General features: G+C 35.4%; 2 protein-coding genes across 3 annotated transcripts; one reads left to right on the forward strand and one right to left on the reverse strand.

The window, feature by feature from the left end:
* Positions 1–2,444: 2,444 nt before the first annotated feature.
* Positions 2,445–78,568, forward strand: LOC145681120 (beta-secretase-like). 2 transcript variants are annotated; one of them, XM_081752546.1, is made up of 11 exons: positions 2,445–2,517; positions 12,214–12,499; positions 13,898–13,986; positions 26,241–26,421; positions 31,263–31,425; positions 40,975–41,162; positions 49,988–50,197; positions 55,478–55,562; positions 60,794–60,913; positions 62,911–62,985; positions 74,663–78,568. In XM_081752546.1, exons 2-11 carry the CDS (start codon positions 12,299–12,301, stop codon positions 74,782–74,784), a joined length of 1,434 nt encoding a protein of 477 aa, XP_081608672.1. In that variant the 5' UTR covers positions 2,445–2,517; positions 12,214–12,298; the 3' UTR covers positions 74,785–78,568. The 2 variants fall into 2 exon arrangements, with proteins under 2 accessions (XP_081608672.1, XP_081608671.1); XM_081752545.1 differs by lacking the exon at positions 2,445–2,517 and adding an exon at positions 6,706–6,819.
* A 28,418-nt stretch (positions 78,569–106,986) lies between these two features.
* On the reverse strand, positions 106,987–115,657 carry LOC145681121 (CD63 antigen-like). Its single transcript, XM_081752547.1, has 2 exons — positions 115,434–115,657; positions 106,987–113,082 (listed from the first exon to the last, which is right to left on the reverse strand). The coding sequence occupies exons 1-2, from the start codon at positions 115,563–115,565 to the stop codon at positions 112,930–112,932; spliced, it is 285 nt and encodes a 94-aa protein (XP_081608673.1). The 5' UTR covers positions 115,566–115,657; the 3' UTR covers positions 106,987–112,929.
* Positions 115,658–118,452: the final 2,795 nt, after the last annotated feature.

Genomic DNA, 118,452 nt, shown 5'->3' on the forward strand with positions numbered 1-118,452 from the left:
TTCGGGATGTTTTTTATTATTTCACTTTGAAGGTGCAACTTGAAGGAAGGGAGAGGGGAAAATGACAGACATTAGTGTCGAATCATAATTTTCGGGGTCGCTGAAATGAACAATAACACTTCCGATGTCCTTTAATCAAAATTCGGCCCCACAACTTGGAGGAGGGAGAAGATATATAAAAAGTATTGAAAATGACCGATATTACTGTCGAATCCATAGTTTTTCGGGTCGCTGAGATGAACAGTGACACTTCCGGCCGTTTAAATTGAAATTCAGTCCCATTAGTACTCTAAGGGGGGATGGTGACATGTAAATATAATTGAAAATTACCGATATTAATATCGAATTCATAGTTTTGGGGCCCCTAAGTTCATTGGTGACAGTTTTGTGCCCTTTGTGTCCAAAATGAAACGTATACTCCCCGTGCGAAGAACGGGTATTCTGCTAGTCTGTAATAATAACGAACGGAAGTTTCACATACTCAACCCTTTAGTATATTTTTCGGGCTGCTCAAATTCATTCACTTGTGCGGTATGTGTATGTATGTGTAAATAAGATCCTCTATCTTTTTGAGTTTTCGAAAAATATACAAAGAATAAAGAGGGAATAAAGAGGGATTCTCGTAGTGTGTACTAGAGGACGCTCTCTTTTCATTCTTTAGAGAAATTTTGTGTTTTGACAGGGTTATTTTCCAAAATGTTCCTCAATCGATATTAAAAATGGATATTTTAAATTAGATTATAGACATACTTAATCATCAGGATTATATACTTGCAGACAGACAAGATTATATATACAGTGGTCGTCATATATTAATCATCATCAGCTGCTAATATCTACCGTTTGTGGGAAAGCAACTTGTGTCGCACCGTGATCAGTTTTGCACACGACAGAATAAAGTCGCTTATAACTCAGGCACTATTAGTCCTACACTAATATAAGTATACATTTTTTGAAAGAGCATAAAATGATTAAAAACTTTTAGAGGAAACATTTTCCGAATTCGATCTTGTAAAGAATCTTTGACTAAAAAAACTTACGTCACGCGCAACCAATACTGGGTAAAAATGAAAATAATAAGAAAACCATTATATTTAGCTCAAAAATGCACTAAAATTGAATTGTAGAAGACAATTAGACAAACAAAAATTTTTAAAAATCGAATGCTCTAGCTCCAAATGGTACGGAGATATTGTGAATAATAAAAACGGCTAAAATTGTGGCTTTTCCTTCCTCTTCCTCCCCCTTCTCCCGTTTGGTGTTTTTTCTGACATCCAGCATTTTTGTGATCAGTGATGGGTATATATTAAAAAAAAATATCGGATGTCAAATTGTTACATGATATGCACTCAGAACTACATTTTTAAGCCCCGATGCCTAGACTATAAGATTTCGAGTAACTGGAGAAGCTTGACCATTCCCATGCATTTCAATCAACGGTGCCGACTTTCCAAAATTTATGTGGGTCCATATCAATGGCTGGACGTGTTATATGTTTTCAGAGAAATCTCTATATTTCTTGATTGAATTTCCTTTTAGTTAAAATTTTTTATAAAGACTGTCATAAAGGGCTGTGTTCGATTCTATTCACAATATAATTCCATTATTATTATTATTATTATTATTATTATTATTATTATTATTATTATTATTATTATTATTATTATTATTATTATTATGGGCTAGGCCAGGCTCAGGCTTTGACTAGGCCAGAGACAGGCAAGGAAGGCGGGAGTGTGTCGCACAGACACATTTGAAACAAATGTTTTAGAGGTTAGAAATGTTTTAGAGGTTAGAAATTTTAACTTCCATTTCAACGTTTTAATTGCTTATTATCTTTTCATAATGGTACGTAAGAAATATTAATTTTATTTTGCTTCTGTCAAACAAAAAATCTTGTTGTGCTGGAGCCCCGGAGTACGCATGTGATCGGCGCGCATGATTTCAATGCAATGACACATCGCAAACAAGGTTTCCCCGCCATCTGCAGATACATTTCTGAAATTAAACTATCTACATACTCCTCTGTGGTTCGGTCGCAACTCATTTCACCTAACAACTCAATTTTACCTGAATCACTAATGTTCACCTGAGCTGCTCAAATGTGCTGTGTGATTTTTCATAATTAGCATTCTTTGTTATCTGAAAACTTCAGGGAAGAACAAATATCAGAAAATTATAAAAACAGAGATAATCCTGGCATTCAAAATAGATAAGGAATCTTTCTGCTAGCTATGGTGGAATGTTGAAAAACAATCATATTCCGTTTTTTTTTTTTTTTTTATCCAGGCCAAAGACTTAACGAACATTTGCTGGTATATTTACAAAATCAACTGACATGCTTTAATTTACGAAAGAAATATGCATTATTATTTCAAAAGAGGAATTAAGTAATCAAATATATGAGAATCTTATCGTAACACGGTTAATAACATACATATATGATATGACAATTAACCACACATAGGAAGCCATGATGAACTCAAGTGGTATGTGAAAGAAATGTTCCAGTGCATGGTAAGTTCTTAATCTCTTTATATATGCGATAGTAGGTTTTTAAGATGCACAGAAGAAAAATATCAAATGTTTTCTGTAAGATCATACCATACTCACCATCGTTTACACGCCTTCTCCTCACGTGTAATGCAATTCGTGATTTTTAGTAGCAACCTAAATGTTGGTTAATGTTTCATGTATTGTAGGTTTTACGACATATGTCTGGACATTGTATTTATGCCCATAACGATTAAGCCTATATAAAATGAATCTGTACGAGGGTACCCAGGAAGATGACTCCCCGCAAGAAATAATTTAGAAGGAACTAGAAGGCTATTTCCTCATCAAAGAAGTACATAAGACATGAATTTATGTGTGAACAGTGGCGGCGTAAGGCAAACTGGGGCCGGGGCCAGTGAAGTACATAGGTGGGGCTCCTTTTCAAACAATTGTGATTTATACACTTCTATTTTTGACATTCATTTACATAATCATTCTTTCTGTTTGCTCCTCTCCCTTTCTCGTTGGTGTCTGTGTTTAGATCGTTATAATCTGGGATATATTAAACAAATAGGGCTGACATTCACCAAACCTGTCTATTTTTTAATGCTTAGAACCGCCTTCAGGCTGGTATCTACAAATAAAACTAGACCACGATTATCATTGCATAATTTTTTCTTTTATACTTATTTTTAAGCAAAGGACACGATAGAAAAGGGATTAGGGATACAAGTGTAACGGAAACTACAACCCACAACAGAAATAACAATCTTAAGGGGGCAGACTACTAAATGTTTTTCAAAAGCTAAAAAAATTTCTTTTGCCAGTTATTCGTAAGTGAAAAGTAATAATGAAGTGTAACTTACCACAGTATTAGATAATGTTATTCTACACCCGAAAATATGAATCGGAAGAATTTTCAGTGTTGCCATCCATAGAAATTACAATGTGACCAGAATTTGAATTACCCAAAAATCTAAGTTAGGGCAGCGACTAGAAAAATGAACTCAACGGCAATTAATGACTTATCATGCTGTCTGTGTTCCTTGTTAAATACTTTTTAATAATATTTGTATTTATTTTCTAATAAAGAGTACAAAATAAATAATTTTTAATAAACAGTAGAATTAAAATACAAACAAGGTTCAATGAAATAACAAGGTTCAATGAATTATTGTTACAAGGAACGAAAATAGCCAAAGGACTTACTGTATATTCCGTATGAAAGTTTGAACTCCAGAATATTGCCCGGCCATTGTAGCCTGATTATCACAAGACTGGCATCTGGAATCTTAATAACAAGCCTATCACATTGAAGTTTCTTCAGTATTTCAGCAGAAATACTCTCAGCAGTATTTCCTTCGACAGAGATGAAATCAATAAATGCTTCCCGAACTTGAACAGAATCACGGTGTATATCAACAAATCGAATGAATTGTGACAAGTGTTCCATATGAGAACAATCAAGAGTTGAATTAAACATAATGCTGAAGTATTTTGATTATTTGAACACTTGTTTACTTATTGAACATTTTCTTCACTCTAAATTTGTGGGCTGAAATGTAAATTCATACGCCAGAAAACAAGACCAGAAATGGGGAAACCAGCTAAGCAAAAAGGTTTCGCTTGCTGAAAATTCGACTTGTAAAGGACAAAAGAATGAAGACAGGAGGAAAACAAGTGAATCAGCGACTATAGCGTCTGCACCAAAGAGCTTTTAATTAGAAACAGAATGCTAGTACCCTAGTAAAGCATTATGTACGTTGATCCCTTCTTTCTACCCTTCTCTTAAACTGATATATGAATGAATAAATAAACAGTGATAGCTTAGGAAGCAGGCTAGCAGACGGGGCCCCATTACTTGCATCATAAGACCTTAGAATGTAAATAACACAATATACTTTGACTTTCATTATATTTTAATCTACACTCAGCTTTTCCTTTAAATTTCTCTGAGGTTATTGAACAGAGTGAAACTTTTATTTTATTCATATTTTAATCCACATACATTTTTCCCTTTGAATTTCTTTGGGGCCCCAAGATAATAAAACCTTTATTTTATTTATTTTTCACCTACATTCAACTTTAAAAAAAAAATCTTGGGGGCACCAAGAAAGTGAAACGTCAGTTTTATTTTTTCGCCTGCATTCAGCGTTTTCTCTTAAAATTCTTTGGGGGCCCCAAAAGTATGAAACATTTATTTTATTTTTCATCTATATTCGGATCTTTTTATTTTTAGATTTCTTTGGGAACCTCCAAAATAATGAAACTTTTAGATTTATTTATTTTTAATCTACATTCAGTTTTTTCCTTAAATTTCTTTCGGGCCCCCAAGAAAGTGAGGCCCGAAGCTTATAGTTTTTTTTTTTTTTTTTTTAGCTTATACGGAAATCCAGCACTGATTAGCTTTATTAGACAGATTTTTCTGTTGTTTCATCCGTTATTTGGGGTAATTTATTTATTTATTTCATAAGGACAACACAACAGGCTTAATGCCCAGTTATAGTGTCGTATACAGAATTATTTAAAATACACTATTAAACATACACAAATATACGTTATCTAATTATACATAAGTTATTGCATGATAATTCTTTTGAATTTGTTCTCTGACATACTAAACACATCTATTCCATGAAATCTAATCATTTCATTATATGAAGCACACATTCTCCACAGAGGAGACTTATGTAATATTTTTGTTCTTGCTTTTCTACAATAGAATGTCCCAGCGTTTGCTGTCCTCGTCTTACCTGTTGGGACACGTAATAGTACTTCTGAAACTAATTCTGGACAATCAATTTTACCATTTAATAATTTATGTAAGAACAACAAATCAAAAACACATCTCCTTTTTTCTAATGTTTGAAAATTATAATTCCTTGCTAAGTCTTCATAGGAGACATACTTTGGATAGAAACCGGTTTTATTGTATGTAAGCATTTTTAAGAATTTAAATTGTATATTTTCTATTGCATCAGTGTATTTTGTGACATTTGGTGTCCAAACAGTACAACAGTATTCTAATTTTGACCTCACATATGAAAAATATAACCTTATAAATGTTGATTGTTTGCAGAAATCCTGTCCTATCCTATAAATTAAACCTAGGTTTCTATATGCACTACTCGTTATCGCGTCAATGTGTTGGTTAAAGGTTAATTGGCTATCAAATATAACTCCTAGATCTTTGATAGTATTTGTGGTAGACAAAGAAGTGCCACTTATTGTATACGTAAAATTAATTTGATTTTCTTTCCTCGTGAAAGATACAGATTTACATTTGGAAACATTCAGGACTAATTTATTCTTATCACACCACATTTGAATACTCTCTAAATCTTGTTGAAGTTTCACGCAGTCATCAATTGAACCTACTTTGGAGTATAATTTGAGATCGTCTGCAAAAAGAAGAACTTGAGAAGTTTTAATACATAGAGGAATATCATTAATAACAAGAAGAAACAACAGAGGACCTAGATTAGATCCTTGAGGGACTCCTGATAGAGTATTAAATTTTTCAGTAACAAATCCTTTGTATGAAACATATTGTTTTCGGTTATGCAAGTATGACACAAGATACTCCATTGCTTGTTTCGAAAAGTTCAGAGATGCTACTTTCAGTAGCAAGACATCATGATCAACGACGTCAAATGCCTTGCTAAAATCAGTATAAACGACATCTACTTGACCGCCTCTATCTACTTCTGTTACTATAAAATTTGTTAAAGTTGATAAGTTTGTAATATTGATTGACAATTAATTGCGTTTACATTTAGGGAAGGTGTGGATTATAAACCTTGACGGCTCTTGTATGGCTCATGCTAACAAGGTTCCTTAGTAACTATTTTTTACCTAACGTCGAGGGCCCCCACAAAGTGGGACCCGGGGCGGGGGCACCATTCGCCCCGCCCTTACGCCGCCACTGTATGTGAATACCTAAACTTGAGAAAGTACCCTACTATTAATAATAGTGATGCATTATCAAGATCATGGTACTCCAAGCCGTCAACCTAATATAGCTCACTGATGGAAATAAATGAATCCAGAAGCTTGAATAAGAGAGCTGTACCAGACTTAAGAATATCATAAAGAAAAACATTTCAATCATCTTTTTTTATTTTTTTTCATATACACCGAAAACTCCTAGATGAAATCCAAGAAGTAATGTAAGTACTGGCATTATCACTGTTTTGTGTGCTGTAAACTGTGCTAATAAATTGTCTGTGAAATGTATACAGTTGAGAAAAATAAAAGGGTGAATTAATTTGTAAACAGAGAAGTTGTGTATTATTATTAAGTGAATCAAATTATTCATGATAGGTAATGCATAATACTAATACTCGTGTTGTTAGTACAAAAGACACTAGTAATAAACAATTAATAATTTCTGTGTGTGTTCAACTATGGTAACTGATTTCTAATTGCGTTATTGTATATAATTGCAATTCATATTTTATCAAGGCATCATATCTGTTTATGTAAACAAGAGATATTTAGTACAAAGGTACACTTCTTATCGTTATTTCGAGTTTTGGTTAGTTAATAATTTTCACCGTCCTATTCGTTTTTGTTACTTTATGTGTTTTATAATTGAAGGAGGTTTAAGACATGAATGAATTAAATTTTGGGATGAAAATTTAAAAAGTAAGTTCTATTAAAAAATTGATAATTTGTCATTGGGAGATAACTTACTAATAACTTAAGGAAGAAATTTCGGGATGCAACAAAAATAAACATTACATAGTAGGGGAGAGAATAAAATGCAAACTTTAACTAGATATATAATAGAACAGTGGACGAAAAATATGTGGATGCTCGGCTTGTGTATAGCCCGCTCCCCCCAGTTCTTTGTCACCGGAACTGGAAGAGTCACTACTACTACTACTACTTATATCGAGAACAGAACCCAACCAACCACTGCGGGGCTTCTAACCCGTTCCTACTATTACTACTACTATTGCTACTAACCACCACTACTATTGCTACTAACTACTACTACTACTACCGCTACTACTACTACTACTACTTACTAAAGCTTCCTTACCACAAGATTTACATCTTAAATCTTTATAACATGCGATTTCGATTCATTATGAACTAGTATGATTCGTGAAAAATCACTGGGGGGAGCGGGCTATACTCAATCCGGATGCTCTTAGCAAGTAGTGCAGATTAGCCCATTTAGGCATTTATTCCGATGTTGGTCGTCCGCTTTGTTTTCGATTAAAAAAAAATGCCAAAAAAAAAAAAAAGCTTAAGGCATTACTCGAGCAGATTGCTCTAACAAATTTTCACACATCTATTGCATTTTTCGGTTTCTTCTTGCACAGCATGTAGTAAATGAGGAGCTAATGCATAAACCACGATAATATCACGCTCTTTATCGCACAATTCTTTGTAATAGAATCGTATATAGCATTACATGCATCGCAAACGTCCATTGCTAACACGAACAGAATATTTCCGCCGTTTATTTCCACCTTTTTCGCGCCCTTGTACTCTTCTGCTTCAGTAAATAGTTACACTTAGAATACGTTCATTACCATTCAAAATATATTTCAATATGATATCCACTGACAGAAATTACTTATATTCACACTTCTCTTCTTTTACGAAAAGTGTTTGACATCGTATTTTACGTATAAATTTTGTTTTTGGTAGAGCCGTCTACTCGAGTGAACCCAAGCTTAATATCACCTACGAAAATTTAAAAATAGTATATTTTCAAAACCACTTTAGTAGGGTAAGGTAAAGATAACTGGGGTAGGGTTAGCTTAGAGTTAGGGAAGTTTAAACTTATTTTGTTAAAATTAGTAGGGCGTAAGTTCTCGTCAGTGCCAACTGGAGCGTTACTTTTCCACAATCCAAGCATGCGGTAACTTTCGCGAAGTAGTTCCCTCCGCTTGCCAAATAGTTCTATGATTGTATTCGCTTATAAAAAGAACAAAAATAACTTCGGTTCTCCTTGCATATTATCAAGCATACAAACGAGCAAATTATCCATTTCTATTTCCTTACCGGTAAATTTTCGAAATTTTGCTAGAAACGGACTTAACCCATTGTTTATAATATTTGAGTATTCCTGTCGGAATAAAGCAGTCATATTTTTTTCTAAAAATAAAAAGTCAATTTCGTGTTATCGGTGTCATACAACATTGGAAATTCAAAAAGAGATTATGTATAATGAGGTATAGTAATATTTCTTTATGTGCTCGAAGACATGTATATTAGAACTAGTTGAGGACTATTAAACAGTTAAGAATTAAAGATGCTTTTTTGAATAAGTGACAAGAAATATGGGTTTTATAGGAAATGTGTCCTAGCATAAAGTAGAGTAGCGTAGAGTAGACAAGAGGGCCTAGGTTTAGCAGAAGGTGTCCAGCTCTTTTCTCTAAAAAATACTACAATTTTGGTATTTTCTGTTCACATTCGGTTAGTTTAGGGTAGGTTAGGTTAATTTAGATTAGGTTAGGTTAGTTTAGGATAGGTTAGGTTAGTTTAGTTTATGTTATATTAGTGTAGGGGTCCCGCATAATTTTCCCAAAAAAAAATACAGAATTTCGCTTATTTCTAGTAATATTAGGCTAGTTTAGGTTAGCTCAGGTTAGTTTATGTTAGGTTAGGTTAGATTTGGTTACGTTATGTTACGTCTAAGTACTTGCATCATTCATTTCTCCTGTAAGTTTTGTGTTTTTTACGTGCTTCTGGACCCATTGTACTAAACATACTCCGACATGAGTAAAGTAGCATAGACTAACGAATAAAATTAGCATACAGTAAGGGTAGCATCCACTAATAGTACATTTGGTGGACTAGAATAGTGTATATCAATTAAGAATTAATAGAGAACAGTAGTGTTTCATATGAACAAGGTAGAGCAGAGAGTGTAGATTTGCGCAAAATAAAAAGTGTAGCGTAAATTAGAATATAATAAAATAGATTAGTATCGATTAACTTCGTTATGTGTCCTTTGTTGTAAGTAGTAGTTTACTCTAAGTTACGTCGTAAGCATAAATTATTTGTTAGATATATCGCTACTTTTTCTGTGAAGCAATACCTGGCTAGTATTTCACAAAAGGGGCAGAAGTGTAGGATAAACTAAGGGTTAAGTTTGCATCTAATCAGGTTCAGGAGGGCGACGCAGAGGGGTGCGTCCTTAGTGAACAGGCGCGTTAGCAACGGTGCGTTTGTGCGTTTACGAAAATTTATTTCCAATGTTAATTTCTGCATGCGTAGAAATTCCATATCCTTGGATTATGTGTATTCTTGATTTCTTCTTATAGAGAGGTAGGTGTAACATGTTACATTGCTGATTGCCAGCATGTTGTGCTGTTACCACTCTTTCATAATAAGGTACGAATAACATAACGCAAGGTCTTCAGAATACGTATGCCAGAATAGCCACACCAGCTTTGTAAAATATTACGTAAATTATAACAGATATTCAGAAATGTATATTTTTTCATCGGTTATTTCTGCACCATCCTGAAGATAGTTTGCACTCGTTAACATGGAAATACGCCTACGTGGCACAGTTGAAGTTCAGGGATGCCACCAAACACACTTCTGCATCTTTGCAAGAATCTTTATTCAGTGTGCCTTATGAGTTCTTTTAGGCATTCATTTTGGAAAAGTGTTCTATACATTAATTAGTTGTTATATTTCCTGGAAGTTTACCCGTCCCCTTCCCTGGAGGTAAATTAAATTAAATTAAATTGCGTAAAATGCCATTGTTACGCAGGGCACGATCTTTAGTGAATAGTGTTTGAATGCAGCCCCCTTACATGTTAAATTTGGTCCTCTCCCTCCTGGACAAAATTTTCTGAAAAAACGCCTGCTTACAAACTCGTATTAGAACTTTACATTTCTGAAAGTTAACTTGAAAGTATCTACCTCTTAACTAAGTACAAGTTTTAATGTAATTGTTTATATATATATAATGTAGTTTTGCTGTAAACGTTAACAGGTAAGTCTTTGAGTAACGCCTGCAACACTGCTGTCTACGCTCTAGCCTTTTCTGTGGTGCTTTCATTCTCTTCGGCACCTACGCACATCGGTAAATCACGAAACAAGTTCCCTCATATAAACATACATAGTAAAAATGAAAGATCGTTAATAGAACACAAGCTTTTAAGGATTACACCACCGAGTACGTGGTATTTTGTTATCGCTGTTACTCTTTCCGTAAGCTTATAGTGTATGCAGTTGCTAATTATGGCAGTTTACGTATATTGATTTCCCTTAAATTATACATTGTTTCGTGTTTTTTCTAAGATGCTAGTTTAAAAAAAAGAAGAAGAAGAAGAAACTTGTAAAATTTCCATTTGATGGTTTTTGTGTATTTCCATTATGGTAGCGTTAATAGCTTAATTTTATTTGTTACGATCTTAACATATACATTTACACGTATATACACACACACACAGATTTACGTACCGCCATACGGCTGTTGCAGAATACCGTTTACAACGCTTAAGGGGTGAATTACGTGAAATATGAGAAATTGGTTGTGCATAGTTGTTTAACTAATTAGTCATTTATTTGTAATACAACAAACTTTAAGCACTCAAAGGAAAAAGCAAACATCACAGTTTTAAAAATAAAAATGATATTACAGTTCAGTGATGAATTTGGTTGAACTAAGTTTAGAGCACAGGTACATTTCTTGTCTTAGACCTATGTTTTTCATGTTAAATATCGGTAATGTGAAAGTAAGTAAGAGTAATGGAGGCTAAGAAGTGTTTTTTACTATGTAGGCCAAGTTAGGTGGAATATGTCAAGTTGATGGCACGTAGAGGTAATATTATTCATTTTATAGATAATTAACAAGTCAGAGATACTTACTTTAAATATGGAAAAAAAAATCAAGAACAGTGAAACATCACAGATTCGAAGATATTCATTAAAACGGGAAACCATCTTTGACGAAACATTATTCCTAGAGTAGAGAAAATTGATCAAAATATATACTGTATTTACGCGACTCTAAAACGCACTTTTTTTTTGTCGAATTTTATGCCTCCAAAATCAAGCAGCTTCTTAGATTTGAGTTATACAAGTTTAGGCCAAATTACGTGGAGTTTTTCCAAAAATTGCTAATCCCGTTAGTCAAAATTCTGTAAATAATGTGTATTTTGTGCTTACGAACAGAATGCACAACTAAAATTGTGCATTATACGTGAAATAATGTACATACTAGTATAATATGATATCGATAATGGATTGCTATAAAACTGATGCAGGCAAATGTTGTACCGTAATTACATTAGGAAAAAAAAAAAAGTACCAGCACAGATGCACATGAATATACCATAAATTCCAGCAGTAAGTTCAATATTTCTTTATTTTGTCATAACATAATATGTTTTTACATGTTCATTAATCTTTTTTCATTCTTTAAAATCAATGCAGTGTAGGTTTCTTCATTTTCGCCAAATACGTTCGAGATTTTTTTTTTTTTTTTTTTTTAATTTTTCGTTCAAAAATTAGGAGTACGTCTTACATTTGAGGGCGTCTTAAGTTCGCGTAAATACGATAGTTCTTCAGCGTATTTTCTTAAGGAATACACATTGAGGAAGATGAAAATTGGTCCTTGAAGCTTTTGTGTCGAATTACTCATTACCATTTGGATGTTTACGTGAGTACATTTTTCATTGTAAATACGACCTATTACGTCATTAAGTAATATATAATGGTTGCGTTTTTGTCTTACAGCCCCAATTATTGTTATGCTCAGAGAAGCTGATTGGTAATTAATGAAAGACTCCTGTGTAACGATGGAAAGATATTGAGAACAACTATGAGCATCAGCTGTTACGTTCAACTGGAACACATGTTGAGGTTTCTGATTTTATGTAAATTAACTGTGTTATTACCACCATATCATGTATTAGCGGAGGACTTTCAAAGTTATTTGTCGGAGGTGCCATATAGAAATTTACAAGGAAAGCCTGGCGAAGGATATTACGTCGAAGTTTTAATAGGAACTCCACCGCAAAAGGTATTTTGACACAAATCAATTGAACTTCTTGTTTAAAATAGTGTGCATGCAATGCAATTGTATTGGGAGATAAAGTAACTTTATTATAAGTTGGCTTACCTACTTGAGAAGAAATTATAAGCGTTAAAACATATTTAGTAGAATTTTTTTGTTTGTTTTTTGAAATCTGGTTTCCTTTTCGGCACCGAGGTTATATAAGGCATGAATCTACAGTTTAAAGTGGAATCCGAATGTGTCTAAAGCTTCCATCGGAAAGTGAACCCAAGATCATGTGTACTAAAGGCGCGCTTGTTACCCATTGATCAGTGGGAAGGGCTTCATTTTCAATAGAAAATTATAGGTTGGCAAGTGCCTCAAATGCTTGTTGAGTCCTTAAGAGGTCTATTCACTGTAAAATTAAAATACTGCTAATTTTACAGTAATTATGTGATATCTTCAAATAGATAACAGATAATCGTAAACCCGATGGCACAACTTTCTTTCTTTGTCTTTCTGCGATGAGCTTAGTAAGTCAAAAATTTTCTGCAAGAATTCCAAAATAAAAAATCAAGATGATATTATTACAAGATGTTTTTATCACAGCGTTACATGAAGCACTGTAAATAGTTTTCAGCGGTAACCCTAGTTCGAGTTACAAACTGTGAAGTTGTTGAAAGAGTTTTGCTAAAAGAACAAGATTTAAAATATGATACGATACACGGAATTTTGTATCCCCCCCCCCCTTCCCTCTGGCAATTTTCTGCACAGGCGCCGCAAATTTTCAGAGATCACATCGCAGATCGCAGCATGTTCTGCTATGGGGATCGTAAAGTGAAACAAGAGCGCGCTAGACAATATTATTTTGCGTGAGGTACCATTATCACAAGTCACCTAATAGCTTTCCGTTTGCAGCCATTTATAAACGCGAAAATAATATAAACCATATCCTCATTAAAACCTTTTTCCTTACCTATGTCCTGATAATCCTGACAGGGAAAATTCTATGTTTGTCCTAATTGGTTGTCATTGAAATGTCTATAACAGGATACAGAGAAACAATGTGAATAACTTTTAAGCTTATGAGCTTGCTCTTCAAGCGGCCTGTGTTAAATTGATGTGATGTGATTTTGAGTGTAGCGTCCCTTTCAGCAGTGAAACTGTATGAGGCGTGGGCTTACAGCTCAACTTGAGATCCGAACCACATGAGATCCCCGGGAATGTAACCCGGGTCTCCCACATTAAGTGCTTAGCCACGAGGGAACTCGTGTGTTAAATTATCGTAGTGGTTGGAGTATAGTAATTTTTAATCTACTAACGTTGAAAACTTCAGTAGCTTCTGTACTGTGCATGTGTTAAATATTATAAGAAACGTTTTGATTACAAATTCGTGTGAAATTAATTTTGTGATTTTATTTTCAGTTTAATGTGCTTATTGATACTGGGAGTACAAATTTCGCTATTGCAGCAGCAGCGAATCCTAATGTTAATTCATACTTCTTTACATCAAAGTAAGTATTGTTTAAGTAAAATTCACTTAAATAAATATTTGTATTCATGCGTCAGTTTAGTTCTTTAAGTAACTATTTAAAGAACTAAACTGACGCATGAATACAAATATTCACTTGGTTAATCTTAATATACGTCTGTCATTAAATAACTGCAGAAATTAATAACGAAAAACTTCCTTCCTTCTTCGGTGACTTTTCATGAAACTTCTCCAGAAAACTCAGTTCTGGATATAAATCTCAGTTTTTTATAGTCCTATCTATAAATAAAAATATTCTTAGAAAGGTACATAGACTTCTATCAGGCAAACTTATAAATACACTAGTTGCTATACCTACACACCAATAACATATGCCCGTATATCTTGCGCAAATAACCAAATAAATAACCAATGGGCCGTGTTACCCCCATAATATGTTACATTTATTTCTCTTACATCTAAACTGCAATCCTGTTGGCTTAACTCTATAACAATCATCAAAACAACAAAATAACAGTTAACTGGTTGACCTAGTACTTTCCATAAACTATATTTAACTTCATTTCAATTGAATCTACCTAACAACTGTATAACTAAATCATTCTTTTAGGGCTCTACGTTTGATTATTTTCACAACACAATCAGATCATAGGGCATCTATCGTTGTCGTCGTACAGAAGTATCAACACTAAATCGTTTCTCCAGTTATATACAGGGTGTTTCAAAACAACACCGATAACGTTTGGAAGGTGATTCCTGACACCAAGATAAGACAAAAGATATAGACCAACCTGGGTGCACAAATGCTTCCTTTCGAAGTTATAGGCTGCCAAAGACACACACACACACACACAAAAAAAAAAAAAAAAAAAAAAAAAACTTAGAGGTCCAAAGCTCCAAAAGTATGGGATCCACCGTAGTCGGGTCAAGACTTCACAAGGAACTAATATGTGCGCTATCCGAAAATACATGTTTCAAAATCCTAAGGTATTCACGCAACAATTTTTATAGAGGGAGATTGGCTGCGGGCGTATAATTTGAAGTACTCATCAGCTACCTCTATAAAAATATTTGCGGAAGTACCGCAGGATTCTGAAACTGATATTTGGATAAGGCACATACTAGTCTCTAAGAGAAGTCTTAAGCAGACTACTCCCATAGTTTTGGAGCTATGGACCTTTAAATTTCATTTGTTTTCGGCAGCCTACAACTCCAAAAAAAAGCATTTGTGCACCCAGGTTGGTCTATACTTTCTGTCTTGGTGTCAGGAATCACTTCCCAAATGTTGTCTGTCTTGTTTGTTAGTAATAATAATTGTTACTGACAATATCAGGGTATTTGTGTATATATATATATATATATATATATATTACCACAAGATACGTTTTCTTACGACAACGATGGATACCCTATGATGTGATGAATTTGCTGTAGAAGCTTTAAGAAGACGGAGCTAAAAAAGATGGGAGTTCCCATTGAAAATTTCAGTAATTACTAAGTGAATGTCGATTAAATAATTACAATACATTAGACTGTATATTGCCTAAATAAACTTTATTGCCAATCCATATTTTTAGGCTTTATGATGTAGTGGATGAATAAGTACGGTGTATCATTCGGTCTGTAAGAGTGTTCCTGTTTGGTTTCAATCACTTGTGCTATGGTCTTGTTCACCAAGTTAGGTCTCTCACATGGAGATTGACATAAGAACGTTTTTTAAATAGACCAGAAGCTACACATAACGTATTAACGTTCAGTGTCAAAGAATATGAGTTTTGTTTATTATAGTGGTTACGTACTCAATATATACAGAGTGACTGGTAATTCGATGCATTCCTTGTAAAGGGATATTCTACAAGTGCTTTTGAACATTTTCACCTATATGAACCGGGGGTCGCACATCAATAGTTTCTGACTAATTTGCATATGTGTGATTTCTTTCAAATTTGCCGGCTAACGTGAGATGCGCGAGAAAGTTTTACCCTGACCCACTTCCACATATCGTAGAGCGCTGGAATTTTACATGTGTAATCCTGCATACCTATATAGGTCATGTGGTAATGTACAGCTGCACCGTTGCTGTGTTATAGGTCCGAACGTGAAGTAATGTGAAGTGGTCCAAAATTCATTACTGCACCTCTTAAAGCAGCCTGGCAACATCGCAGAAGTACTTGCCCCCAGGAAATGACTGTATCGTTGAGAAGAGGTGGAATGAAGGTGGTGTGCGGTCAAGAGAAAACGAAGAACTTCATACCCAGGGTCGTGCATCTGTCTGGCCAATATTCTAGTAGTGAACAGGTGTGTTGTTTTCCAGAAGGCAGACATCTTTTGTCATCATGCCACACTCGGGGATTTCACAGAATCCCGCAACGCACACAGCAGTTATGCATAGTATATTTGGCAATTGTGGTACCCTTTGCCTAGAAAGCAGGTAGTAATACCCCACGCTGATCCCAAATAAACGTGATCACTTTGGTCGCTCAGAGTTGAACACGAACTTCCTTTGATAGTGGTACATCGGCACGCTGTCATTAGTTTGACTGGGTTTTCCTTAGTTTTCTTTACTCCTACCAGGCGAAGGCCGTGATGGTACCTTCAAGAAGGCTAGGGTCATTCCTTCCCAAATCCTAGACCCAGCTTAAAGACCAATGTGAGCCCGGAGTTGGATGTTCGAAAACTTCCTTGAGTCATTCCCTTTCGTAAGTACATAAAGAAAGAAATAGCAATCGAATGCACCGACGTACCACCATTAAGGGAAGATCGTGTTCAACTTTAAGTGACCAAAGTGATGATCATGTTTATTTGGGATCAGCATAGGGTGTTACTGCTTCCTTTCCAGGCAAAGTGTACCACAATTACCAGGATTTACTATGCCTCAGTGCTGCGTTAGTTGCGGGATTCTGTGAAATCCCAGAGTTGGCATGATGACAAAAGGTGTCCACCTCCTGGAAAACAATGCACCCGTTCACTGCTCGATTGTTAGCCAGACAGATGCACGACCCTGGGCATGAAGTTCTTCATAGTTCTTCATAGTTTCTCTTGACTGTGTTGTATCGTTGTCCGCGAAGTGGTTGCTTCATCTTGGAAAACAGGTCATAATCGCACGGACTCATATCCGGCGAATATGGTGGATGTTCTAGAATCTCCCAGTTCGAGGCACGTAAAAGGTCCGTCACAGCGGTAGCTGTGTGACAGCGTGCATTGTCGTGCAAAATGATTGGGGTCCGTGCCAAAAGATCAGGTCGCTTTCTCCAAAGTGCGGGACGCAGATGGTGTTGCAAGAACGTGCAGTAATATGGCGCATTCACAGTCTGCCCTGCTGGTACAGCATGGTGCAGGATAACCCCTTGGACATCTTACACCACTATCAACATCAGCTTCACTCTTCCCTGAGTAGGGCGCACCGTCTTTGGCCGAGGGGAACCGGGATGCTTCCATTCGTTGGATTGGCGCTTCAAACATGGTTCGTAGGATCGAACCCAGGTTTCATCAATGGTAACGATCCTGCCCAAGAAATTGTCACCCTCCCTCTGGTGGCGGTCCAGCAATTCTTGTGCCAGTGCATATCGGTACAATTTCTGCACCTCGGTAATGACATGTGGAACCCAACGTGCTGCAATTTTGCGAAAACCCAGGATGTCGTTCAAAATGTGAAGCACAGTTTTGTGGCACACCCCAACCTCTGCCGATAACTCACGCGCAGTCCACCGTCTATCCACGTCCAGCAAGGATGCAAGGAGCTGAATTGTCATGTTGTCCACTGGAGGTCGTCCAGAACGTTGGCGGTATTCCACGTTCTTTCTGCCTTCACGAAACACTTTAACCCATCGAGCTACGGTGCGGTATGGCAACGCTGCATCACCACAGGCTTCCCGCAGTCCCTGAAAACATTCTCGTGCACTACGATCACGTGCCACGTCAATTTTAATCCACGAACGCTGTTCATGTTTAGTGAACATTGTGTTTAGAGCGCTTCCACTCGCGATACCAATTTGACGCCACTACTCTCGTTGACTGACTGACTCAACAGCGTTCCCACTCACCTAAGTTCCTCAACTGAGATTGTCTTCTCCGGTGCTGCCACCTCGCGGTTCTCCGTCACTAGACTGGCGCGTGCCGGCAGGGTTGCCAGTACTTTTTATCCAACCTATGTACTTCTGCGATGTTGCCACACCACTTTCTGAGGTGCAGTAATGAATTTTGGACCAGTACACCTTACTTCACGTTCGGACCTATAACACAGCAACGGTGCAGAGTTGTGAGCTGTACATTACCTCATGACCTACATAGGTACGCGGGATTACACACACAAAATTTCGGCGCTCTATGATATGTGGAAGTGGGTCAGGGTAAAACTTCCTCACGCACCTCTCGTTAGCCGTCAAATTTGAAAAAAATCACACATGTGCAAATTAGTCAGAAACTATTGATTTGCGACTCCCGGTTGATATAGGTGAAAATATTCAAAGTACTTGTAGAATATCCTTGTGATATTTGGTCTAGGAATTAATTCGTGCGGGTGGACAAGAGATGGCGCAACGAACGGAGCGTCCCACAGTTCCGTGTATCCACACATGTGTTGCAAACCCCTGTCATCGCGTATCGTTCGTAGTATAGGGCAGTGGATTAAAGCGTCAACAACATCAGTTTGTAGTTAAGTGAACATGGCGCAATTTGTGCCTGATAAAGTGTTTTTGCGGGGTGTCCTGCTGCATTACTTTAACATGCAGAAAAGTGCGACTGAAAGTCATCGTATTTTGGTGGAAGTGTATTGTGACCATGCTCTAGCTGAGCGAACGTGTCAGAAGTGGTGATTTCGGCTTGGCAGACCAAGAGCGAGCTGGACAGCCAAAAAAATTTCAAGACGAAGAATTGACAGCATTGCTCGAGCAGGATTCGTGTCAAACGCAGGAACAACTTGCAGCAGCATTAGGCGTTGATCAAACAACAGTCTTCAAACGCTTGAAAGCCATGGGAATGATTCAAAAGATGTCACATTGGGTTCCACATGTATTGAAAGACAGAGACGTTGAAAGACGAAAAATCATTTGCGAATTGCTGCTTCAACGACAGCGCAGAAAGGGGTTTCTGCATCGAATTATTACGGGTGATGAGAAGTGGATCCATTACGAGAACCCTAAACGAAAAAAGGCCTGGGTGAAACCAGGTGAACCAGGTCCATCACAACCAAAACGAGATATTCACTGTGCAAAGGTTATGCTGTGCATATGGTGGGATATGAAAGGTGTGGTGTACTATGAGCTGCTGCAACCGGGTGAAACTATGAATGGAGAACGTTATCGAAGACAATTAATGCGTTTAAAGCAAGCTCTGGCCAGAACACGACCAGAATGGGAGAACAGACTTGATAAACTTATTGTTCAACATGATAACGCTCGCCCACATGTCGCAAAACCGGTCAAAACCTATTTAGAAAATGTCGGATGGGAAGTTTTACCCCACCCGACCTAAGCGATGTGACCTAAGCGATGTTCCCGAGCGACGAAAGAATACAGCAGTAATGTTTTCTACAACACCGTGTCAACTCTTAGACAGATATTCATCATTAAGAAGATTGCAACGTGTAACTGCTTATTGTCTACGATTTGCACACAACATGAGAAGATCTAATTGTAACAGACAGCATGGACATCTTACAGTAAGTGAATTACATGAAGCACTCGAATGTCTTATTAAACTATCACAGCAACAAGCATTTCACAAGAAATTAAATGCGTTGAGATCAGGAAAGGAAGTCGACAACCAAAGTCAACTGAGAAATTTGAACCCATACTTGGATGAGAGGCAAATCATCAGAGTCGGAGGAAGATTAAATGCAGCAGATCTTACTGAAGGACAGAAACATCCTATTGTACTTCCAGCTAACTGCAACTTGACAAAGTTAATCGCTCAAGAAGAACATAAGAAGCTATTGCATGCCGGGCCTCAATTATTGTTATCATCCTTGCGACAATCGTATTGGCCAATACGTGGACGAAACTTGGTTCGTCAAGTTGTGCATCAGTGTGTCACATGTTTCAGAAACAATCCTAAAGATGGTAAACAGATGATGGGAGATCTACCAGCTGACAGAGTTCAACCAACAAGACCATTTCTTCACAGCGGGTTGACTACTGTGGGCCCATTTACCTTAAATCGAGTAACCGACGGGGAGCCAAACTCCATAAGGCATATATAGCACTTTTCGTGTGTTTTGCGACTAAGGCGGTTCACATTGAACTTGTTAGTGATCTAACTACAGAGGCGTTTATTGGAGCATTAAAGCGATTCATGGCTCGTCGAAGAAAATGCGCTAAACTGTATTCTGACAATGCAAGTAACTTCGTTGGTGCAAAAAGGGAACTACAAGAATTGAAGACTTTATTTGAATCAGAACAGCATAAAGAAAAATTACATAACTTTCTAGCGGCTGATAACATCACGTGGGTTTTTATTCCAGCAAGATCACCAAACTTTGGAGGCTTATGGGAATCATCAATTAAATTTCTCAAATACCATTTAAAGAGAGCTGTGGGAAATGCTTCACTCACCTACGAACAGATGAACACTATTTTGACACTGATTGAGGCTTGCTTAAACTCTAGACCCCTAACACCATTATCAAATGATCCAAACGACCTACATCCTTTAACACCTGGTCATTTCCTAATAGGCGACGCACTCACTACCATGTCAGAACCTAACTTGAAAAATATTCCTGTCAACAGACTTTCGAGATGGCAATACATACAACAACTTCATCAGCAGTTCTGGTCCAGATGGTCAAAGGAGTATCTATCAAGTCTTCTAGAACGATCTAAGTGGAGAAGAAAATTCCCCAACCTTCTGGAAGGTAATTTGGTGCTCATCAAAGAAGATAACATTCCACCTCTAAAATGGAAAACTGGACGTATTGTGCAATTGTTTCCTGGGAAGGACGGAATAGTACGAGTGGCGACAGTGAAAACTACCAGAGGTACAACAACAAGATCTATTCGTCAATTGTGCCCGCTTCCTAAGGAGAGTTAATGTGTTGGTGTTATTCATTGTGTGTGCATTGTGTGATTCGTAGTGTTGTGTTGTGTGTGCATTATTCTGTTTATGTTTATATCATTCATTCATAACTTATGTTATCTATTGTTGTGTATATTAAGTTCATGAACCAAATTAATCATTCATAGATTTGTTGAAGGAATTCCTTCAAGGCGGGCGGTATGTTCAGAACTAGAGTTCTTCTCAATAAAAACTAACGCCAGTAAGTAATGAAGAGGCAGCAACATAAAAACTAATACTTTTTCTCCCCAGCAGGGGTGAGAGTGTGTATGTAAAAACAGGACACCAAGAAAGCAGCTACGTGTGTTATGTTAATATCGCATTAATCCACATATAATAATGTTCATATAGCAAGTTTGTTTGTATTTTTTGAATTCATATAATCTTGTGTTTTATGAAATGCAATATATTGAACAATCTCAAAGCAACGTCGAAGAATTATTAAGAAACCAGCGCCTACACAAGGATTACATCGACCACTTTGTACACCAGAATGTAAGGGTAGTTTACTAGTAAATGAAAATCAAAACTAGCAATTTTCTCGAAAACAGCTCTTAATTAATACTTTATATTACAAAAACAAATATTTCATTAGTAACTCTAATATAATGCATAATCCATTTTTCTCAAATTTTAGATAGGGATTAATTTAACTGTGGAATGTATTTTCTTCAGACGATTTTCTTGAAAATGCTATAATGATTTTCTGAAATTTTTGAATACATATTTCATTGTTAACCCTATAATATATTTGGTCTAGGAATTAATTCGTGCGGGTGGACAAGAGATGGCGCAACGAACGGAGCGTCCCACAGTTCCGTGTATCCACACATGTGTTGCAAACCCCTGTCATCGCGTATCGTTCGTAGTATAGGGCAGTGGATTAAAGCGTCAACAACACCAGTTTGTAGTTAAGTGAACATGGCGCAATTTGTGCCTGATAAAGTGTTTTTGCGGGGTGTCCTGCTGCATTACTTTAACATGCAGAAAAGTGCGACTGAAAGTCATCGTATTTTGGTGGAAGTGTATGGTGACCATGCTCTAGCTGAGCGAACGTGTCAGAAGTGGTTTGCACGGTTTAGAAGTGGTGATTTCGGCTTGGCAGACCAAGAGCGAGCTGGACAGCCAAAAAAAAATTCAAGACGAAGAATTGACAGCATTGCTCGAGCAGGATTCGTGTCAAACGCAGGAACAACTTGCAGCAGCATTAGGCGTTGATCAAACAACAGTTTCCAAACGCTTGAAAGCCATGGGAATGATTCAAAAGATGTCACATTGGGTTCCACATGAATTGAAAGACAGAGACGTTGAAAGACGAAAAACCATTTGCGAATTGCTGCTTCAACGACAGAGCAGAAAGGGGTTTCTGTATCGAATTATTACGGGTGATGAGAAGTGGATCCATTACGAGAACCCTAAACGAAAAAAGGCCTGGGTGAAACCAGGTGAACCAGGTCCATCACAACCAAAACGAGATATTCACTGTGCAAAGGTTATGCTGTGCATATGGTGGGATATGAAAGGTGTGGTGTACTATGAGCTGCTGCAACCGGGTGAAACTATGAATGGAGAACGTTATCGACGACAATTAATGCGTTTGAAGCAAGCTCTGGCCAGAACACGACCAGAATGGGAGAACAGACATGATAAACTTATTGTTCAACATGATAACGCTCGCCCACATGTCGCAAAACCGGTCAAAACCTATTTAGAAAATGTCGGATAGGAAGTTTTACCCCACCCGCCGTATTCACCAGACGTTGCTCCTTCGGACTACTACTTGTTCGATTGCATGAACAACGATTTGATTGGACAGCGGTTTACTTCTTCAGAAGATATCGAAACATGGGTCTCTGACTGGATCGCTTCCAAGGATGAGGACTTCTTTCGCCACGGAATCCGTACATTGCCTGACAGATGGGCGAAAGTGGTGGCTAGCGATGGACAATATTTTTCTTAAGGTATTTATGTATTTTGTGTTTGTACTACAGCTTCAATGTGTGCGTACCAACCGCACGAATTAATTCCTAGACCAAATAATATTCGACAAGGAATGCATCGAATTACCGGTCACCCTATATATTAGTTATATATATTAAACCACCAATTATAATTTAATTTTGCACATATGTTTGACGTAGGGTTGTCAGATTTGCCAGAGAAAAAGAAAGAAAGAAAATTTACGAATTTTAGAGGAAAAAGGAAGATTTGTCATATTCAGAATTTACATATAACAAACGCATATACAAACTCTTTAACACATAGTAGCGTGTATGTAGAATAATTTTAAATAGAAGCTCGGGGAAGTTTAACGTCCCACGGTTATGCGGGTTAGGCTAAAGGAGACGGTGATAATGAGAAATGAGTGAAATGGTAGAATGAAGAAAGTGGGAGGAAACGGGAGAACCCCGAGAAAACCCACGAATACGGTGTTTGTCCACCACAAAGTCCACACGGCGCGAGCTGGGATCGAACCAGGGACCCCAAGCACCGGAGGTGAATGCTCTACCACTTAGCCACCGCGCCCCCCTGAGTTTCATTTAAAGTAATTGCAATAAATAAAACAAGAATTTTTGGATCAGGGCCCACAAAATTTTTGAACAGCCTATAAATTGAGTTTTCGTATTTTCTACTGAATAAGCACATCGTACTGAGTTAAGTGATAGTTTGGGTTTGGCTACACTATATATATAGTTCTCCAGATATAAGGGGTACAAGAATTTTTTTTTTTTTTTTTTTTTTTTTTTTAATATATGGGATCTTGGATCAGGCACCACAAAATTTTTGAATGTCCCCTAAATCGAGTTTTCGTATTTTCTACGGAATAAGCACGTTATACTGAGTTAAGTGATAGTTTGGGTTTGGCTACATTGTAGTTTTCCAGATATAAGACGTACAGAAAATTTTTAATTGAAATATATTGGATCTTTTAATTTAGAAAAAAAAGTATCACAATTCCTAATGTGTGCTGATGTGTTCCGATGTGATGTGAAAAGGAAGTGAAATATTTCAGTTTAACGTCCCATGATTATGCCCGTTAGCCTGGGGAAATGAACAATTAAGACAAATGAATAACGATGAAAGAATTAGTGGCATGAAAATGTGGGAGAAAACGAGAGTACTTCGAAGAAACCGACGGACACTATTTGAATCCCACAGGAAGCTATAGATTCTTGTCTCATTTACCCTCAGTGCTGAAAGTGACGCTAAACTGAAACTAAACCAAGCACGTATATTACACAAATCTTTGTTGCCTTTTAATTGTATTTTAGTGGATACTGCGTACCTTAATACTTCCATATCCTTTTATATAGTTCGAAATTCCCTTCAGAACATACCGAAATTCACAACCACTTAGAATTTTGCTTTTATTAGTTCACAGTAGCTTCTGTTCCGACGTCAATGTATCACGATCGATCAAAATTGTTATACGACAGGAACAGTATTGACAGACGAAGACTAAGATTTCAAAACCTAGTTATTGTTAAATATAAGGTTAGGGTGCAGGTTAGATAGAAGATAGAAGCACAAAGTTGTATTTCCTCTGTGAATTCTAAGCTACATCATTGGGTTGCATTCTTAACCGAGGAAGAGAAATCAGTTCCTCTAATTAAAAATAAATAAATAAATAATAATAATAACACTAACATTTCGAAACATTTTAAAGGTGTCCAGAACTATCATTTATTTTATTTATTAAAAAACAGGAGAAATCGTTTTGCGGAATAAAAACGGTTTAGTGTAAAACGTACCAGAAAACGTAAAACTTAAGGGAAAAACGTAATATCTGGCAAGGCTAGTTTAAAGATTAAATGTATAAATTACATTAAGTAAAGAAACAGCAGCGCCTGAGAGAAAGACTTTACAGTGTTAGCGTCTATAGGACTCTCACATTAATATATATAGAAAAATCGTTAAATCATCGGTTCTTCAGTAAGGAAATCGCGATAAAAAAAATATACATAGAAAACCAGCGTATCAAGAGGTCTTTATTCCAGTCTTAAAACTTTTGCACCAAGAATGCAAAATGTGTTTACAAAGGGAGTTACTTCACCCGGTGAACAAAGCCACTGAACCTGAACTGAACTGGAAAACTCTTTATAGGCGCAATCAACGAGGTTACTGCTTCACTCATCTTCTTATATGGTTATTTAGATCACAAACACACTGAACGCACGAAGGTCTCTTTTATCTTTCACTCTTAGAGCGTTTTAGCCATTGTGCCAAAAACAGAAAAGGAAACAAAAACAGTAGTAGAGAATTCTCATTATGTGTTACTCTCAGTCATATTTAATGACACTATGAAAAGATGAGTAACCAATCAGCATTGAAGTTGTTTCAAGAGAGAAGAAAAAGTAAATGTAATGTCTTAAGTGTAAAACGAGAAAAGTATTCATTTTCTTCTACGTACTTGTATATTAATGGATAATAAAATAATTGCTTTCGTACGTTGTTTTAATTCCTCAACTAACATTTTATTAACTTTTTTTTTTTTTTTTTTTTTTTTTTTCAAGGGACGTGATTCAAAGTAAACTGAGAGCCTTAACTGTGGTCGCATTCTTTTTATTTCCCCAAAACTCCCTATCCAATTCCTGGGTTCCGGTTCTTATGTACACTAATAAGTCCTTTGTCCTATCTTCTATAACGTATTCGTAAAATTTAAGCACAAATTATATGAAAAGGCCATATTTAATCCAATTCAAGTTTTAAGCAGAAATATTCACAGACTTCGGAGTTGATAACTTTTAAACAACATGGATCCAACCAAATCAATTTAAGTAGTGGATATTTCTGCTTAAAATCCTTATATTGATTGTTTTTTTCGTATAATTTGTGCTGAATTCTTACAGACACGTTATAAAGAATTGGAAAAAGAATTTGATAGTGTACATAAGAAAAATTGAAACACAGGAGTTAGAAAAATAACGGGAATGTGATGACAGTTGAGGCTTTCACTTTGCTTCGAGTCACGTCCCTTGAAAAAAATTAACAACTAAATAATTACTAAAATATTAAGTGGGGAATTAAAATAATACTGTACAAAGGTAAATATTTTGTTTTACTTTATAATTTTAAGTACACTTATGTTCTAAGCAATGATGGAACCATCTGTTGGGTTTCTTGTTCCTATGTTCGGCTTCTCTTCTATATATATATATATTTTTATAACATGTTGCCTACAGGTCCTGTTTCAATACATGTATGATACCTTTAAATTTTCAGCTCTTCAACATATGAACCTCAGCATAAGTCAGTGTCAGTGCCATACACCCAAGGGTATTGGAAAGGTCAATTAGGAAGCGACGTTGTATTGTTTCCTTCGCTAGGTACGCCATTGGTACGGTGTGATATAGCAAGCATAGAAACATCGCATAATTTCTATATGAATGGATCGAAATGGCAGGTAAGTTGTCTCAGAAGTAATACAATTATAGAAGTAATAATTATTACTAATTGTTATTAATTATAATTAGTAATAAGTAGAAATATAGAATTTGTCTCAAAAGTAATACAGTACTCATACCACTGTTGTTGGGATGAGCGATTTATAATCCAAGCACATTTTTGTGCGGTTCTGAGCACTCGAGATTACTCATACCCCTTGTGAGTGATTTTGAGTTTCATTTTTGAGATAAGTAAAGTTTGAGTATTGGTGGATATCCGCTCAAGTTGTGATCATGTGTTCGAGACCAGAAAGTCTTGAGTAGTCAGTAGTCTCTATCTAAGGATAGAGTTGAGTTGATTTTGAGTTTAATGTTCCGTTCAGCAGCGAGGCTATATAAGACGTGGACCTACTAGGATCCGAACCACATGAGCTCCCGCCGGGAATCGAACCCGGGTCTCCCACGCCAAAGGCGCGTACGCTAACCGCTTAGCCACGAAGAAGCTCTCTATCTAAGAATAGAGGCGCAGTTGAAAGTATCGATTGACGTATCCATCTGTCTATTTGGCTCCATAGTAATTAATTCGTATCTGTTGGTCAGTTAGTGTTACAATCTGATACTTCACCAATAACAGAGACCTTGACAGTTAGGTTAATAACAATTTGTCTTAATAATATGAATTGAAATTCTACTTCTTCGTATAGTACCCAAAAAGAAGTGTAACACGTAGCATCTTTAATATAGTTTTAGAATGCATGTGAATTTCTGATTTTTACTATCATCATCGTTATTATTATTGTTTATAAGAACCAGAGCATAGTAACTCAGGCACGTAGCCAAGGGGGGGGGGTTGGACCCCCCCCTTCGAGACCAGAAATGAAACAGAATTAAGGAAGAATGAAACAAAATTAAATGAGGAAAAAAAAAGGATCAGCGTTAAAAATAAAAAAAAACCTATAGAAAGGTTTTGGTTACTCTTTCTTATGAGGAGATTTGTATAACTTGCAATACATGGTGGCGAGGTGAGCGAGATAACCTGGAAGAGTCAGGAAATTTGAAATTTCTAGAAAAGTTACGGAATTCTTATAATTTCTGCTACTAGTCAGGGAGATTTCAAGCTTCTGAAAGCATAGTGCCGTTGTGCAACAGCGTGAACATTTCTTTATCATAATTTTTCGTCATCGCATCCTTGCAGTATCAAGCATGTTATTTCAAAAACAATTTTCTATTGCTTTTTAAACCTGTCTTTTGGAACCGACAGTAGTTGAAGGAATAATAAAAACAAAAGTTTATGTGGGAAGAAAGTTCTGTTAGCATTCGAGTCAACAGAGAAAGGAACGCAGATATTGTAAAATAGTTTACAAGACATTATTGAGTATGTACTTTTTATAATAATGAATATGTACTTTTTATAATAGTTGAGGTCATAATGAAAGGAAAATTGTTATATTTGAATAAACAGATAAATGGCGTAAATATTGTAAAATCTTCTTTAATACGTTTTATTATTATTATTATTATTATTATTATTATTATTATTATTATTATTATTATTATTATTATTATCATTATTATTATTATCATTATTATTATTTTACTCGAGATTTCTTCATAGCTTGTTATTAAAATATTTACCAACATATCCTCATTTCATTGTCCTAACAAACCAAGATATGTTGATAGTAAGGTAGTTTAGATTAATCGAGCTCCTGGGCCTTCAGAATTTCATGTCACGCCCCCTTCTCCCCCACCCTCTTGTTACGAAATCCTGGCTAAACGAACCAATATATGTTCCAGTAAAATAGTTTAGAATGATCGAGCATCTGGTGTGATGACCACAGTATTTCATGTCACGGACCCCCCCCCCCCTCCCCTTCACGAAATCTTGGCTACGTGTCTGGTACACTTCTTCCCGAACTTATGTAAACTGGTTGTAGAGGCATTAGATTGCGCTTTATCAATCCTCCTCAAATTGTGCGGGATAACTCTACTTCTTCCTATAGTACCCAAAAAGAAGTGTAACACGTAGCATCTTTAATATAGTTTTAGAATGCATGTGAATTTCTGATTTTTACTATCATCTTCGTTATTATTATTGTTTATGAGAACCAGAGCATAGTACACTCAGACACGTAGCAAGGGGAGAATATGGGAAAAATAACCATTAATGGGAAAAATATAGGTTGGGAATAGCGCGCATCAAGAAAAATAATCACAGAAAAAAAGACTTCCTAGAATTCAATGGAAACTGAAAAAGACATCAAACAATATTGTAGACTGAATATAAAATCCGTTCTAAGTGTGAAAACGAAAATATTGAGTAAACAGCCGATATGTTACTTCAGAACTGATGGAACATATAGGCACGCGCGTTCTTTTGGGGATTATTTGAACTACTTTCACAGTGAATACTTCTAGATAGCCAGGGGTTGCGGTGGCTCAGTGGTAGAGCGTTCACCTCTGGTGCGTGAGGTCCCCGGTTTGTTCCCAGCTCCCACCAAATGAACTTTGGGGTAGACAAACACCGCGTGCGTGGGTTTTCTCGGGGTTCTCCCGTTTCCTTCCACTTTCTTCATTCCACCGTTTCATTAATTTCTCATCATCACCATCTCCTTTAGCCTAGCCGGCATAACCGTGGGACGTAAAACTCAAAGATTTCATTTCATTTACTTCTAGATAGCTAGTTTTTCACTGAGTAGTGTTAGGCATATATAGGCCACATTTGTACACTAAACCGAACTTTTCAATTTTTAGTACTTAGTACAGGTTTTATATTTAGTCTACCCTTATCAACAATGGAACGAGATTTTCGAATTAGAAAAAAATCTTTGTCCGAAATCACTCTTTCCACCGCAGTTCTCCCATTTTCTTCTTGTTGGGACTGGAAATTGGATTAATATCAGAAATAATTACTGTTGTCTCTACGAGATGTTAAAGAGGTTGACTTAGAGAACAGCTTCCATTACGTTTTTCAACAAACGTAAGGCTGAATATGGCATTTCTTCCAGACATATTACTACGTTCGTCACACGTAAGGACGTACAGGAAGATAATAATGTTCATTAGATGGCGCAAGGGTTTTGGAGGTAGTAAAAAAATATGTAACAGACAGGAGAGTGCACAAAGAAAATGTTTGGAACAGTGACCAAAGTCAGTTCAATTATGAAATGTCTTCATTATCATTATTGACTATCTCACAGAAGCGAGAAAACTACAGCTGGTGTGTTGTAATCTGTGTATAGCTCTACACACAGCTATACAATTCATGTGGCTTTATCAATGTGTGGCAAATTAGATAAGCTCTATAAGCTACAAGGCACTTTTGGCCCAAATGTTTCAAGAAACTTGAAGCATCATATGTACGAAACATTCAGGTGGAGGCAAGCAAAAGTGGCAGAATTAGGAAAAAGCAGATGAAAAGTTTCGTAACTACCGTCTTTGGTGAACATGTACGCGACGATGCGAAGAACGTATTGCCATATGATTCCAGGTCAGGCCATAAAGATCATAATCTGTTAGATGAAAATTTTCGGAAGGAGGATGTTACGCTCAAGATATTGCCACCGAAGACAACAAAATATTGGCCAACCTCTTGATATGTACTACTTTAGTCAATATAAGTGGCTTCGCGTAGCGTAGTCGCTAACGCTCTCGCCTTCGGTGCGAGCGGTCCCGGTTTCGGTTCCCGGTGGGGGCACTCGGTCGAAAAAGTATAAAACGATTTTTCAGACCAGTCACCTTGAATAAGGTTTTCCTGGGTTTCCCTAATTCACACAAGGCAAATGCCTGGGTGGTACCTCACTTATAGGCCCCAGGCCGCTTCCTTCCTTCCCTTTCCCTGGATAATGTGTTCGCTGAGTGACGTCATCCATCACACGTGACGGGCTAAATGACCTTAGATGCCGAAAGTCCAGAAATCTAAATCCTAATCTTTTAGGCAATATAAGCTCTACGTGAGAAGGATCGTTGATTCTGTAAGACTACAATGTGAAAAACCACAAGTAAAGTTACACGATCGTCATTTCATTATCAGATTTCACTCTGTGATATACAATTAACTTTCTGCACCGAAGTACAAGCCTATGTTACAATATGCTTGGCAAAAGACAGGTTATGATCTTCACATACCAATATCATCGCTTGAAAATGTAATCAGTGAGACGTTTGATATTAGACTGCTTGAGTTCAGAAGTACTGTTAAATGTGATGAAGTGCCTTCAGTCAGATGTGCATTTTGTTCTGTTTCACTTTGCTTTGACCACTTCATTGAAATCCCACACTTGCACTTTGAGGAGTGTATAGCGGGGCAACACTATCAGATCAGTGGAAACGGTTTGTTGTTCACCGCGTAATTATTTTAAGCAGATGGAAATATGACAGTCAGTCCCGACATTACAATATATGTGTTTTTGGTCCTATTATATCGATATTTTGTTTCTTCGCGTTACCAAAATTTCTCTCTTAGATCTTGCATATGTGATCATTTAAATGTCTCTCGTGGTAAGACGTGCAGTTTTGCATACGAGTATCTCATACCACAGTTTTGAGATGAACGATTTATATTCTAAACACATTTTCGTACAATTGTAAGCGCTAGAGGTCACGCATATCTCTTGCCAGTCTTCTAATTTTAAACAGTCTCATTTGATGTTATCAACTGTAGTCTCTTTGCACATGCTCACCGAAAAACTATTCTGTATCTGCATATATGATCAACGTTAAACCGTTTTTGCCCAATACCACTCCCAACGCAAAGTTATTACGATTACGTATATAAGTGTATCATTCTATTATTATCTGAAGTGTAGTGTTTAAAAATTATTGAAGTTAACTAAACATTAAACTTGTTCTATTTTTTCAGGGTATTCTTGGTTTGGCGTACCCGTCTATTAGTAGACCTGATCCTAGTGTTTTGTCCTGGTTAGAAGCTTTATCGAAACACAGTAATTTGAGTCATATATTTGGACTTCAGTTGTGTGGATCAGAAAGTGGGAATAATAGTCATTCAGGAATTTTTGAAGTGGGTAAGTCTTTATTTATCTTTTTTTCCTTTCTTACGGGTGTTTAATTACTTACAAAACTAAAATCTTGTACTGTTTTCGTTTGCTATGCTTTTTTACTTTCAGCTTATGCTATGAATAACAGGGAGAATTATTAAATAATGACTTTATTCGTCCGTCCTCTCTTTTCCGTGAGTTGATAAACAATGTACAGGTTGACAACACTGTGTAGTGAATAATGCAATCGCAGTAAACCTTCCCTCATTTGAACTTCAGTTCATGAAAGAGCAGCACGTGTGTTTGAGAGCTCTGTAATATACTTATCTTGGGTGTGACAACTGTTGCAAATGGAGGCTGCAGGGTGTTTTGGGTACCTTGTCTGTTGACGATCAGATGTCGTATATTGATCGAAGATTGAAATTTTTCGTGGCAAAAGCTCGACAGAAATCCACAGTGCCTTACATCAAGTTTACAGTGAGTTAATAGTGAACTGTAGTTCCGTTGAACCATCTAGTTTTCGTAATGGTTGTGGGGGTAAACGACGATGCAAGACCAAGAAAGCCGACATCTTACCTACGACCAATAAATTTCGACGAGCTCAATCAAAGATCAAACTACTAGTGATTTTTGCTTTTGATCACCAAAGAAACATCTTAACAGACAGAGGTCCATGTGGAAGAAGTTTCATAGCACTGTACTAACGTGACTTCTTGCAAAACCTGCGCAGGAAAATGCACAAAACTCGACCTCGGTTGCTCAGGGCTGGATCACTCATTCTCTACGAAAACGCGCTCCGGGAATGTAAGTAGAAAGCTAAACAAATACAGTTAGAGGGTGTTATTTCATGCTCCTTATACTCCGAACAGGACTCCATTAAAATTTCGACCTATTCCCAAAGTTGAAATAAGCTATGCATGGATGTCGTTTTCCAACTCTAGAAGAACTTTATGCGGCCGAGTCATTCTACAGCTGAACGAATGACTTCTTGGATGGAGTTAGACGCTAAGACTCGGTTATTGAGAAGCAAGGAGACTGCCAGTGATGACGCCAGCTTTAATTTCTTGTGAAGGACAAACGGAGGAACAGAAACATTTGAGGGGAAGGGGGGCTTTTTATACAAAAAATAAAGTTTCGTATTATTTGACGTACGTTACAATACAACATGCGTGGAGCAGAGTCGGGGGTGGACAGTGTCACCAGAGAATGCCCATCTCCTATCTTCCCTCTAGCGTCGTCACTGGAGACTGCATTGAAGGCTTGTAAAGAGACATTTAAAAATTTGAACATGGAAGTAAGCAAAAATGAGTGGAATGGCCCTATCAGAGTAAAGCACAAAGAAATGTTTGGTATGAATTCAGCGTCAAGCATAGGTTTCGTCCCCGTCTTTATTTCTCCATTGAAATCTGAAGTGGGAGACCCGGGTTTGATTCCCGACGGGAGCTGTAGGCCCATGTCTCATATAACCTCACTCTGGAAGGGACGTTAAACTGGCAATCAAATCAAATCAACTCTGATGTGGCAGAAATATCCGGTAGACAGGTAGTTCTGGACTTACGACGAGCTTCGGTTCCGACTGCCCGGTCGTTAGTCGGATTGGTCCTAAGTCCATAAGGTGACAGATGATAGATCAGGTATACAGTACAGTATAAAATACCAATTCTATCAATCGTCGGCCGACGATGTATGGTGCGGTTTTGGTCGTACGAACAGTCATGAATTAAACAAATAAATTGCTGTTCATGGACACGGTTACATAACTCCGTCATATTCGTATGAATAAGCGTCCATGAACATCAATTAATTCGTTTAATTCATACGAATTAAGAATTTACACGATCAAATTTCGTATGCATTCTAGTGCAATGTAATAGCTATCGTACATCTCATTTTTACCAATAACTTTTAATCTTTAATTCTAATTATTATTCTACGGTGAATCAGTGGTAGAATGCTTACCTCTGTTGCATAGGGTCATATAAATTTGTGGTACACAACATCGTGTCCGCGGGTAATCTCATCTACTCCCACTTTCTCATTCCATCAATTCGTCCATTATCATTCACTTGCTTTTAGTCGTCGTGCCACAAGGCATAATCGTGGGACGTTAAACTGAAAGATTTAATTTTCTAATTATTATTCTATCTTTTTCATTATTCATTTTACATATGAAGGGTAAGGGGAAAAAACAAAGAATGTCCATGTGTGTTCTTTATCGGGTGCTGTGTCCTATCTGTTGGCAGTAGCGGTTCGTGGTCTGTAGAAATACCGGTTGCAATGTTGCAATATCAAAGGTATGTAGTTACGCGCAAGTGTTCCCCTCCCCCCAGCATTCTTGAGTCTTATCCAAAAAATATTCAGGAAATATGAAGAGGAAAGTCCTTATAAGCTCCATTCTTTTGTTCATTCTTTCTTTTTTCTTTTCTTTTAAAAAAGAAAATTATTCTTCTTTTGTTCTCTTTCTTTCTTTCTTTCTTTTTTCTTTTTCATAAAACAAAAAAGAAAATTCTTTTTCTTTTGTTCATTCTCCTTCTCCCTATTTCTTTTTGTTTTTTTTTTCTAATCAGTAAACAAAAAGGAGAATTATTCTTCTTTTGTTCATTAAAGAAAAGAAAAAGAGAAAATTCTTTTGTTCATTCTTTCTTTTTTCTTTTCTTTTTCAAAAAGAAAATTATTCTTTTGTTCTCTTTCTTTTTTCTTTTTCATAAAACAAAAAGAATTTTTTTTTTCTTTTGTTCATTCTGTTTCTCCCTATTTCTTTTTCGTCTCTTTTTTTTCTAAACAGTAAACAGAAAGGAAAATTATTAATTTTTTGTTCATTTTCTCTCTCTCTCAGAAAAAAAAAAAGTAATTCAACGACTGACTGTACTACTTCTAGTTTCAGTATTGATCCCGTAGAGTACAAATGATAAGAGAGCATTTTTAATTATTTTTTTCTTTCTTTCTTTTGGTAATGGATTCAGCATCAGAAGAATAAGTATACTGAAGACTATTTCGAAAAGAAGAGATACGATTATTGGACGCATTATGAGTTACGAAGCAATCACGCTAGTAGCTGTGAAATTAATGTCAAAATGAAAAATACTTAGACGAAGACCACAATTAAGATATATCGACCAAATAGTACAAGATATAGGGAAGAAATTGTACGGTGGAAATAAAAAATCTCACTCATATATTAGAGGGAAGAGGACAATGCTGCATCAGACCAATTCGAAAGATTGCTGACCTGAAAAGAAGTCTTAAGAGTCGTTGAAAGCAGAGGCGATAGATCTAGACTGCTCTATTTTCGGTTTCATTAGTGCATCTCTTTAGTTTTAAACGGCGTGACAAACATCTTTGCATTTGAAGGCGGCGCTCCAAGTTCCCTTTAAATGCTGCTAGCAAATGAGAGGCCAGCGATATTGCCACGTTTATTTTATACACATCCACGTCTATCCCCTGTCACTTGATCGCGCTGTAGTTTGTCTGCTTAGCCATAGCCACACCCCTTTACCACTTGGCAACGTCACGCCAGAGCTTGCGCTTTATTCGTTTAGCTGAAATGCCAAGAAGTTTTAACAATGCGACAAAACAAAGCTAATTTGTTTTTAATCAATGAAAAAGAAGTACTCCTTAAAGCAAAAGAATTCTCTGTCGCCTCTTAACGTTATTCGAAAACTATTTAAAAAAAGTAATCAGAGGAATCTTATAATCTCTAACAATCTTTTTAATACTTGGAAAATAATATTGATGAATAAACAGTAATGGCCATCTCAGTTCATTTTAATGACCATTTCACTAAAGTAACTAATTAACTCAATGGGCTATGAAACCCCAAGATTCAATGCCGCGTCCACAAAAGCTCTCAATTGACTTCTATCCTTAGCCAAGTGGATCCAGTTTTTACTTTGTATTCCTATTTCTGCAAAATCCATCTTAACGTTGTCCTCCCACCTACGCGTAGGTCTTTCTAATGGATGTTTTCCGATTGGATTTTCACTCAAAACTTCGAAAGCGTCCCTACGTTCTTTCATTCTGGCTACATAACCTGCCCACTTAGCCTCCTACATTTGATAACCCTAATAATGTTTCGTAAACGGTATAAATTATGTAGTTCCTCGTTATGAAGTTTCCGCCATTCCCCATTTCTGTACCTCTTGAGTCCGAATATTCGTCTGAAGATTTTATTCTCAAATCTTTCAGTCTACATTCTTCTCTTAAAGTAAACGACCATGTTTCGCAACCATGCAGCACAACAGGCATAATTATCGTTTTATATATTCACTCCAAACTAAATATTGCAATAAGCATTGTGTTACAGGGCTGTGTACCCATAAGAGATTAGTCGAAGTTGGGGACAGAAGACATCAAAAGACAAAATTTAAATAATTAAAAAATGAAAGTAGTTAAAGATCAGTCTCACATGTTTTTCCAATACACAATACTTACATTTAAAAAGAAAATAACTTATGCTTTTGCTCTCTCGTGGCGGTGCCACAGAATTTTCAATGTGAACGTAGCATTAGAAAGCAGTTGGGAACAATTTGGATTAATAGGTAGTGAACTCTGGTTAAGATCGCAGCAAATAACGGTGATTGGAATCGGTGATGGGGGGACCGTTATTTGACTTTGAGAAACCCTGTTCTGAACTAAGCCAGTCCAACTAAAATGAAATCGATTAATCCGTATTGAAGGTTGAAAGTGTTAGGAAGGTTAAGTGCCATGCTAGTCGTAGATTTGAAAGAGAAGAAAATATGTTGTTAATATATTGTTGTCCATGTACGTATCTGGAGATGTTATTAGTAGTGTATGTCAGTGTATCTTAGTGTGGTTGCAGATAAGAATTTTCTGACTTAGAGTCCTTGGACTAAGGCTGTCCAACAGAATACGTGCTAGTACAGTAGTGCTTTATACTTTGAAGATTGGTGAGATATTGAGTGAGAAGATAAGCGATTTGAAAGAAAAGGGTTTCAATTTCTAAAAACCTGGGGCCGCGGTGGCTCAGTGGTAGAGCGTTCACTTCTGGTGCTTGGGATCCCGGGTTCGATCCCAGCCCCCGCTAAGTGAACTTTGTAGTGGACAAACACCGTGCGCGTGGGTTTTCTCGGGGTTCTCCCGTTTCCTCCCACTTTCTTCATTCCACCATTTCATACATTACTCATCATCACCGTCTCCTTTAGCCTAACCGGCATAATCGTGAGACGTTAAACTCAAAGATTTCATTTTCAATTTCTAAAAACCTGTCTTTATGTGTAGATTTGCCTTTTGTTAATTCTTAAAGCTTACAAAGATGTCTCACGTTGCAGATGTTACCATTAACCAGTCTTTGTAAAGCAACTAAGAACCGACTGTAGCTTTCTATGTGCTCTAACGCCAGGAAAATTAAATTACTTTCTATTGCATATTTTGCTAGGCCTACAGAACAAGCAAAACACTTACTGCGGATTCATTAGCAGTCCTCCCTTCCATGATAATTCTGTATTCATAATAGATAACTGGTAGCTTTTATCAGTTATCAATTATGGTCAGTCATGTTAGTTTGATCCCAGAACTGTTCACTGAACTTAAATCCTCCTGAAACAAATAAAATATATGTGCTTTAATGACCATGCATGAGTATTGCGTAAAATAATTGAAGTAAACTACAACCATATGGACGTGCGGGATGAAAACTTTCGTGAGAATTTTCCGCTCATGACGAAACACACATTTTCTTTCTTTTTAAGAATCACTCTCATTGATTGGGGGTTTCAGATTAGTCAAGAAGAAGTGGTAAATTAAACCACAGCTTAGTAGTTTATGCATACCGAAAAGTTAAGTGAGTTGATTTACCGATCTACAATAACTTCACGAATTATAGCAGAATATTTTATGCGCAGATTGTATTATAATTAAAGATGCAAAAGAACCGACTTTTATGTATTTTTTTTTCATAGAAAGATGACTTTTTAAAAAAAGAATATAAGAGAACTTTAGCCTTTTTTTGGTGTAATTCTGCTCAGTCGCCGCCTTTGTTGCCCTGTAGTAGATTCTAAAATTAAGGAAGCGTCTGTACAACATACAGTACTTGTAGCCTGGGTTCGATTCCCGGTCGGAGCGCATCTGGTTTAGATCCGACGTTAAGCTGTGTGTCTACGTCTCCTACAGCCTTAATACTGAGAAGAACGCGAAACTTCAATCAACTAAGTACTTGTGAGTTATATAGTAAGTCCGCTGCCATCTTGATTGGTTTTCAAACTGGCATTACATACTTGCCAATAAGTGTAAGTTATTGAACCCGACTAACCATTGATGTCATTTTGATTGCTTAAGCTATCTTATGAATGCCTGAAAGTTATACAGTTCGGGAAAACTTCTCTATTAATTTTATATAATATTCTGCTTGAAGATCCAAATGCGAATTTAGTCTGCAGAATCAAATAAATGAACTGCTATTTTAGGTATTTTACGCTCTTTTGGGTATTTCGTAATATAAACACGGTTGCAAAAATTACTTTATCCACAGAGTCTCTTCCTTTCATGGTATTTCGTGTCAATATGTTTGAAATAGAACCTTGGTAACAGTGTAAAAATAGCTTGTTCCTTCTCCAGTTTCAAAGTCCTCTATCAATGCTGTATAGAGATTTATTCAGTCTATTCTCCCACGTAAAATATTGCTTTAACTCCTGAAATGTGTTCGTACATTAACTGTAAATAATAAATCCTTGGTACGAAATCTAACCATTATATTTTCAGTACATTTAGTACTAACACTATTAATCTTTACTTCAACGCTTTTGTCGTTGAAGAAAGCTCTGTTAATTGTACAAACAGTTTGTTGAAACTAAATTCCGTGCTTCCACCAACCAAATCATCATGACTAGCCGTTACTTTTTGAACGAAGTCGTTGGGCTGACATAAGAGTCACGGAGCACAATAGAATCGGTCGCCAGACGGTAACAGGTATTTCATTCAATCGGTCACCGTGATGCTTGTGCGTAGAACGGGAAAGGCCGGTAATATATCTGAGTTTAATAGGGGCTAGATTGTAAGGGCAAGACTAGTGGGGTCGAGCATCTCGAAAACAGCGGGACTTGTCAGGTGTTTACAAGTTGCCGTGATTAGTGTCTTGCAAAATTGGGAAAAAAAGACGTGAGTGGACAGCACCTTATTAAATATGTCGGACGTCGTAGACTGTCGAGTTTGATAAAGCAAGCTATGGCACAATGAACAGCAGACTTCAACCGTGAACGAAGTACGAGTGTCTCTGAGTCATCGTATACTGTAAGATAAATCGGCCTCCGCAGCCAACCTCCAACATGTGTAACAATGTTAACGTCACGTATCTTTGATTACGATTTGAATGGGTACATGACCATCGTCAAAGGACCACCGAGCAATGGCACAGCCTTGCATGGTGCGATGAATCACAATATTGCCTTAATCACATCGATGGGCGGTTCAGAATCCGTCGCCTACGTGCGCAATAGGGCGATGTCAGGCCGGTGGTGGCTCCATTATTGTTATTTGAGGAACCTTCACATGGTCATCCATAGCCAGTAGTGCGTGTGGACGTTAACGGCTCCAAGCAATTGGTAGGTCATTGTTGATCTACATTCATTCATGTCGACCATATTTTGCATCTGGTGAGGGGGGTCTCTGGTTCGATCCCTAGCCAAGTAAGTTTGTAATGGACAGAATCATGTCCGGGTTTTCTCGGGGTACTTCCGTTTCCTTCTATATTCTCATTCCACCAATTCTTCCATCATCATTCACTGACGTTGAACTGAAATACTTCTGACCATGTTTCGGCTGGCAATAACATGTTTCAGTAGGACAACACTCCTGGTCACAAGGCCAGTGCTGTGCTGCAGTGGTTCGTGCAATGCAGTAGTGAATTTCAATTGCTGCAGTGGCCTTTAAACTCGCCCGATCTTAACCCAATTCAACACCTTTGGAATGTCATTGAACGTCAGATCCGATCTCATCGCAGAATTTACAGGAATTAAGTAACTAGTGCGTGCAGATGTAGTGCGCCATGACTACAGCCACCTACCAATTGCTTATTGCTTCCATTCCAAACCACATTCTTGATCTTCTGCGATCCAAAGGCAGATGTACTAGATATTAGATAGGTCTTAATGTTTTGACTGGTGAGTGTACAAAATATGAAAAGAGAAGTGGACCAAACTGCTATTTCTTCAATAATTAAAAAAAAAAAAATCCAGACAAAATAGCAGTGGAAAATATTTGTTTTCATTTTCTTTTTCGAAAAAAAAAAATCTCAAATTCTTGTATTTCTAATTATAACTACTATTCGTGTATGGTACACACTATCCTGGATTGCAGGAGCGTCATTTCAGACTTCGCTTAAGGGGGGCAAGAGCATCACCGACATAAGATTTTCACGTTTCGTATTAGTAAGTTAGTAGACATTCCATTAAATTATATGCATTCCTCAAACTCTTGGGGGGGGGGGAAGTTGCCCCTTCCTGCCCCCCTAAATGACGCTGCTGCTGGATTGTAATATGGCAACTAAAACTCACTAGCCATATAGATCTTTTATTATTATTATTATTATTATTATTATTATTATTATTATTATTATTATTTTATTTATTTATTTATTTATTTATTTATTGAAGAGTAGAATACTGTAAGATCAAAGCTTCCTTTTCAGTTTTCCGTTTATTAAATTCTACAGAAATAGGTTCAATATTCCGGATACCTCGAATTAATTGAAATATATAGAATAAAATATGAACATTTTTTTTTTTAAATAAAAGTAGGCTTAGAAAAGAAAAAAAAGTTTATATGCCCCACTATTATTCACCGAGGTTAAGGGAAAAAGATGATGGTAACAGTGGAGTTATGTAAGTGGGAAGAAGCGAGAGGAGAACCCACGCATACGGTGAATCGAATCAGGGACCCCACACGCAAAGGTGAGAACTCTACCACTGAACCATCAATACCAGGAGTGGAGCAAGGTGAATCATCGGAGTCAGTGCATGTAACTGACGTATACTGCGGTTATAAAAATATAAAAGCTTACGTAATGAGTCACAATCCTCAATCTATTCCGAAACAGTCTTAATCCTTAATCTATTTAGTCCGAGTTGAAATAGTCTCTCATTAGCAACAGAAGAAATTTGAAAGTATTGTACAAACATAAATATAATATTTTTATTTCTTAAATTCTAGTGTCTAATATTTATTGATTTAGTCGAACAAGTCTACATAGTTTACAGAATTCCCAAACACAACAGCAACTCCCCCCCCCCCAAAAAAAAATATATATATATAGTAGAAATGTGAGAACCTGTATATAAAAGAGGAATATTAATGTTTCAACTACTAGATTCGCCAGTGGAAAAAGACAGAAGGCTCCATCGAAACTGTTTTGAATTAATTAAATGAACTTCTGAATGTTTCTTATTTATAACTAGTTGTCTGTACATGACGAATTGGTAGCTTTTGCTGCTTTTCAGTTCTTCTTCTTTTTTTCTTTTTTTTTTCACATTCAGTTTATACCTTACTATCTTATATCTTATTTTATTCCAGTCGCAAGGAACATAAGTTTCTGAAATATTCAAGTTCTACCTTATTTTATTGTAGGTCATATGAGCACGGATTTTCTGTTAAGCCCTATGATAACAACACCGATTGTGAAGGAATGGTTTTATGAAGTCGTCCTTACTGGAATTAGCATTGGTGGAAAAGAAGTCGATCTTCCCTGTAAGGAGTTTAATTTTGACAAAACTATCGTAGATAGTGGAACTACAAACCTCAGGTTACCCAAAAAGGTAATTGTAATATAATATTTTAAGGTTTTTATGTTGCTTACGCATTTATATATCATGTATTGCATTGGTTTAATGTTGTTTTTCTTGATAATTTCACTTTCTTTAATCTGCAGGCATCCGTAGAAGCAAATTGATCCTTGAAGATAGACCGAGTTAGTCCTTCACATTCACGTTCTGTTTTTTTTTTTTTTTTTTTTTTTTTTTTTTTTTTTTTTTTTTTTTTTTTTTTTTTTTTATCGTCATCCCTGTATTAATGGGTATCGCTTTTAAATAATACAAAAGAGTGGAAGGTGACTACTGACCAGGACTCAAACCGGGACTTCCGAAACATTGTGCCTATGCGCTAATCACTAAGCCACGCAGTCCGCTTCCCAGAACAGCCACACATTCTCAAGAGTCGGTGCTCTCACCTCGGACCACATTGCTTGCACCGCAGACTCCTGCTGTGATTGGACAATCCTGTGTCCATATACCGAGCACCTTATGACGGTTGTGATTTCATAGATACTATTGAAAGGGGGAAACAAAACGATTTTTTACACACCAGAGCCTCCATAGGTGCGAATTCTATAACACACAAAGAGTGGAAAAGGGATTACCTGGACCGAGACTCGAACCTGGTACCTCCGACATACCGTACCGATGCGTTAACCACTACGTCACTCAATCCGTTTCCTGCTTTTAAATGTTCACTGCAAAATTATACAAGCTTTACAGATTTTCAAAAAACAAAACAAGTTCAGTAAAAAATGTTGACAGGAATACCAAGTGGATATCGGTCCCTCTGTGGTCTAACCTCTCGTATAAATTATAGATAGTGGCAAGAAAATATGGATTTAATATAGCACTCAAACCTCCCATGAAATTAGAAAATAATTTAGGTTACAAGAGCTACTATATGGATAATCTTAGCGTGTCAGAGTGTCAGACACATATTTAGTGGAGTGTTATTGTAACGAAATTTATGTAGGTATGACCAAAAGAAACGTGACAATTAGAATAAAAGACTCAAGAAACTAAGCTCTCGTAATTTCAGGTCTATCGAAGCATTTGGCAGCCTCAAAGCTTACCATTAAAAGGTAAAAGCACTTCATAAACGTCATCGCAAATAGAGACAGCTACCAGGGTGTCTATCGATCACGAAAGTCATAGCTTTTGGGTCACGATTTTTTTTTTTTTTTTTTTAATCTGTACAAATATAAGTATAGACTGGAAAATTTTGTGCTATAAAACGTTAATATTCGCCACCAAAAATGTTTATGGTCGGCTTTAGACGCTACCAAATCGCAAGGAAAGTACGCTTCTACCGCGTGCATGAAAATTCGGCCCAAGTCGCACCCAAATTCGCTCTTGAGAATGTTACTAAATTTATTGGTTTGGTAAAGAAAAGATCACGAAATTTTGGAACTTCATTTTGGAATTTTAGTAGACACTCTGGTTACGTATAAATCGTATTTCATTAAGACAAAGGTGTCAGAATTAAATCTTGATCAAGGATCTCTAGATAAAAGTTGGAATTATTAACATGGAAACGCTATAAGGTTTGCTTAAGAAACGATTAATATTGAAAATGCACCAATTTTCTTATCTCATCATTTACTGAAAAAATCTTTTCAGTAGTTTTTCATAATAACAAGAAAGAGAAATTCACAAGGGACTAGCTACTGTGATTCATAATGGTGTGAATAAATAATTGTTATTTTTCATAAGTGATTGCTAGCACTGTTTTTGTACATTTTTCGTATTGTGCAACAAGTGTCTGAGAATTAATTTTCATTAATACACGGGAGAAGACAAAAAAGGAAAGAAAAATCGATCGTTCACACTCATTCGATCGTACTTCGTTTGAATTCACAACTCGATCTGCCTTCAAGGATTAGTGTTCCTCTAAGGATCCTTCCAGATTAAAGGAAGCGGAATTATCGGGGAAAATAACATTAAATCAACGCAAGGTATGTAAAAACTTTTATTTTCTATATAATTGTAATAATTGTAATATAGTTGTGGCTATTTTATTATTTGCTTAAAAATTAAAAATCTTCTCATGATTTATAATTGTATACATATAAACATTCTACTTCGTTGGGTGCACATGTGCATCAATTGATAACAGATATTGTGGAGTTCATATTGGAGTCAACGAAATTTGTAAATAAAGTAATAAGACTGGAATGAGAACTCATGAATTAGCAAAATTTTGCATCTTCCCCTCCCCTCTCCATAGCGCGCACGCAGCCTCAGTGTGTATGACGAGTCTGTCGTGTTAACAGGTGAAGTGAGAGAGCTCGTGTTGTGAAATAAGTTGTTGTGCGGTACCACAAAAATCAGTGAACACAGTTACGAGCAACTGTGTGCCATCAGATTTTGTTTCAAACTTGGACATAACGTAACCGAGACACAGCACAAAAAATCAAACAAGCCTACGGCGATGCTGCCTTGTCGCAACTCCAGGTATTTAATTGGTTTAAGGCATTTGCCGAAGGCTAGGAATCAGTGGAAGATGATTCCCGATTTGGAAAGCCAGTAAGCCCAGAAATGATGTAAATGTGAAACGAATTCAAGACTTTTGGGGACAGACCGTCGGGTAACTGTCAGAGTAATAGCAGAAGAACTGAATTTTACCTATACGACCGTCCATCAGATTTTAAGCAACGAAGTGGGAGTGAGAAAACTGTACGAAACTGGAACCAAAAAGTCTCACCCCTGAACGAGAAAGAGAACTGACAAGACATGTCCGTGATCTTTCTTTCAAAGTGGATTAAAAAAAAAAAAAAAAAAAAAAAAAAAAAAAAAAAAAAAATCACATGTTATGACTTGAATATTTGAGTACGATCCGAAAACCAAATGACAAAGTGCAGAGTTGCACACATCCAGCTCACCACTACTGAAAAACGCGAATGGACAAGTCAAGAATCAGAATAAGACTGACTTGTTTTATTGAGAGACGAGGCATTGTTCGAGCTTCTTCATGGCTAAGCGGTTAGCGTACGCACCTTTGGCGTGGGAGACCCGGGTTCGATTCCACTGGGAGTTCATGTAGTTCGGATTCCACGTTAATCAGTAGGTCCCGTCTCATATAACCTCGCTGCTGAAAGGGACGTTAAAGTCAAAATCAACTCAACGAGGCATTGTTCATATAGAGTTCGTGCCTCAAGGACTGACGATTACTAGTTATTTTTAGTTCCTGAAGGGCTTCGAAAACGGATAACTTACATGTAACGAGATAAAGTGCTGCATCACGACAATGCTCATAGTCACACTGTGCCTGCGGAGTTTTTGACACGAAAATCATCTCTATCGTTCTTCAATCTCCATTCGCCTGACTTGAGTCTCTGTAACTTCTTCTGTTTCCAATTGTGAAAACACATCTCAAAGACCATTACTATGGGACAATGGAAAACATCGACGTGGTTATTGCAGGCTATTAGGTGAAGGCTTTCTCAGTTCCAGTATTGTTATAAAGATTGCAAATAACGTCTCCAACGCTGAATGGCTTCCCAAGAGAACTGGATTGAAGGCAGCACAGAGTACCATTGTAGATATAAATAAAGGTGAATTTGAAAAAAAAAAAATCTTATTACTTTGTATATACAGAGCTCGCGTTGAGCGACGAAACATTTGGAAGAACGAAAAACACCATATGGGCTATTTCCACAAACGATGGACTGTCTGTTATCTGGTGCTAGCAGATTGTCGTTGTTTTTATTTAAAGTATTACTTCCTACTATTTTCTCTTGTACAACGAAACGCGGGGTTTTCAGTCTTACGTGTTACAGCACCCATATGTACGTTGCTTGTGAAAGAACATCTGTAGAATGAAGGAATTTGTCTGTAGTGAATATTTTATAAAATAATGTTTGCTCGTTTTTTTTTTATATATATATTAAAATTACAAAATAGGTCATAATAACTATGACACACAAAACGTGACACACGAGAGAGTACGTTGTTTGAGAGTAAAGTTTGTTGGGCGCAAAATGCCTTAAAGAAAGAAAAAAAAAACTCATGGAAGGAGTACGTCACAGCTTTATAACGGCCCGAATTACAGACTTTAAAATTCAGAGTTGCCATGTAAATATTATTATAATTGCAAAATTAAGTAATCCATTTGTTAATTATAAAATGTTATTAAAAAAAAAATCCCTATATGTGTGATATACAAATTACTGATTAGTTGAAAACAACATTTAGTTTTTAATGGATTTCAAATTGAAGTCAAATTCTCGTTTATTTATGTAATATGTAAAATTATTAATGCTTAATTTCATTTTATATTTGTTAGAGTAATGCTTTATTCAAATACCCTTGCATTTCATTTTATCGTACTTAAATACAAATTTGTGTTTTATGTGAATATATGATCCACAACACAAAATGTCGTTAATTCCATTAATTTGGACAAGGCTGTAAGTCTTAAACACAAATGAAATATAGTTTGTTTGTTAGTTGAAATTTACGGTCTCTGCTCAGCACCGAGACCATATGAGACATAGAACTACCGTCTGAAATGAAATCCGAATCGTAGTATAATGTGTTCAAATTTTTAATGTGCTTCTATCGAGTATCGAGCCTGGAACCACTTGCACCAAAGACGCATATGCTAGCCACTAGATCGACGATGAGGGCATGGAATTTCATTCAAATAATGTTAATAACTGAAGGAAGAACATGTAAAACATCCTCATTGTAGAAATACTCTGGGATAAACAGATTTAAAATGTTCATAGTATTCTACATTAGTTTCGTACTTTTGCAAATTGAAAAAAAAAAATGGTATTACTTTTTAGCAACGTTACCTTGTTTAAGAAACTCCATGCTTGCTGGTTAATTTACATAAATATGCTGCGAAATACCTAAGCGGTAAACGTGTCTTTTGTCCTTTGACTTGGCTATGGAATGCCGTTGTTATGATTTTCAATACAAACAATAGTTTTTTTCATTGTAGCTAATCTTTTCGATTATGGCCTTTGTTATTGTGTAACAATCAAAACTGCTTGTATAAAATAGAGCTAGCACTAAATTTCCAAAGTAAAGAGTTAGTGCACTAAACATTTTTGCTTCCATTTCTCAAATTAAACCATGTTATGTTGCAACTATTTGTTTATTTCTTCGCCCTATCAGTAGAACACCTTTTCTGGGTTCTTTAGAAAGAAGCGGATTATGCTATATTATAGGGTTAACAATGAAATATGTATTCAAAAATTTCAGAAAATCATTATAGCATTTTCAAGAAAATTATCTGAAGAAAATACATTCCACAGTTAAATTAATCCCTATCTAAAATTTGAGAAAAATGGATTATGCATTATATTAGAGTTACTAATGAAATATTTGTTTTTGTAATATAAAGTATTAGTTAAGAGCTGTTTTCGAGAAAATTGCTAGTTTTGATTTTCATTTACTAGTAAACTACCCTTACATTCTGGCGTACAAAGAAAAATCAAAAAGTCGCACATTCTGGAGAATATTGTAGTATTCTCCTTGTATAGCGGTAGGTAGAGTTTTAGTAGAGCAACTTACAATCCGAAATCGTTTGCCACTATAGATTTTTTATTGTAAAATTCAGTATAAACATTATTCTGCAAGTATAATACAATAATGTAAATTCTGTAATATAAGGTAGGTATAGCGTCCCTTCGACGCGAACTACTTGTGAAGGTTTAGGATACTCGCTGCTCTACTGCAAGCAGAGAGGAGTTAGATTCCCGACAAGGCTCCACTTCAAGCCAGGCCAGATTGTGATTAGGATTCTCTCGCTGCTCTACTGCAAGCAGAAAGAGAAGTCTCCCACAAGGCTCCACCGCAAGCCAGGAGGAGAGGGAACCATTAACTCCACTGCAAACTAAAGTTTTGGTTTAGGGTAGGTACATCCTAGGCTCCACTGCAAACCAAGAAAGGGGATTTGACCAGTCACAGACTGGTGACTGTCCATGGAATTCTCTCCGTTATATAGGCGCTATGGGAGGCTGCGGCGCTGCTCGTCCCTCATTGTCATATGATTGTAGGGGTCGTTGATGTTTCCATCGTCTGCAATTTGTAGTACTCCAACGTAAGGCCGCCGCAATCGTAAAGTAGGGGCCGCTGTGGCTCAGTGGTAGAGCGTTCACCTCTGGTGCTAGGGGTCTCGGGTTCAAACCCTGCTCCCGCCAAGTGAACTTTGTGGTGGACAAACACCGTGTGTGTGGGTTTTCTCGGGGTTCTCCCGTTTCCTCCCACTTTCTTCATTCCACCATTTCATTCATTACTCATCATCACCGTCTCCTTTAGCCTAACCGGCATAACCGTGGGACGTAAAACTCAATTTCATTTCATTTTTCCATCGTAAAGTACACGTGGTTTTTGTTTATAAATAGGAGCACATGTAGAATGTTTTGTAAACACAATCACATGTTCGGTGTTTATAAACTTAAGCACATGGTATATTACAATATTATTATTATCTCAGTGTTCTAAATTTTGTCGTGAGACTGTTAAAGTTATCAATGTTTTATTCTGAGGTGCTAATTGAAATTTCAATGCTGTTATTAGTGGACGGCATGATTACTTGTGTCGTATTCACTATTCCTAATTGTTTCACGTATCAAATGCACCTAATATTTAATGTTAGGTTTAATATACAACCTCCTGAATAAGGTTCCTACACATTTATTACTTACTGGAAAAGTATTCACAACTCTTTCAGTATTACCAGAGTGTCCCATAAGTTTCCTTCCATACTATGTGGAAAATGAAAACGCAAGAGAATGGTGTAGAAGAGATTTTACTCTGCAAAGTACAAACCATTGAGATTTATAGTGGATACACTTATTTCCACCAAATTGTGAATGCCTTGTGCATACCACTCCGAGTCGAAAAACATATAAACCCTACACCACACATCCTCCGTATTGGCGAATGTTTTATCACAAAGGAAGCGCCCTATTGTACGGAACAAGTAGTAATTTTAAGGCGCTAAGTCAGGACTGTATGGTGGATGTGGTAACAGTTCAATAGTTTCAAAGTTACGGAATTTTTCTTGGATAACACGAGACCTATGGCAGGGAGCATTGTTTTTCTGCACCATGAAATGTTTGTAGAAATCCTTAGAGCTCAACGTTTATAGAAATTCTTTCAAAACCAGTACTTAAAGTGAGGTGTCCTCTTTTTCCTTGCGTGAAATTTGGTAACCCCGGATATTAAGTCGTGCATAAACTACTCCCTCACTCTGTACTACATCGACCATTTATATTTAAAATAATCAACTTATCAAAATCAATAACTATAATCAATAGTGTATCTTCCTGACAGCATAGGTCATATTCATTCACCTTAAGACACTTTCTGGTAGCATTCCACAAACCATATGACATCTCCACATTGTAACAACCATTTAATAGATATATTGGTCAATGTGACTTCAATCTCTGTACGTAAGAATCAACAGATAAACAGAATCCAAAACATTTTGTAGGCATATAAGGTCATGTAATTATGTAAATACGTCAAAATCTTGAGTTTATCTATATTCTTGTTCAAGATCACAAGACTTCACTTTACTCCTGTCGTAGAAATAAAATAAATAAATAGATTACTTCTTTGTGAAGTATTCCTTCCTGCTTCCAGAGAAGTGACACCATATTATAGGATTGTTAACCAAATATTTATTATGAATTGGAATCAAAATCGTTTTCGAAAAAATGTAACTACGTTTTTTTCAGTAAACTACCTTGAACTTTTGTGATAGAAAAAAAATATACATCCCCCTTCCCCCATTGTAAAAGCCTTATAAAAACGTTAATTTTAAATTTTGGTACGAATATGTTGAATGATGTAGCCTCTTCACGTGTATATGCACAGTCAGAAACAATATTAAGTATAGGTTGGAGCTATCATTTCTTACAACTCAAACCTATACTTAATATTGTTTCTGACTGTATAACAAAACTGAAGGACACCCAAAAAATCGCTTCCTCGGTATAGCGGCCAGGAAACATTAAATCTCTTGAAATCTCGGTATTATTCACTTTAAACACATTATTTTTTCACTTTATTCGACTTTTCTGCTCTACTATCATCATTCCTCAGAGTAGAAATGCAAGGTTTTCTGCTTTCGTACAGGCAAAAATTAAAAAGATCCAAAGGAGAACCATAACTTCTGATAAGACAAGAAGAATTAAAAAAAAAAAAAAAAAAAAAACATTTTGATTAAATTGGATACAAAGTAATAATTTTAAAGAATTTTAGAAGGATTTTAACTTGAATTCGATCCATTAAAAACCTTTGATCTGTACTAATACATGAAAAACACGAAGAAGGAAAAGAATAAGCCAAATCGTAAATTTGACTTTCTTACTATTTTTGCTATTACCTCATTTCACTAGCTCGTTTGTGCTTCGTCGTAAAGTAAGATTTTGTTGTTGTTGTAAGTTTCAAGTTTGTAACAAAATCACGATGAACTCTTACGTATAGTTTTCTGAAGAATATTCATAGGAAACAATGAGTAAAAACACTGCTGCTAATAATAATAATAACAGCCTTTTTTTTTCCTCCTAAGAGTAAATTCTAAGACAAGCCAAGAGAAATTGACGTAAATTAAGGAAAATGTAGGAAGGATGTTAAAGTTCTTATCTACTTGTTAGGAAATCGTATCTGTCGTCCATTCGTATCCTCAAAATTAAACTCATCTTGATAAAGAAGTGTTATTTTAAATTTATTGTTTACGTTTAAAAATCGAGGCAAGAAAGCCGATTTGTGTATAAAACTATTTTGAGATATATTTAAAAATTGTTTATAGTTAATTTATGTATATAAGAACTTAAGTTTATCTACCATAATTTTTATTTAAGGTATTTAATGCTGTAGTGGACTTACTGGAGACGTCGACGAATCTGGAGTTGTCTACTAGGGGCAGCGTTCCTGTAATATCGAAAGAGTTTTGGACAGTCCAGAAAATGCTTTGCCCTCAGGGCGAATTCCCGTTTGAATTGTTTCCTAACATCAATCTAACATTAGCGGAAACGGATCATTCAGTCTTTACTTTGGAAATTGTGCCACAGGTAAACTCAGCTGTCATTAATTTCAGTGTTTAGATTGTGTTAGTTTATAATACAGTCAGGCAGGGTTAGCTGGTTTAAACCAAGACAAGAAAAATGTTCGCAAAATCTTGATGAACACATATTTGTGGGTTATCACGTTTCACTCCCGTATATTATTCCTATTATATTCAGACCTAAATTCCCCATTCATTACTCATATTATACTACAAAAGCAACTTTTTTTTTATAAGTTTATGATATATATATATATGGTTATGCAAATTGCAATCAAAGAAGAATTCTAAATATTTTTTCGTTTTATTAATGTTTACTATTGATAAAATACATCGAAATGCCGTACGTTTTTTGGGGGGGAGAGGGTCATGCAAACCCCACGAGAGGCATTTATTGAAATCAGAAGTATCTTTGATATCTATTTATGTATAAATGGGTCAGAGCAAAAGTGGTCTCAAATAATGTTTATTCACTTCTCTTACTGATATGCAAATTAAGTTGTTGTATTCCTTTAACTTGGACTAATAAAAGTCGTAGTGAACTAACCTGGACTAAATTAGTTCTTCTGCAGTATTTTGAAACTGTCCATATGTAATTCCGTATAATGGTTTCACTTGTGCAACTGTTTATCTTTTTGTCGTTCTGAAATGACTCTTGACAATTATATTAACAAGTATGGAAAGATCAGTACAACGTATTTTTATCAGGAGTCCTTCGTGAGTGAGTCGGCAGACGTATCGCATTTGTGGCCAGTTAGTTTCGGTTTCGAGTTCAAATTAAGGACAATTCCTCTCGGATGTAAACCGAGAAGCGGTTTGGATTTTTCTTTAAGCTTATGTGACCCCTTCCAGCATAACCCGGTTGTTGCATAATAACACCAAGGGGAAACAAACTAATTTCTGTCCATATCTAATATAAATACATAGAGTAAATTATTTAAACCAAAATACCTTTTTTTTTGGGAGGGGGGGGGGTCAATAAAAACCATGGTTTTTGCCAACCCTGCAGTCAGGTACTTCAAATGCATATCAGTTTCCCTTAGATCTTCATGAACAATGAATGCATTTGTAATTCTTAGGTCTGTAGATGTCTTTTGTGCGTTTTCTAATCCGTGTATGATTTTATTGATGTATAGTTTAATTTACGAAGCCTGTTTAGAAAGTAACAGACGTTTGAAATAACAGAGTAACAGAATGAACAAACCAAATTATATTTTATACGTTTGAAAGCTACACTCTTAAGCTATTTTTCCACATAATCGCCACGCAAATTAAGGCACTTGATCATACCGTGGCGCAAGTTTATCAGTACCGTCGAGGTGGAAGTCTGCCGTCTCCGATTTCAACCACTGGCTTACACCGGCGTCAGTATCCAAGCGTTGTGGAGCGAGTTATGTCTTCATCGCTGGGAAAAAGTGGTAGTGGCTCGGCGCCAAGTCCGGGCTGTATAGTGGGTAATAGAACACCGCACATCCGAAACCATCCAAGAGCTCTTGGGTGCGCTTTGTAGTTTTTAAAATCATTGCACCATTGCCTCACTCGGCCTTCACTCATTATTCCATGTCCGTACATTTCACGCAGTTGGCGATAGATTTTAATTGGCTTGTGGTTTTTTTGGCAACAAAATCCTTACCACAGAATGCACCTCACAAGAGGTGGGAGTTTCTATTGCAGCGCACATTGTAACACGTCACAGAAAGCACAGTAAGAACATCACAGTCTTCACGCTACCGCAGCTGGATGCGTGCTGAGTGTTGCAACGTTCTAACATTAAGATGGCAACTCTAGCCCCGTGCACTGCCGCGATAGGCCAAAACGTCTGAGACTTTCTGGACAGCTCTCGTACTTGCAGCTCTTTTTTTCTTTCTTTTCTTTTTTTCTTGTTTTTGTTTTTAAGAACAGTTCTTAGCCAGAATTGTCAAAGGCTTGAAAGAAAAGTCAGTAAAAAGAAAAAAAGCCACGAAAAAGACGATATTTTATAATGTAAAACAAATTGTCTAACATATTTACTCATTGTGCGACTGAGCGATCGGAGGGAAATGGTTAGCATTCGCACTTTGCAATCAGAAGGTACTTGCCAGGGTTTTCCCTCGGGTCCGGTAGACGAATACTGGGATTAATACCTTAATATGTATAGCCTGTCAAAATTCGAATTCCTTTTTAATATTTCAGTGTAAAGTAGCCTTTTGGCTGTAACTGAAACTATATAAATATGTATGTAAATATTCTGAGTACGTTAAGGTTTTCGTGCTTTTAAAATACTACGCACTTATGTAGACCTATATGATGATAAAAAAAATTACAGTACGTTACCTTATGCGTATTGAAGTTTTATTTTATGGCAGTCATTTAGATATTTTACTTATCTGCTGGTATCTTCTTCTGGGTGATAGTAGCTTCAAGTTACTAACCCAGTTGTTTGCATTTTACATCTTTAATCTTCCTTCACCAGATGTATAAACTTAACTCGTACTAATTAACTTAACTAAACTAACCTAACTAAACTTAACTTAATTTGTTGTGAAAATTGCAAACTAACAATGTTACAAACGTATATATATATATTAAAAAAAAAAAAATATTCTTCGAAATTTTAGTTTCCACAATAATAGGCATATAATAAAACTCCAGTTCGGAATATTTTCGTATTATTATTATTATTATTATTATTATTATTATTATTATTATTATTATTATTATTATTATTATTAAAGTTATAAATGATAATCATGCTACAAAATGTGAAAATGAGAGAAAAATTATCCTCACAAATTCTTTTCTTGTTTTCCGCTGTTAAAGACTGAATCACTGCACATTGTTTTTAACCGCGTTAACGTTCCCTTTCACAGGCTACTTAGCAGTACAAGTAAACGGAATTGAATGAATCATGGCATATTTGTAGTGGGTGGATGAAATTACGAGGTAAAAATAGATATTGGTATGTCAGGGTGTCTATCGGTCACGAAAGTCACGAAATCAGAAAACGGTCATGAAAGTCACGAAAAAGTCACGAAATTTAGCTTTTGGGTCACATTTTTTTTAACTGTACAAATGTAAGGACAGATTGAAAAATTTGTTCTATAAAATGTCAAATTTCACTACCAGAAATGTGTATCGTTGGCTTTAGACGCCACCAAATAACAAGCAAAGTACGTTTCTATCGCATAGAGGAAAATTCGGTCTAATTCGCACCCAAATTCGCTCTTGAAAATATTAGGAAATTTTATGATTTGGTAAAGAAAAGGTCACGAAAAAGTCACGAAATTTCATTTTGAAATTTTAGTAGACACCCTGTATGTGTGCTGTTTGGTTTTCGTTATGTCAGATTTTTCCTTAATATAAATTCAGGAAATAAAATATAATTTTAGGACTTTGCTTTTATGAAAAGTGTATAAAACTGTTCAAATCGTAATAATTCCACTCTCCAACAGTACATTCTTATAATTACTTTATGAAGTAATGGGATACATATTAATAATAAAAGTGAACATTTGTACTCACTGAAACATCTAAATGTTAAAATGGCGTACCGACGCTACATTTCAATGACTTCTTGCCATAATTATGAGTGTTTTTTGAGAAAGAAACTATGGTGACATTAGAACTTCATATTTTTATCAGTATCTTCCAGATGTATAGAAAAATGTTAAGGTTTCCTTGAGTCAATGTTATTAAGAATTTCTTATTAAAAACCAGAAGTTCCATTTCTTAATATGAAATACCGATAAATACCTTTGTCATATTAACACACTTCATAACACTACTTCTTCTTCTGTATTATTTTTATATATAACCTATAAAATGTGACTCAACAAGAAGTACACTGATGTCCAAAATTATTGTCGCATATCTATAACTGTCTTCTTGTAAGAATATAATTTGATAATGAATTTGCAGGGTACTTTTAATACTGATACTATGTGTATAATCTAGAAATGTATATTTGTGGTAAATTTCATAGGAAAAGAATTATAAATACAAAAATTATAATGAGTAAAATAAAATGTTGCTAAATGGACAAGAAAATTTTATTTTGGTTTTATTGCTCTTATTTACTGCTCTTTTGACATGAAATTTGCCACATACATGTCTTTGCCGATTATACACACACTAACATTATAAGAAATATCGGGCGAATTCCTTATCAAATTACATTGCCAGAACAACATATTTATAGACATGCGACAATAATTTTGGACATGAGTGTACATCTGTGAAACACATCGCCTTTGGCAGAGCATTACATGTTTATAATTATTTAATAATTTTACGTTCAAATGTTAATTTTATTCTGGGTGCGCGTAAACCTGATTTGCACCCGTTTGCTAAAATTTCCAGTATTACGTAATGCATTTGTTTTGTAATGCTTCTTGTTTAATCTAATTTTCATACCCTTGACGATTTAGTTTTGTAAATCATTCAGTTTACTGTTGTCAAAATGTGTTAGATGAGAAATGCCATTTGATCAATCTCGAAAGAAGGAGAAGAATTTAAAATTACAATTTATGCGTAATATTTTAAAATTACGCAAGAAGATATTACAAATTAAAAGTATATAAACTAAAAAGAAAGTTTTAAATTCATAAAATAGACGAACAAAACAGTAAATTTGATTACGAGAAGGTGAAAATTTGGAAATAATCAGAGTTAAGGTAATATTTAATCGTAAAACATTTAGGTTTATGTTCCTGATGACAAGGAAGGCTAACATTATTTGCTGCTAAATTCTGAGCCCAAGGTTGCTCATATAATACTAAAGCTCCGTATAAGTTTATGGTGGCTCAGTGATAGCGCGCTTACTCTTGTGCGTGGGGTCCCAGGTTCTATTTCCGGCCAAGTAAGTTTGTGGTGGACAACATAGTGCTCGTGGATTTTCTCAGGGTACTCTCTTTTCCTCCCACTTTCTCATTCCAACAATTCTTCCATCATCATTCACTTGCTTTAATAATCGTCTTCCTTAATCTAAAGAGCATGATCATAGGACTCAAAAGATTTCATTTTTCGACATAATCGGTATTAATATAGAAAGAAGCTTTAAATTATTTTCCAGATTAAGTTGTAAAAGTGTATAGTGATTAACTAAAAGGGCTGGTTAATGGTTGTGAGGTAATAACTGAAAGTACTTTCTGATTGAAACGAGTAATAAAGTAATCACCCAGCTGCAGAAGAGTACGTAAATAAATGGTCATGCATGCTCATCCAGAAGTAATGTAATGAGCCATTTGCTTTTAGGATAGGGGGTGAAACTCAACTTCTTGATTTTTATAGTATTTATTTCTATTTTCAGAGTTACATAAGGAGAGTATTTGACAATATAGATGACCCTTGTTATAAGTTCGCTATAGATGCCTCAGATACAGGTTTAGTATTAGGTAAGTTTCTAACACTAAGAGGTAGGTTTATGTAAGGAATTTCCAACAAAAGGTGTACTTTATTAACGATATTTGTGTTCAAACATATTTTTAGAACTACTGAGGGTGAAAAATTCTAACTAAACAGTGTAATGATAAGTTAAACCATGTAGCTGAGACATGTTGTTGATTAAAGATGTTTGGCTGAAGCAAAAATGTCTTCTTATATGATGATCCAAAACAGTTTCCACGGAAACTTGCTCCTTCTTCGATTGGTAAAATAGTGATCCCAAATTTGTGTGCTAACATAATCATTTCAGTCGCAAATTGAGAACATAACTTCTAGAAGCGTTTGTAAATTTTCTTCAGTGATCAAGTTGTATATACTTTTTTCTTCCTCAAGTATTAACTAGTGATGACACTTTTTAGCAGAGATGTTTAAACTTGAGCTGTTTCGAGCCACTTCCTTGTGGAGAGTTGTGGGTTATATCCAAAATAATAATCCTATTGCTTATTTGGAAGCTTTATTTGGAAATGAGCGAAAAAGCTGCAAAAACTACAATTTTATATCCCAGTCAGTTTTCTGCAATTTCTAATGTGCTTTACTGTTTTCAAATGTGTAAAAACTTGAATACGTTTAATTGCATGTATCTTACTTTTTACTCCATTGTATCAGTGTTTCTCAAAGTGTGGGTCGCGACCCATTAGTAGGTCGCGGGTCATTTTTTTTTTTTTTTTGGTGGATCGCGAAGAGTTTATCCCTTTATTAAGAAAACTTTATTTTGATGCAAAATCATATCTTGTGAAGTCTATTTAGAAAAAAATGGAAGCGTTTGTTAATGAGGTGAAGAGTAAGTGGTTACTCCGAGTCCTGCCTTGTAGAGTCAGTAGAGATATTAGGTTAGGATGAAAAGAGTGAGTGAGTCAAAATCTGTCACAGGGTAGGACATAGCGTCGGGAGTGGTGTTAGTTCTGTGTTACCTTTCTATGGAAGCAATTTAACCCTCTTTTGCGCATGCGTACAATTTCATATTATACAGTTATTGAGAAAGAAATTTACATTACACTTGCTCGATCGTCACTAACTGATACTTTCGTACCAACAGGGCCGTTTTATTCATAAATTTACATTTCAACTTAGTTTGAAAGTGAGATATTTACTATAAATATAAAAGAAACCAACCAAATTTTGATTTATTAAAATTTAAGCATCGAGCTCTACTTTGTAACATTTGTGGTAGCTCAGGATGTTCACAATATCCCGAAATAAATTTCATGTTAATCACTCATACGGACTGTTATTGAACAAATTGGAACTTACGATTTACAAAATTTAATTGTTTTGAAATACACCATCATTACGTAGAATGTCAATGTGTATTTGGATAAAAGTAAGTGGGGCCACGAAATACCTTTTATTGTTTACTGTGGGCCGCAGTAACAAGTTTGAGAACCACTGCATTGTATGGTACCTAACAAGAAAAGTTTCACTAACATATTTAAATATTTTTTCCCGTAATCTTTACAAATATGAAAATTTATATTGATTTTCCTCCACAATTCAAAGGAATATCCGTACCTGAAAAACTTAAGTATCATTTTGAAATTTTTTCTACAGTATATTTGGATATTTGAAGAACAATTATTACTACACATAACACGATATAAAGTAATTTGTATTTCATTTATTATTATTATTATTATTATTATTATTATTATTATTATTATTATTATTATTATTATTATTATTAGATCTTCAGTTTTATAATTTTTCCATTTCAAGACAGTGGCGGCACTTCAAATAAAAGGTACGGGCCACCACACTAAACTAATAATATCAGGTGCCAATGACATATTCATGAAATATGAACAAACTGCATGAATCATTCTTCGAGAAAATCGTCCAAAAAAGAGCTCATCCCCAAGAATAAACAACTACTTTTACATTTCTTCAGGACAAATGAGTTGCACCATATTGTCATGTTAATAGTAAAATATTTATTTATGAACTACGAATAAAATCGCCTGAGTCGTTTTTTTGAGCAAATCGTACGAAATAAAACTCATCCTCAAGTAGAAACCACCCCTCGTACATCTTTTCCAGCACAAATGAGTTATACGATATTATTAGATTATTAATGAAATACTTATTCGTGACATATGAAGGAAATCGCCTAAGTCGTTTCTAAGAAAATCGTTTTTTAAAAAAATCACCCCTAAGAATTAACTACCCCTTCTTCATTTTTGCCAGAGAAATGACTTATACCACGGGAAAACTGATTTATGAAATATAAATTAAATCGTTAGAGTAGTTTTTTTTTTTTTTTTATAAAATAGCAATATTTTATTTTTATCCTTAAATAAACTACCCTTATTTTTATGGATAGGAAGAAAATTCGCGAAAAAAACTTGAGAATCTCATAAAAACCTTAAGTTTAGAATTTGGTTTAGATACGTTGAACACTATGGCCTCTAGGTGAGTGTACATCATGACGAACAGACGGGTATATCGAAAAATCACTTTTTCGGTATCGATAGGCCATGAAGTCCCCCGCGTAGCGTAGTCGCTAACGCTCTCGCCTTCGGTGCGAGCGGTCCCAGGTTCGATTCCCGGTGGGGGCACTCGGTCGAAAAAGTGTAAAAACGCTTTTTCAGGCTAGCCGCCCTGAGTGAGGTTTTCCTGGGGTTTTCCTCATTCCCACCAGGCAAATGCCGGGATGGTACCCAACTTATAGGTCCCAGGCCGCTTCCTTCCTCCCCTAATCCATTTTTCCTTCCCTTTACCCGGATAGTGTGCTTGCCGAGGGACGTCATCCCTCAAAACGTGAGGGCCTAAATGGCCTTAGATGCCGAAAGCCCAGAAATCTAAATCCTAAATCCTTGATAGGCCATGAAGCACGTAAATCCGTTGAAATCTCAAATTCGATTTTTTTTTTCACGATTACCAAACTTTCTTTTCTCCTCACGTCGCTCGAAAGTAAAAATTGAGATATCGATTTATTATTATTTTAATACATTATATTTCTCATTGTTTGGAGAATAATTTATTGCTAAGGGTAACACGGAAGTAATAAGTATTTCACTTAAAAAAGATCCAAAATTGTATATATTTTTCGAATTTCAAGCCAAGAGTGGCACCTCAAAATATTGAAGTCTCGATTTGAATTTTTTCTACATTCTATTAACTCTATTTGGCCAAAAATGGTCACTAAGAGTAACATAATTTCGAAAGAAAAGTTATTTTCGATGCACCCTAACGCACAATGTTCCACTTTTAAACATCGAGTTAGGGTGCTTGACAACTTTGTCACAACATTACAGCACTGCAATATCTAACTGCATAAGAGGACTTAACCTTTCCCACTTGCAATTTGTTTGTCTAACATTCCGTTATAACATACTGAATGCCTGTAACTATCCCACTCACACCTCATGTGACAATGATGTTGATACTACATTTTATCCAACCTACGTAGATAAAATAAGGTTGTAACGATTAAAACTTATTATTCTTATATTATACGTTACATTTAGACCGCAGTTCGCGATATTATACGTTACATTTAGACCGCAGTTCACGTAATTTTTAAAATATGTCAACACGATCAAATTACATTAAATCAGACACGTCACCTTGTATCACTATTATCTTTATTCTTTCTCACATCACCATTAATAATATATTTTTTTTTTTTTTTTGGTTGTCATAGCAACTTTTAAACAAACAACTATCTGCTGTTACGGTAACTCTGAGTACAGATTATACATATAAAATCAACATATATTTTTAACTACTAAGATTAAACGTTATTTCTTTATATTTAGAATCAACAACATATATCTTCTTTTCTTCTTCTTCCTCTTCTACACAACAGATTGTGTACTTTTAAGCATCGTTGCCTAAAACCAGCGCAAAAATAGAAGAAATTCACAAAACAGATATACAATATCGTTGTAAGATGTTTCTAAAAACGTGACTACACATGGCTTTAGTCCTCCCGATCATACTGAAAAATCATTGACTGAGTACAAACATATAATGACACTTAATCTGGAGTCTATGAAGCTATGTATGAATGTAATATTTACTTATATTAGAATATTATTTACTTGTATTAGAATTATATGAATAATCTTATCAAAGTATTTATTTCTGCAAAAGCGTGGTAGAATTATTTTTTATATTCTAATAAATCTCAGGAACTAGTTATGAACATAGTCAGCATCCCACAATCTGCCAACATCGTTAATAAATGAATAAGGTACAGAAGTATGTTATATTGAAAGACAAAACTCAAGAAATTTACAGAATTAAGAGCACTTTCCTTCGTGTATTTTTATCGTCCGTAATACTGCAAACTATAGATACAGTAAACTATTAAGAAATACTTCTGACGAAGTGGAGACTTTCAAATATCTAGTATCAATATTGACAAACCAAAAGCATACCCAGGAAGAAATTAAATGTCGACTGAAAGCAGGGAATTTGTGTTATTATTCAGTCCAAACTCGAAAGCCTTCGCGAATACTATCGAAAGATTTGAAGCCTAAAATAAACAAAACGATAATTATGCGTGTTGTGCCGTATTGTTGTGAAACATGGATACTTATTCTAAGGTAAGAACACAAGACTTGAAAGTGTTTGGAAATAAAATCCTGAGCCGAATGTACAAACCCAACAGGGACGGGAATGAGTATTGGCGTAAACTTCATAACGAGGAACTTCCTAATTAATACCGTTGACTTTATGTGGGGTCATTAAACTTAGGAGGCTCAGGTAGTCAGGTCTTGTAGCCAGAATAAAAGAAAGTAAGAACATTTTCAAAATTTTAATTGAAAAACCCGATCGGAAAAAAAGACCATTACGAAGGTCTGAATGCAAGTGGGAGGACAATATTAACATGAAGTTCGCAGAAATAGGAATACAAAGTAAAAGCTGGATCCAATTGGCTAAGGATAGAAGTCAACGGAGAGCTTTTGTGGATACGGCATTGAATCTCTGGGTTCCATTGGTCATTGAGAGAGTTAACTAATGCCTCAATTTGCAATACCATCTTTTCTTAATGCTCTGATGAAAACGACAGAGTGAAGAAATAGTCGAAATTATTACATGTGTAAACTGAGAATTTTTTTGATAAATCTATGCTTCGTAACTCTTAGCCGATAATTTGTTACATTGATGTAACTACATATTTATGGACTAGTAAAATCAATTATCATTTTCTATAATCTGTGTTCACTCTTTATTTTAGGTGTTGCTGTGATGGAAGGTTTCTACGTATTATTCAACCGCACAAATAAAACGGTTGGCTTTGCGAGAGGTAGTTGCGGACCTTCTGTTACATTACATGGACCATTCTACTCTGAAAAAGGTATTCATTTCAGTCTCAATATTACTTGGACATAAAGAATATCATATGCAAGAATAACATTGTATAAGGACATTCTCCATAGCAGATGCTTGCATAACGAAAATTTAGGTAATGAATGATATGTAACATTTAGTATTAGTTAAAAAGGAAAGGGGGAAGGGAAAGGTTGCGGTGTAAGATACATTTCACCTGTTGATTTCTAAATCATCAGTAAATCACTTACGTAAAATCGTTACTTAAGGAACTAAACTGACGAACATATTTAAATAATAACTTGACTGACCTTATTATTTGTTGATATATTTAATTATTGGAATTTTCTATGTAGTTTACCGTCTTCTTCAGTTGCGTTATTCAAAGTATCAGCTGCTACTTCTAATCAGATTATAGCGTCCATATAATTTTTGAGATCTATACCCGTATGGCCTACATGTTACTAACTGCGTAATCGTAGTGAAAATTGACAAATGCTTTAGTAGGTCGATTTGTAACAAATGAATTGAGTTGATTTTGAGTTTAACGTCCCGTTCAGCAGCGAGGCTATATGAGACGTCGACATACTGATTAATGTGGAATCCGAACCGTATGAGCTCCCGCCAAGAATCGAACTCGGGTCTCCCATGCCAAAGACGCGTATGCTAACCGCTTAGGCACGAAGGAGCTCTAATCTGTAACAAATATTGCATGTTCCCAGTTTCTGAGTATTCAAGGTAACACTGTATATTCCTCTTGAATTAGCATATAAAGCGCCTAACGCCTTGTGCATATAAAGCGTTTCTCTTACTTCCATGTTCCTTATAATAGCCATATACTTAATAGCTTCCGAATATTTCCAAAAGCAATACGGCCTTCCTTCTTCAGCAGTCGAAGGCTTCTAATCAAACAATGATGGAAAAATCTCACGTATTTATTACCGTTTAATAATAATTTTAAAAAAATGGACAGTAATGTTAATTTAAATAAATGTTTCGTACGTTATGTAAATAAGTAATAAAACTGAATTTCAATAAAGAGATTCTGAATACTATATATCGTTCTAAGTGGTCATCTCTTTCACATCAGGACTTCCTACACCTCTAATGTATATGTGTTAATTTGAACATTCCGATATTGGGAATGTGGAACCTATTCAAGCATTTATCATTTTTCATTTGTCAAATAAAACATATTGGACTGTATGGTTATCGACTTGGACACTATAAAAGTTAGAGAAGGAATATTTAGGGAGCTTCGAAGTGTGGTGTTGGAGGAAGATGAAGAAGATAAAATGGACTTTAAAACGGATAGAAGAGAAGAGGACACTTTTAACCAGAATATTTCGTAGGAAGGCCAATTGGATTTGACCGTTCTTACGAAGAAATTGTCTTCTTCATACCGCCATAGAAGAAAAAAAGCGAGGAGAAGAAAGAAGAACACAACTGGTCGATTTGAAAAATAGAAGAATATATTGGGAAGAAACTAAAGATGGAGAAACATGGAAGAAACATTTTCAGCCCCAAATCTAAAATTGAGGGAAAAAATGATTAGTCCCAGGACCCTAGGCAGAATATTTAAAAATAACAATAAATAAAACGTGTGGGATGTGGTTGTCAGGACCTTCGTCGTAATCTTCAACAGACAACGTCAATGTCTTCTGAACTCGCATGCAAGCAGCACCCAATATCTGCTTAATTTGATGTCACGACGTATAGAGACTGTGATACTACATCGAGGCTTTATGCCATAATGGTATATCAAGGTTAGAGTTATTCAGTTTTGAAATTGCAATTATTTCTGCTTAGCTTGTGATGTTAGGTTTACTCTGCATACATGCGTCTTTCTTCATGTTATAAACGGCAGTGTAATGTATGATTCTTATTTATTTATTCATTAATTAATTAAATTATAGTTATTCATGTGCTAGGTTTTTGAAAATTGATTTCTTTCGGGCGTAAGTATAGAAGTGTATGTTTGTATGTGGGAATAGAATATTTATTTATTACCTCTATTTCTTTTAGATACTAAAGAGTGTGCTCACCCACCGTTGCCGCCCGCCACAAGTGCCTTAACAATCGCTGCGTACATTGTTGCAGGTAAGTCAAATTTTTCTTTTCACGATGAGAAATTGTATCGTAAAGGAACAGTTGGTGGAAGCTTTGTTGGAATGCATTATTTTAAGGATTAGTATTAGGATTTTAATTTCTGGGCTTTCGGCATCTATGGCCATGTTAGCCCGTCACTAGGATTAGGAATTAGATTTCTGAGCTTTCGGCATCTATGGCCATGTTAGCCCGTCACTAGGATTAGGAATTAGATTTCTGGGCTTTCGGCATCTATGGCCATGTTAGTCTGTCACTAGGATTAGGAATTAGATTTCTGGGCTTTCGGCATCTATGGCCATGTTAGTCCGTCACTAGGATTAGGATTAGGAATTAGATTTCTGGGCTTTGAGCATCTATGGCCATGTTAGCCCGTCACTAGGATTAGGAATTAGATTTCTGGGCTTTCGGCATCTATGGCCATGTTAGCCCGTCACTAGGATTAGGAATTAGATTTCTGGGCTTTGAGCATCTATGGCCATGTTAGTCCGTCACTAGGATTAGGATTAGGAATTAGATTTCTGGGCTTTCGGCATCTATGGCCATGTTAGTCCGTCACTAGGATTAGGATTAGGAATTAGATTTCTGGGCTTTCGGCATCTATGGCGATGTTAGCCCGTCACTAGGATTAGGATTAGGAATTAGATTTCTGGGCTTTGAGCATCTATGGCCATGTTAGTCCGTCACTAGGATTAGGATTAGGAATTAGATTTCTGGGCTTTCGGCATCTATGGCGATGTTAGCCCGTCACTAGGATTAGGATTAGGAATTAGATTTCTGGGCTTTGAGCATCTATGGCCATGTTAGTCCGTCACTAGGATTAGGATTAGGAATTAGATTTCTGGGCTTTCGGCATCTATGGCGATGTTAGCCCGTCACTAGGATTAGGATTAGGAATTAGATTTCTGGGCTTTGAGCATCTATGGCCATGTTAGTCCGTCACTAGGATTAGGATTAGGAATTAGATTTCTGGGCTTTCGGCATCTATGGCCATGTTAGCCCGTCACTAGGATTAGGAATTAGATTTCTGGGCTTTGAGCATCTATGGCCATGTTAGTCCGTCACTAGGATTAGGATTAGGAATTAGATTTCTGGGCTTTCGGCATCTATGGCCATGTTAGTCCGTCACTAGGATTAGGATTAGGAATTAGATTTCTGGGCTTTCGGCATCTATGGCGATGTTAGCCCGTCACTAGGATTAGGATTAGGAATTAGATTTCTGGGCTTTCGGCATCTATGGCGATGTTAGCCCGTCACTAGGATTAGGGTTAGGAATTAGATTTCTGGGCTTTGAGCATCTAAGGCCATGTTAGCCCGTCACGCATGAGGGATGACGTCCTTCGGCGATCACATTATCCGAGGAAAGGGAAGGAAGGAAGCGGCCTGGGACCCTATGTTGGGTACCATCCGGCATTTGCCTGGTGTGAATGAGGGAAACCCAGGAAAACTTTACTCAGGATGGCAGGCCTGATAAAGCTTCTACATTTTGTCCAGAGTGTTCCCACCGGGAATGGAACCTAGGACCGCTCGCACCAAAGACGAGAGCGTTCGACTACGCTACGCAGCATCATTTTTATCATATAACTAGAGAGCTCTTTCATGATAAAATGATCTGCGTTGTTTCTTTTGATATGGAAATTCGGTTTGTGCTAGTACATGTGCTTGTACTACTACAGGGTGCGCGAGAAGTCCAAGTACACCTGTTGTAACTAATTAGTTATTTTCTATGTACAATTACAAGTGCAAAGTGATAACAAATGAAAATTGATCCACCTAACATAGCAGTATGTTTTCCTCCATGATCATCACACAGTGTAATGTGGCACCATGTTCTTGTACATTTTTCATAGCTTAATCGGCATTACCTCTAGAAAGGCGTATTGAAGAATCGCTTGCAAAGCTTCGTTGGAAACATAACTGCTTTGCTGGTCCTTCTTAACGAAGCCCCACAACGCAGTATCTGGCGTGGTAAGATCTGGATTATATGAAGACCAAGACAATGGCGCAGGTGACTCGTCACCTCCGCGTTCAGTCTAACAGCAATAGAAAAGCGTCATATTGAGCCATTGACGGACGAACAATGGCGAAGAGTGGAGGCGCACCATCTTGTTAGAACAGACATGTCCTTGACTACGTGGGTGTCCGAACAAATGTTTTGAAACGATAATACAAGTTTTTTAGTAGGAGTTCTCCCGCTTTAACAAATTGAGTCTGGTCGTAGTGCTTTACCAAATCAAGCCTCGACTATGGCTCCTAATGAACCCACATGGCCGCTACAAGTCATTCCTGTATACTGAAAACACTCGTATCCACCATTCCAAACTTTTCACAATAGCTTACAATTTGCAGTTTTTCCTCCAACAATCTGCAGAGCTCGCCAGATATTTCCTGTAATCAGCACTTATATATTCACATGCCCATACGAAGGTATCATGAGTACTACCTACACGATTTTCATGTACATTTGTTTCTGAGGGAGAGGGGAAATAGAAAACAAGTGTATTGGAAGTTTGGCTCACACTATATGTGAAGTGTATTCACCCTATTACAATAATGGACTAAAATTGAGGTTATCGTTTTTGCCTCACGTTTGCAAGGTAGTGAATAACATCTTGAGCTTTCCTGATAATTTTACTTCAGTTTCAATCCGTGACAGCCTGGACAATGTCTAAACGATGTACTAGAGCATGGTAGATTTTCTTCCAGATATTTTTTCTATGCCGTATTATGAGAGGTTTTAAGAGTATACTGTGGCTATTTGTGAATTAAAATGAAGTTATTTATACAACAAGTAACTTTGAAACATTTGTTGCAGTCGTATTATCAAAGTGTGCTATTATTAATAGTTTTTTTAAAAGGGAGATTGTTAACTTTTAAAGAGTTTAATTTACCAGCTCCTTTATATCCATCATGTCCGTTCGTCCGGGAGGCAAAAAACTAGAGGTACCTTATTATTCATTCATTCATAGGTATTCTGCCTTTATTGGCAGGTCACTTGTCGCAGCTGAGAAGCTTCCATGCTCCACGGTCCTCCGCTAACCTCTTCGTCTTCGCGTATGATCTTTCTGTTTTAATATCATCCATTAATTGTAGTCTCCTTCGCCCCTCCCTCTCTTTCCCGCCACCATACCCTCTAGGACGTCCCTCATGATGCAATCTCTTGTTAGGCAATGTCCCAACCAGTTTCTCTTCCTCTTCCTAATAATATCTAAAAATGTTCTTTTCTCACCCACCATTTCTAACACTCTCTCATTCGTTTTCCGCTCGACCCAACTAATTCTTTTCATTCTTCTCCACACCCACATTTCGAAGGCTTCCAGTCGATTTTCGTCACCTTTACGTAATGTTCACGTTTCCGCCCCATACAGTACAACACTCCACACGAAGCATTTTATGAGTCTTTTTCTCAACTCTTTATTCAAGGTCCCACAAAACAGACTTTTCTTCCTCCTAAAGCCTTGTTTCGCCATTCCTATCCTTGCTTTTATTTCATGTTCGCACTTCATGTTATTACTAAGAATACTGCCCAGATATCGAAAACTATTTACTTGTTCTATTTTCTCCCCTCCTACTTTTATATTTGACACAGACCCCTTCGTTCCAATCACTATGGCTTTTGTCTTTCTAACATGTATTTTCATCCCATATTCTTCAAAGCCGTTTCTCATTTTTTCTAACATTTTATTGATTTTCTTTTCAGATTCTGCAAGAAGTGCCATATCGTGTGCAAATCTTATGCATATAATCATTCTACCTCCTACCGAAATGCCATTCATCATCATGTAGGCTCTTTTTCACTATCTCTTCTAGATAGACATTAAATAGTGTTGGCGAGAGGCAGCATCCTTGTCGAACTCCCCTTCCAATTGCACTCTCTTCCGTCAGTTCTTCCCCTATCCTAACACTTACTTGTTGGTTCATGTATAAGTTTCTTATAAGTCTTCTATCTTTCCATTCCCACCCTATCTTCGTTAGAACTCCCAACAACAATTCCCAATTCACGCTGTCAAATGCCTTTTCTAGATCAATAAATACAACATACACCTCTTTCCCTTTTTCTATAAATCTTTCACCGATCGCCCTTAATAATCCAATTGCATCTCTTGTGCCCTTACCTCTTCTGAACCCGAACTGCTCCTCCTCAACATCTTTATTTGTTCTTTCATATAACCTTATTGTAATCATATCAAATTTGGTCAGAATGTAGAGTCAAAAGTTAGGAAACGGGTTCTTTTTTGGATCCAATATGCAAATCGGTAGTGATAGAAATTAACCATTTCCGGTTTTACCATTAATTGCTGTAGAGCAAAAAGGTAATATAAGGTAACCAAAAATGTTCTTGCCATTCTAGAGCAGTGATAAACAAAGGCAATACAGTAGATGATACATACCTTTTGGTTTCGAAGTAATCTCCATCAGCATCCAACACCTTTTGCTAACGTTCCTGCAGCTGTACAATATCCTGGTGATAAAACTCGGCGCTCATTGATGCATAGAAGTCCGTGAGAGGTCGGTCTGCAGGTGTCCCTCATTTGCAAATGATTTCACACGGAGATGGTTGTCGAAGGAATTAAACAGGCGGTAATCTGTTGACACAAGGTCTGCTAAATATGGTGCATAGCACAGTGTCTCCCAGCCGAGTTGCTCAGGGACGTGTAGTGCATATTACCGCTGTTACCGGCGGTAACGGTAAAAATATTATAGTTTTTCGTTGTTTTCATATATCTTCAAATTTCATTATCGACATGGGAAGATGTTTACATTTTCCTTTTTCTTTTCTTTCTTTCTTTCTTTTCTTTTTTTTTTTTTTTTTTTTAAAAAGTTTGGATGGCCTATGCTTCATTTACATTGTGAACGAATGCAACATGCCAACACCAAATAGGAGCATACTGTTGTTGATACCGCAGATTTCAGAGGTAACGCGAACCCCGATAGCGTTCGTTCACTCCAGAAGCACCTTCTAGCGTGTCAGCCAGAAGCATCCTGCGAGCTCGTATTTGGACTTTCGGAATAGCCCTTATGTTACCGTTCGGCTGAGTGGAACAGGAAAAAAATAGGAACGTTCCCTGTCAAAACAAGGAGAATCTAGAATATCATCAACATGTATATTCTACTCACCGCCCGCTTAGGAGTCTATTCGCTCTCCTCTCGCTGTAGAGGATCGAGCGGGCGGTAACTTTACTATACTGTTTAGTTAGCTTCCCCCATTCTAAGGATAGAAACTTGGCTGTAATTTCAGTATTCATAAGGTTATTTTACTGTCTTAACAGCATACAATTTCGGACAAATATAAGTAGCAGGTTCTTCATACTAATAGCATTTAACACGTGCTACTGTGAGATATGTTCCAGTGCATTATCTATATGTTAATCTATCATTTTTACACGACTTTTGTATGTTAATACGTTATCTTTAAATTTGAATAATACAGCAACAGTGAACAAGAAGAATATATTCCATAGGATATTCTAACAAAAATTTAATATGGGTTTTTGGTTCAAAATAAAGTTTCTCATTGAATGTTAATTTGAGCTTACGGGCATTATTTTTTTAAAAAATTGAAATTTTATTTCTGTTTAAACGGTATATATAAATTTAGATGGTTATCTCATGCCTGAAGGAGCAAAGATATTGTCAGACCCTGAAGTGTCATTAAATATATAGAAATGCCTATCGATGAAACACACTGTGCTATATGAGAACTGTTTCAAGAGCAAGGGGGAATAGTAATAATTAGAGCGAAGCAGAGATGTTGCCCACGCTCCTTCCAATTCGAGTAATTATTATTATTTAGGATTTATGCTAATTAAGTTGAAAATATTTTGTTTTTAATTTAGTATAGAAAACTTTCGATGCAACAAATTTCCAACTCTAGCCGCTAGCCTACTAGTTGAATTTGCACTTTGATGCAGTTTGATGTGTTGAAAAAGAACTGTGCAATCGTTTTCATCGTGCCGCAGTTTGACTGTCTGACTAATTTTCAATACGGAAAACTTATTGCTCAAACATACGATGAAACTCCAGTTATGGTTGGTGAGGTAGGGAACTGCAGACTCTTGTTAATTATATTTTCATTCTTATGCCCATAGACTTAATTTAGTTTTAGAAAAGTCCGTTGATTATACAAAAGGGCACAGGCGTAAATAGCACCCCCGCAACCCTCGTGGCGGAGGGGGGCGCACGAGCTCCAGGGTCGCAAAATATATCGAAACCAGGGGCGCATAACTAGGTTGTGGGGGCACTGAAGCTTCAAGTTACGCTACTGGAAAAGGGTATAAGTTGATTTTTTTTTAATTGTGTTGGGACTTGCTTCTTCTTCCTCGAAGTCTTCAAAAAGAACAAATGCTCTGAATTATTTAGTCAACAAAAGTATCCTAACAGTCTCAAACACAGGGTATGGAACTATAGAAGTAGGGTAAATAATGTGCTGTATGTCTTTAAAGATGAACTGTTAGGAGTCTTTAAATACATGATGGATAAAACGGACGAATAGGATTCTCAAACCAGAGTTTGTGTAGCAAAATTCTATCAAACATTTCAAAGTTTTTACTTCAATTTTTTACTTGAACTGTTTTCTGTTATAGCATCAAGATAAGAAATCTTGTTCAATATCTTACAAAAGAAAGTTCATGATGTAGGCTACTGCAGAAAGAAAACAGTTGAGTTTGAAGAATGTCTAAGATCATTGAGAGACAGTTTCAATAATATTTAGTAAAAAAAATGAAAGAACCTGAAGAGTCACATTGTTCAAAAAGGTCAAGAGTAAATGAAGTGGGATTTGACCACTTTGCCAACGCCTATAGTTTGAAATGGTTGATACTCTGAAAGAAAACGTGAGTACTAGATTTTCTGTTATTGAGAAACAAGAGTTACTTGTAGTATCAGCAACCGGTAACAATCGTCAAAGTGTCACGCCACGTCACTGGAGTTGCTGGAGGGTTTTCCGGGTCTTTTTTTGCCACATGTAGATTGGCATTGTTGTGCAGGAACAGAATACCCTTACGATTCACCAATGCCGGTTTCTTCTGCCGCAATGCACGGTGCACTCTTTGAAACTGTTGAGAGTAGAGGTAATGCAGCACTCACAATTCCATCATACAGAGAGCATAACCTTTCGTGGGTGCAGAGATGGTCTTAAGATGTGAGGAACAAGATCACGTGACGACAACCAATGTCTGGTACGCTTGGGAGTGTCATAGATATAGCCCGGATTTCCATGCACAAACAAACCCCGAGATATGCATACAAATGTGCACAGCATTGTGCACAGCTGTTCTAATAATATATATACACTAAGAAAATAAAATTTCAAGTTCTTTCAATATCTCAATGACTATGTTGCAATGAACTATGAACGTCTTTCCTAGGTTTTCTTCTGTAAACCCTCTGCGTTTATCAGTAAGAAACTTTTGTAGATCGAAAAGTTCATCTCTACATGAGGAAAAGTTACTGGTGCATGTGAAACACCGAATGCGAAAGCAATCGGAAGTGAATTTACCTAGAGTTGTGAGTAACAAACGTTTTTTTTTTTTTTTTTCTATTCCAAAAAACAAATTTTATTCTACATTTACGTTTACAAAGTGGTTCAGTTCACTTTAAATATAACCTACTTTGTGGCCCCGCGTAGGGCCCGCCTTCGGTGCGAGCGGTCCCGGGGTCGATTCCCGGTAGGGTCACTCGGTCGAAAATGTGTAACACGCTTTTTCAGGCCAGCCACCCTGAATGAGGTTTTCGTGGGTTTTCCTCATTCACACCAGGCAAATGCTGGGGTGGTACCTAACTTATAGGTCCCAGGCCGTTTCCTTCCTTCCCTTTCCCCGGATTGTGTGCTCGCCGAGGGACGTCATCCCTCAAATCGTGAAGGGCTAAATGGCCTTAGATGCCGAAAACCCAGAAATCTAAATCCTAAATCCCTAAATATAACCTACTTGCTTGTGATATACTCTGAAATATGCTAGTATGCAGCAATAACATTCGGAAATATGCAGTATCCTGCAAAATTTGCATGCACATCGAAATTCACTCAAAATATGCACTTATTTGCGCTAACATATGCGTCTCAAACGAATCCTTACAAGTCTGTCGGAAAGAAAAAAATTTTTTTCCATAGGTTTGTGCATGTTAATATAAACATGCATTTTGCATATAAATCCGGGCTGTAGTCATAGAGTACCCATTTTTCGTCACCAGTGAGCAAGCGATCAAAGATAGGTGTGTTCAGGTGCCGAGTAAGCAAGGACAAACAGGTTGTTACTTGTTGGCTGCCGACAATGTGTGGAGTATCCACTTGCTTAACTTGTATGACATCCCTATCTCATGCAAGTGCAATCTGACTTTGTAATCTGTCCAGTGCGAGGTTTATCTGAATTGCTCACATCTCCCGAATGCAATTTCTGGAGTCAATGCCTGGCATATACGGCAGCTGACAGGCCCACTTTGAAGTCATACAACAAAGTTGCTTCGATACTTTCATTTCTCTTCGACACTGGATGAGCAATGACTGTTGTATGTATGCAACGTGCCTGTCTAACTGAAGGTCGATGGTCAGACGCTTGGCAGGCACATGCGTCATTTCGTTTCCTCTCTGTGGACCCATGATTAATGGGATGTCATAAACGGCAAGAACTTCGTTGGTTACCTTGTAGATAAAGAGACCCGTTTTCTGATATCGATTAAGCGCTTAAACAAAACGTTACGTATCCATCCTTAACTCTGTATACTAATAACGGAAGAGGTTGAAATCTTCCGGTTTTAATATTGATCGACGTCGAGTAAAAACGATAGGGTATAGCGACAAGCGTTTTTTTGGAATCCATTTACCATTCTAAGAATAGGTATCATAATCTCTCTGAATCCTCTATTGAAACCGGAAGTGGAAGAAATCAACCACTTCCGATTCTAAAGTTGCTCTCTATAGAATAAAAACGGTAATAGATAGCGAGATGTGATTTTCTGCAATCAAATATATTCCAAAATATATTCAAGCGTCCCAAGAACATATTCCATTTTCGCTATAATCTGTCTACTACAGTCAGAAGTATAGAAATCTATCACCACTTCCGGTTTCAGTATTAAGTGAGAAAATATCACGCCATGCAAACGAAACTCATTCACATAATGTACACGTGACATTGCTATTTGTTATAATAATAATAATAATAATAAATAAAGAAGCATACGTAATGCGTTACAATCCTTAATTCCAAAACAATTTCTCCTTTCCATCTAATTGGTAAATCCTGATGGTTATAATATTCACAGTCTCTTCTATTTATTGATCTTCTAAGTGGCACGGTGGCTCAGTGGTAGAGCGCTTGCCTCTGGTGCGTGGGGTCCCTTGTTCGATCCCCGGCCAAGTAAGTTTGTGATGGACAACATCGTGTCCGTTGGTTTTCTCGGTGTACTCCCCTTTCCTCCCACTTTCTTATTCCACCAATTCTGACATCATCATTCACGTCCTATAACAGGGTGTCTATCGGTCACGAAAGTCATGAAAAAGTCACGAAATCAGAAAACGGTCATGAAATTTAAGAAAAAGTCACGAAATTTAGCTTTCAGGTAACGATTTTTTTTTTTTTAAATCTGTACAAATATACGTACAGACTGGAAAATTGTATACTATAAAACGTCAAAATCCACTACCAAAAATGCTTGTGGTCGGCTTTAAACGCTACCAAATCTCAAGCAAAGCACGCTTTTATCGCATGCATGAAAATTCGGCCTAATTCGCACTCAAATTCGCTCTAGAGAATGTTACGAAATTTTACGATTTGGTAAAGAAAAGGTCACGAAAAAATCACGAAATTTCATTTTGGAATTTTAGTAGACACCCTGTATAATCATCGTCTCCCTTAACCTAAAAAAAGGGCGTAATCGTGGGACGTTAAACTGAAAGATTTCATTTCATTATTTATTTGATTTCACTTTTTTTTGGCAGGGGGGAATATTGTTTTGTTTGAAAATTATTTTAGACTGCGTAGAATTGCTCTACCAAAATCACTAACTATTAGACACTGAAGATCAATTGAAAGCAGTATTACACACACCTGTACTATTTATGTTTTGCTGCTGTAACTAATACAACTTCATGTTCTGCATGTTGATCATGAAGCGATGTCAGAGCTAGCTCAGAGTTGCCACCGATCATATCATCCAACCATCAAAAGTAGTTTGGTGAAAAATTCGTTTTACAGTTCCGTCATGGAATCACTTAAATATTACAAACTGTTTTAAATTGGATATGACTTATTGCAAATTCTATTTTCGATCCATATTGTTACATTTTTGTGTAATTTATCGTATATTTAATTTTACTTTTTTAAAAATGAAATCTCGAGTTTTGCTATCCCATTGTTTATCCATTGCTTTTGTTCAAATTGAAGCCTATAGTTCTAATAATACGATTAATAATAATAATAATAATAATAATAATAATAATAATAATAATAATAATATAGTAGGATCTTGACATCTTTATTTGGTTACATATTCAGTGTTTTTATAATCCATGTTTGCATGTCAGGTAGGACTAAAACCTGTTGGTTAGAAGATATACGAAACTTCTTGAAAAGAATTTTTAAAAATCTTTCACTTGAAAACATTGGTGGACTAATAGGCAGATAGTTAAATGGCAAAAGAGGTGTCTGATATAGTTAAATGCCAAAAGAATGAAAATTGATAGTATTATCTGCCTGGTTAGTAAACGTAAGAGTGATAATATTTTAGGGAGATATGACGCAAAGCTTATCAATATTTGTTTTATATATATATATATATATATATATATATATATACAGAGGGTTGATTAATTCGTGTGTCAATTACATTTGTTCACTGTGCAAAAGTGGTATGAGGTAAAGCCGTGCAATTTGGTGTAACTTTAGACGAAGGACATAAGTTTTGTTTCGCCGTGGAAGCATGTCACTTGTACTAAAGATTGAAGAGATATAGGGTCAAAGGTCAAATTTCGAGTGTTTCCTTATGGGATTGCAATAGTAAATTCTGAAAGAACCTGAGAAAACGTAAATCGAAGTGATAACGAAGAAAAAGCTGTATGGTATGATTCTATGTCGCAAGCCGACCAAATATGCGTCAATCAAGTGACATGGTCAGAGGTCACTGTCAGATCAAGGTCACAGATCACCTTGAGAACCCATTTGACATGATGAAGTACGGACATTGCGTTGTTTTCAGTGTATTCAGTATATATACACTAATGAAAGGAGGGAACAGCCGACTTTTTTACACACCATATTCTCTATAGGTGCGAATTCTATAACAATTCGCATTGTTATATACTGTATATATACGAAATCACAACTGTCATAAGGTGACGGACACAGGATTGTGCAATCACAGCAGGGGTCTGTGATACAACCCACGTGGTCCGAGATGGGAGCACCGACCTCGAGAGAGAGAGAGAGAGAGAGAGAGAGAGAGAGAGAGGGTGGCTGTTCTGGGAGGCGGACTGGGTGGCGTACTAGTTTACGCATCTGCACGGTATGCCGGAGGTTCCGGTTTCGAGTACCGGTCTAATCAGTCACTTTTTCACTCTGTGTGTTATTTGCGTTTTAGTCTTGCGAAAGTTACCTGTAATAGCAAATTAAAAGAAAAAGTGTATTAAATTGTTAATAACTTTAGGATTAATTTGTTTCATTTTTCTCTTGCCCAGCTCTGATGAGTATCTGTGGCTTACTCCTGGTATACTTCTTGATGCAGTGGCTGTGGGAGACATTTATGAAAAAACGGTCGAAACTCAGCGTCAGTCAGGTTAGTCTAATGAACGAAGATTGAAAGAAGAGGAAAGAGATAGTGAAATTATGTGCCTCGTATCTTTCTGATGCTCTGTCCACAATGAAGAAATTGCTAGGTTAAATCTCAGGAATTGGTGAGGTATGTGTTGAGAATATGTGTTGATTGTGAGTATATATTTTATTTAAGTGTGTAATAGTGAATGGTATTTTATAGAACGTTAGTTAATTCACAGATGTACATAATAAAATATGACATACATTAGACATAGTTAGAAGAATTAGTATACCAATTATGTGTGTTAAATAGTCTATGTTTAAAATGTCTATGCAATATTACTTGTGAGAAAACTCTATCTCACGTGTTGAACCGTTTATACTGTTAATTACTTTCTGTAGCCTGTTTCTGCATAGAAGATTATTTTTGAACGCTAAAAATTGTCACTATTTACTAGAAGATTATTATTAGACAATCGTGTATATTTTTTCTCTTCACTATGTGACTTGTTCGATATTTTTGTTACATATGAATTGTTATTTAGTAGGATATGCGAAAGAAATACAAAGTTGCTAATGATGTAAAAAGAATGTACATACAAGTATTTGTTGTTAAAGTAGTTCAATTTATCAGTGTATGTGTATTTGCAACACTTGAATATTTACTAATTAAATGTTGTATACTGTAAATCACCCGTAAATTCCATTACTAGACAGGGCAAGAGACGTGTAATGCAAAGAAGTATATTTTTGTTAATTAAGTGTTTCAATGCAGAGTTCAAAAAATTGTGAGATGACGCAAAAGTCAAGCTTTAATTGTTTTGCTTTATAGATTTCTTTTAAGGGTGTAGACTACTGGATGTATTTTAGCTCTTTTTTGAGGAGAGATAAAATTAGTTATATTTGTGTAAACTATATCGAACGCGGAAATATCTGTATAGAATAGACTAAGCATTGGCCGTGTCGCCGTGGACTTGAATGGAATCAAGTAGTTCTTACCTTATCAGAATGGCGCTGCAAGTGATAGAACATTCCGAGCATCGACACATCTATAGTCTAACTACTTGTGAGACTTATGAGCAAGGTCGTTAGAGCAGAGTAAGCGCTAGACAGTATCGTTAATCTCGATTGACAGCGAGCGAAGATGTTACTTAGATTTCGCAGTTGTTAGCTTCGTTGGAATTTAATATCAGGAAAGTTTCTTATTGGTGTGTAAATAACTGAGTGAGTTAAAAGAAAAGCAAGCAAACTGTACACCACGCGAAGGAATTTGGTTTGATTTTTGGTAAATTTTACCAAGCCTAAGCTTAAATGTAGCATTTTACGTCAAATTAAGTATATTTTAAGATGAGTGGCTATTTTAAAATAGAAAATATTTAAATCTGTAGATTTCACCGTGTACACCACGAGAATGAGTTTGGTTTGGTTTTTGGTAAATTTTACCAAGCCTTAGCTTAAATATGGCATTTTACCTCAAATTAAATGAAATATACTTTAAGATGAATGACTGAAAATATTTAAGTATGTAGGTTTGTCGAGTAGAAAATCATTTAGTTTCATTCCAGCATTGAATTTCACGGACAGATTAGTATTTTATATCCTGAGCATTATGCTAACCCGCTGATCTCAACACCAGTGCGGTTAGTCTACCAAGCAAGGGTAATACCATAATTATTCGTATAGGAATATATGGGGAACCATATTTGATTGTTCATATCTTGGGATCCACTGGGTGGATCAAGTCCCATTAACTAACCGGAGTCCTAACTTTTGACCTTCAATCTGGCCAAAATTTATGACGACCGATCAAGTAGTTCTCAAGATTTTATGTCTCACGGACGGACACACGGACTTAAAAATTAATTTTAAATATACTTCATTCAAAAGTTTGCTAATTATAATCAAATGCTTATATGAACTGCGAGATTTGTAATTTTTTATTCGTCGAAGGGTTGGGTTCTTCATTGGATGTGAACTGCCGAATTCAGCGCTAACCCGGGGGTTGGGCGCCCTAAGGCGCCAATGGCTTACCCCTGACGTGGATAGATTGAACAATGACGAGAAGAAGGAAAACAAGCTAATTCTTAGCTCTTTCTTAGCATGATATATTTTCGGACTTAGCGTATGGTGTCTTTTAGTATAACCATTACTACAACTGGTAGTGATTAATGAGATCTGCTAATAAGTAGAATCCGAGATGTTAAGAGGGTTTGCACCTACTATCACACGTGTACTAATAATGAGTGCTTACGCTACGAGGAAACAGAGAAATCATATTCTATATTACATTAGGTAGAATATAATATTGTTTCAACGGATAAAGATCTGTATATCGAAAGGTTAAATTGACGAATTAGCCTAGCCTTCAGTATACTAGCTGAATTTGCGCTATTTATACAGAGCACAGTTCTAATATGAGCGTGAATCGCCTTCTCACTTTTCACTATATCTGTGCAAGTTCCTTTACAAGCACAAATAAAGGACAGAAAGACTCTCAAAGGGAGTGAATTGCTATAGACAAACATATAAATGTAGTATTTTAATATATGGAATGTTGGGGGAGTTTGTGGCAAACTTGGATAAGTAATAGATGGTACCAAATGCAAATATTTTTTTCTTATAATTCCATATCCGAGTACGCCTCATTATGAGTCCAAAAGCCTTCGCAGTTGCCAGCTTGCAATAGGTTTTTGTCATTCAATTTAAAGCAAAGCACCTGGAATGTCCATCAACCCGCTGTACGTAACTCCTATACTGGCTACCTTTCACAAGGATATCAACCTAGTGGCAATATTAAACTAATAGAGCCAAAACGACGCATAAAGACAAGTTTTTTTGAAAATTTGAATGAGAACTAGCAAATCTACACAAAATTTGGAATCTACCAGCGAAAACGGCACGTTTCTAGCACTTGTGGTTTTCAAGATCTCATTCTCAAAAGGATTGGCCACAGTCATATAAACTTTTCTAGTAGCATTTTAATATATAGATAATACAAAAAGAAAAGACGACTAAAACGTTAAACTCCGATAAATACATGATTATTTCAGTGGAACTCAAGAAAATTAGTTTGATTCTAGAAGTTCCATTGGTTGAAACTAACAGATTTTTTTTTTTAATTTTTTATTTTAAGTTATTCCTATGTAATTTACGGAAACGCAATTTCAGATCAGGATTTAACGGAAATTTCAAAAGAAGATCCAAGTACCTAGATTTATTTTCTAAAACAAGAGTGTACTTACATAAGTCTCTAAGTTGATATATTCTTGTAGTAGTTCAAATAGTTCTGGAATTTCACTTGATTTTAAATTTACTGTACACAAACGAAACACAAAAATTATTATATGCATGTTTCCGTGACAACTTTCAAAGAAGATACATTCTTGTAAATAAATTTATTTATTTTAATTGTTCATCTGAATCGGGGATTTCACACACACAAAATGCCGTTTGTTAACTACCTATTTGGATTTAATTCAAGAAAGTCTTTTATCGTGCTCGTTTTATGCGAACAGCAAAGTTGATATCAAACGGGGATTTGACAATTTTGTTATATAATCTCTTCCTAATTTGTATTATCGCAATTCCCGTTAGTTCGAGAGTCGTTATGCAATGGTAAATAATTAAAATATTTTGTGGGTCACGAGCGCCGTATATTTTCTATCTAAATCAAAGTAAAGTAAGGTTGGTCAGTGGTGTGGAACTTAATGTTCTTTTAACCCCGAGACTATATGAGATATGAACCTGCAATTAAATGAGAGCTCCAAACAACTCCCACAAGAATTCAAACCGGGATCCACGAAGGACTTGAGGAAGAAATAAGAAAAAGTATTTGAGTATATATTAGTGGCGAGCACAAAAACCGGTTTTTTAGGAAAACCAAAACCGATTTTTTTAAAAATTAAAAAACGGTTTTTCGCAAAACCGGTTTCGGTTTTCTCCAAAACGGTTCAGTTTTTCATCAAAACCGGTTTCAATTTTTCCAAAACTGGTTCTATTTCTAACCAGGATAGTATTTCGTTGGAAATTATCATAAAAAGAAAGTGCAAACCGAAACCGATATGCTTAAAAACAAAACTGCTTTTGTTATAAACGGATCCGGTTTTCGGAGCACAATGAAATTCTGCTCTGGTGAGAAACCGAACCGGGTTTTGGAGAAAACCGGTTTTGCCCATCCCTAGTTTATATTATGTAATTAATCAACTCTATTCTATGAAACCGAAGTTTCAATGCGGCATTTACATAGTAAGCGCTCCATTAATTTCTGCACGTAGCCAGCTAGGTCCAGTTTCTACTTTGTATTCCTATTTTTGCGAGATCCGTCTTTTAATATTGTCCTCTCATCTGCGCCCACGTAATCTTAATGGGTTTTTTTCTGATTTAGTTTTCAGTTAGATTTTGCAAGCCACCTTCCTTTCTTCCATTCTTGCAACATGGCCTGCCCACCCGAGCCACCTAGACTTAATGACCCTAACATTGTTAGGGAAACAGTATAGATTATACATTTTCTCATTATAAAGTTTCCGCCATTCCGCATTCCCATCCCTCTTGGATCCAAGTATTCGCTTCAGAATTTTATTTTAAAATACTTTCAGTCTGCCTTGTAGTATATAAAACATAATCTAGAGAAAAACTTAATTATCTGAAAAGCGTGAAACACTTCTCATCAAGTTTCTATCCCCAACTGATAAGTACTATGAATTCGGTTATTTTGAAAGTAATTCATACCAAAATATGTTAATAATGGAATGAAAATTGAAAATTCTGCTTTAATGTATTGTTGAAATATACAGCGTACCAGTGGAAAATAGATGCTAGAGCTATATCTAGACTTCGGTAACAATAAATAAATCGTTATCTATCTAAAGGGATTGGTGTTCTCTAAGCTATAAATGAAGCTTTTCACCACTTAACAAAAGTAATGAATTATTAGTAAATTCAACCAGATTTCAAGGTAGTCTACACCCTTAAATATTTTACTCAGGTTATTTCTCTTTTAATATCACAAATTAGGCATTTTTTTTTTTTTTGTGTGTGTGTGTGTGTATACTTACACTATTAGTTTGTAATAATGAATTCGCGATTTTTTTTTTCCTAATAAGCAAAGTAGATGAAAAAGACGTCAACCATTAGTTTTAGATTAAGAATGTTATATTTTATTGATGTATTTTATATAAGTAAATTGCCTGGCCTGGAAGTGAGCTTGCAAATGTGAAGAATGGAATAGCCATTTCATCACTATTTTTTTCTCTTTTTCTCTTGTTCTGTAAATTGTTGATCTCTGCTCTCTTGAATTTTTTTTTTATTTTTATTATTATTATTATTATTATTAGCTACTGCCTTCAGCTACTTTCATTTTTAAACCTGCAATTAGAATTATAACTGCTGATTAGTGTAAGAGTCGGTAATTCAAGTGTGATAGTTGTGATCTGAATTCAGTTGGTTATTCTTAGATGTGGACCAATCTTCTAGTTACGATGTTTTCGTAGTGTGGAATGTATACAAGAATAATATGTGAAGTTGAAGTTAATGCACAATTACTGTTGTGACTCACGTAGAAGATTTAAATGTTGAGAAAGTTTTCACAAACAAGAATTGATAGCATTAAAATATTAATAATGTATCACGAAAGGATATTTTCAAATTATGGGCAAGTTAAAGTAGAATGAAAAATTTAAAAAAAGGGTAAACTAGAGGTAATCCACTTCAAAATTCACAGTGGCACCTTGGAAGCTGAATATATATATTAGCTCTTATCGCACTATAAAATTAATTCTTCAGTTTTTTTCAATTTAGGCTAATGAGACATACGAGGGGCGTCCAATAAGTTATTTACCTAGACGGGAAGGGAAAGGCGGAGGATAATGACACCTGACACGCACGCCAAGGTCACTGTGGGGAATCCCACTGCGCATTTTGAAGTGATTCGGAGCAACGCAGTCGCCGTGTCAGAGTGTTTTTGTTACGCCGCGAACTAGGATCTGCAGAAGTTGGAGCAGCGCTTGGTCATCAAGTTTCTCACTAATGACTATTTCCTCTTCCGAGACCTCAAGAAACACCTGCGGGGACAACGTTTTTCGTCGGACAATGAGGTTCAATAGGCTGTTTCCCAGTGGTTTGCAGGCTATGACAAAGGTTATTTTTTCTCTGGGATTTCTTCGCTGCCCACAAAATGGCAACAGTGCGTAGACCTCCATGGGGACTACATCAAAAGACAGTGGTGACATGAGCCTATCTGTATTCCTTCCTGCCTAGGTAGATAATTTATTGGACGCCCCTCGTATGATTAATGAAAGTGAATGATTATGAAGAAATTGGTGGAATGAAAATGTAGGAAAGGGAAGAAACTGGAGCAAACCCACCAACCACGATATTATCCATCTCAAACTCATATGACCTGGAGCAAACCCGCACCAGAAGTAACCGCTCCGCTGTTGAGTTACCAATGCTTAGCATGCAAATTTAATGTTTAATCATTTGCGTGAAGTGGTCTGGGATTTTGTGGCCTTTGTTCTAGGCTTACATTCCTGACTAGTTTGGATGGTTGTTAATTCTTGATGATGTTACAGCACACATTGCAGTGCTTGCTTCCTCTAATGATATAATTTCCTTAGCAAATTACCTTTCTGCGATAATTTTTGAATAAATTGATCAACTTCAATACATGTTTCTTTCCCTCAAGAATTATAATTTAATTGAAGGCGAACTTACTGCTGTATAAAACTACGAAGATTTTTTTTCTTTAATAAAAATTGACAGAACTTTTGTTTATGGAAGTGTCATTGATTATTGAATAAATATTCTGTTCTCTCATTTGCGTTTTGAGATATGTACTCCAATTATATTCTGAGCCGCGGTGGCTCAGTGGTAGAGTGTTCACCTCTGGTGCATGGGCTCATTGGTTCGATCCCAGCTCGTGCCAAGTTAGCTTTGTGGTGGACAAACACCGTGTGCGTGTTTTTTCTCGGAGTTCTCTCGTTTCCTCCCAGTTCCTTCATTTCATTCATTTCTCATCATCGCTGTCTCCTTTAGGTTAGCCGGCATAATCGTGGGGCGTAAAACAAAGATTTCAATTTTTTTTTCAATTTTATGAAGTTCAAGGTCGAAGCTCTTTGCGCCACTTAATTCTTAGGAAAATTACGTCATTACTGAAGCGTATATAGTTAATCCGCAGCATATTTAAAAAGCAAAGTGTTAATAAATATTCTTTTGTTTGCATGGAAATTTGACAGTTCTGCTATTCTAGTAGAATTGGTTCTTTCCAGACGCAACTAGCTGCCTGTTTCACAAAATGTGCAAATGTTAACAAGGCTACTTATTTATTACTTATAAAGTATTACTAATCAGAAATTTCATAATAACAAAGTCAGTTGCAAATACAAGTGTCGTAAACTCTGAAATGTGTCATAATTTGATAATATTTATAAAACTGTAGAATTTTATCAGTTGTACAGTAGTATTACAAATTAGAACGTTTTGTGGAGTTGGGCCAAGGCAGGAGCGACATTTCTGATGTGCCATATTTATGGAATGGTTTTGTCTCCAGAACATTTAAGACAGTCTTGTGTATTGTTATTGGAGAAAATCTTGAGTTCTGATTAACAGTCTACAGGGTGGGTGAAAAGTATCTGATTTTAAATTACCGTAATTCTGTAAAAATTTTAATGGATTCTTAAAACTATTGTTTTATATTATTCTAAGTTCCCTGAGAAACCAGGAGCACAATTTAAGTGACATCTAGAGAGTGACTAACAAAGGTGGTGGAGAAACTGATATTACGTTCTCATGAAAAAAACCACATGCTGTGAGGTCAGGATTTCTTGCAGCCTTCATGCCCGGTCGGCCCGAAAAATGTCTACTTCTTCCATCTGCTGCATACCAGTTTGTTGTGCTAGGATGAAGTGTAGCGAGAGATCCATAAATACTTCGCCACCGTCGCTGAAAAAGGATTACGTATTTTCACACTTCAAAACAAGAATCAATCTTAGTGCAATCCTGCTATGCCAATTGCTCCGTCATCTTGTTTTAGTCACTCACTTACGTTAGATGTCACTGCTGTAGGACTTCTGATTTCTCTGAGATCCTAGAATAATTTTGAGAACCCATTAAAAATTATCAAAACCACGGCCAATTGAAATCAGAGTGTGATTTCTCATCCACCCTGTAAGGTTTACTTTTTATTGATGAGTTTACTTTTTAAATCTCCTGAAGTAGGAAGATGGGTTGACTGGAGTTAAACATAAATTCAAAAAGAAATTAAATACAATGTTATTATTGACATGAAATATATATAAGTGTAATTAATTATTAGTCTGTTCATATTAGTGCTTTGTTTTTCTGCACAGATACATAATTAAAAATTAATATGAACAATGGTATTAGAGAACAAGTGTAACAGTATACAGATATTTAAGTGTTGTTCCTAAGTCATGGTATCTAGTCAAATAGTTTGTTTAGATTTGAAGCATTAACCTCGTATGTTATGGGTATAGTTGAAATGTAATATTATTGCAGGAAGTGCTTTAAACAGAAGTGCAGGTATTATTTGATTGGTTAGGGACTTTAGATTTTAGTAGACAAATGCAGCGTGTGTATGTGATAACTCAAAAAAAAGGGTTCTTACTTCAAAAGCATATACTGAGAAAGCTGAAGTAAGAAAATTTATGCAGGAACATAAATTTGTTTTGTTGAAATGAATTTATTGTGATTATCAATCTTTAAACTTCTGGTTAATACCACAAGGCATTCATTTCAATTCGATTAGTGGCGTAGTAAAGATCATTTTAAAGAATTTACGACTAATTCAAAATAAAATTCATACCACTGTAGTTTCTTTCAGTACAACTAACCAGTACTAAAAATGTGAATAACAATGCGTCTTGGAACTTAGAAAGTACTAAGAAATGCAATGAAAATATTTCCTTAGATCATAGTTACAGCTAAGAAACACGACACCGCCAAAACATGTTTAAAAAAAAAATGCTCGAGACACCTCACCAATCTGTTTCATAGTTCATTTTCTTCTAGAATGCTATGTTTTGTTCTATAACTACTGCTTTCTGGGTGAGGAAAAGTAACGCGCTAATTTTAGCTCGAAATATGATTAGAAATTCACTGTTCGTAATGGTTCGTATGTCTAATCAAAGTTTATATTTCAAAGTGAATTGTATTGTTATTAACTGTTCTGCCTTTTGGCATGTCCTGGAACTAATGAGGTGTTTTTAGGTTTTGGCCTAGAAATGTTTCTTCCATGTTTTTCGATTTTCAGCTTCCTCTTTTAACTCCCAATATTTTCTTCTGTTTTTTCAAGTCATCGATCAGTTTGTTCTTCTTCTCCCTACTCCTCGTTTTCTTTACATCTTTCTTTCTATGGTGGTGTGAAGAAGACAATTTCTTCGCAAGATGTATCCAATCCAATTGATCTTCCTACGAAGGATGCTGGCTAAAAGTGTCCCTTTTCTCTCCTATCCGTTTTAAAACATCCTTGTTTCTCTCGCTCTCTCGTTCTCTCTCTAAATATTTCTTCTTTAACTTCTCTAATGCCCAAGTTTCTGCACTAAACAGTTCAGTACTCCATATACAGAACTTGACCATCTTCTTCCTTAGTCCAGTATTAAACCTCTAGTTAAGAGTGTTTTTTTCTGTTGTTGAGTGCTCCTTTGGTTATGGCAGTTCTTGATCTGATCTCTTTGATGCAGTAAACGTCTCCAGTCAAAATACTTACTAGATACTTGAAATTATCGACATCTTAAAGTTCTCTTTGTTCTACCTACCTGTAAGGGCGCTTCTCCACGAGATATTCTCATGACTTTGGATTTTTCGATGTTGATTTCCATTCTATATGGTTTCCCTTGTCAATTGTCCACTATCTCCTATAGTCCTTCTTCGGTTCTAGCTATAATAACTGATCTTGTTAATGATCTGCCCTCCAATCATGAAATCAAAGGAAAATATAGAAATGGTTAATTGCTTAAAAGCAAGAATTAAAGGGAGAACTATGAAATACCCATTAAAAGGTTTTAAAATGTATACTCACATAAAACGTTGAACGAAGTGAGTTTCATCATGCCACTCCTCCATCTACTCGGACCAAAATTCTCCAAATTATTCAGTCTTTTATTAGCTTATGTCTTCATTTGAATGTTCTATGCTTCGTCCAAAAAACATAACATCAATATAAAACAGTGTAACAAATTTACTTAAATCCGACGTGTTTACTTAATAGAAGGCTTATATGTGTCATTAAAAATAATCACAACCTTATGCGTGGTTCTCATAGATTCTTTCTCTTTTATCTTTGCTTTTAATCATGTTTATATTTCATTATGTTCCTTCCGAAAAGCTTGAAATATAAATGTGAACTTTGAATGAACTTGAGAAGCGATCAGTATAGCTGTTGTAAATTACATGTATAACGCTTCTGCGTGACTATATTTGATTGTGAGACCTAAGGATAGGGGTGTTTTTTAATATTTAAGTATGAATGCAAATACGGCAAAACAGCTATTTCAACTTGTATTTTAAAATTCTTTAACTGCAAACACTTATACTGGACTTATTCTGTCATCATAATAATCTTTAATACATCCCGTTTTTAAATACCCAGTTTAATAAATGTGTTCTGTACTTTCAATCTGTAAGTTGATTTTCCAGCTACTACATGCTGTAGCTTTTTCCAGAGCCAAATACTAGAATAGGATAAGAAGTCAGGTTAATTTTGGGTTAATATGCATCCCAAAACATAACAGTTGATTACCTCAATGATATTGCATTCATGGCAGGTGAAACTTTAGCCTATAGTTTGAAAAGACAGGATTCCTTTGTTTAATTTACCATAATCGGTGTTCGGGAAATCTTCGAATGGTTTGAACAACCCGTTAAGTTCGTAATTAATTTTAGATGAAGATGAAGGTGGTGTGCTCAGTGCAATTTGTATTCGAATAATTTACAGAAAAAAATATAAAGACAGGGAACTTACCAAATCTTGGACCTTAAGTCAGCGTAATTATTTTCTACAAGAGTATTATGTATGACGTTTTTTGTTTCAACCTTCGTTAAGCCGCCAGAGAAGAACCGCGTGAGATGATGAAATGAGAATAAGACAAGAGTTGTTCATTGGACGTCCCGCATCCCCCGCACTGATCGACAGACTCTGTTATTTAAGAATTGTGGAGTAATGAGCGTGAAAACATATTGAGTGCAATCGAAGTGCCCGCCAAGTGTGTACTACATGATCTAGTGTGATTTCTCCAGGCGGAAGGACATTATGCAGATGCAGTTCATCGTCGCATGAGTAATGATTGCGGCGAGAACTTTGTAAGTGACGAGTATGTGCGGCAGACAATCTGTGAAAGGCATAAGTTAGAATTTCTAAACCGTCTAATCGTGGAATTTTAGAGAACTCAGCAGCCGCCTGGAGAAATCGAATTATATCATGTAGTTCACACTTGGCGCGCGCTGTGATTGTACTTGGTACGTTTTCACGTTGGCTACTCCATAATGATTGAAGGACAGAATCTGTCTTTCGACGTGGAGGATGAGCGATGTCCAATGAACATTTGGTCATATCCTTGCTTCATTTCATGTGGTTCTTCTCTGGTGATTTAACGGAGTAAGAAAAAAGTCTCTCTCTTACAATCGTCTGGCTGCATTAATTAGAGGAATTGTACAGTTATGTTCAAAGAAATCTACCGACCCATTTCTGCAAAAAGCCTAGCAGTAGTTATTGATAAGCATTTCTTTCTTTCTTCTTGGTTGGCTTATTTTCTTCAAGCTAAAATATTTAAACACCCTACGACGCACTGCTAAGAAAATACAACTTTTACAAAAGAGGTGATTGGGTGGATTTTTAAAACATCTACGTTGATTTGATATATAGAATGAAATGTAATTTATCATGTGTAAAGTTCATTCGTCGGACTTCCTTCGGAGTTTGTAAGGAAAATGTTACTGTTAGCTGCAACTAACCAATTGCCTATAGCTGCACTTCTGTTCAAGTCGTCTATTATACAATTTAGAATTAAAGTTCATGTTTATTTAATGTGTATATATTGCTGCTTTATGTGTCACAACATCTAGTACGCTATTGTTTCTGAAGGAAAACATTGTTACTACTATTGTACATAGTTTCTATCAAACGATTCTGTTATATGTGTATATTTGTGAACGAAGTATATGGAGATATTTTAAAGTGTACATAGTAGTGCTAAGGTTTCGGTGAATATGCTACGTATGTTTTATGTGATTCATTTTCGTGCATAGTGACCCAGAAGTACAGTTACCTTAATGAGTTAGAGTTTGTAGTTGACGCATATTGTAATTACAGTGACAAAAACTTACCTGATGCTTCCCATTTTCGAGTAATATTTTGATTATTGTTTCAACGAAAACTGCAGTACTTTTCGAATGTGTTCTTCGTGCTTGTAGGTTCTATATGTGGACCAGCTCCTGTCCTATTTAAAAACTTCCGCAAAATGCAAAGTATTATCATCACTGTAAAGAATGTGTATTAGAAACCCGTGGTGACGTGTCTTGAAAATCTGTACATATTTACCGTCTAGTATAGGATAGATCCTTCTTCTTCTTCTTTGCCTTTTTCCCAGTTAGCTGGGGTCGGCTTTTCGCATCGCTATCCTCCACATGTTTCTATCTTGTGTCATATCCGCTGTGACACCACACTGCACCACATCGTTTTAACACATAACTCTTCCCACTTCTTCTTTGACCGGCCTCAGGCTTGTTTCCCACTCACTTTTACTCGTTGAGCTACGTATTCCAAAGTAGGGATGGCCAAAACCGGTTCCTGGTGGAACCGGTTTTCGGGTCTGAACGGATCCGGTTCCTAAAATCCGGTTCTGGAACCGGGTTTTCGGATCCAGGTCTGGAACCGGTTCCTAAGATCCGGTTCTGAACCGGGTTTTCGGATCCAGGTCCGGAACCGGTTCTGAAAACCGGATCTCCGAAAACCGGTTCCGTCGGAACCGGAACTTTGTGGCCATCCCTATTCCAAAGGTCTTTTTACATGCCCAAACCATTTCAGTCTACTTTCGTGCTGTTTTTCTACTACTGTCTCACTTTTACTGTTCCCGTATAATTTCATTCTTAATTTTGTTCTTCCGCGTCACTCCACACATCCACCGGAGCATCTTGCGTGGGACACCCGGGTTCGATTCCTGGCGGGAGCTCATGTGATTCGGATTCCACGTCAATCAGTAGGTCCACGTCTCATATAGCCTCGCTGCTGAACGGGACTTTAAACTCAAAATCAACTTAACTCCACCGGAGCATCTTCATCTCTGCAACAGGCAATTTCTGTTTCTCTCACTTCTTCGACATCCAACATTCCGTTCCGTATAATAAGGCGGATCTCACTACTGTTTTGTAAACTTTTCCTTTAAGAAGTATTGGTACCCTACGGTCACAGAACATTCCTACTGCTTCTCTCCACTTCAGCCAACCGTTGCTAATTCTGCTGTTTATGCCTGCTTCTATTCTTGCATTTTCCTGCAAAATTGATTCCAAGTACTTGACTTTCTTCGTCATTACCACCTCTTTTTTGTCCAGTCATATTCTTGTATTCTCGATTCCATTGTAAATATTCTGTCTTAGTTCTACTTATTCTAAGCCCTTTTCTTATTTTTAATCCCATGCCATGTTTTGATATTCCATAACACGTACATAAGTACTGACTTTCCAATATTTATGTTTCTATTATAAGTTATTAGTGCTGCATTTAAGTATACAGGTTATTATAATTACTGATAGTCTTTGGGATTCAGGTAAAGCGCTCATATCTCGTGCATTGGTCCGTGGTTCGATCCCAGCTCGCATCAAGTGGGTTTTGTGGTGGACAATCACTGCGTCTCTTGCGTCACCGGTTCTGTCGCTTCCTCCCACTTCCTGCATTCCATTATTTCGTTCATCATCATCGTCACCGTCTAAATTAGCCTCAGAGTGCAATCATGGGACGTTAAACTTTTTTGTAAATAGTCTAAGTAAATATACTAAACATCTTCCAAGAAACTGTTAAGGTTGTGCCCTGGAAAGAATTTGGAAGGGGAGTTTGCTCTTCATAAGAAATTTAAAAAAAAAAAAAAAAAAAAAAAAAATGAAGACATTACAGAAACTGGTAGAAAACACCAGTTTGTCGTGTGTAGTCTGGAGAATTTTGTATGGGATCTCCTGTATCCATGTAAGTTTGGTGTTGAAAATCTTGAGGTCTTTTCCTTATCAGTCATCTCACAATAACACTGCAATACAGTAACCCAGTACACCATGTTTTGAAGAGAAGGACGCTTCCGCAGAAGCGCTTGAATTTCACATTGTAACTTGCACAAGGAACGCTGTGTAACTACGACGTGCAATCAATACACTTTAAAATTACAGATTCTATTGTAATATCATTTGTTTTCTTTCTCCCTACCACGTGTTCTATTTTGGAGTGTTATGTCCAAGAAAGGATCATATATTAATATGGAGTCGTGTTAATATCAACATAAAGTGAAACTTGCTTTTGATATTTTTCAGTTTCCAGGTCCAATATGTGGTGTATAATGCTCATAGTGATAATAACATTACGAGTTATACAGAAATTTTCAAATGGGATAGGAGCTATATATATATATATATATATATATATATATATATATATATATATATATATATATATATATATATATATATAAAGCTTACAACAAATGGAAGCAGATCAAAGTTCAGAGGAGGAATGTGTATCCACAAGTACGAAGATTCATTGATTGAAAAGCACGATAAATGCTGTTTAAACTGTTGTCAAAATGTTATTCAAAAATGGTATCCATCAGGCAAGTTTTGCATTGGATTACGAATCAGTGTTTATATGGGAACAGCAGTGTTCCCTTAAATAACTATAAATATTTTGCAAATAAGATTCCTATGAATTAAAATGGCAAATGAATAGAAAACAAAGATTCTGGAAAGGTATGAAGGGTGGAAATATTGAAGAAATAGATGAATAGTGAATGCAGTAGGTGAATTAAATTAAATGGATGACTTCATTGGCGTTCATAAAAGATATATTTGCAATTTCACAAACTGAAACTAGATCAGAAAAGCAATGTTCGATATATTTTACACTTATTTTCATGCGGATAAGTTTTTTTTTTTACCTGATTATTATGTATTCTTTAATTTTTTTGCATTCTCTTCTGAAAATTCAAACAAAAATATTATTTTCCCTTTCGTTGTAAAGTTTACAGATTAAAGCAGAACAACTTTGGTAACTTGCTTATTTATTTATTTATTTTTATAGAACAACTAGAAACAAATAATGCGGGAAGTACAATACATTTTATTCTCACATTGGCTAGGATACATATCAACTTTTGTGGCCCGGTATGTATGTAAAGAATTTAAACACGAGTACAATAATTCACCTTAACTATTTGAACCTTAACCCATCATAGTTAGTACGGCTTCTAAGAAGGCATTATGTTTAAATAGGTTCATGGTAACAACTGTTATGCAGTTACGCGATCGCAGGGTCCACGTTAGATTAAGTGGTTTTATAATGGATGCCCTATGCAGTGCCGCATTTCCCATTAGGCCAACTAGGCCCGTGCCTAGTGCGCAAAATTTTTGAAAGGCGCAAGATTTAAAAATTAAATAATTTAAATTTTTTTTTCGTGTGAAAAAGTTAAAAATCAAGAGTAAATACTATTTAAGTTTTTACTATCCTATGATTGATGATAGCGTAAGAAATCGAAATGTAATTCAGATTATTTGTTATGTTTTGTTACGTAGTTGTAGCTGGTAGTGTCTAGTAAGTAGTATTTAACTAAGTTAGGGATAAAAGGGTGCAGAAACATGTAAGGGGGTGCCAAGCTCCTAAATGCGGCACTGACCATATGCAAGGCTTCTCTCTTTCTCTTTTTTTATGCATTTCTTTCTTTTCTTCCCTTGTGGAATATAGAATAATCAGTGATACGGTCCTACTAATTTGTTGGAGTAGACGCGCTACCGACGGTGGGTATGCCTGTAAAGGAAAACTTGCAGATAACATGAACCAGTGTGTGCTAGATGATCACTACAAGCTAGCTTTGCATTCAAATTGCATAATGATAGAGGTGTAAGGGCTCAAAATAACAAAAAAGAAAAAGAACAAGAAAAAAACGTGGTTTTTTGCGTCTTTTTCCTTGGAAATTTTGGGCTTTTTAAAATATTTCAGTTTTAGTGGAGAAATAACAGTATGTTGCACTTTTGGTTTTTCATCATAACGCGAAAATGCATTTAATTCCTGAAGAGAAAATTAAAAAGAAAATCAGCCATCAAAGAAAATCATTCATTCGATAGAGAAACACAAAAACAGCCGTTTATGGCATTAATTTTGTAAACTGAACTCTTTGAAGCTCGGGATAAAATGTTTCCCGAACGAAGAACAAGATGTTGAGATGCAGTATGGGTAGAAAGTACGTGAAAATGTACACATACCGTTAGGTAGCGGTTGTTAAGGAAATTGTGTGTGTGCTCTTTAAATTGAAAGAGAATCTAGATTACGTTGAAGTAATTAATATATATGTGGTTGAAGATTGTTGAATATCTATTAGTTATTTACAGTGTGATTGTATATCCGGTAAAGATTACTTCATATAGTTAATATGAAAAGTGTATACCTACGAAAGGTATAGAATAAAATTGATATTTGGAGCAAAGGCGTGTTAATGATTTTGAACAAGTCGTTAGTAATAGTGTAGACACACTTTTTGTATGTTGCTTAGATTATCTACAGATGTAAGCAAGATTTTATACCAAAACTATTTTTTAATCTGTTTCGTGGTTTATGGTACGTTCTCCTTGCCTGCCAAATTTAAATTAGGCAACCAGTGAAACATGTATATATCAAGATGTATAGCATCCAGGTACTTAATAAAATGTTTAGGCAACCAAAACGACACTTGGGACATGTGGGTTGCATAACTTAACATTTCGAGGTAACAACTGCAATGCCAGTTTGAAAACCAATCAAGATAGTCAGCGCTGGACTGATGTAGGGTTCAGAAGTACTGGATGTTGTAAACACACTTTCTTAATTATAGAGTCATTACAGGAAAATCAAAAGTGGTACTTGAACAAGAAAGTCTTAAAAAAAGCGAAACTTTCCGATTGTTTTTATTTTACATGTTTGCTGCCTGTATAAAGAGGTTTCCTGTTCCTTTGTAGATTAACATATTTTACCTGTAAATATTCAAAAATGACCTCATGTTCTTATTCTACACTGAAACTTTTTTCTTGCTTTTCTAGCAACGTGTTGAAAAAGTAAAACTTCGTATCTAAGAATTTTGCCCTCGTGGCTAAGCGGTTAGCATACGCGCCTTTGGCGTGGGAGACCCGGGTTCGATTCCCGTCGGGAGCTCATGTGGTTCGGATTCCACGTTTATCAGTAGGTCCATATCTCATACAGCCTCGCTGCTGAAAGGCACGCTAAACTAAAATCAAATCAAATCTAAGAATTTTGCTAAGTTTATGACGGAGACATATAACTTTAATTGGTGAAAAGTAGTTTATATTCTGGGCTAATAAAAAAGGAGACGAAAAAAGAAAATTATTTATTATAACATAGTTACATTATTATAATTGTATATGTTACTAATGTAATGTTGATTTCATTAGTATGTCCCTGTTTATAATACGTTAGTGTGAATATAAGCATAAGAACTAACAATAAATTATTCGGAAGGATTCTGTCAAGGATTAATATAATTTAGAAGTTTATGTAACGAATTGTCATTTCAAACTACGACTATAAGATAATTCTTTAACAATATATGAATTAATATCGTTCGTTGAAAATTATATTTGGCAAGGGGTGTATTTTTTGAAGCATAAAATCGCGAAACCTAGAAGAAATATAAAGTGTTTTAGTCTCAAATGCCAGGAAATTAAGATTTCCCTAAACAAGGTAGTAATATTAAGAAATAGAAACGGTTATGGGAAACAGTGCGTTACAGTTTAGGGAACGAAAAGGAAAACGTGGACAAAGTTTAAGGTGGAAGTCAAGGTGTTAAACTTTGTCCAAAAATAAAGTCAATAATGAGCGATTATTTGTTTTACTCATTGTACAGAGCAGTTAATTTTACTCTTGGGAAGCATGCTTCCAACAACAAAGCTCTGTCAACAATGAATGAAGCGAAATATGACAAAAGTGTATGGATTATTGTGTAATTATTGATTCAGCTTATCTTCGGACAAAGTTTGATTCTTCATCTTCTGAATATTGTTGCTCCCTACAAAATGCATTGGAAAGATAAGGGAAACGTACTGCTATCTGTTGTGCTTAGTGCTGTTTCGAACTCACTTGCATTCAACATTAGATTGAATTTACCATGGGACCAGCCGTACTGTCATTCCTGACTAGATGTAACGTACTTCTGGGCCACTTTGTGTAAATTGAAAGCTTTGTGTTCAGATACGAAGCAGAACAATACTGCAGTAGTTGTAGTTAATGTAAATAGATGTATTATTGCAGTCTTCAAATATAAATGTACTTTTTAAAAAGTATACTTTTATTGGTAATTGTATTGATGTACGAAATGAAACCGTGCTTTATCTCTTAGCTGTAAGAAGCTTTGATGGATAGCTGTGCCAAGAACAATGGTTGTTATGTTGCTGTTCCATAATATATGTATATAATCATGTAAGCAAGTATACTTTTGCTTGCATTTAGGTATATGTTAATGGTACTTTATGTAGCTAAAAAACTACAAGACATTCGCATATGTAGACGTTAACTTGTAGTGATATGGTTATCTTGATGTATATAAATTGGATTCTATTTTTGCAAGATTAAAGAGGTTAACAAACTTTCAAGGGTATAGTTCTGATTTTACAATCAATAATATATATATCCAGTCATAATCGTTGGATAACATAAAAAGTTTGGGAAAATACATTTTGTTGGTTGACTGATTTAAGTAAGCATCTGAATTAAGTTGCTTTAGAAAAAATTACAACAAATCGAAAGAAAGGAAAATGTCAACTTTGACTTGACTAACGGTCTTGTAATTGGGGACGTCAATTGTAAAGAAGTGCATATCATGTTTTTCGTGCAAATTTTGATTTCCAACTGGTATTTCTGACTAATTTCAATGCATTCTACAATCTTTAATCAAAGTTGGAATAAGGGCCGCGGTGGCTCAGTGGTAGATCGTTCCCCTCCTCTGGTGCTTGGGGTCCCGGTTTCGATCCCCGCCCCCGCCATGTGAACTTTGTGGTGGACAAACCGTGTGCGTGGGTTTCTTCGGGGTTCTCCCGTTTCCTCCCACTTTCTTTATTCCACCATTTCATTCATTACTCATCACCACCGTAATGAAGAAAATGGTAAATGCCCACGGAATGCCTAACTTGTATAACCGTGAGACGTAAACCTTAATCATTTTATTTCACAGTTCGAATATGTCAATGTTATATGAAATCGGGGAACACTGTTGTTTAGTGGTCAGAGCGTTGGACCAGTGGTGGTCTACGTGCTCCCCTGGGTTCGATTCCTGGCCGGTGCTTCCCAATTCTCGGCGTCCACCCAGCGTCGTGAGGGAAACTGGGGAGACACGTGAATGAAAGACGTGACGGCCACCACGTCTAGAAAGCTGCGGAAACACCGGTTAGTGACAGGGCAACGCAGCGCGCTGACCCCGTGCTCGTCCTTACACTGAACGTAGTTGAGCCAATCGCTAAGAGATGGCGTTGGAGTGGCTCAGGCTCTCAAATGAGCTGTTACACGAAGTGGTTTGATTTTGGTTACATGAAATCTTCTATTTTGAAATTTGAAGATGACTCTTTGTACCGCCGATAGGATTGATTTTGTCTAAACACATCTATTCACGTCAAATTTATACCTCTTCCGAGACAAACATCCTGATATTATTAATTACATACATAAAATACGGAAAAATGAGTTTTAAGTGTCGCGTTCTTGTGCAGCACCAAGATTTATGAAGAACAGGACTTACTATTTTCATGGACACAGAATCACGGCAGTATAGGTCGTCTCTCTCTTACTATCACGCCTTCAAGAGATTGGATTATAGGACCACACACCACTAGCCCCAGCCACACACACAAAAAGTGTGTATAAAACGTAATAATCTTTTTGTTGTTTCTTTTGGTGGAATATTTTTCGAAAAGGGATCTTACACTAAGGTGTGACTGGATTAAAATAGATGCCCTTTCCGGAATTTACATAAACAGAAATTAATAATTCGATTTCTAACAACATTTTTTGTTTTTATTATTATTATTATTACAAACAATACTTTTCCACAAATGCATTATCAGAAAATACAGGATCGTTTTACATTTTCTAACCAAATGTTTGATCGAAAAGTTAGTACTTTACATCCACTCCGTAAAACTTGCTTTAGTAGTATTTGTAAAGGTGAAATCTGCGAAATTTGGATTGGCCAGTGTGTATGAAACATCCTAAGAAATAGCTAAATAGTTTTACCCAAAATCACACTTTAATACCACGTAGGAAAACAAATGTCGAAGCGTTATGTCTGTTGTAACTTTTCATCAGAACCTCAAAAAAATACAAGATTGAATCTTAGCAGATTTGATCTTAACGCCATTTTTCATAAGAATATTGCAGAGTCCCTTATGATTTATAAATTAGAAATTTTGTTTTGTAAATCAAAATAACGTTACTCGTACAATATACGTATTAATTAGCACTTGTAACATCACAGTTACAAATTAAAGCTTCCACTTTTTATATCTAATATTTAGTTAAGTAATGTCGTTTTGCTGCTGATTAGATGAGGAAAAAAGACTCCAAACCCATTTGCTGAAAGGCTTAATCCGTTCACTGCCATTAGAAATAGATTTTTTGTAGATTTGTTGCAGTTTAACATTTTTTTCAGCACCGAGGCTATATAAAACGGGCATACAGTTTTAAGAATTCGAACCAGTGCTTTCTCCCAGAAATTGAACGAAAGGCGCTCACGATAACCACTAGAAGATGGGGTTACCGGTATTATGAATAGGGTTAATCACTTACTCTCTTATACCAAATGTTAACAAAGCTTAATTAATATGTACGACCCTAATTAAGTGTTACTATATGCCAACATAATAATATAGAAATAGTCATTTCAAGGTGCCAGCGTTAAGCTACGCGTCTTAGAAAATAATATACTCTGTGGCTTTATTCGACCCGGAGACAGCAAATGTATGAAGCTCCCTTAAATAAAACCAGATCTAACGAAATGTAACATGTTTAGAAATTTGAACTTGGACACGTCAATGGCAACGGGGAAATAGAAACCTAGAGGAGTTCCTGTACAGAACGTTTTCAACTTTTCTGGAGTTTTTGAAACATTGTTTGTTACAGAGAAACTTGAATTCCGACCTTTGACGACATAATTAGCAGGAATACGAATTACTTAAAAAATATTACTTCAAAAGTGAAAGCAAATTGTTTCACGATGTCCTCGTTAAGTGTTAGACTGTTGCCGACTCAAAATTGAAATACACCCTCGCACAACGGTCGTACAACAATTGATTTTATTAATATTATGTAGTTCGAATCACATAAATTTTCTTTGAAATATCGTCTTTATATATGGAGAGAAATAGAAATAATTTATAAATACCGGTACCATTCCTTTTTTTAAACAGTAATATACCTTGAGAGTTCGTTACTTTCATTGTTAACCTTATAGCTGCTCGTGAGTTAAGCTAGGTTGCCATGTTGCAAGAATCTTGTAGTTGTCATTTAAAAAATCTTGCAACCCTACAATATTTCTCCATGTAAACATAGTCTTGAAAGGGACATGCAACAATTTTTTCATCTTGCAAGGAGTCAAACCATGTTCAACTTTGTGGGTCGTTTTGCTTGCTACCTGTATGGCCCTCCCACTAGCATAAAGAAAGAAAGAAAGAAAAAAAACAGTTTCGCGGCTTACGAAACGACAGATTCTTTTGGACGGGAAGGGAAAGTGCGTCAAAATACAGGTTTTTAATGAGGATGTTCACTATTTGTCCACTAGAGTGCAGTGCTGCATGGGTGGAGATATTTTTCTTGCTTTCAGAAAGTTGTAACTGTGTAAATAGTAAATAGAAAGATGGGGTTGCAAGATTTTTTATTGACAACTACAGGATTCTTGCAGCATGACAACCTAGCTTTACATTGTTGTTAAAATTTGTAACTGATATGTAAATAAACAAAAGTATTTTAAATAAGAGAAGAACAATGCTTTGAAGGTAGTGCTATATTAGTGTTAGCTAACACATGTCTTGTAAGCATTGTTGTAAAGATTCAGTCCTTGAGTTTACAGAAAATGTGTTAATATTTCGTTGTGATGCTACAGTGTTTTCCTTGTAGTTGTTTGAAAGCTATGTAGTACTAGCATTTAAAAAGCATAATTCCGAACCAAATTATTCATTGTAAATTCCATGCTGCGTTATTTTAGTTTATATAGTTATTAAGGGCATATTGAATTTATAATTAAAAGTGTTTGTACACTAGCTCAATTTATTATTAAATAAATAATTCATTATTGTTTGTATTGTGTGTCATTGAATATTTACCTCATTGATGAATTGCAAATCCTGTTGTGAATGGCTAGTCATTAATATTAATAATACAGTTGGACCTCGATAACTCGAATTTTTTCACATTCCCTTCAACTCTCCACAACGCTCAGTGTTACAATAGCCTCTGTAAGTCGAATGTTTAAAAATTACAACTTTGGTAAGTCGAATTTTAATGGGTTTCATGATCACATTTAAAAACCTCGGTAAGTCGAATTTCTCCTGACGTGACCTCGATAACTCAAAGGTATAACTCTATGCTTTTACATAATTGTCATTGTTGCCAGTCCTGTCACTGTTGCTAATGTGTACTGTAAATTGTGTTTTACTCATGTCTAGTATTTTATTTTTACTGGTTGTCGTATTTAATTTAAGAAACTTTCACAACTTGAGAGTTACAGAGCTTGAATGAATAAAACTTCGAGTTATAGAGGTTGAATGAATAAAACTTCGAATTACAGAGGTTGAATGAATAAAACTTCGAGTTATAGAGGTTGAATGAATAAAACTTCGAGTTATAGATGTTGAATAAATAAAACTTCGAGTTATAGAAGTTGAATGAATAAAACTTCGAGTTATAGAGGTTGAATGAATAAAACTTCGAGTTATAGATGTTGAATAAATAAAACTTCGAGTTATAGAGGTTGAATGAATAAAACTTCCAGTTATAGAGGTTATATAGTCACTTTTCATGAGAAACGCGCAACTTCGGCATCTCGAATTTTGATAACTCGAACTTGGATTACTCAAATTTTTATCTATTCCTTTCAGCTTCGAGGTCCCACTATAGTCTTTTCAGTCTGCAGGGCTCTGACTAAGCAGAAGGCACTCACTCAATTGGGTGGTGCAAACTCAACGCTTCGATTTTTAACGAAATATGTTAATATGTTTAATTCGCTCTAATTACATAGTTACTAGTTAGCTAGCTTATCTGATTATTTTTAAAAAAGTCATTCTCTTCCACCCCCAAGGGGTGAGGATGAACTTGAACATCATGAAAACTGATACCGTTAAACTCAGCGACCTCGAAGACTAAGTATCTGTCGTTTTTGATTCCTTTTAAAATTTTGTCACCTCCATGGAGAGTGGAGTATGACCTTGAAGTTGAATTAAGTTATTTAAAATTAGGTTGTAACTTTTGTAACTTGTGATACCTAAACTACTACTCAACAAGAGCTAGTATGTTTGCCAAATCACGGCGTGGGCATTTGTCGAACTTTGTAGCACAGTTTCTTGCAATGAATCAAAAATTTTTAAAAAGGGGTTACAAAGGGGAACCCAAAAATAACCGGAATCGTACTCCTGCGCATCATGTACTTGTAGTACGAGGTTGCGCCTCTAGTGTAACATTTCCCACCTCTTAAACCGAGCAAACCATTCGTACACTTGTGTTTTACGCTCTTTGTAAGCTTTTTGCATCATCACAGCAGTTTCTGCTGCGTCTTTGCCGAATAAAAAACAAAACTTCATAAATGCACGTTGTTCGTGAGTAACTGCCATTTCTTCATGTCACGAGTGTACTACGTACATACACACAGAACTGCCAGAGAAACCACACGTGTCTTGTCGGTTGATGCCACTTGACATACTGACTCAGGAGAAGTCCTTCCACAGCATCCAGCGGCGCAACCTCGTACTAAAAGATGCGCAGCAGTATGATTTCGGTAAGTTTTTGGTCCTTCCTCGTACAATATTGGTGGAAATAATAAGTACTCGGTGTTGATGAAAGCAGATTTTGAGAGAAAATTTCTTGATAATCAACCACCGTCACCTCAAGCGATGAGATGTGAACAACCGATTCAAGGGAACTGGTAATGTTGTTCGACAAATTGAATACAAATCGAAAGTTATTTGTACATCTTTGATTTAACGATGGAACTATATATCGAAAATAATAGTTACCACTTTGAACAAAGTTTGCAAAGAAATGTGCAATTATTTATTTGTTCATACAACAATCTATTATACATAATACTTCAAGTTAAAAAAAAAAAAAAAAAAAAAACCTGCCCATTTTCTGCTGTATTTCTTTCCAAGATACTACTTTCTGTTACTTTTGTTCATAGAATAACCTGCTGTTAATAAATAATACTTCAAGATATAAATGGCCATTTTTCTACTATATGTGCTGCCTTTTAGTATAGGGTGTCCCTCTTAGAAGTAGCCCGTCGTAGTAATACATTATACCAGCCGAAAAAGCAGGAAAATGTGAACACTGGCTCACCTGCATGTTACAATATATGCTGAAAGTGGGACCTCTTTACGTCGAGACACTTCTGTGTCGCAGCACATAAAGCGTATAGCTCGTCACGGGTGATGCTTCAGATGATTTGGATAATGTTTTGCTGCATTTCAACCAGAGTATGGAGTGTTGTTGGCGATACCTTCTATTTAAAGCAACATCTGAGATACAAATCACGGAAGTACAAATCCGCGGAACAACGGGGCAGCAACCACTTTCTTACTGTGCGCTGTTCTGTAAACTGATTATTCTCCAACGCACAGGATTTGTTCGAAGTGTGACGTATGGCTTTATCTTGTTTAAGTAGGAATAGTCTTTTTTGAGATGTCAGTTCATCGCAAAACTTGCAAGAAGGCACAATACACTTCACCATTCACTATTGATTCAAAAAGTACTGACGCACCACGTATCCCTAAAACTGAGCACGATACAACGATATTGTATATCTATACGATAAATTACTTCCATTTTCGTATCTTGATTTTGGGCAACGGGGCGTAAAAGTACACAATCTGTTCAGTAGAAGAAGAAAAGAGATAATATGTTGTAGATTCTAAAATATAAAGAAATAAGATTTAATTGTAGTAGCTGAAAATCTATGTTGGTTTTAAATGTATAAACTATACTCTTAGTTACCGTACCAGTAAATAGTTGTTTAAAGGTTGCTATGACGACCGAAAAAGATTATTATTAATGAAGTTGCGAAAAGAATAATAAAAAGGTAATAGAGATATAAGTGACGTGTCTAACTTAGAATAATTTAATCGTGTTGACATATTTTAAAATCTACACGAACTGTGGGCTAAATGTAACGTGTAAGAATAATGAGTTAATAATCGTTACATGTTAGGTGGTGGTTTACCGACCAGGACCTTGATATTAGTTTTGAAGTATAGTAAAGCAGTCTCAGCATAGTATTCAACACAGAGTATACTTTGCTCAGAAGTGGGAAAAGAATTGGTAATAGTATACATGAGAACCCCGTGATCTGGGTTTCTTCTGTTCTATTACCACTTCTACATGAAATACCATAAATTTTCTACGTAGTGCAATAGTAAGAAGTATCCATGTGCACAAGACATGCAATATGCGTTAAATTCCCCCCCCCCTACACACACATAGTCATAGATAAAGTACAAGGGCACTACACATGCAGATATAAAGTACAGGTACGTTCGTTTTTATTTTCATATCAGTCGATAAGTAAATACAAGTCGCTTTGTTACCCCCTTTGTAAGTTCGTACATACTCAATGAATAATACCTAAAAGTATGAGCGTCCTACTCCTTCGGGAACTGATGCAGCTTCATGTATACTATATCCAAAGAATTTATAGAAACGTAAAAAATGAGTGTTTCTGGAAATGAAAATATAAATGAAGAAGGTGGTGATGTAGAGCTAACAAGTATGAACTCTTCAACAAACGTGGCTGATCTTATAAGACACCTTGGCCAGCAAATATCTCAGCAACAGCAATAAATGGATACTCAGCTAGAGCAAATGTACCACCAAATATCTCAGCAACAGCAAAAAATGAATACTCAGCTAGAGCAAATATCCCACCAGATATCGCAGCAATAGCAAAAAATGGATACTCAGCTAGAGCCAATGTCCCACCAAATAACTCAATCCATAACACATCAACTAACAACAGGTGGATGCTAAATTTGAGCAAATAAACCAACAAATAATTCCAAATTGGAACAAACAGATCATAAGATGGAACAGATTTTACATCGATTTGCTGATGTACAAAGTTCGGTGGAAGTTGTGGAAACTGTAGCTAATGAGCATACCAATCAGATCCGGGAATTGCAAGAAGTAAATGCGATCAAAGAGAAATTTAATACTCCAAATAGTGATCGAGTTCCAGCTATCAACGGTGAACCTATTCCATATGAATCTACAGCAGTAGTGGAAGATAGTAATTCATCGGAAGGATATTCAGAACAAGACGATAGTGAAGCTATTATAGAGAGAAATCATCCATCTCCGCGCCGGAAACACATTCCCGTAAATCCCAAGCATTGTAAGCATTATAGTACAGGTAATCATTTTGGATTCAATGAAATTAGATCTCTAAGAAAATTTAGTGTAAAGACAGATAACATCTCGGCCAGTACACTCCTAGAAAAGTTCGAGAAAGAATGTGTTAATTGGAGTAGACCGATCTAATTTTTTGAAAATTCTGCCTCATGTTTTATTACCATCGTGTTCCGTATGGTTTAAAGCAATCAGAAGTAATTTACATAATTATTTAGATTTTAAAAATGCCTTATTTTCCAATTTTGAAAATGATTTCGTGTTGGCCAATAGAGACGCCTTAGTTCGAAATAGACATTATAACCCAAAATTAGATAAGCGTCTCACTAATTTTGTAATATCCGTATATATGAATTGAAGTTAATAATCCATATCAACTGGAATCAAGAGTAATAGCATCAATCCGAATCTTGTTACCTTTTAAGTTGTAACAAATGTTAATTTCTGCACAATGCGTTAATTTCAATCATCTCATTATGATAGTGCAAAATTTTGAAAGTCAATCTAGGTTGCAAGCTAATAGTAAACGAAATCAAGCCTATACTGATCGTAATCAAGTTAGTTATGTACCTGTTCGCAACATCAATGTCAGAGGTGTTCCTAATGCGAGAAATAATAATAGATTCTATTGTAATGAGAATAGAACTGAACCCAATGTTACCGGTAATAGAACCGGATCTAATTATTGGAGAAACAGGAACAATAATCGTAATACATTTAGGAACCAACGAAATGGATTTCGTAATAGATTCATAGGTGGCAGAAATTCTCAAAATAGAAATCCAAATACCGTTGAAGTACATAATAGGCAGGACTGTATACAAGATTGTGGCGTGCAATGCAACTTAACCGAATTCTTTGGTAACTTAAGCTAGTATTGTGGCGTCCGAGAAAACATATTCAATTGTTTTTTTGTTTTATTTCACTTTAAATATCGTAATGATTTCATTTGTTATTCGTACTTTGTTTGAATTCTATACAGATAATATAAATAATGTTCTTAATGTAAATGAATACAAATATTGTCTATCGAAGTTATGCTAACTATGCCTTAATAAATAAAACATGTTATACTGTATTCTAATCCACATAAACTTTGCTAGTTCTTAATATAATAATTCCTTTACTTATATTAATCCTTGTTATGATATTGATTATTTTGTTTCATTTTGTATATTGTTATAATTTCTTTGTAATTCGTACTTCTGAATTCTATGCTATTTACATCTATGCATCGATACAAATATTGTTTATCAAAGCTATGTTAATTATGCCCAAATGGATGTAATAAGTTATATAGTATGTCAGCATATACTGAGTTGATTCGTCAATGAGCTCCTATGATATTGATTTAAATAATCTATTTTAGGACCTAAATAATTAATAAATTGATCATATTTTTTGAATTAGTCCTCTTCGTCGATAATTTTATACAATTAAAATGGAATTAATTGTTAAATATAAGAATGAGATAAAATGAAATTACAGTGAAACCTCTCTAAAGCGGACAGCCGTGGGGAATCAAAATTTGTCCGCTATAGAGAGGTGTCCGTCTTAGAGAGGTTTCGATATTTTCTTACGTAAAATAGTAAATAAGATGATATGTAATTACAAACTTTTGAAGGTAATTTATCAAACCGTTCTATGACTGTGGGCATGTTGACATCTGCGGATTCTCCACAAATCGCTTTGAAAGAAATTTTGTGTCTAATCCGAAACTTCTTTAACCACTCGTTCAAGACCTTGAATTCTGAAACATTCATTTCTGTTGCTACATACAAATTCTTAGCTTTTAGCATCGACCCTAACACAGTATTTTTTTTTTCATTCCGCACTCTATAGAAACATTCACTTGCACACTAACTTTGTTCAAAGCAATGACACTATTTTCATTGTCATTTTCACACCGCAACTTTATTAACTTGTCTTCGTTTTATATTATCTCAGGTGCTTGTGTTTTACCGATACAAAAATTTTCAGCTATCCTTCGCACACCTCAATATTCTTCGAAAATTCAATCAATTCGATTTTAACATTAGCGCTTCTCGTGGCATTTCAAAAGCTCACAACTTACACCTTATTGCTTATTCGATGCAGAATGACTTAAAAAATTCCGTCTACAAATATAGGCACTAAGACAATATGTGAATACGCGGACAAAAAATACCAAACATGTCTTGTGCTTGATTCCAGCGGAACAGTAGAATGACGAGTCATCCCAAATGGTAGGCAACTGTCAATCACATTTGATTCTAAAACAGGTTGGGTGGGAGTGGAATGCAAGAAAAGGATATGAGGGTGTTGTTAAACAAAGACGCTTCATCTGAGTTTCTGACAGCCAGTTGACGAGGAAAAATGTTATTACAATGTTTCCTTGGTGATACATGTATGCATTTCTGAAAATGTATTTTTCTGTACTTTTCAACTTGTTTCTAGGGAAATTGTCCGTAATATGAAGGTAAATAATACATATAAGAGACAGAAAAGACTGTCCGTGTCCGTACTAGAGAGTGTCCGCTTTAGAGAGGTTTGTCAACATGGTTTTTTCCTATTACAGTGTTTGGGGATTACAAAGTATGTCCGTTATGAGAGGTGTCCGCTTTACAGAGGTGTCCGTTAGTAGAGGTTTCACTGTAATATATATGTATTGTAATTTATATATACGAGGGCTATTCGAAAAGTAATGTAACCATGTATATAAAATTATGTAACAGTCCAGGATTCTTAAATTGTAACCAATTCAAGAAGTCCTCGTCGGGAGCCATATATACAACGATATTGTATATCTATGCGATAAATTACTTTCATTTTCTTATCTTGATTTTGGGCAACGGTGCGTAAAAGTAGTAGAGTAGTAGAAGAGTAGTTGAGTAGTAGTAGAAGAAGAAGAAAAGAGATAATATGTTGTTGATTCTAAAATATAAAGAAATAAGATTTAATTGTAGTAGCTGAAAATCTATGTTGGTTTTAAATGTATAAACTATACTCCTAGTTACAGTACCAGTATATAGTTGTTTAAAGGTTGCTATGACGACCGAAAAAGTAGATTATTATTAATGAAGTTGCGAAAAGAATAATAAAAAGGTAATAGAGATATAAGTGACGTGTCTGATTTAGAGTAATTTAATCGTGTTGACATATTTTAAAATCTACACGAACTGTGGGCTAAATGTAACGTGTAAGAATAATAAGTTAATAATCGTTACAACGAAACACCAATGTTTTGGTCATAAATGTTTTGTGCAGGATAAGTTCCACCAATGCCACTATTCTGCTCATTCACGTAACCTGATAAGTGTAACTACGCTTCGCCGGACAGAAGTACACCAAAGGATCGAAACATCCGTTCGCAATCATTGTTGGTAACCAATTACAGTATGCAGCTCGTTCAGTTCCAGGACACATGTTCCTCGGTATGGTTTCAGTTTCAGAGACTGACACAATCACCTACTGGGATAGTTTCCGGGCAGATTTTTGCAGGCTTCATGTTCTGTTGAATACCATGGACGATCTCCGGTGTTCAGACATTTGGTTTCCGGCCTACTCACATTTGCCATAGACCTAGTTTGATTCCATTTTTGAATCAGGTTCTGAACACACCGTTTTTCAAGTGATTTTGTTCCTGGGTACCTGGCAATGAAGGACTCTTGTGTGTTCTTAACTGACCCCCTTCCACAAGTATTCTTCCACTATCAAAATTGGATATCATTATCAACTACTAAAATAACACAGAAGTATTTGCTTGTCTCTGGTATTTACATGGGCCACTTTGAAGTATACTTATTTTTGTTCATAGAATATCCCATTATCAATAAGTAATACTTCAGTTGATGTTAAGAACGGTCCGCGTTCAGGTTCATTTCATTTCAAAATATTATTGGATTTTCAGTATCATTTTTTTTCTTTCTTTTTGTTTATGAAATAATTTCAACGTAGAGTAGCGTTCCCGGAACACAGGGCAATTCAAAATAAAGGGAACAAAATAAAAGTTACCTTTGACTGATTTAATATAGGTAATAAGAAAATACCAATGCAACATAATAGATAGTATCTGCAAGTTTCATTTTGCAACATTAAAGAACTCGCTATTTCCGAAATTGCTCACACGTGGCAATGATATGCAAAGATCAGAGAAGGCTTACTTGAGTTTTCGAGAACTTTGTGGACAAGCGTTGTTCATAGACATTTCCAGACAAGATTTGGTACACCGGTACAATTTAAAGTGGGTGAAACAACTTGAGGAGACAGGTAGCTTGTGCCACGGTAAAAAGCACAAGTAAGTACGGATGTGGTAAGAAATTGATTATTTCTTAGACATCTGCCGCGTCGTAAAGGGGCCCCACATTGAAAGTCTAATTGAATGTATCAGTGAAAAGAAATTTGGAGAGTTTAGCTCTCATGTTATGTACATCAGTTACATACATCATTACAGCAGTCACAGTTAACTTTTCTCTTTTGTACAATTCATTTTGAACTGCCCTGTTTTCGACACAAATTGACTGAATACAAGCTGTGTTCAAAAAGTATCGAACCTTATTTTTTTCCCCGCGTAAACCAATGAATCGCGGGAGATTTTCTTCAGTGTGGATGTAGAGGGCGTACTTAAGCATAGCCGTAAATATTTTCCCGCCCGCAATAAGTATCAGTCGGTCAAGACGTGTAGAGTGAGCGGTCGTCGGGTTTTTTTATTTTTATTTATTTATTTTGTAAAATGACACAAAAACTTAAGCACCGATATTACATCAAATTTTGCCAAAAGCTTGGCGATACCCAGCGAAAACCTTTCAATCAGATTGGTACATTCAATTTTGAATGAGAATTTGGGCATGAGGAGAGTGTCCACGAAATTTCTTTCACAGGCTTTCATCGCCAAACACAACATTCCTGTGTGTGTCATCAGGCTCCCTATTCACCTAACATGGCTCCGTATGACTTTTGGTTATTTCTCAAGCTGAGAATGCCACTAAAAGGGGCCCAAATTGAGTCAAGAGAAGACATCATGCGGAGTGCGACAGCATGGTTGCTCAAGCTGTGTTCCAGAAGTGTTTCCAACAAGGGTGAGAGAGCAAGGAGAAGTGTATCCATTACCAAGGAGACTACTTTGAAGAGAATTAGTGTTTTGGATTTCCAATTCAATAAATGTATTATTGACAACCAAAGTTTCGATACTTTGTGAATACATCTCGTATCAGGGGCGAATCCAGGGGAGACGATTGCCCTTTCCCAGAAGAGGAAACTTTCTTATTTTATATATAAATAAAACCCATCCCAGCGTTTGGAGCTCTTAAAAGTAGCTCTAAGTACCAGTATTACCCTCCTCCCCAGAAGTCCATCCTGGATCCGGCCCTGCTTCGTATATAAGGAAATACAGCAAGAGCTGTTTCAATAAGAGTCACGTAATGTGGAAGGGTAAAATTTATTGTTAGGAATCAATTCTCGCCTTCCATACATGCATACGTACATACACACATACATACATACACATTTTCAATGAAGCATTTCAATTGCTATTGTCAGTGTATTTGTTTGAAATAAAACGAAACAATACAAAAATCAGAAGATAAAACTTATTTACAAAATGAATACATGCATATAGCTATATATATTATTTCGCCACATTTGGAAAGGAAAGAAAGCAACACTTACATTAACAAATATAAAGAATGCTTTCACATGTACATATTATAACATGACAGAAAGTTGAAGCTATTTATACTTTGTAAATACATTTTTTTTTTTTTTTTTTTTTTGTTTACAATTTACAAAACCATACAAGTTCTTTCCTTCTTGAAAAAATATTATGCTTTTAATATATTGAAGAGAATGCATCTATACTATTACTGCTGGAAAAAATATGTGTGTAAAAAATGTACATAAAAGTAATCGAAACAAGCATTAACACTTATATGATAGATCTGTTTCATTACATGAAGTTTTGAGTATTCGTACGATAGTAAATATCTTAACATATATCCGCAGGCTTTTTTCAACTTATATATATTTTTTTTATTAAAGAAAATTCAGACAAATTCAATATATGCAAATTAGAGTTATATATATATATATATATATATATATATATATATATACAGTTGAACTTTAGTATAGTAACATCGGTTTCTGCGACACGTTTTCTACTATGCCAAATATTCAGTGAGACGAACTTATTCCCGTGCAGATTGATTATACAGATCCATACAGAGATTCATGAAATATATACTTATTTCTCTCTGTATTAACTTTCTGTGCCTGCAGCAATCATTTTTGAGCTGTGCACTTCCATTACCCGGTGCAGATTCACTTGAAGAGGCGTTGTGCAAAAACACCAACCAACCTGTGCTAGGTGGCCACTGAAAGTACGAATGCTACTCAACCAAGTCACGGCAGGAGTGCAGCAGGTGGGTCGCACGGGGTTGCGTTCGTATGGAGTTGGCGTGTTAGCGATGATGCGTATACGGTAAACGAGGATTGTGGAAAACCACTGCTTTCACGATACAAAGATATCTTTTATTAAAGTCATTTGCTCTTTACATTCGTCGCACGTCACATTGTCTTCTTTTAATCTACCATTACTTACCTTATGGGCGAATGCATGCATACCAGGTTTGGCTTTCATTAATATATTTTCACATAAATCGCATTTCGCAGGTAAGAACACACCGTATTTCGATTACTTACACACTACTATATTAAAATATTATTACAAATTTCTTCTATAAATTTTACAAATCTGTGGGTCCGTATAATCAATCTGCAGTTTTATTCCTCATAAGACAAATGATTTTTTACCGTCAGTATCAAACTCGTATCTCTAATAAACGCTTGATCGAGTGGTCAAATACTTAATCATTTCTGACCTTCAATGCCTGATATTGATAGTACATATCTCGATTTATAACAACATTTTTAGGTCGTTTTGTTGTTGTTATGACCAAGTTCAACTGTATATTATAAGTCATTAAGAAAGTAAAATTACTTAATAGAAACACACTATTTTTCTGCCACTTAAAGTTTCGTACTTATAAATTAAAAGTGCATTACATTTTACACGTAAACACTTCACTTACTGCCCTGAGCTTCTGCATTTAATTGTACAGTAACTGAATTTTAATAAAAAATGGGGTAACTAAACAACCTCTATGTGTCTTTAAAAGCAATAAAAAAATATTAAAATATATATAAAGTGGCAGAAAATTAAAAATAGTAATTTTAAAGAAAACAGGAAATATTAATGATGTAACGATAATTAAGTATGAATAACTTTGATTTGTAGCAAAATTCTTACTTTATTTTAAGAAGAAATAATCACTAGCTTATTTTTTTTATATATAAACTTCTTTTTTTTTCTTACTTCGTTCCCGGTTTTGTCCCTCTAATTTTATTTAATTGTTTTTGTAATAGCAACACCTTTTATATATATAGAAAAAGAGGTAGAAGACCCATTCTCACATATATAGTTTTGTAATTCATACTTTTAAAAAAAAGTACCGTTCAAATGACAGGAACACATGTATAGAAACGAATAATATTTGGAAGCCGTTTACTGTTACATTCAATATGGCAGGTACATTTAGTATCATTACTACCACAGCAAGCAATATTGTACAAGTACGTGCGCTTTTTCATCTAATTAACGTGATGTGAGTTTCTCTTACATATGTTATGTATAAGTAAATATTTTAATTATATTTATATGAGTGAGAATTGTTTTCTCTTTTTTTTTAAAAAAAATACACTTACGTTTGTTTTGAATGTGCGAACACTTTTCTGGTTCTTGATTGTTTATCTATATAAGGTTTATACATTGACATATTCATCTGCACTGTACATACTAAACACACAAAATAAAAAAAATGAGTATTATCAATAAAAGTACTAAGCCTTTTGTCTTTTTTTAATTAAAAAAAACAAATCTAAGTATTGAGGTAGAAGAACTTAAGTTTTATTCAATTTTGTTCATTTCTTTTGTACAACTTTTTTCTTTAAAAAATCTAAAGTAAAGGATATTTTAGATTTAGTCAATGATTTTAATATTTATTAAGAGTTACTAACACAAGTTTTTTTTTTATTATTACAAAAGTTTACTTAATTGTTGGAATATATTCGCGTTATATGTAGAATTAGTATATGTTTTCTAACAATAAATAAATAAATACTTTCAACAGAAGGAGAATGTAAAAATTTTCCTTTTAAAAATACAAATTGACAAGCAGTGAAATCTCAATGTATGTTTGGGTATCAATAAGCAAAACTTTTATCACCCATGTGTCACGATTTTGTCAAATGAAAATTTTTCATTAATTTTTCATAAGATATAATAAAGAGTTTTTTGAAGTTGCAATGAAATAAATATTTTGAATTTTGCTTCATTAGTTTTCTGCTCATCTTATATTGGGATTTAAAAAAGCAAAAGTTCCGTTCAAATTATGAAATAAATCTAATTTTAATCTTTATAAAGTTTGACGATTAGAATAAAAGAAAATATACACACTGCATACACATTTATACATATAATAACATCACTTACATGCTCTACACAGGCAAGGATAATATCTGATCTGTAGGAACACATTTCCCCACGTCTCTCCCTTCCTTGATTTTTGGTACTTTCTAAAAAAAAAATTTTGTCATTTGTGAGTTTTCCATTAGTGACCTATGACATTTTATATATATTACAGATTAATTTTCTTTGTTCTTCAGCAGATATGAAAAATTTAACATTCCTTAGTAAAGAGAATGGTTCTTAGGTAAACATTTTAATTCTCTGTACAGATCTCGAGTGGTCCCTATTAGTTTGTGTGTTATTATTATTATTCTCTTTTTTCACAAACATAGCTTCTTACTTCCAGTGCTAAGTGATGTAACAATAAATGCATTTTCATAACCTTTTCTGTACACTGTCTTCATTTTGTAACATATTTATTCCTGTCTTTAAAAAAAATACATTTTGCTTTATAAATACCTGAATCTTAATCTTTAGTTTTATTTTCTGTGCCATGTACGCACTATTTTGATGCCAGAACTACCGTAATTTATTAAAAGTTCACTTTATAATGTTTGTATTATAATATTTATGAAGTTGTTAGTATAATTGTATGCATTTCATGAATATAATCATGCATGCATTTGGAATTGGTATCAAAGAATATTTTCATTTCTTTACATACCGTATGTTTGTTTTTGTTAAATTTTATTAGATAAATCTTAGAACAACTTTGTTTTATTAACTGCTTCTATTGTTTTTGTCGTTTCTTATGGCAGAAGTGGAAGAAAAACATGTAATTTCTTGTATTTCCTGCGTTGTTGTCTGTCGACTTAAATACTCAATATAATATATCGTTAATTTATGTTATTTTTAATTTATTATTTATTTGTTTTTTTTTTATTTACTTTAACTCTATTGATGTCCTAAGATGTTGTTAATGCGTAATAACAAATAGTATCGCGTGTAAGTATTTATAACAATAAACACATTTCATGAAACTGAGTGTATTTACATGTATTGAACAAAAATAATATGTTTTATATTTCAATATTATATACAAAAATAAGCTGATGTTAACTTTATATTCTTTTATTTAACACTGGACTTCCATGTTATTTAAAAAATAAAATAGATTTATAATATACAAAGTTTCATAATCATTTTAAGGGGGTCATCCATATTCTATTTGTATCTGGCGATCTTTGTGCATACTTATATTATAATTACCGAACACACATACACAGACACACATACATATATTAATCTAAGTAAATAAACACATTTAATATTACGATTTGCGTTCTTTTATATAAAATATGTATTTATATATAACCTAAATGGACAGAGAAGGTAGTTTTATTCTTACGCTCACGTCTTAATTAATGAATTTCTTTCGAATTGTAGTTCTTTTTAAGTACACTTCAATAATTATGCTTCTACCTCAATACTTGGACACATGACTAAAGCGGCTTTTAACTATAAACATATATATATATACGTAATACTAAGAAATTTTTCGTAAGAGTTTCTTAAAAGCAATTTATGCCCTCAAAATCTTGAAAAAATAGTTCTACTGCTGAAGAAGTCTAAAAGGGGTTAAGAATTTTTCAACTACCACTATTAATTTTAAATACAATTTTAGCTTTTCATTTCTTTATTTATATGTATATATCATATATATAACATTATGAATTTGATTAAGATTCATTGAAAAAAGTATCAAATAAAAAAAAACTTGGCACAAATTTTTAGTTTGCACCTATAATAAGAGAGTATAGTATTAAATGGAGATTTTATTTTTAATATTAAATATTGAATGTAAGTCAAATACTATTTTTTTTAAAGTATTTCGTACGAAAATAGTGTTGTTCTAAATTATAGCACTGGTTGAGTTTAAAAGATAAGAAAATATGAATATCTAAAAATCGTAAACAAACTGAAATAGTAAATATTTTACTTAAAAGTATACATATAAAAATGTAATAAATATATATATATATTTATTATTATATATTTTTCTTTACAAACAATTGTACATCCCCTTTGGTCTCCTGTGCATAGCTGCATTTTGTTGTTCTTGTTTGTTTGTTTGTTGAACTGTATTTTATACAAGACTTTTTTTTCTCTTGGTAAAAAAAACGATTGACATATTCTGAGTTATTTTCACAATAACTATCTTTCATTAAAAGTTATTTTTACCGTTTTGTTTTGACTGTAGTGCAGAATATTTAATTATATAATAACAATACAAATAACAATAAAGTACATTCAAGATTACAAGATAAAAATGTACATTATATATATATAATATTTTGCTCTGATGGAAATGTTTCTTTCTTCTTCTTTTTTTTACAATAAAAAGGAAAAACGGGACAAAATATTTGATACACATTAATAACAAGAATATTACATTAATCTTTTGTTTATTTCTTTATTTATTTACATTCATTCTATTCTCATTCTTTCTCTTTATTTCTAGCACACACACATTCATACAAATTCTCAGATGTTCGCTTTTTTTTTTGAAGAAAAAACAGCAGCATTTTCCTTAAGTGTCCCTCAGGCAGGTCAGGTAAAAAAAAAAAGTCGTTAACAAGTGCTTGAGGGGGATAATATGATTAAATATCGTGATGGTAGTACTGAAGCTGAATATTCTTTTTAACACACTTACTGTACAGCTTTCCTTCTGCCTTTTTTTTTTTTTTTTTTGTCTGTTTTTAGTTTTGAAAATATTCTTACTTTTCTTCTAAGTACGTTGTCTTTTTTCCTGAAAATTGTTTTTTTGTTATTGATGTTTTCTTCTCTTTTTTTAAAAAAACTCTTTTTCTTTTGGTTGTTAATTTCTGTTATTATCTGCTTCAAGCCTTGTACCGATCCATATTCCGCACTGCACAACATAAGATCATGGAGAAAATGAGTCCCAGAAACTCTATAATGAGGATGCCAATCCCGATACCGATGATTAACGGTAAATGATCCTCCAGGAATTGAATCAGCTTCTCAGTGCATCCCTGCAAGACAAAAGAATGTAAGTTATTTTATCCCATTAAGAGTAAGCAATTTATTAAAGGTGTAACTAATTCCTTAGAAAGAACTGCAAGAGTAACCAAAACCATGAGAACATTGCGGGAGTAAGCAATTATAGAGCATTATAGGAATAATCATTTTACGTGAATTGCAAAGCTCCGTCGCGGCTACGTGGATAACGTACGCCCCTTTGGTTCTGATTCGATCCTCGGCGGAAGCTCATATGGTTCGTATCATCTGCTATAGGCAGCGTCTCGTATACAATTGCTGAATGGGACGGTAAACTTCAAATCAAGAAGCAATTCCTTAGAGAATTACAGAAGTAAACAATTTCTTACAGAAAATTATTTCCAGAGGAACCAATCCTTTGGAGAGACAATGAAAGAATAAGTTATTTCACAGAGAAAATGAAAGAAAGTATACCCAATTCCGTACAAAGAATCGCAAGAATACGGAATACCTGAAAGACAATTGCATGAGTAAGTAATTATTTAGAGAAAATTGCAGTTGTTGACAGTTAACAGAGAATTAAAATAGTGAACATTTTTAGAGAGAAGTATGCAGTTCCTTAGAGAATTGCAAAAGTAAGTAATTTCTTATAGAATTAAAGAGTTAGCGAAGTCTTACAGAAAGTAAGCAATTCCTTAGAGAGAATTAAAAGAGTAAGCAATACTTTGGAAAGAATTGCAAGAATAAGCAATATCTTAGAAAGAATGGTAAGGATAAGCAATTCCTTAGAATGAAAGAGTAAGCAATTTTTTACTCATATCCTGACGTCATACACGATGAAATTTTGCACAGTAACATACGCTGGGTCAAAATAAAATATTCCATTGTTACTTCTGTATATTTCTATATATTTAAGTATTTTAAATTTACATCTCTTGTTTGATTTTTAAACATCGATATCCGCCTTTTCGTATGCAATGAGCGTTACTTTTGAGTAACGAGTTTAAAATTGTATTGTATGAGAGCTCTCTCCGTGCTTTTCTTTCTGAACATGCATAAATATATTTCTTAAAGTAATTTTATTGAAGACTTTTTTTTTTAACTTTTTAATCTTTTCCTTTTAAAATTGTTATAAAAAGTATATTTTGAGCTCCTCCGTGGCTAAGCGGTTAGCGTACGCGCCTTTGGCGTGGGAGACCCGGGTTCGATTCCCGGCGGGAGCTCATGTGGTTCGGATTCCACGTTAATCAGTAGGTCCACGTCTCATATAGCCTCGCTGCTGAACGGGACGTAAAACTCAAAATCAACTCAACTCAAAAAGTATATTTTTTTAAGAAATTATATTTTATTTTTAACCTTTAAGTACGATTTGTTTTATTTTGTTCGTTATTTTTTAGTTTTTTAAAAATATTTTTTTTTTATTTTTAACCTTTTAGTGTGATTTGTTTTACTTTGTTATTTTTTTCCAAAGTATTTAAAAGATATATTTTATTTTCAACCTTTTCGTATGATTTTGTTTTATTTTGTTTGTTATCATTTTAAAGATATTAAAAGATATATTTTATTTTAAGCTTTTAGTACGATTTGTTTTATTGTATTCGTTATTGTTTTAAATTTTTAATTTTTTTTTATTTTTAACCTTTTAGTATTATTTGTTTTGTTTGTCATTGTTTTAAAGTTTTTAAAAGATATATTTCATTTTTAATCTTTTAGTATGATTAGTTTCATTTTGCTTGTTTTCTTTAAAGATATTTTTACTTTTAACCTTTTAATATCATTTCTTTTATTTTTTTCATTTTTAGTTTTTAAAAATATATTTTATATTTAATCTTTTAGTATGGTTTCTTTTGTTTTGTTTGTTTCCTAAAAGTTTTTTAATATATTTTATTTTTAATCTTTTAGTATCATTTATTTTATTTTGTTAGTTGGGGCGCGGTGGCTCAGTGGTAGAGCGTTCACCTCCGGTGCTCGGGGTCCCTGGTTTGATCCCAGCTCGCGCCGTGTGGACTTTGTGGTGGACAAACACAGTGTTCGTGGATTCTCCCGTTTCCTCCCACTTTCTTCATTCCACCATTTCACTCATCTCTCATCATCACCGTCTCCTTTAGTCTAACCGGCATAATCGTGGGACGTAAAACTTAAACATTTCATTTTCATTTTTATTTTGTTAGTTAGTGTATTAGTTTAAAAAAAATATTTTATTTTTTATTGTCAAAATACTAAAGGAAAAAATGAAATTCATATTACAAACTAGATTATTTGTTCAAGTTCTTTTCTAGATAAATTGATGAATCTTCACGATTTAACAAATAACTTTTAACTCACACTTTTACTCAACAAAATTCACATTTTAAAGGAAGTAGAATTAACGATCGGTAATACATACATCTTCATGTGCAGTCTTCACCAAGTCCTGCGCCACTTTAACACTGAATCCATTGCTACACGCAGGGTTGGTTTCTTCATATATACAACAACTGGGAGGAATCTTATAGCCAGCAAATGCACTTATAGTCATGTCAATAATTTCCCTGTTGTCTCCATTATATTTGCTATTGGTCCAGTCAGAGGGCCCATTGGCACCGCAACATTTCAACTGCAAAATAAATAAGTAAAATTATGTACAATTTGATTAGAGATCAACAACAAGAAGAAACACCCATGATGTAAAGATGTTTTATATTGTTTTTATTATGCAAACCATAGTACATTGTGCATATTGTATATTGTAATAACTATTACGTAAATATTACTAATAAACTCAAAAGGTATTTACCTAGTTCTTCTTAGACACCTTTCGAATTTATTGCTATCGTAAGATCAAAGGTACCCATCTTCCTCCCACTAAAAAAAATAATAGAGGAGGCTACATCAGAAAGTGAGAAAAAATTAAGGATTGTCTGTGACAAAACCGTAATAACTTGGTTCATAGACCAAATTTGTTCAATTTCGGAACTACATACCATTCTTAAATGTATCATTATAATATAAATGAAGTCCGATGGTGTTATTTTCAACTAAAAATTGTGCCCCCCCCCGAATAAAAACTAACTTTATAGGCGCAACCTGGTTCCAAAAATCCGCCCTGGGCACCCTTGCGTAAGATTGTTCTTCAAGATATTTGTATCATCATGGATATGCACATAATTCTTTTAATTTCCCTTTTATTTTGAAGGTTCTTAATATATAATCATGTTTTTCATAAAGGATCCCCACAATCTTTATGGAAATTGGATTCCAGTGGAATTGCTTGAAATCGTGATATGTTGTAGATATTGTGATCCTAAGAAAAAGTCTCAATGGGTATGACCCACAATCACCGACCGTTTGGCCACGACAGAGCCACTTTTTTGAAAATAACAGAAGGTAAAGATATTCTGGATTTCGGTGGAATTGCTTGAAACCGTAATATGTTGTAGATATTATGATCCTGAGAAAAAGTTTCAATGGACACAACCGCCAGACACTGGCTATTTGGCCACTACAGGGCCACTTTTTTTGAAAACAGCAGAAGGTAGCGATATTCTGGATTTCGGTGAAATTGCTTGAAATCGTGAAATGTTGTAGACATGGGCACCCGAAGGGGAGGGCAGGATGGGACCCGGGCCCCTCCCTGACTCACGAAAATGTATTAAATTTCTTAAAATTTTCTTAATGCAAATAAAAAGTACCAAACGTAATACAGTATAAACCAGGGAGATGAGCCCCCTTAGAAGATTTTCTTCAGGCGCCCATGGTTGTAGATATTATGATTCTGAGAAAAAGTCTCAATGGTCAAAACCAACAATCACTAACTGTTTGGCTTGTACGAGGCCATTTATTGAAAACAGCACAAAGTAATGATATTCTGGAATTTTGGTGGAATTGTATGAAACCGTGAAAAATTTTAGATCTTCTCATTTTGTCCAACCATCAGGAAAAGGGATGGGCAGAGTAGCTGCCAACACCATTTAAGTATAGGTAACATCTCGATATTCATATTGCGAGACAAAGGAAGGCATTGGAAAACCCTACACAGGATGCCCGGCGTGGACCGAACCTCCCGAATGGGAACAAATGCTCTACCAAGGGACTTACAGTTGCTCGATAGCCACAAATTAATACTTTTTCTCAGGATCACGACATCTACAACATATCACAGTTTCATTCATTTTCACCGAAATCCAGAATATTGTTATCTGCTGTTTTTTTAAAAAAAAGTGGCCCTGTAGTGCCCAAACGGTCAGTGATTGGTGGTTGTGCTCACTGAGACTTTTTCTTGGGATCAAAATATCTACAACATATCATAGTTTCAAGCAATTCCAGCAAAGTCCAATTTCCATACGGATTGTGGGGATTAAACGCAATGAAGACTAAACATGAAGACCGTTCGTACAATGTATACATTACAACGACTCACCAAAGGTAGTCGTCAACCCTGGTTCGGCTAATAATATAAGTAAATCTTTAGTGGCAGTAATCGTTTACACCTTAAAATATCTTCCGTAATTATATTCACTAGTATTATCACCTTTTCTATTGAAATTACAAGTCCATGATAAGTGTTAGATAATTTATTCGTTGATTCTCTTTTAACGTATATTCACACAAACTGTCTTGCAATCATACATGTTAATTATGTCTCTATAAACAACTACATAGCAACCAACTATACAATAATGTATATTTTTTACATATATTAAAACATTCTTCTTTTGTTATCTTTAGTTAACATTATATCTGGTATAGTGCTTGTGTAGAAGCACTTTCTGCCCAAGATACAAGTAATTATCGACCGATACAAAGTATCTCGTTGTATAAAATGTCGCCCGATAATGGGACTAGATATAAAAGTTACAAGGTAGCTTGACTTTTATATTTAAGAACTACTGGTCCGTTTATAATGATGGCATAAGAATAGTGCTATTCTTTACATTTTGATCGCACCTCATATATCATTTTGTTCAATTATTTTATATAGATACATTTATATTAAAACATTCATCATTCCATTGTCATTTACCTTTGACAATAAAGTTTCAACACAAATCAATATAATAAAAATAGCCTTTGTGTTTAATCAATTATGAATCGACTTATAATTCTTCACATCAACAAGACAGAATTAATAAAAATCATTTGGAAATTATCATTGGTTAATGAGAATTAAAGAAAATTAAATTAAGTAAAAATCAAAAATTAAATGTAACCTACGTTCGGACGAGCAAAAAGAAGAAAATAAACTTATTTTTACACAAACAGAAGTCCCCCTTTTTTTTCTTTTAGTCTCCTTCATTCTTATTAATTTGAGCAAGGATGTCAGGTGTAACTAATCTTTTCACTAGACACATCCATTTTTCTCTTGTATACTGGGTAGGTCTCCAAACCTTCAACTCATCTATATTACGAAGTCCAATTGACGTACC

The sequence above is a fragment of the Thermobia domestica genome, chromosome 3 (genome assembly GCF_964235325.1).
Source record: "Thermobia domestica chromosome 3, izTheDome1.hap1.1, whole genome shotgun sequence".
NCBI classification, from domain to species: Eukaryota; Metazoa; Arthropoda; class Insecta; order Zygentoma; family Lepismatidae; genus Thermobia; species Thermobia domestica.

Bases quoted from the DNA above. Each gene is read 5' to 3' on its own strand.
- LOC145681120 (XM_081752546.1), top strand. From the start codon at position 12,299: ATGAGCATCAGCTGTTACGTTCAACTGGAACACATGTTGAGGTTTCTG. The intron at 41,163-49,987 runs GTAATTGTAATA...TTTTTATTTAAG, and splicing joins ACCTCAGGTTACCCAAAAAG to GTATTTAATGCTGTAGTGGA. The intron at 60,914-62,910 runs GTATTCATTTCA...TATTTCTTTTAG, and splicing joins ACCATTCTACTCTGAAAAAG to ATACTAAAGAGTGTGCTCAC.
- LOC145681121 (XM_081752547.1), bottom strand. From the start codon at position 115,565: ATGACTATAAGTGCATTTGCTGGCTATAAGATTCCTCCCAGTTGTTGT. The intron at 113,083-115,433 runs GTATGTATTACC...TTTGTCTTGCAG, and splicing joins TGAAGACTGCACATGAAGAT to GGATGCACTGAGAAGCTGAT.